This window comes from Poecile atricapillus, chromosome 3 (genome assembly GCF_030490865.1).
Source record: "Poecile atricapillus isolate bPoeAtr1 chromosome 3, bPoeAtr1.hap1, whole genome shotgun sequence".
Classification (NCBI taxonomy): Eukaryota; Metazoa; Chordata; class Aves; order Passeriformes; family Paridae; genus Poecile; species Poecile atricapillus.
Window position 1 is genome coordinate 16,892,035 of NC_081251.1, and position 133,543 is coordinate 17,025,577.

Below are 133,543 nucleotides of genomic sequence, written 5' to 3' on the forward strand. Positions count from 1 at the left end.
TGGATTGTATACTACAGTTCTCAGATACTCAGCATGTTGCTTCTTGCTTCATATGAAGTCAGCTGTAGTGCTAGTGAGCATCAAGAATGCCATAGCCAACATTTCATTTCTTGGCTCAATTAACAATTGCAGAGTAGATGCTGCTGACTATGAGAAGTAGGGAGTGAAGTGTTTGTGCATGGAACTCAGTCCTGAGTAGAGGTTTTACTTTAAAACGTTTCAAGATTTTCTTCTTTTGGCAGATTTAATACTGATATTATTTCAAAACTAACAACCAAGGCAGTTGCTTCCAAGGTCTCGATTTCCTCAGCAGCAGCTGAATTCTACATTAAGCTGGTGTGTGCATATAGTGCCAAGCAGAGCAATGCAAAGGTACCACCTAGAGTTCTACAGCAATATTAACAGTGCTGCAGTCCCTAACAGCAAGGCAGACTGATACATCTCTTTCAGTCCTGGATGTGATGTGGGTTACTCCAGAGCAATAGGTAATTTCTGTAACCCACCAGCCTGAAGGTACAGTGAAAAAGAATTATGTTTTGAAAAAGAGTCTTCTCTTTTTTCTCCATGTAATTCTCTTTCAGATTGGAATAGTTTTCTTTCCCATTCTGCTGCTAGAAACCAAGTGAGCTTTCAGTGAGACTGAACAAAAGTGGTAAAAAAATCAGTGAAGAATCCATGTTCTTTACTGTTTAAGCACCATGTATGAATACAGCTTGGAACAAATGTAGCTCTCCTGACAGGTGGAGGAGATAGACTTACTTGTGTTGATATAGCTGTATGAGAAAGGAGCTAAATTATCACTTTTCTCTACCATTCAGTATCCATGCTGGGAAGAGAGCTTATTATCTCTATGACAATTACTCTCCTGTGCATTGCAATATGGAGAGTAGCTCAGATAAAGCATGTTGTCTCTGCTGAACTAAAAATGACAAATTTCACAAACTCATATTCAATGTCAGCTTCTCCTTTGTTCTTCAATTTTTGTGATCCGCAAGATTAATCTCCTGGTTAAATCACTTAACAGCTACGGTACTTACAGCTTTATTGTTTTCACATTATCCAGCACATCAAAACCCAAGCCAAAACACAACCACCCAGGCCAAATTTTTGAAAGGGTGTGTCTAGAAACAAGTTTTTCTTTGTGAATAAGGAAGCATTTATGTAAGGTTTTGATTAAGAGTGAATAGTGTATAACCGGTGACAAAAGTATTAATTTTGTAGTGATGCTTTGAGCAAAATGTGTCCTGTTCTGTACTGTATTGTTGACTAAAGTGGGGAATATGGTTTGTGCTCGTATTTTGTCTACACCATATTTTGGTGTCCATAGTTTTCTGTGTTGCAATGGGTTCACAAAAATCCAGGGTCAGGAGAAGAAAGCCCCAGAATGATGGATGTTGTAAATATACCCTGAAGATAAAAAATTAATGATACATACACTAAAAACCCCTAAGCCCCTCCAGGAAACAAGCAAGAGCACAAGCAAATTAAAAAAAAAAAAAAAAAGTAAGGAAAGAACTATGTAAAATGACTTTTTAATCAGAACTTTGTAAAATTCTTTTATATCACTAAAAATATTTCTTCAAAATATTTCTTCTTCAAGACCCAGAGATTTAAGGATGTTTTTGAGGATAATACAACTGATTTTCACTATGACTGATTTTTTAATGACATATATAAAACACTTATAATTCCAGTCTTTTTAAAAATAATTGTATCTATATTCTGAAATCAGATTCTTCCATAGAATTAGAGGCTTTGTAGAAGGCCAGGTAGATTTGATTGCCCAGATTTATTTTGTCTCAAAATCAGATGTCTTCTCACAGCAACTGAACAGGCTGGTACATAAAAATTACCTTAAACTGACTTTTTTGTTCAGTTTTTAGTTGAATTTTTCTATGCTTTCTTTTGCAGTTTGTCCTACAATCCCACCTGCCTTTAAGGTGAGATCAGCAGCCCCAGAACTGCCTGCCACTGCCAGCTGGAGAGAAGTCCTGGCCCAAGCCCTCTCTCTGCCTCAGGCTTTTTCAGAGATCTTGCATTATTTTTATGTCTGTGACTCCAGTGTTTATCTCTGAAATGGAACTGCCCTCCCTTTAAACAAAGTTGTGAAGAGATTTACAGTGGTGGTCAGTCTCACCCTCAAGCTCCCTCTGCATGCAGGATTTCATATGCACACACCCAGCTTCCTCATGGGTCTTCTGCAGTTGTACAAGTGCTCTGGAAAGCATGAGAAATCAGCTTTCCTTCTCAGGAAATGTCCTCTGTGAGTGTTCATCAGGTCCCTGCACACACCTAATCAGGTACCAACCAGTCTGATAAAGGCTCTGGATGGCCCCTTGGAAAGGAAACACAACTGGCAAAAGGTTTCTCCCTATTCTGCAGAAAAACACGCTGATGCCTCCTGACTGAACACGCTACTGACTATTGCCTTTGCAAAAGAAGGTAAAATGTGAAATTTAAGGCACTTCTGCATTAGAAGAGGCACAAATGAAGCAGAAGGAATAAATGTACCAAATGTAGCTGTAGGGGATAAAGCTATCCTCTTCCCACTAAACATGTCTGCAGGAAAACACTTGAGATAAGCTTCATTATCTTTCTATAGACACCTTGCTAACACAGGTGGGAGGCACTTAGGTAACTAGCAGATGAAGGGTTTGCTCAAGGTCAAACAGAGTCTGTCAAAGTCACTGTTTAACCCGGTAAAAAAAATATATTGAAAGCCTCCCACAAAAATAAAAGGTCATTTTCTCTTTTCAAAATGCAAATTTCCTCAGAGCATGTTTTATTTTCTTTTTTGTTCAGTTTTTCCATACAAGTCATGAACCAATGTTTGATTTTTTAATTGTGATTTTTTTAAGACCCTGCATTTTTCATGTCTTTCCAGTGTTTTGTGTAGACAAAATTGCATCCCTCTTAGCTGTAGATGGTGCCAGTTATGGAATCTGGAAGTACTGATTTCCAAACCCTTGTACTTAAGTATTTCATTTTATGTTTCAGTATTTCAGAAATACTATGGTTAAGAAAATAGAAGAAAAAAAAAACAAAAGAAAGAAAAAAAAAAAAAAAGAGAAAGGAAAGAAATAAAACTCCCAAAATACAGCTCCAAGTGATCTGTATAAAGAAAACAGAAATGTAGATACTGGATTGTGTCCAGGACTCCTGGTTTCCTGCGACGCTTACAAGACAAAAGTTAGGGCAGCATGCTGCAAAAAGATACCATGCTTTTCCAGCACTGATAGGCTTTCCACATCTGCAATGCCTCAGCTATAGAATTAGTTGTCAGACCCAAATTATCTCTCTTGCAGGCTGTACTGCCTGGGTTTGCAGGGCCATAAATCAAGGCTGTAGTCTGGCAATCCAGAGAGGAAAGAGCTTTTAAATAAATATTTTTTTTTAATCTATAAATTTTTTAAAAAAGTAATTCCAATTAACTTTTTAATCTTTCTGATATTTTGTTTGGTAATTTGGGGGGGGGGGATTTTCCCCTCCCCCTATTACTTTTTTGAAGCAAGCAGTGAGTTCATTCCATGGGAGCTGCTGGAACAGGGACTATAGGGGAAAGGGAAGTGTGCCTTCAGAGATGACACTTTTAATTAATAGCTGAGGATACTCTAGGAGCAAAGATAAGCTAGAATGAAAACCTGGATTTAAATATTGTTGAACTGGGACCAGCTCATGCAAAAATGTCAGGTACAGAACCTTCAGAAGCAGGTCAACCAAAACAGCAGGACTGAATTCAAACCTGGATTGAGCCAGGTCTAAAATAAGCAGCTTGATCTTACATCTCATTCCTTGATACTCATCTTTCTTATCCCTGTATTCATGGCCAGATACTATTTGTGCTCTTTACCCTTGATTTTAAATTTTTCTTGTGTAAGAGAAAATAAAGGGTTTCTTGGGAGAAGGAAAAAATACATTCATTTTAGGGAGGGGGCTCCTGCTTTTCTGAGGGATCACAGTGAAAAAGAAAATTTTTATCCCAGCTGGAAACCTGAACATGAACGTAGTAGGAATGCAGTTGAAGTGCTACAGCACCATCTCCTGGAAGTCAGACACGTCTGAATTTCTAGACACAATTTAATACACAGTCACTCAGAGAGATGAAATTTACCTTGGGTTAATTTAATACCTTTCTCTTCAAAAAATATTTTAACAAAATATGGAGCTAATAAAAACGATTCCCATGACCTATAATAGTTTCAGGTAAATTTTTCTGTATAGGAGTTTACTGCCATCAGGCAGTACTTAATCCTTAAATTCAAGTATTTGAGGCTAAATTGTGAGAAAAGGGAGTGGTAAAATTTGACAGTAAATTTGGTTAGAGATTGTCCTTCAACTAAAAATTGTTTGGTTAGCTTTTAGTAATTTATTGTGGGGTAATAATACTAAAAATATCAAACTAATTGTAAAAACAAAACAAAACAAAAAAAAAAAACCAAAAAAAACCAAAAAAAGCCCCACCAACTATCTGAATAATTCTGGAAAAAAGCATTAAAATTAGTATTAATATTTAAGATTTGAGAGTTTACATTACCAGTTTCTGCTGTCCTAGAATCAGCTTTATAACCCAGTAGCATAAATTACTCTTAAAAAAAAAAAAAAAAAAGATAGTCAACATGTAGATATGTATTAAAAAAAATAAAATACAAGTGTTATAGTCTTTTGCCATGAGGATTCTTGATGGTTTCCTTCCGAATACCTATTGAATTTTTTTAACTGATCATAGTAGGTCCAAGCAAGTTTTTTCTAAAAACCAGAGGTTTTCCTTGATGTTTAGTGAGCAATTTCCTGCTGAGGACATGACTCCCTGAGTAAAGGTCCTTATTCTCACCCATTCTGGCTTGGAAGCTGTCCCCAGTGCGAGTGGCCCATGGCACCTCCCGGCTCCTGCTGCGGTGGCTCCCCGAGCTGCTGCTGCTGCTGCTGCTGCCTCTCAGGGCACACGGGCTGGTGCCGAGCAGGAGCTGCAGCCCGAGGAGCCCTGACCGAGGCACTCTCAAGCAGGGTTTGGCAGCTCAGCTGTTCCCCAGCTCAGGTGTTTCGTGCTGGGACTAAATCTTCTCTTAGCCTGTTTCTGTTCCATACGCACAGGGGTAGACCCCACTTGTAAAAAGCGATGTCCAGCAATAATAACTCAGAGAGCCCTGGAAAGTGGTTTCCTTGGCTACAACTCGGTTCAGAAATATTGATAAGCAAAACAGGCACTCAACAGAGCTCAACAGGCTTTAAGACAATTTGCCCTCATGCACCACTGCTGAGACGTGTTTTGGCTTTTTTTGTACTGAATTCTTCCCTTTTTTTCTGCTTGCTCTCTGCAAGAAGCCGCGTCTTGTTGAGACACATCCAGAAACAGCTTATGTTTTTGCCGTATTCACATTTCTGTTTTAAATTTACAGTGTGAAATGTCTCAGCCAAGTTTGGCAGCCGGGGCAGCTCGGCTCCTGCGGCAGCGCTTCCAGGCTCCCCCCGAGCGGCCGCAGCCCGCACATGGATACAGCGCAGGGATGGATGGGGGTGCCACGGGAGCCACACACACTGCGGGGACACTGCCGCCTGCTCCCCCTGCCAGGGGCAGATCCACACTCAGGGAACACTGCCGCCTGCTCCCCATCCCAGCGGCAGATCCACACTGCGGGGACACTGCCGCCTGCTCCCCATGCCAGGGGCAGATCCACACTGCGGGGACACTGCCGCCTGCTCCCCATGCCAGCGGCAGATCCACACTCAGGGGACACTGCCGCCTGCTCCCCCTGCCAGGGGCAGATCCACACTGCGGGGACACTGCCGCCTGCTCCCCATCCCAGCGGCAGATCCACAGTGAGGGGACACTGCCGCCTGCTCCCCATGCCAGGGGCAGATCCACACTCAGGGGACACTGCCGCCTGCTCCCCATCCCAGCGACAGATCCACACTGAGGGGACACTGCCGCCTGCTCCCCCTGCCAGGGGCAGATCCACACTGAGGGGACACTGCCGCCTGCTCCCCATGCCAGGGGCAGATCCACACTGAGGGGACACTGCCGCCTGCTCCCCATGCCAGGGGCAGATCCACACTCAGGGGACACTGCCGCCTGCTCCCCATGCCAGGGGCAGATCCACACTGCGGGGACACTGCCGCCTGCTCCCCATGCCAGCGGCAGATCCACACTGCGGGGACACTGCCGCCTGCTCCCCATGCCAGGGGCAGATCCACACTGAGGGGACACTGCCGCCTGCTCCCCCTGCCAGCGGCAGATCCTCCCTCCGTGGGGCCGAGGTCCCGCTGCTCCCCCTCGGAGCGCATCCCCTGGGAGCAGGGAACAGCCCCTGAATGCAGACACCCCGCGGGGTGTCTCGGGAGGAAGGGCTTCCAATTCTGCTCCTCTGAGCATTGCTGATCCTGTCTGCCTTCACCGAGACAGGAACTCAAACGGGGCATACAAGAGGTTAATACGACACATGGAAAGTAAACTCCTGTACAGATAAATCATAAAAAAAAAAATAAAAATAAATTAAAATCACATTTAAAGATAGCATTTATTATAGGGCTTTTCCAAAATTATTCCTGTCATGAGTGAATCATGGCAAAACACTGAACTGTGAACACTATTTAAAAAATAGAACCATAAAAAAATAGAATTTGAAGGAACTTCAAAGCCCTACTGGTCTGAGATCAGTTATACTTTCTAATTATACCCTAACTATGCCTTGTAAGTATAGATATATAATATATATCTATACTAATCTCCTAATCATCAATCAACCTCTTCCACTGGTTTGCTAACTTTTACTTTTTTTTTTTTAATTTTAGCAAGCTTCCACAGTGTCTGAACTGAATGTCTTCTGTATTTCTTCAATTCCCTTGTTGTTCAGTATATCCCTACTGGATGTGAAAAACAGATTATCCTTTTGCTCTCTGCATTAGCTCCTTACATTCTTGAAGCTTTTGTTGTTTTTTCTTCTTTCAGGTTTCTGTTCTTCAGGTTGCCCTGCCCTGCCCTCCCCTCCCCTCTAGCTATATATGACAATATTTCCTCATTACTTTAATTCAGCTTCCAGGCTCTCCAAAAGGCCCACTTAATTCTTGCAGAACAGTACCCAGAGCTGTGTAACTCAGGAACAGCTAGAGAGGTCCAGCTAAGCCTTCAGCAGCAAGCAGAAAACTTCTGATAGTAGTATTTTCTTCTGTCTTGTTTTTTGTGGTTTTGGTTAGGTTTTATTTTTGAATATAAAGAGATCTCTTTTCTTTTATGTTCTTGTGGTTCTTCTGTCATCAAGTGTACATTGTATTTTATTATATTATTCAAAATTCCAAAATGGATAAAAGCACACTCTCCACTTGGAAATACAGTCTCTTTTGCATGTGAGCTCTTCAAAGTCAAAACACTCTTGTCCTTGGAACACAGACTGGGGTCATGTCAAATGTATTCAAGATTGACTTTGCAATGATTGTTATGGTCCAACAAGAAGACAGAAACCAAATGGGCTGAGAATTGGGTTCCATTTGGAACAATAGCAAAACACAGTTGGCCTGAGCTTCCATCCATCACACCTGGCTCAGAGGACTTCTAAGCTAAAGAGTCATGCCAGCATCAGCTGTAGATTACATTTTCTTAAATTATTTTTGTGAAATTCCAGGAGAAAGAATGTTGAAACGCTGCATATGTTACACATCAAAACCACCTGGACATATGTTGCTTCAACTATTGACATTACATCATGACAACTGAAATAGCATTGCATAAATCTCTCTAATACCCTTCATGAAGGCCATCAATAATTTTTAAGTGTTCACAACCCTGAAGTCTAAGATAGAAAAGATAGTGTTGCTTCTTTGGATGTAGGCATGCATTGCACTTAACCACAGCCTTTTTTATAAACTCTCAATAATGAGAAAGTGCATAGTGACATGGTGATGGTCTTGATTTGTACATCAGTTACCTCTGAAAATTTTAATATCTTATCTTTAAGCTACTTTACTTGTACTGCTTCTCCTTCTCTACTTTCTCACAGTTGTAAAATGGACTTACTTTGAGATACAATTTGAAAATTGCTTCATATATGAGAAACATATCACTCTTATTTTCACATCTATGTAATCAAGATTGTGAAGATTAAAGTCTTCCCTTAAACAAGCAGTTTTATTAACTTTACAGTCCACTATTTGCCTGATTCAGGAATAGCAGGAAAGGTATTACACTGTAAATGTAAAAATCTCGCAGTCTGAAACAGATTGGTTCAGAGGCAGATTAGATAGGCTTTGGACTACCTAATAGAAGATACCAGGAGGAATATTCTCAGACATGTAGTGAGGAGCAACAATAAAATAAAAATTATATATCATTATAACTTGTGAGATATATATATATATAAAATATATAAGTTTTATTATATGATTGTAACTTATTTCCCCTTTCTTCTTTGCCTTGAAATTTAGTCTGAAGACTTGTTCCCACACCAGAGAGCTTTGCTGACCATGGACAGACCCAAGAACACTGACAGATCCACAGCTCCAGGTGCCACACGTAGGCCACCACTGTGTCATCTGATTCAGGGTGGGAGAGGCTGGCCCTGCTTTATTCTGTGTGCAGCTGCAGGTTGCTGTGCCAAGCAGCAGGGACAGGTACTTATCCTCAACAGCCTAGCCTCTCTTATGGAGCTAAGGGATCAGGAGATGGGAGAAAACCAAAAAGGATGCTGGAAAAAGAGTGCTGCAGCTAATGAGAGGAAAGGTGATGAAAGTCGTTGAGTGTTCAGTCCAGTGAGAGCTGAAAGGAAACATTATATAGGAGGTTGTGCTGGAGTTTGGAAAGATCCTTGTTATCTCAACCTCCACAAGGCAGAGAGAGGGAGCAGAGTTATTGGGAAACCTTGAAAGCACCCTCCAGGGATAAGTGTTCCGTGCTGGCTCATCCCACCTCACTCCCCTCCCAACCAGGTAACCCACAGCTCCACAGCTCTGTGAGTGGGAAGTGTATGAGATCTGTCCCTAGAGAAATGAAGCAGCAGAGTTAGATTGAGGAGGAGGAGGAGGACAGAGCCTGTTAGTCACCTTGTGCTGAAGGTGACAGTAAGGAACAGGAATTTACATTTGTACAGGCACTAAGTCCAGGTTGAATTCACAGGAAGGTCAGCTTTGAGTTACTGGCCCTGCAAATATACAGGGTGGGAACAGACTTGACCACTTAGGGAGAAAAACTTAAACAAGGAAAGGTAGAGGTGAAAACTGCACATAAACAGATGACAGGAAAAGTGGAAGAAAAAACCAACTTGCCTAAGGAAATTACAAATTGAGGGCATAAGTAAATGAAGAAAAACCAGAAGAGGATAAATTGTAAAATTAAAAAAAAATGACAGTGCATCCCTGCTAAAAACAGTGTTTCATTAAGACTGGTGAGAGTTTCAGGGAGCCTGAAGAGTGTCAATGACACAAAGATGACATGTTATGTTAAATTAAAGACATTAAAAATTACATTAAACATAGAAGAAAAACAGCAATTTGAAAAAATATAGCCACTTAAATGAGATGAACGGCAGGTAGGAGCAGTTGCTTTTAAAAGCTGAGATAATGCTGCCAATGTATCAGATTCAGAGAAATCCAGGGAAACTCCTATTCCCTTTCTGCTCCTGAGTGGAAAGCCAGAAATCTGATAGGATGGGTATGAGAAAAGTGAGTTTGTATCAGAAATTGTACTTAGAATGCAAATGTATATGGGAGAGGAGGAACTAGATTGAGGGTGCGGTAACACTCTAAAGTTAAAGAAAACCAAAACAGAAAACCACTTCTGGAGTTAGAATTCCACTTTTTCCCCTGCTCCCTATGAATAACATTCAGCAACAGCTATTCTAGTCCTTTAACCAAATTTATTCTGAGACCACTGATAGCTCTGTGATAACCGAAGATTTTAACAGACTGAAACGGGAGAAAATACATTAATTCTCATCATGAAGAAAAACATGACAACATGAAAAAAAAAGCAGGAGAGTGAACTGCATCTTCTTCTGTAAAATCTATCATACCATGAGCATAACTCTGAGTTGCTATAGAAAAATAATCACACAGCAAGCTGGAAAATAAGCTTTGCCACTCTCCTATCTTTTTTTTGCTATCTCTCCACATCTTTCTCTATCATCACATCTCCAGCGTTTAGATGATGGATGAAAGACCCATGAGGATTTTTTTAGAAACTGAGATTTTAACAACCTCTTAAAGTACTCTACTGAGTTTACTGATTGGAATAATAACAGTCCCAATTTTATGCCACATTTTTTAGTAGTAGTTCTCAGAAGATTTTCTTGAATATATCTGTTCAGTTTTTTTCTATCAACAAATAACACCTGATTCATAGGCAGCTCTTCTTTAAAGGACTTTTCTTTTAAACTATTATATATATTGACATAATGTGAAAATGCAATAGCAGTTGACTAATTATTCTGATCAGTTTGCTCTGAATATAATCGAAATTGGTATGAAATATCTCACTAACTGCAATGGCTTATGTCAACTCAGTTGCAGCTTTCCTTTAGATCTCTTTTCATGTCCTCTGCCAAAAGCTATTGACCTTGATTTTTTAGTTTGTGTCATAAAAGGTGTCAACATAGGGGAGTTTTGGTGCTTCCCTGGAGATACTGGAGGGTGGAATGCTGCTGAGCTCAGTGGGGAAGTCAGTCCCAGAAATAAACAGGGCCCTGGTCAACCCACTGTTCTCAGGCACAGAGGTTTAGTCCAGACTTGGTCTGGTCTTAACTTGTGGCTCAGAGGCAGCAGCTGTGAGGGTTAGCTACATGTGAGGGTTAGCACATTTACTAATGCCGATTTGTAAAATGTGACTAAAAACCTCTTCAGAATATCATCTGATGGGGTACCACATTTCTATTCAAATTTCAGTTTCATCTTTGAAGTATTAAATCAGGGACTTAATTAGAATCCCCCTTTCCCACCAAAAGGTTTGGATCACTTAAACAGCAACAGATGGCAGCAAGAGAGAACTTCATAAAGAAAGTGGAATAAACCAAGAGTTTACAGGTTATGGAAAAGAAGGTAACAAGGCTGTGTGATTTCTCCCTGCTAGAGCTGCATCAGCAGCCAGCTCTTCCTCCACCTGCCCTCAAGGGAGCTATGATCAGACTAGGATCCCAACTGTAGATGGTTTTATCTGGGTCACAGTCTGGATTTTCAGGGAATGTGGTTTATAGCAGAATCCAGAGAGCCAGGAAGTGCAATTTCCTAGAAATCAAATGGAAGAATTACAGGAAGAGAGGGTGGGCTGAGAAGTATGAGGGAAAGCAAAAACTTCATACATGTACTAGACATGGAGACTCCAAGAACAAAGAGCTGAGGTCTGCAGAAGCCCCAGCAAAAGAAAAGAAACACATTTCTCCACAGGGAGAAAGTTGGCTGTGACCTACTATTGCTGGCAGATGGAGCTTCAGCCTCAGCTGGCAATCTATTAGGCTTTAAAAAAAAGTAGTAAACTGTCTTGGCAATGAGAGGGAAACCAACTGCATTGCTGAAGGAAGAAAAACCGCATGCTCTGACAGCTTAGTGGTTCATGACCCCTGCTGACAGAAGGAACTGAGTGGCGGCAGTGGCTGGTGACTCACTTCTCTGCGTAACAGAGGCAGGCGTTTGCTGCTATGACCTAATGCTTATGGAGAGGCTTTGCCCAAACCAGAGCTGCTGCACAACTTTGCCAAGGCTCGTTCAGCCCTCTGACACGTCCTCCACATGGCTCAGTCACTTGAGAGCTAATGCCACTTCTCCAGGAACAAGCAAGGGAAAACCATAAAAGCCAGCAGGGATCCTGAGGCGATGGTGAGAGAACTGGAGCCTCAGCTGGTGTTCTTATCAATCCCATCAGAGAGGGTAAAAGCCCAAGCAAGGACAGACACATCCTGGAGATAAATATATGGCTGTACAGATGGTGAGGCTTAGAGTACTTGGGTTTCCTGAAGGGGGAGGCTGTATTCATAACAGGGTCATAAGAGGGATGAGAAGGAAATGACTGAATCGGTTGTAGATACGTGTAAAGTATTTTGCCTTATATGATGCAGGATGCACATGTTCACTCTGAGATCTGGAATCTGGAGAGAGACAGATCTGTTGAAATTCCCCAGGGTAATAACAGAAGGAGGAAAGGACATCTTTGGAAAAGAAATAAAACAGGATGAAGAGAATGCAAACTGGGGTGTGTTTAAATTTATTCTAGTCTTTTCGTAGTTAGGTATCAAATTTAAACTAGTCATGTAGGCTAATACTGCAATCAGACTCCTTCACCTGTCCTAGACTGCTATTTTATGATGTGAAGAACTGTCTCTGAAGGAGTTTGTTACTCTACAAGGACTCTGAAGGAGTGCCAAAGATAGCTAAAAAATCAGAATAAATATCTCTCACAGATCTGAGTGGAAATCAAATCTCTTCTTGACTTGAATCTGATCGAAAAGGAAAACATGACTGAAAATAAGGAGGGGCAGGTAAATTAAGGGAGAATGAGCAGTGAAGTGGTAGAATTGATGCACCTTGGAAATGGAGGAGGAGAGAACACTGGAAAAACAGGACAGTGGGCTTCAAGAAAAGAGACTTTCATAACTCAGTGAACTGAACAATAAGACCTATAAGGAAACACAACTATAGTAAAGAGTCCAAGGGAGTTGCAGGTGGCAATTTCTTAAATAAGACACAAAAAAGATGAATGGGAAAGTAAGTATAAGGAAGAGTGACCCCTGCAGGGCTTGATTTAACTTTTTTCCAGCAGTATTGGAAACAGAACAGAAGTGAAATCTTTCACTACCTCACAAGTTCCTTTTCCCCTTGTCTCTCAATTTCCACTAAGCTGCAATGAAAAATATTCCTTATTAGTTCCACCTCAGATTCTCCTTGAAAGAAAATGAATGAACATAATAGTGAGATGCTTTAGTTACCTCTTCAGTATTTCACTCTCAAGACAGAAATTAAAATACAAATTGACCAAATTCTTGGCCAATGAAGACCAAGCATGAAAAATGACATAAATGTGAAGAGCCAATGGTGGAAAGAACAAAATCCAAGAAAATTTCAGTACACTTGTCACAAAAAAAAAAAAAAAAAAAAAAAAAAAATTACAACATTAAAGCATTCCTCAATTTTTTAAGTAGTAAGATCTACTTTTCTGCTTAATGGAAAGGGAAGGCTAATGACAGATGTTGCCAGTGGTTTCATGGGTTTTTGGCTTTAGTCTTCACCAACTGTGACTAGATAGATAACACAATTAGCATCAATGTCAAAGGAGTATGAAGTCCACTGCCATAAAAAAAGAGCATCTTGGAGGCTATCTAAATAAGTTAACTGCTTTCAAATAATTTGATACTCTCTTTAAATTCACCTCAGAGAAATTAGAGCACTGTTTAGGGCAATGCCAGAAAATGGAATCATGGAGTAGAGCTGGGCTCCAGAAGACAGAAGAGATAAAACTCAGTGTAATGAGTATAAAAAGGAGAAAATGAGTCCTCAGTAATTTACAGACCAGTGGGGTTTCACTTCCACTGTGTAATGACCCTGGAATAAATAAATACAAAGAAAAAGGCTACAAGTATTTGATACATGGATTAATAAAGAAGAAACACTGTTGAATCCATTGAAAGGCCTTTGATGGCAGAATAAAAGGGTATGTGGATAGGGAAGAGGAAAAAAACAAGTATGACATAGTTGTGTTTCTTTAAGTTCTGACTGTTTTCTATCCCAATTCTATAAGCAGGTTAGGTATATATGGTTAAAAAATAAATGCAACCTCAAGATGGGAAGGTACATAAAGACAGGATCTACAAGATTCTGTGGATGTTCTGGTAGTCTCTAGACTAACATTTAAATTATTTAAACATTAAATAATTTGGACAGGAGAACTGAAATAAATTTTTGAAATCTGAGGCTATACAATCCTTTAACTGTAAATGTAGTAGACAGCAAGATTAGAGCTCAAAATTACTTTGATAAATTGAATATATTCTTGGTGTCAAGAATGACATTGAGATATTGAATAAATGACATGCAATAAATGGGACACAATTCAGTAAGGCTGGGTGTAAAACATGGCACTGTGAGAGATAAACAAAAGTGAAGCACAAACACATCAGCTGTTGCCAGTTGCTGGAAATGGTATCCATTTTGAGAAAAATAAATGAGAAGGCAATATAATAGTCATGGCACTGGGAGTACAAACTGCTCTGGAAAGGTGAAAAATCTGTGATGGACATCACTGCCACTCCTTTGGGAAACTTCATCTCACTTGCAGATGAGACTCACAGTACAGAATAAAGTTATTCCAAAGGAACTGAGCCATCCATGGCCCTAGATTTAGGGAGTTATTTTTAGATACCCTGGGTTTAGACTACAAAGACTCTCAAGGGCTTTGAAGACAAGTTGCATTGCTGACAGATTCATATTCAGGAGTATGGCACAAAATTAGTCCATTTGAGGGGTGAAAATGACACAAACCATTCCTTATCACTCAGGCAGAGCATTATTGTTTATCTTCAGGTTGTGTGCTAGAGACAAAAGGAATTTGTGTTGCTTTCTTAATTAAATAAAGGCTGATATCTTGTTCTATGTGAGAAGTAAATAAACAGAGGTGGTCTTCTTTATGATTTAAAAACCACAATAAAACCTTGAATTTTCATTCTAATTATAGTGGAACTGTCTAATATCTCTCTGGTCTTTAATGCATATCTTAATCCTACAGTTTCAACACTACTAAGGCAAATTTTAATTTTTCTTATTCATGTATGGGAAGAATCAGTATTTTGTGGATATGTATGCCAAGAAAAAGATTTTTTAAAAAATAAACAGAAAAAAAACACCAAGGAGACATTTTATTTTTATAGAGAATCCATCCATTTATAAAATTCTTTGGAACACCTAGCTGGCCTCATCCATTTTTATTTGTTTACTAGCTGAGGAGGAAAACCCAAATAAAAATAAGCCTTCATCACCTCTGTTAGGTAGTGGATAATTTTTTTTCTGGTAAAAATATTTATGTTTCCACATAAAACATGGGAGTTATAAGACCTATAGGCCTACTTCTTGAATGCTTATTAGCAATTCTACCTAAAACAAATTTAACATTCAGGCACCAGTGAAAAAGAAAATATGATCAATTAAAGTCAGAGGAGTTTTTTTTTAACATATATATGTCATTATATATTGGAGGTTTAAAGAAATTGATCTTAGAAAACTTCAGGTGACAACGGTTGATTTTCATATTCATAGAACTTATTTGTCCTATGAAAACACATAAGGCTTTGTCTAGGGTAAGTTGTGAAATTATTGAATTCATTCAGCTTTTAAAATGCTGTAAGAAAAATGGCCATCACCATTGTTCATTTCAGCTGAGAATGTCTTGCTTTTTGAGAGTGGTATGTAAGGAAAACTGGTTCACTTAAATGTTGTTTCTTCCTCTGAAGACATGAAAAAACAGGCCTCAGCTACTCCTCTCCCTGGTAAGGATTTTATGTGGGAATAATCAATGCCAGTAAAACCAAGGTAACGGAACCAGTTAAACTGAAAATTGATTTTGAAGTTTTCCTTCTATCTGCCTCTATCTGGTCATGGGACCAGCATAATGGTAAAGACCACAGATTGCTGTGAGTAAAGTTTACTGAGTAACTTTGTGCAGTTTGCTATACAAAGAGCATGGGAATGGTACAATTTTTATAATATATTTATTGGATAAAGTACTCTGTACCAAAAATTAAAAAAAAAAAAAAAAAAGGATAAGTATTACCTGTGCACTTAAGAGAGAGTGTGTGGAAGGAATATCAGGAAAGTCAATCCATGCGTTGGTGTCTCTCAGGCACTCAATGAGCAATGTCAGTGTTTCCAGAAGTTTGTTGATTGCATTTAAGGGAAGCTTCTTGTGTATCTGACTCAAAATTAAGGTAAAATGCCGAGCAAATAAGAAATTCTGGACATCTCCATCCACAGAATCACATTCCCATAGAATCATAAAATTGTTGAAATTCCCAAGGCACCTCTGGAGTTCACCTAGTACAACTCCCTGCTCAAAGCAGGGTCAGCTAAGAGCAGGTTTCCCAGTGTCCTCTCAGGTGTTAGATATCTCCAAGGCTGGAGATGCCACAACCTCTCAGGGCAATCTCTTATGGTGTTAAATCAACCTTACATTAAAAAAAGCTTTTTTCTGATGTTTAAATACAATAATCAGTATTTCAGCTTGTGACATCACCTCCTGTATTCTCACTAGATAGCACAGAGAAGAGTCTGTCTGTATCTTCTGATCAGGTATTTATATACATTGACAGGACTCCCCCTAAGCTTTCTCTTCTCCAGGATGAATCAACCTTTACCCATATATAGGATGCTCCACTTTCTTCATCACCTTTGTGGTCCTTTTCTGGATCTGTTCCAGTATGTACATCTGTCTTGGTCTGGCTCCAGAGTGTACTGATAGCGTAGAACTGAACCAAGCACTGCAGATATTCAGAGCTGAACAGAGAGGAAGAGTCACTTCCCCTGACCTGTTGGCAATGCAGCCTCTGATTCAGGCCAGGACACTGTTGATTTTTGCTGTGAGGGCACATTGCTGGCTCATGGTCAACTTGGTGTACAAGGGTACCCCCAGGGCTCCCTCTGCTTTCCTGCTGGCTGGGTCCTAATGTGTCCTGATGCACAGGGCCACTCCTCCCCAGCTGCAGGACTTGGCATTTCCTTTTGTTGAACTTTATAAGATTCTTGCTGGACCATTTCTCCAGCTAGCTGAGGTCCCTCATTGCAAGCAAGCACCTGGTGTATTAATGTATTAACCCTAACCCTACTCCTCACAGTTCTGCAATGACATGGCTACAAGCTGACACCATGAATTTACACACAGCATTCTTCTTTACACAGACACAGACACACACACACAAATATATATATGATGCACTGAAATACATAACCAAGTGTGTAGGCATTGCACTAGATGACCATTGTAGCTTCCTTACAACTGAAGTATTCTATTACTCTATTTTATATATATAAATATGTGTATGCAAGGATGCACATATATAGATACACACATGTACACACACTGATACGTACACATCAGGTGTAGTAGAAAAATTCATGGGGTATGAGTAGCTTTTAGGTAGATGCCTGTCATTTAGAGCACATTTTGGAATGTGTCAGTCCCACCCATAAGTCACAGACAGTGGAGAAGTATGATGGTGGACAGGCAGCCACCCCAAATCTGATCACCAGAATATGCCAAGCACATCTGGGATGGCATAGACCAACACTCTCCTGGATCTGTCACCTCTTCAGAAGTGTGAAGATTGTTGTACCTACATAATATCAGGGTTCACTGAAGCAAACTGATACTGTCTGTCATCCAGCTGAACGAAATATGCCTACTTTGGCAGCAAATCTTGGAGAAGTTGGCATTAAAATGCCTCTTTGCTTCCATCAAGAGCAATATGGAGACAAAACTTCTTTTAAAAATTCTCTACACTGAAAGAACTGTGCAAACAGTTATATTCAAATTTCAGAAGTTAGTTGCATTTTGATAAGCATTTTAAACAAGTTAATTAAATGGTGCCTAAAGGAGAGCTGACATTCTTGAATATCCTTTAATAGAACATTCCAACCAATGCCAAATCTAGAAAACAAGCTGTATTTAATGTCTTTAACAAAAGGCTTCAGATGTCATAGCCACAGCAGGAAGTAAAACCTGGATTTAGAGAGAAGCAAGCTGATGTTTAGACTGAAATAGGTTTAGAGAAGAGATTTAGGCAGAGTGGACAGAAAAAGATGTAGATGGGAAGCCACAGTGCAGAGATGGAGAGATGAAGAGATAGATAGAGCAGATAGATTCTCATGAAATAGTCTTTCCGTGTTTGGTGTGCAGCTGCATAGCACCTGCCTGACATTTACAGCAGATAGCTTTTATTCATTTCATGGGATATTCATCAAAATGTGGTTGAGAGATGGAGAAAATTCCAAGTATGTGTCATCACTTTACTGGTTTGTGCAGCTGTTTCCTAAAGCACACAATGATGTTGTGTTGTTAAGGAAATACACTGTCACCCTGCTGAACAAATAAAGCATTTAGTTTATTGAGTAACATTACAATAATGATGGGAGATAATAGACTAAAAATACAGTTTATTCAGTAAGAATGGACAAAAACTTTACTGTCCATGAAAGAATCACTTCATGTACAGAAAATAAAAATTGTGTTATTTATTTAAGCTACCTTTTTAACAGTAGTAGTGCAAAACACTTCCTGACATAAGCTTTGATCAAGGATAAGAACGAGCAAACATCCTTAGTGGCAGAACTCATCAGACTAGAGCTCAAACTACTGGAAGCAGACAGGGGACTGTACCTATCATGTGTAACAGCAAATAATTATGCTGGCAAATACATAAGCCTAAGATAGATGAGGGGTAGGGAGTGGGGTGGGTGCTGTGTTTTTGTTGGGATATTGAATTAATAAATTTCTGATCACAAGAAAGGCTCATGTTACCCTTTCCCAGAAATAAGCCTGTCTTGATTTTACTCTTTTTACAGGATGCTAAATATTTCTCAAAACCTGATGCTTTCAGAAATATTAAAGATATTTCTGATGAGAATTGAATGTCAGCCAAATCATCTCAGACAGTTACACAGGACTAGGCTGTTAATTGTATGAGGTTCTATTACACAGGCAAATCTAGCCCAAAGTCATAGCATTTTCTTCTGTCCTGTTTTGTTTCTTTTGATTTTGCAACTGTTGCAGGAGAAAAAACTAAGCAGAAAAAAAGAAAAGAAAAACAAAAAGAAAACAAACAAAAACAAAAATAAAAAAGAAAAATAAAAAAAGAGAAAAATTGAAAAAGGAAAGAAAAAGAAAAAGAAAAAGAAAAAGAAAAAGAAAAAGAAAAAGAAAAAGAAAAAGAAACAAAGAAAAAAAATTGTCTACCATAATTTTTCCTTTAGAAAAGCAGGTGGGACCCATTCTCTTGTCACAGTTTCATTTATAATAGATTTTTCCTGTGTTTCTTATATTTGAGCTTATGTTTTGGGGCTCATACTGGATTTAAGCAAACTTTCACAAAAAATTTCAGGGACAAGATACAAGTATTTTATATTTTGCTTGCAAGACTGTGTGTTGGTGTAGACTGGATCAAAATCAGACCTAGTGTCAAGCAAGGCCCCATTCATATGCTTCACCTGCTTCATCCTGAAGCTGTCACCAGCTTCCCAGACATCTGCCCCTCTGGGATATTTCCCAGGGAGCACCTTCCCTCACTGCCCCACTGCAGCTCAGCAGTGCTACAGCAGCACACCCCATCCCTGGGCTGGTGACAATCTTGGGGTATGCAAACTCACCCTATGGCTGTGGGACAAAAGCAAAAGCTACATTTTATGGGCCCAGGAAAGCCACCCAGCAAAGCAGTATGAGCTCACCTCAGATGGCCAAAGGAGATGTGCAAAGCCAGGAAGGACACCAACACTGTGCTCTGCTAGACCTGCCTGCTGGAGCAAAGGGCTGGAATGGTGCTGTGAGCTGCAAGAGAAAAAAGAGGAAAGCTTCTACATAAGAGAGAGAGTGCAGGAAATAGTGCTCAATAGATGTATGGGTCTTTTTACTAATTTATTGGAAATCCAAAAAAAAATTCTGTGAACAAGTTGCTGCAGAGGGCTGGATGCTGAGCTACTGCCATAAGCCCTCAGGACAATCCCTGCAATCACAGCTATGGAGACAGGCAGTTACTGAGTGGTCCAGGCCAGCTGTGGTGGCAGCTGAAGCAGGGAGTTGAGATGCACAGCTGTAATTTATGGAGAAAACTTCAGAGCTCCCCGAGACCCCTCCCTGTTCTAGTGGCAACCCCAACCACTGCTACCACAAGCTTTTCTGACTTGAGCACTCAGTAGCACCCTCTCCACTAAAGGAAAGTTGATTCAATTTGTAACACAAACTGTCTACTGAAGCCTCCTGGAGTCAAGTGAGGAACTCACCAGTGTTGGAACATTTTAGGCTTTGTCCTTCAGAACAAAGTTGTTAAACTATGACCTCATGGTGCCTCTACCTTGGCCTAGATCCAGAGGCAATTGAAGTCAACTCCTATTGACTTCAGTGGGCTTTGGTACAAGTGCTCTTCCACTTCAGCACAAGGCTATTTTTAATTAATCAAGACAGCCTCAATGGAATCCGTTTTGGCCCTTAAAAATGGAGTGTACTGTTGCCCTGGAACTGAAGGTCTCATCATGATGCTTGGCTATGATATCAGGATGGAAGGAGAGATAAAAGCCCTTTTCTTGCATCAAGCTGCTCCTGCTGGAGCTGCTCTTTTCTTGTTTCTTGTTGCTAAAATAGCAGTGCTATTCTTTGCTTTATTGGGCTCATCTTTTGGGATTTGGAAATCCCTTCTAGGGCAGGCAACCCGCACACACACACACATGCCCCCGACCCTCCTACCCACACAGGCACACACCAGTCATGTGTGCTCATTGCTGCCTATATTTCTGCAGAGGTATTTTAACTTCATTATCTACAAATCACTGGTTATCTATTCAATTTATTTTTTTTTTCACTTATGTATAATCCAGGACAGATTTCCCAGAAGAATCTGCTGTCATATTGCTAAACACAAGCACTTTTTCCATTTCTTTAACATGTAGCAGTACTACTTACTTACTATTTTTTGTGCTCAAGGGAAATTTTTTTACTTTATTTCCATTAGCTTTCATAGTGTGTTGCCCTGCCTTAAATAATCAAACAATTTTGTAGTAACATAAACAGGAGATACTAATTAAAAAAGGGAAAAAAAGGTACAAATTGAGAGATTTTGTTTATTGCTATGCTACTAGAGAGCAGTCTACTCCACAATCTAGAAAAGTAAACCAAATCAAACTGGGTTTTTCAACCATGCTTTTATTACATTATAATGTGTTACAGACAGTGATAATTTTTATTTCAAACTGTAATTAATGATAGATGTTGACTGTCATATGTATAAAAGAAGAAAATCTAATTTCATAAGTGAAACATAAAACTGAAGAATGATCTCTGACTTGATATTTCAAAATGTGAATAACTTCTTAGGTTATTATATTTTATAGTATTCGTGTCATAAGAAATCAAAGAATTATAAAATATGATGAGTTGGAAGGGACACACCAGGATCATCAAGTCCAACTCCAGTGCCTGCACAGCACCATCCCCAAAAGTCACACCCTGTGCCTGTGAGCACTGTCCAGATGTTTCTTGAGCTCTGTCAGGCTGGTGCTGTGACCACTGTCTTGGAGGAAAAACCTTTCCCTGATATCCAACCTAAACCTCCCCTGATTCAGCTTCATGACATTGTATTTTCTCTAAATCAGAATGAGAACATTCTTCAACATGCTACAATTTCTTGGCAAAATTAATTAAAATTTTGAGCTGCCTCTGAACTGTGAGAAGGTTGGAAGACCTGCATTTCAAGACAAAAGATTTTTATCTTGCTTGATATTAATAGAACTCATAAAAGGAAATATTATGAGCTTTCACTGAGCTTTGTGGATATATGTCACCACAGAAATGGAAAGTTTTATTATTAAAAAGGAAAATAGTGATTTCAGGTGCTGAGCCAAAATGAGCCAGGATATGGAAAGAGACACATCCAAAGCCCTCTGGAGTTAATCAAAGCCTTTCCATTGCTTGCTATGGAACTTTATTCAAATTGTGAATTTCTCATGGTGACATCTGTGTGTCCTTCATTGATGGATGTGGTGAAACAGTGCTGGAGACAATCACAGATAGATGCCATTGCTGTAGAATGACAACTTCCTGGCTTTGTGTAGCATTTCTTCAGTTTTTCATGCCATTCTTTGGATGTCATCATTCATCTGTTTCCCATGGCTCTTTTCTGTTTCCTACTTTGATTTCATTCTCTCCCTATTTTTTTTTTTCTTTTACAAGGTAAAGTAATAACATATACAATCAGATGCAAAACAATGTTTTGGAATATGACAAGTCACACTCTATACTTTCTGTTTTACTCTACACTTTCTGTTTTACTCTACAGCATTTGTTTTCTGCTTTTTTTTTTTCTTCCATGAATACAACACAATACAATACGATACAGGTAAGGGTGGAAATGTAGTACAGTATTGCATTTGTGACTACCTGAGGAATAACACCATCACTCCTTTCCCAGGAGATGAAATTACAACACCTGTTTTCATGCCACTTCTCCATATTTCAGTTCTGATGTCATCTTACATTAGAAATATGCAGTAAAAATGAAAGTGCAGTTATTTCCTTGCTTTCCATTTCACAGGAAAACACATTAATAAGATTTTGTTCCATTGCTTTGGGAATAGGGGAGAATTTTGGTCCAGTTTAGGTCTCCTAAATGTGTGCAAAGTTGTGTGAGTTCAACTTGTGTAAGGCTAATTACACAATTAATTACAAAGCTAATTAATTGTGTAACGAGTACTACTGAGCTGGTCTACTGCTCCTCAGTGCATGCATTGCTCTGCAATAAAATTGTCAGCTCATAGCTAGCCCAAAAATGACTAAAGAAGTCTACAATACACACCTAGAAAACAGTACCTTGTCAATATGTGCAGATGTTATTTCCTCTTTGATCTACACAAATGGGGAGCAGGAGCAACTTGAGTTTGTGCATTGAGGATGTGTAGGTCTAGAAAGGGTCTCTAGAGTCCAGAAACACCAAAAGATATGTCAGGATTTTAAAGATGATTTCACTCCAGTAAAACAATAAGAAAACAAAGGGAGTAGAGATTTAGCCTATTGACTTCCCAACTAAGTCTGACTTGGCAAACATCACTGGCTGCTGTTTCTTTCTCCTCCTAAAAAGCTTTCTTTAAGCACTGCAGCTGATACCTGCAAAAGCAGCAAGTCTTGTTTCCAAACAAAGTATTTAATTCTATTTTAAATCTAGTGAACCTGGCAGAGCTGGTGTGCCAAACTGCCCCACTGTGTGGTTATCAATAGAAAATTAGGTTATTGAATGTGTCTGCATCACACCTCCTGAACAAGCAAACTTGGTTTCACATGGGCCTTTGAAACAAGGCTTTCTTTTACCATTGTTCTTTCTTAAATACCCTTTTCTCTGTCTTTGTTTCCTGAGCCCTCTTCACTCCCAAACTTACGTTGAAACTATTTCAAAGTCAGATATTTTCCCCTCTTACTGTCTCTTCTCAAAGCCTCTTAAGCTCCTTGTGCAGGGTGGTCTGTCGTTTTGTTTTAGGCTGTTGGAAGGGCAAGCAAAAGCCTCTTGCATTTGTTGAGCAAGACTTCTCCTCTGCTGGCAAACAGCCATTAAGTGGTGATGTGGATAGCTACATCCTGGTAATCATGTGAAGCAGCAGCTGGGACAAACTCAGGCTGCCTTTTCCATGTGCTGTCCTGAGTATTTGCTTCCAAGGAGTGAGATTTTAGTAGCATTTCTATGTTACAAAATACTTTAGTGGCCATAGTGACTTGCCCAAGTGTCTGAGCATAGGTCTGAACTTTCCTGACAATTCGGAGTATGTACTCCTTGAAGTTACAGATAACAAAAGGTCTCATCACAGATTTAAAATCATTGAACATCAGAGTTCAGGTGTTTTGTGAGGTCCCAATCCATCACCAGAACAACCTTCTTCCTATGACATATTTGTCCAATCTCTTATTAAAACTTCTATCACAGAGAAATCTGAAAATCTTCAGCCTGTTACTGGGCTTCACTGGTTCTTCAATTAGCAAGCCTTGGTTTCACTTCATTGTCCTTTCTTGCAGGCTAAAGCCACTGTTTACCCATCCACTTCAGACAGAACACGCCTCAACCATTGAACATCTTGCTCTGCAGAAAGGAAAGCAGCTCAGGTATTGCAGGATAGCCTGACATGGTGGGAAAAGGTGATAGGAAATGGTAACAAACCCCTGCCAGAAGAATTTCGAGATAATCTTTGATTTAGCCATGTAAACTACCTATTTTAAAATCACTCCCTAACTATTGGTTCATAACTTGGAAAAGTTATAGTTGAATTCCTGTACATGAAGAGGGCCTACAAGAGAGCTGGAGAGGACTTTTTACCAGGGCATATAGTGCCAGGACAAGGGGTAGTGGCTTCAGACTGAGAGTAGGTTTAGATTAGGTGTTAGGAAGAAATTATTTGCTGTAAGAATGGTGAGACACTGGAACAGTGATATGATAATGGCAACAGTAAGGGAATTTAGTTTGACTTGCATTTTTTGAACGTCATTTTCATTACAAAATATTCTTTTGGAATATCAAACTGCCCAGAAACACATAAATAATTGTGCTAAGGAAGTCTTACAGAGTCTCACCACACAAAGAATTATTATTTAGCATTTTTCAATAAGAAAATATCAAATCATTCATCCTTCAATGGGATTTTTGAATGTAACACACCCATCTATTTTAAACTGATGAATTGCTCTCAAAACAGATCAGTCAGAAGTAATAAACCAAAGGGGACTATAGACTACATATAAATATTCAAAGTGAAGACATATGGCTTCTGTCAACAGTGCACCACTACTAGAGCCATCACTGCTGTTTGATGCAATTATGCTGGAAGAGAAAAGAGAATGGAAAGAAGAAATATTACACAAAATTATATTGATTTAAAATATGAATGTCCTGATATGGATCTTCTTATATATGGGCTACACCTGGATATATAAAATTGTGAACTTCTATCTGGAAAAGGCACAACTACAAACCTGGTGGACACAAACAACTATAAACTGAAGAGTCACCAAGATGGCCCCATGTGTTTTAAGTGAGTTTAGGCAAGTTTTCTGCCCCCCACAGAAAACTCAGATGACTGTTTCTAATCACAGTTCAGAACTGGCACAAAAGCTTAACTATTTGTCATTTTTACTCTTAATCAAATTCACTTTTGAGTTTCCCATGTATGTCTGTATCAAATTCACTGTTTTAATTTCTCCACTATCAGGTACTTCCCTCAGGAATTCAATTGCTGAAATACAGAGCATGTGTAACACGCTGTTTGCATGCTCCCTAAAGATTTCTAGACATTTTTTTCCCCACTGAAATAACACTTGAGAACAGCAAGTTACCTCTGAAACTAAAATGAGAACCAATCTCTGTAGCAGGCAGGCAGTCAGGAACATAACCCTCTAACCAGCTCCACAAAAACAAACATACAGAACTACTCGAAATAAATTTATCTCAGGAAGTTTAAGCAGCTAAAACTTATTCATCTCAGACTGCAATTTTACAGTGATTCTTCCAAGTGATACTTCCAAGGGGCTGCTAAATATACTCATGGAAAAGTATCCCAGTGCTGGTTCTTGGGAAGAGAAAAACCTTCTGTCAGGCTTGCTTGGGCTATGGGAAACCAACCCTACGGTTCTTCATCAGTGGACTGATAGAGGGAGAATTTAAACTCATCTCACTCTTCTTAGAAACCAACCTGGAGACAAGTCTAAAACTTGCATAACTTGTGAGATAAGGCTCCTCTGGAGGGAACTGCCTCTTTCTGTTGGATGTAATAGAAGGCTTTGCTGTGTAGCTCTAATTTGTAGACATACAGTTTGGGTGAGATAAAAAATGTGAGAATCAGTGCGAGAATCTCAGTTTTGGGCTCCTCATTATAGCTCTGTGAAAGGAATGAATGAATAATTTTGCAGAATATAGTAATTAAGCCCACCAAATGTAAATGCTAGAAATTTGCATGTATGCATGTCGAAGGAAGAGAGTAAAAAATTTTGAAGAAATAAGGGTGTCTTGTAAATCTCTATTTCTTTTGGACACATTTTCACTGTTGCTATTTGTATCTTAGTCCCTGGACTTAAGTGGGATGGAAACTTGCTGTGTTACTGCAAGGTTTTGTTGCATGTTTTATCACCACTACTAGAGCCATCACTGCTGTTTGATGCAGATTCCTTTACTGTTTTTAAAAATCAGAAGTTTCTCCAAGGTACTTAATGATTTGGTTGTTTGATAAAAAAAAAGTAAAAGAAAGAGAAGATACAGAATAATAAAAAACAAATTACTTCTGTGTTTATCTTTTGGGTTGATTTCTTGACTGGTCACAGCATTTGCTTGCAACACTGAACACAACAAAATGTTCTTAGAAAGAAAGGGTTGTAAAATCAGGGTCAGAAGCACTGCAAAGGTGGAATACAAGTATTTCTTTGGAAATAAGTCAGGTTCTATCAACAAGGCCAGCAAAGGCTGCCACCTGAATGTCTAGTCTACAAAAGGCAGCAGTTTCCAGCCCTGTCTCCTGAGGGGTTTGAACCTTTCATCAGTAGCACATTGTTTCAGAATGGTGTCTCTGCCACCCATCAACTTCCTACTAGGATGCTTAACCTCTAACTTGGGCAGGAAAAATAGTGACTGGAAAAATGCCCTTGAAAGGGTGCCAGTCCCTGATTTCAGTTCACCTTCTGCCAAGGTCAAATTCCACTCAATTTCCAAACTCTTTTCATTTAGTATTATTCCCTGTGGTTGAGAAGAATTTCCCATGGACACCTTTGGAACTGCTTCATCATTCTTTATACTGGTCTAACTCTCATTAAATGTTAAGCTATAAGACATTAAAATTACAGTACTACAAGGCTTGGCCCTTGAACTTGCTGGAATGAAGATGAAAAATGACTCTCTTCAGTGACCCTGGTTGGAGAGCTGAATGAAGGTAAGGCAGTTTGTGCTCATCCAGGTGGGAATGCTGCTGTTGTCAAGGGAAGTAACCTGCCAGCAGTCCTGGCTTGAGCAGATTTACAAAGCAGAAGTAAACTGACCCTGATATGCACTTTTCTACACAGACAGTCTATTAAACACAGTAGAAATAGATTTTACACAGGTATTTTATGAAATAAAATATGCATGTGTTTTCACATAAATGTTTTACACTTGCTTGATTTGCATACAGTGTTTTTTTCTCCTTTCTCTTGTATTTGCATGATGGGCTTGTGTGGTGGTTTGGTTTTGTTTTTAATTACACTGTGTTTCCTTTTTCTTGTTAAATACAGCATCCTCTTGTACTCTACTGGACAATTCTCCTCTTATTCTCTCTGCTTTTGTCCTTGCCCCCACACGAATCTGCTTTGCCAAGTTCTCAGCTGACAACATTGTTCATATCCAGGAAGTTACTGAGCTCCTACTGCTTTCCCACTTCTCTTTAACTATGGATTAAACAGACAGCCTCTCTTCAGCTGCCTGCAAGGTCTCACTTGTTCTGCTAGCTGGGACCACATTTTTCAGAAGTGACAGATTTGGGAGCATTTTGAGAGAAAGAGTTTACTGGTACACATCAGGACGTGATTGCTGCCTGCTTGCCAGTCTACATGGAACAAAATCTGGTTCTCATTATTGCCATGCATAAAAGAAACAGAGTAATTTAAAACAATATCCAAAATAAATGACAATAGTAATTTGTGGAACTATCTGAAAACATACTAGAGCAATTCAGATGCTAGAAATTGTTCAGTATAATCTATAACCAATGCTGGCTTCAGGCAGGACAGATTCAAAACACCAAAAGAGAGCCACATTAAAAGAGCCACAAGGAAAGCACTACTCCTCAGAGTAACTGTGGACTAGTAAATCTGGTTATTGCCTTGTCTCTTACCCACTCTCCTTTAGCCTCACAAATTTCTTCAGAAAGCTGATACTCAAGTGATATCACATACCAGAATATTCTTCATCCTGCATCTTGGGGAAGTGTCTACACCCCCAGATATTTCTGTTGAACTGTGTAAGTTTCCATTTTCAAAAAATATGGCTAGCAGAGTTCACCTCTTTGATGCTCCATATGTGGACCTGAGGAATCAGGAAAGGTGCCTAGACTTGTCTCTTCCATCTGGTAAGTGGATCAATTCCTCAACACTCTGCATGGAGGACACGCCAAGACACTGCTCAGTGCTTGTTGCTACTTTTCCCACATGTTCTTTCGCAGTTGTTGCAATGAGTTAGCTGTTGTTCTGACAGAAATTAGTCACAATATCCAGAAGTTATTTAAGCAATACCACTGATCCCTGATGCCAAAGTCTGGGAGGGCATTAGCTTCTGGAATTTCCAGTCATCAGCACATATTGTGCAATAGCTGTAGAAATTGTGTTGAGACCCCAGAGGTAAATAAGTGTGGAGAAACTTAGGGCCAAAGTGCTCTCCAAGTAGATCTCACTGCATGCAAAGGCTTGAACAACAGCAATGTTCACAAGCTGCAGGACTGCCTAGTGCCTAACTTATGGAGGATTATCAGCCTAGTTAAAGATCTCTTTCACTCTTCACTAAATCAAGAATTAAATGCACTGTGACATCTGAATATATGTTGTTGAGGGTTTTTTGCCCCCCAGGTAGGTATAGTTTTTCATGCCAATGAAAGAAACATTTCTCTTTCTCATTAAAAAAAAAAAAAAAAAAAATAGAGAACATTCTGTTTAGTCAATGGTAGGTTGTTTCTGGGTACCTTCTACCTGGAACATATAATTCAGACTGATTTGGCATAAAGGAACTAAGCTGTATAGAAAATTTGTTTTATACAAAACAAAGGACAAAATGCAACACCTTGTATCAATTATTTATTCAAAACTCCTTCTTTTGGAGCTTGTACTGTATCTCAGATTTGATTTGTTTTGGCATTTTTTTAAACATATTGCTTCTGGTGGTCATAATGAATGAAAACTTGCAGACATGGATGTTTATCATTCAAAAAACAAAAAGATGGGCATAGAATATCCAGAACTTCATTTTTATTTATGATTAATGCCTTTACACCTCCCATGATTTCCCAGAAGCTGCCTCATAAATGGTTTGCTCACACATCACATGGGGACTATTTCTGCATTATGCAGAACAGAGGCTGAAGGAATTTGCTGCAGGGTCTCTCAGTCTGCACTGAGGTCCAGCACAGGATGCACAGTATGCCTGCAGGTGGAAGTGCAAAATAGACTTGCTGGTACAGATTTGCAGGTCTGCCAGAGCTGGCAAACCAGAGCTGGCTTTTCAGGTGGAAGAATTCTATCTAATGGTTAAAAAATGAAATTTTGTCCACTCTACATAAAAACTGTACAATATATGATTCTTAAGCAACGCAGAGCAGAAGAGAAAAATGAATTTAGTACTTTGACTTTGAATGAGGAAGTGAAACACCTGCTAAGGCTGGAAGGTCTAACTCAATTTTTATTGAGTTCCCTTTGTGTACCATCAAGGTATCTTTCAAGTTAAGGCATCACCATACCAAAGCAGGTACTGAGCATTTCTCAGATGAAACACATTTTCATTTCTGATTAATAAGTCATAAATAGAATCTTAGGGAAATTGTTAACAGTAATAGTTGTTGAGCTGTTCCTGTTAAAAAGAGCATGCTTTGTTTTACCCATGGAGTTTACTAAAGTTTAACAAGATCTGTTTCACTTAATCACTTACTACCTCTTCCTCATTTTCCCTCTGAATATTCTTTTGTCGTGTATCTCTGTATTAATTCAATTTTCTTTGGCAGCTTGCTATATATTCAAATTCTTGACCACAAGATCTTTACCAGACAAAGAAAAATCCTTAGTAGCAAAAAAGACCTCTGATATTGCTTTTTCAAAAATAAATCTGGAGGCTAGGCTAAATCAAACACAATATAAGTAGAGCCCATCTTGCCTGGATTATAATTAATTTTTAATTCCTCCTGTTGCCATGACACCATGCATGAAAAGAAATAAGCCAGGCATTGTGCAGTACTCAGGATCTTTTTGAAATTTTAGGGTTTGCTTCTTATGTTTAAGATAGGAAGAAGAAAATAGTGAAACAAAAGCCATAAGTAACACAAGAGACATCTTCCTCTCTGTGAGGTGGGAGAGGGGCACATGCCAGATATCTTTTGAAATTTTGCTTGTTGAAGGAAATAATAATGAATTAGAGACATATGCTTAAATCTGATTCGACTCCTGACAAATCAAGTGATTATCACATTTTCTAATCTTTGTGGACTACCTTCATTTAATATTCCTCTGTGACCACCCCCTCCCAGCTGCTTCAGGGGCAGCAATTAGCCCGAGCACTGCACACAACCCACACACTCTTCACACAAACCTTACATTGAGCCTTCAGTAGCTCTTCAGAGAAGCCGTGAGAGAACGAGTTCCTCAGGCAGAAAAACCTACTGTACACAAAAGACATACAGAATACTCTAGAGAGGAATGAAATTTTTTTCTGAACCTCATGTTCTAACTACTTTTATGGCTTTTAAAGATATTTTGATACTTTCTTGTTAACAGGAAAAGGTTTTCTTCTCCCTACCGACATGTTGAGTGCTCCTTGTATCCAGGAGCTTTCTTTGTAGTGCTTCACATGTGGTTGTTGAGCACTAAGATACATAAAGCTCTATAAAACCCTTCCATAGGGGTGTTGTTAGTTGTTTCATTGGCAAATCTCACCCGGCACAGCTTCCTGAACAAGACCAGTAAATGCTGCTTGAAGAAACACCACAATCATTTCTGTGAGGCTGCTGCCCATGCCCATTTGGAGATGGCCATCTCTGAGCAGAGGCAATCATGACCATTGCTAGGGAGTGTCCCACGGTGCTGTGAGCTGCATGAAAAGGACAGGCAGGTAGCTCTCAGCTGCTTTGCTGGCACAGGATAGCAGCTAGAGCTCCTCCGCAAGCTTCATATTTGAGCTGGAGTAAGGAAAGCCATAGTCTATCCAGCTGCAAGCAGCGTTATAACCTTACTGAGCTGTGCTGACAGCACATCTGAGGTTGCCATCAAAGACTTTAAAGACTTTAAGTACTGAGTGTCCTGAATGGTCATTAAGGCATCCTGTGGCTTAAAACAAACGTTGCTGTAACCTCAAACATTTGTCAGTTTCTCTCACAGCCGCAGCTTTTCCCTGCAGCTTCTGGCCAGACCCTGTGGCTCAGAAGGTGTTTTCTAAGGCTTAATGTTAAAAGCCATGAGAGAGGGTGGCACTGGACAGAATTCTTTACATTTAAGGAGCCCTGAGATGTCTCTAGAAGGACAAATGATATTGCTTGCAGACGCTGTAGCTTTTCACATTCCGTTTATTTCCACAGCACAATGGCAGAGAAAATATCTAGTTTAATTCTATCAGTCATAGGGCACAGGTGAAGCTGAGTCAGAGGGTCAGCTCTCACATAAGGCACTCACATTTTAACCCAGTCACAGCCTTCCCCTGTCTCCCTTATCAAGTCTTAGTTGTCAGGAAACTAGTAATTGACTGCAGAACCTGCAATGCAGTACATCCTGAGATCACAAGTGAAAGGATAAAAATTACTGGTAAGGATGATGGCACTGAGCACCATTGTACATTTTAGTCACAGCATAGGTAGAGTTAACAGAGAGAAATGCATCTCAGAGCCTCTCCCTTCTGCTGCTCTGGATGTCTCTTCTTTCTGATTCCAGTTGTGGGAAACAATAAGATAGCACACACACCCCTTCCCCCCAATTTGCATCTTCCAAGGGCTATTCTTCAATACTCTGCACCTAGAAACACTACCCTGCTCCTGGGAAGCCAGGAAAAGCTGCAAGGAAAACTGAAAGGCTGGAGGCATCCTGCATTGTGAAGATTCTCAGTCTGTAGCCCCCTGATTGATGTTGAAAGCTGGGAAAATTTGCTGAACAAAATGCATGGATATGATGGGAGGAAAGAGTCATAAGAGACACTGAGCTACCCCAATCCTCTAATTGCTCCATTTCACCTGAGAAAATGTCAAAGTTCTGAAAAGGAAAGACAGATTCAGCTCAAAAACATGCTTGAAACACATTCCAACAGGCTGTAATTGGCATGAACTAGAAAATTCCCAGGAGTCCCTGGAATTTTGTCAGGGAGATGGTGGCAGCCAGGACTGCACACTGTATCTTTTCTTAAAAAAGTTAAAGTTTGTGTTAGCATTGGTAGGATCCTGAAACAAACCTCTAGTCCACAAAAAATATGAGAAACCAACTTTTCATTTTGCTCTACTCAGATGTACTTGGTGGTTGGGCAGGGGTAGGAAGACACACGAACCTTGGAATGTATGTAAATAGGTAAAGGTAGAAGGACTCACATCAACTTCCCTGTTGCATCTTGCCTCCCCTGCCAAACATGTTGACTGCTGAATGGATGGCTGGAATTATTGTTTGGACAGTTGCATTGTTTCTGCTGAACATCTGTATTAAAGAACACAGATACAACAGCAGGCGTGGGTAGGAAGAGAGGAAAGAATAATTTGGCTGAGCTACAATATCCGTCCATTATAAAATATAGAGAAGATGCAGTGTTATTAGCCAAATCTTTGTTTGTAACCAACTGATTTTAGTGTTCTCTCTTCTCCCAGTGAAATCAGTGTTTCTTGAACTTGGCATTTTGAAAGAGACCCCTGGTTTGCACCTCTCATTTTACATTTGTAGACTGCAGCATGTCTTTATCAGCTTTTCAAAGTTCAACACTTGGGCTTTTTCCCTATCAGAAAAGGTTTATACACCCTCAGAGAACAGAAGCAATAATGTATGTTAATATCAGAGACTAGAACAGCCCCAGCAGTGAGAGCAGGCCCATCATAACACGGTTATTTTTAGCCCTATCTTTACAATTAGCTCTGTGGAGGCTTTGAAACACAGACTTTACAGGCTCGAGGTAGAAATCTGATTCCCAGGGATTTCTCCTGCAAGGCAGCCCACGCTGAGCCACGGCGATCAGCGGCTGCTCCCTGCTGGCTCGCGGCAGCACCGCTCACTGCCTGGAACACCCTTCCCGGGGACTTTGCTACGGCAACTGGAGGAGTTTATCCTATTCCAGCTCAGGAATCCCTCACTTGACCTGTACCCCTTGTAGCAGTTACATGGGACTTCAACAAAATTAGCCTACTAATAATTACTAAGGCATGAACACAAAGAAACGCTGCTCATCTGCCAAGGCAATTTTAAATGCAGTTTTACACAAGCTCATGCATTTCTCCTGTGGCTAACCCCTAAAATGACAGCGGAATTCTCAAAATATAATAAGACCTCAGGATTTTGTGGCAGCCCAAGTATTTCTGCCACCCACCAAAACATCATTTTAAGTGAGCAAAGAGGAAAAATAAAATGTGTGCATGTTTGCAATTGTTCTCAAGAATAACAAACAGCAGTGAGATATCAGGAATGGCTGAGCTAACATCTTTAATTTAGACTGGCATGAGAAGGTCAGGCCTACAGAACCTGATAAATTATTACATTTCCTACAAAATTATGCAATAGAATTTCTTCTTCCTGTAGTCCTATATGAAGACACACTTGACATTTAGGGAGATGCTGTGTATAAAAATTACGTACACATCAGCTACACACACACATATATATCCAGATTTTAGAATACTGCATTGAATTAAATTAGGACACATACAATTTACTCCAAGAGGCTCTCTTGATTTGGCTTGTAGTGTTAATTTCATTTCTGGCTTTAAAACCCAAACAAAAATAAAACAAGGAACATGAGAATAAATTCACAGATAGCACACACAACTTGACATTGCTCTCTCTGCCACACACCACAGAAGAACAGGACTCTAGTCTTTTAAGTGCATTTCCATTGCTTGCATGTGTGAGTTGGTTCATACGATTTACATTATCTAAACATTTTGTATATGTGGCACATGTGTTAAGTTATAGTTATCACACACAGAGCCATCTGGAAACACAGAGTAACCCTCTTTGCACCACCAAGTTCTGCTCTGGTATCTGAAAACAGTCCTTGTGATAAGGCACTCTACCAACGCTGTCCTCAGTTTTAGCCATGTAAAAAGCTAATATGCCTGGACAAGTCATCAAAGCATATGGTGAAATAAACCCCACACCCAAGAACCAACTTGAGAGGCTAAAAAAGCTAATTTGTCTAGACAAAACTTTAGTAAAAGCAGGGGAAGGGAGATGTCCCAAAAACTCAGGAGATGTGTCTTTGCATCAACTACCACCAGCTGAAACCAGACGCATATATGTCAAGACACCTGACCTTAAGTGATGTCAGATACTACTAGGCTGAATCTTCCCCGAGCAAAAGCTTCCTTGTACAAAATAGCCTTACCTGTCATTCTCAAAATCAGTGAAAGTTTCAGTGGTTTCAACATATTCTGCATAAAATAACTCTTAGTTATGCAGCACTGACAGGTCAAGTACTCATGGCACAAAATCTCTTATGAGGAACTTCCCAGTTGATCTTCAATTAAGAAAATAAAAAGAAAAAAAGAAGAAAGGTGTTTTGTGGATGCTGTGGATGCACTGTGCTTACAAGTTGGTAGTGGCAATTTCTAGCACCATCCGCCACACGTGTGTGTACACAATACCAATTCCTTTAGTACCACTGTAACTAGCAGAATGCTAGAACTAGCACAAAGGGTTTGTGCTCTTGTCTCAATCTTTCAGTTCTTACAGGACAGTTACGGACATGATTTTAGCAGAACTCTTCCATCCAATGCCCAGGTACACTTCAGGAGTTATTCTGGGGCTGTGGACCCTCCCAACAGAACTTACTACTATGGATGTGGTTCAGCTCTGGCAACTGAATGATCCTGGACACTGTTTACTAGAACATACATGTGCTATAAGTTTGTCACTTAAGAATTCAACTTAAATTTTCTAATTTTAGACAGATGACTGTTACTCCACTTAATTTCTGCAGTGCTTGATTCTCTGATGACAGACTTCTTGTGAAGAAACCCAGTCACATAGCTGAAAGGCACAGGTTAGAAAATCCTTCTATAGCAAGGGAAGCTGAACCTGGTAGAGAAACAGAGAAGCTAAAGGTCATTAAACTAATGTTATTGCACATGACTTAGAAATAATCCTACTCTCTGAGAGAAAACTGCAACACCAAACATCCTTTAATTGGAAGCAACACAGTGTGGGAGTAGCAGAAGCAAGCAGAAAGATCACTTTGTTAAAAATACCTGCTCCTAGAGGAGGTCAAAACCCCTTGTGGCTTTTAGAGACTATTTTCTGCCCAATTAATTGAACAAAATACCTAACTTGCTCTTACCCTTATGGACAAAAATCATTATGCTCCATGAAAATGAAAGAATAAATGAGTTAGTAGCAGCTATTATATGACCTTTTCTAAAGTCGTTGGGTAGAAAGGATGTATGTTCTTTATGTACACCATTTTCTTGAAGAAATTGTGCCTGTGCTTTTTTTGTGGGTATAGACAAATTGTATCTTAACAAGTGAGAAATAAACTGTGGGAACTTAAGAAAAGTCTACAGTCTCAATTGCAGTTTAGGCAAAATGTAAAGTTCTTGTTGATGGAGTTAAGAACATGAGAACTCATTACCGCTGTCAGAGAGTTAAATATGCTCAGTTACTCAGGAGATTGAGCTTTGCTCCTAAGTTTCTCTTCCACACCAAGCTGAGGGGAGTACAAGCTGCTTGCAGCCACCTGCACCAGACCTAAACCCATGGTGCAAGAACATCCACACACCTGAAAGTGATCCTTGGGGCAGCACATTCACCTGCCTAGAGCATCCACCCATGGACTACAACAGGAGCTGGATCAAGGATCCAGCTGTGCATCAAATTAATTCTAGAGTTATCCAGATTCCCTCTTTTAGCTGAGCTGGGAGATGGTGAGTCAGAAACTAAAATTATATCCAGAATTGTGCCAGGAGGTCTCCAGGCTGCAGGTTGTGCTTTCTCCTAAGGACTGAGAGGCAGAAAAGCACAAGAAAAAGTCACTATGAAGAATCACAGGAAACACATTCATTTAAAATATCTATTGAAATTACAAATTAAACTCTCCAATATGATTCAAAGTACAAAACACCACATTAAAAGGCATTCAACAGCTCCTTTATACATCACAGTGTTAGTGGCACAAAATGCACTTACATTTCAAATACATCAACAGAACTATTTTTACACTGGTCAAATACATTATTTATACATATGCATGACTCCTTCATGCTTATGCCTATACAAGTTTAAAATGCATCATAATAAAATGATCAAGAAAGGTTCAGTTATGTACCATGTACCTAATGTTCCTGGAATTCTTATAAGATATACACAAAGCAATAATGAAGACCACAGGGCTCTAAACACAAACAGCATGCCTTACTTAGTACAAGTGCATTAGCAATTAAGGGCTGATGCAGGCTTTTTTGATGTCCTTAGTATCACTGTCATCAACAACAGTAATTTACTTGTTTTCCTCAGGCTTTCAGATTATGTACATGAAATGTACAAACTTTGGTTTTAAAAAAGCAAACCTGCACAAAGGCTTATGCATGCTGCACCTCATTGGAATGATAATGGCCTGCATTAAAAATATTTCTTCCTATACAGTAAAAGGCCTACAGATGAAATGCACAGAACTTCATTCTAATCTTCCTGCCTAGAACATTTTTTTTTAAAAAAAAAAACACTTTGTATTTTTCTAAGCTATGGATATTTTATCCTGTCAGCTCCATAAATGAGAGCTATTCACTAATTTTGATTGTTTTCTGCATGTCGGAAGCTCAGCTGTAAACTGAGTTAAGTTGATCCAGTCTGCTGTTATTTGGGATTTTGCCTAATTTATGCACCAGAGTATCTGAGGAAAGATCATGCTTCTAAGTATCTGGGGGAAAGTATCTTAAATTCTTGACATGCTGAAGTCAGTAGTAGGAAGTTTCAGGATGAATGTCAACATGAATAAAACTGAAATATTAACATAAACTACATTAATCTTTTATATATAATTGTTCATCACAAACTTTTCAAGAGCCTCAAAACCAATGAATTTGCCCTCACAGCCCTCCTGAGGTAAACACTGGTCCATTCACTTAAAAGATGGTTAAATTGAGATAAAAGGCAGTGACTTGGTCAATGTACAGGGCACGGGGGAAAACTTGACATTACCACCACTGAAGATGAAGTGGGCTCTGCTCCTGATCTCTCTCAGGACTGGCTTCAGCCCAGCTAATGGCAAGTCTAGGGAGATGCACAGCCTCTGGAGCTGGGACTCCACACTCGCTAGACATGACACCACATGACAGCCCAGAAGAACAAGCAGATGATGTGCTGTAACTCATGTTACAAACTCCATTAAACAGCATTTATGAACAGATCACTCACTCAAGAGTTGAACTTGATCCTCGTGGGTCCTTTCAAATCAGAATAAACTATGATTACCCCTAAATAATAGTACAACTATAAAAATGCAGCAGAAATACTTATTTTGTGGTGCAAATTCAAAAAGCCATGGCTGTTTTAACAGATTTTCACTTGAAAAGACAAAGAAACAAATATTCCCTTTCCCATGGCAGGGGGTTTAAATGTCAAAGTTTAAAATTATGTATTTACAATTGAGTTTTTGGGTATTAAATGTCACAGTATCAACATAAGCTGTAACATAAAAGCACCCTGAACTTAATATATCACCAACAAAAGTTGCTACTTTGGAACCAAATCAGCATTAAAAATAATAGTAATAATATTAACAACACTAAAAACAAACAAAAAAATCCCCGAGAATACAGATGGAATGACATTTAGGAAACCTGAAAAGACTGGGAAGGTATTTGGTAAATATATGTAGGCATACAGACTATTCCAACAGCTGGGATGTGAAACAAGAGCTGTGTCATATAACTCGTCAGTAGCAATTCAAGTATGTTGAGATCAGAGATTCACTGACACAGTTTTCTGATTAGATATAATGTTACCTGTGAGTATCAATTATAAATTATCATTTTTAAAATTCTGTAGTTGCAAAGAACTTAATTCTCTTTATTTTTTCTTTTAAATCTGGAAATGCATTAATTCTGACTTTGATTATTAACTGGCCACACAGCACGTGGAAAAGTAAAGTTTTGCTGCATTTTGACATAAATTCTCTAAGAAAGGCATGGAGAAGATAAACCTCCTCATACCAGACACTCAATACTGTTCACAGGACAGTGAATCTCTCCTGCTTACTATGACCCCAGTAGGAGAACTGGTCATCAGTCACAGCCACAATAGAGCAAAACCCCTCAGTGCCCCAGCTAGAAAATTAATAACCCATGAAGTCTTTACATCCTACATTGTCCAGGGTTCTTTTCTTCAGTTAAACAGAATTACAGGGCCAAGGAGGAAAGACCATAGTTCAAGCTAACCTTCAGGAAGCTGTCCTTTGCAGAAGGGTTTCCACTAATTCTGGACAATGAAGCTATGACTCAGGACTACTCAGGTGTGTGGCTTGGGATCCCCGTGGGAGATGGACTGAGCTGATGCCAGAGCCAGAGCCAGAGAAGCACTTCCCTTGCTGCTGAACTCAGCAGTGCTTCACACCCCCTGGGAGCTGGTGTACAGGGATCAAATGCACTACCCAAACTTCCCTGTGGATATTTTTGAACAACTAAGCAATTTTTAATAACAAAGATGGATAAAATACTAAAGATACTCAGTTAACAAAAGATCTGAACTGTGCATTGCCATAAACAATCTGAAGATATTACAAGTTCAGATTTGTTGGAAACCAAATATCCTTTTTTTCACATTACAGAGGCTGAACTCATTAATATCAAGCCAAGTAAGTGAATTGCAGGTATCACCAGCTCCTAGAGCTTAAATCTCTGGTTAGATACAGTTTTAATTTGGATAGCACTAAACTTGGAAGAGAAAGGAGGAGAATAGTTTTTTTAAAAAGAAATTTTCCCTTTTCAAAACTGTGCCCTGCAACAATTTTATTTAATAGACAGTGTAAACCAAAAGCCAATAAAGAGTAATTTTCTTATGGTTGAGCTATGAAAACATATTCCCAGCCTGTGATAGTAGACAGAAGCAGATGGATTTAAGGATCTTAAGTCATTTTCAGTGTAAAGTTATCCTGTCTTCAAGATATTCATCCATCTCAGTACATTGCTGATGACAGAAATAAGTGATGAAGAAAAAATGCTGTAAAGCTTCAGTCCACAAGCAAAAGAATGTTTCCCTTCATAATACAGACATACACATTGTTTTAGGTGCTTCATATTTCATGGCAAGAAGCTACTAGTCAAATTCTTGTTGGCTTTAACATCAGACCAAAATGGTTTTCAAAAAAATATTTCTAAAGAGAAACCTCAATGATGTAGTATGTTGAATAGCACACTGTACTACCCTGAAAACACAGCACTGAATTCTGTAAAACTTATCAAGTGATTAGTTTTCAAATAAAAACTTATTTTGTCACAGTATCATTATTAACACAATACATCACATATCATACAATATTATCTCTGAAAATGGGCTAAGTAGTTTAAATGCAAAGCACAACTTCCACAAACATCCCAGGCATTTTCATATTAACTACAGGGTTAACCATGATGTATTTTTGTATTTAAATGGAAAGACTCATTGATAACCCAAGAGTCTGCTAAACAGTAAAGTTAGTCCTGTATTTTTTAATAATTGTCCTAAAGACAAAGAAGCAAGCTATCCTGAATTTCCAAAATATTTCAATAGCACAGCTATTTACACATTTGGTTTAAATAGGATTATATATATATATATATCTATGTATCTATAAAAAGATTAAGATACCTGGATTAGAAGTTACATAGCCCTATAAGTGTAGCAGAACCCTAAACAATAGCAAAAAATAACAATTCAGAAAAACACTAGTGGTCCAGGGGTAATCAATACCATCAAAATAAACTTGATTAAATAACAGGTTTGTGTCACCACTCATTACAGCTTCATCAATTGATTTTAAAATGTAGCTTTTAATCAAAGAGATTTCTTATAAGACTTTATAAAATTAGTGGAAGGCAGCAGGACCAACTTTGTCCCTCTCATCCTCTTCAAATTTCAAGAAAGGCATAGGATGGCCTATATGCACCTTACTAATTTTGTTAGACTTGGAAAAAATAGGTATTAAAAAGGATATTGTGATGGCTTTCACAAAAACAAATGTGTAATAAAGTCACACAAAGTTGACTGTCTGATTTAAATAATAGACAACTTAAACATATGCAGGAATAAGACACCAAATTTGGAAGCAAACAGATATGCAGAAGTTTGTAGGCTTTTTCAGCTTGGTTTGCTGATGTCATTCAGTACAGTTCCCAGTCCACCAGCAGGGCAGCACCAAAATTTTGCATTATTTTTAGCAGTATCAGCTCTTAATTTCAGATAGCTGCCCAAGTCTGTGGTCTCCCTTTAGCACCAAATTTGCCTTCTATTACCCTCCTTGTCTGTTATCAAGTGATCTGTACAACAGTAGTAACAACAGTTCCTGGAATCAAGACCGTGTCAACGAAAAGCAGAATGGGGCAAGTAAGGCTACAGCAATGTAAGTGCAAGAGGGAAACATAACAGCAACAGTAAAATCAAAACATGTTGTGATGAGTCCAATCTTCTCTCAGTCTAGGTAGGTAGAGGGTCATCATCTCCTTTATTACATTTGCACTTGCAGCACAGAACAAATGGTGTAGCAAGTAGAAGGAAAGGGGAGGCCACCAAAAGTAGAAGACCAAATCCTGCAAAAATGCCTACCACCTGTAAGAGAAAGGGATAGCATTGTGTCAGGGATAGCATTGCCTAGATTCTGTGTCTGCTGCACCATTGCATCATCTGTGTCCGTCAAAAAGACTTCAGCAAATGCCACTGATCTTATCCCCCATGTGTATACTACAGTGACCAGTAAACGTGAATGAAAGTAGTGTGAATGTTCATGTTTCATGGCTCCAGTCAGAACTGTGCCACAGAACTCCATTTTATTGCACAAAATAATGCAGATGGATATTTGCCTTTTTGAGTTTTCTTATATCTCAAACAACCAATGAAGCAAATCACTATTTTTTTTCTTGATCAAACCTAAATACTAAATATTGAAATCAAGACTACAAGAAAGACTTCCACTTTCAGGTGCTCTCTTTTTTTCTACAGAAAGCTTCAAGAAGAATTAGTCAGGGTTCTGGTACTGTTCAGAGGATCTGGGAAGAATACCACAGTGTCCCACCAGCATGCATTCAAACTTGGGAATTCCAATCACAGATTACTAACACCATGGACTCGAGGAGAACTTTGTATATGCAATGACTTTTTGCAGTCAGACCTGAACTCATGCTGCTGCTTCAGGGGATGAGATCTAACTGAGATCTAACTCTAAGTGCATCTTTTTCATTGACATTTATTGATCATCTCCTTGCCAGCATGAGCAGAGGACCACAGACTTACCTACCTGGTCAGTGTGACAAAGTAGTAATTTCTACAGAGCTTAAATTTAGAAAATTATTTCAAAAACATTCAAGTTGAGCTTCCTCCCCTGAGAAAGTTTCCCACTTGCCACAGGCAACTGTAAAAGTGATGCTGCAACGATATTCCCACCAATTATTTGAGAGAATAATTTAGATTTATTCACATGAGAGTGTCTGTGAATAATTTTGAATAATGATGGCAGGAGTGGAATGTTAATGCAAGAGCAGAACCTCACAGCAGAAGGCAAAATGAAATTAGAGTGCAGCCCTCATCAAGGATTCTTCTGGTCAGGGCTAGATACGCCACTTCGATTAGCTGGCAAATATGAAATTAGCCAAGGTATAGACGATGCAGCAGCGCTTTGGCTGGGCACGGATAATCAATGGCGTGTCGGTGATGCTGCAGGCGGCTGTGGGGCAGCCGCGGGAGGTGGCGCTGTGGGACAGCGCAGCGGGCGCAGCCGCCCAGCGCCACCGCGCTCCGCCTCCTGCCGCCCGGCCACCGGCGGCCGCACCTGCCTCGCCAGCACCATTTCATTTCTCCCCAGCAGAAATGTCTTTTCCAGCTTCAGAGGTGGGCACGTTTCATAACTCGTTCTCTTTTTTGTGGTGATGCTGACAATCTGATGCAACTTCTACTAATCTTTGCATGTATTTCCCAGAAACCAAAGTTAAATTCTCATCTTTAAAAACATGAGCTGCAACTACTGCCATGCTGCTCTTTGCAGCCCAGGCTGAGTGCACTGGTTCAGACAGAGCCAAGCTAGAAACCGGCAATTCAGTGGGCCAGACTGACTACTGGTAATTAATATAAAACATCTGTTTACACCTTCCTTTCAGCCTCAATATGCCACCAAAGAAATCATCAAGTTTCAGGCTTTTTGTTTTGCTGTTTTAGTTTTTTAGTGTGGTTTTGTGTGAGGGGAGGGGAGGAGGGGATGTTGTTTATTTTTAAGTAAAACTGCCCACTGAGTATTACTTATTTATTTTTTGCTCGGCTCTTTTTCTTCTGAAGGAATTGCTGCCCTACTAGACACCAAGCCATTTTCTCTGGCCAAAACAAATATTTTTTTAAACCCACAAACAACAAACCAAAGACTTACCTCAATTTGCTTTGGATAAGTCTAAGAAGAATCTTAATTTACTCAAAGTTAGCATAAGGAAACAATTGGAGTGTTGATTTGGCTTCAGTGGGTTTAGCAGAATTATATCCTGACTAGTAGTGAATTATCACCTTCTTTCTCATCAATCACCAGATCATCAAATATTCTATATATGCAATATATTTGCACAAACTGCAGTGGCTTAGAACATATTCCAAATATCAGATCAATTACCTCATACTACAGGTTTATCGGTTAACTTAATGTACCCACACACTTCCTGAGATACCATTGGCTAATCCAAGCAAAACCCAGTCCACAGCTCAGACACCTACTGGTATAGGTGAAAGGAGAGGGGTGAGATCTTTCCCCTTTATTTCAGTTTAGCTGTTTATCCAGACTTGATGACTTCTATAGACTTGGAGCTCATGCTCACATGGAAAGAAATCTGTATTTCAAGAAAAGTACCTCATGTCAAGCTAAGGTAGCTTTTTCCAGGCACACAGTTAATTTAGGAAGAGATGACTCAGATACACAGATGTCCTCATATCTCTGAAGTGACTGTAAAGGCAGTAGATTGGATCAAGTCACACATTAACATTTATACTGCATGCATCGAAGTGCTGCAGAGAGCTCTTTTGTTACCAGCATTCTTGCTGAGTCTAGCAACACTGAATCTAGACTACAAGAGGTATTCCCACACCCTCTGCAATTGTCAGTTTGAATCTGTGTTTGAAACTACTGATAACCCTTCAGGGTTACTTTCTATCCAACCAACAGCAAGGACTCAGAGTCCATAGCAAGATGATGTCTGTATTCAGGTTAATTCACTTCCAGTTCTGGATCCAGAGCTAAAAATGCCTTGCAGGAAGAGCTTCCTTGTAAATAATATTGATGGTGGCAACCTAGTTCATCCTCCAAGTTCAGTGAGAACATACCTGGACTGGTACCGAACTGGCTCTGCAAACATACCTTTTCTGGTTCTCAGTGGCATTTTGCCAAGGAGGATCTTCTCTAGGAGAGCTAATCATTCTACTCCAAGCTACTGTCCTCTTTTTATCTGCTCCAAAAATCAGTTACCCTTTGGTACAGAATTTTACTGTAAGGTGTTAAAATGAGGCACTATGACAGTGGCAGACCTGTAGAGAACTTTCAAAGATCTGAGCTTTACCTGTGTCCTGTGCCAGATAACAGACGCCCTGGAGTGCCCCAGCTTGTTTCGACAAGGTCCTTTGTCGTAATGTATAAGGAGAAAATCATCCTACAAATATTAAATGAGAAAGCAGGCAATAAACAGAAGTTTTTCAAGTTACAAAACACTATATCCTGACAACTTAAACCCAGTAATCACACAGGAAGATTAAAGTAGGCAGATATGGTTATGTCCAGCCCTTACAGTGCTTTGTTTACAGTTGTCTCCACAAACAGGTTTGTTTGGCATGTGATATAGATATATAACAAATTCTTCTCCCAAAGGTTCTCAAGCTGTGTATTTAAATGGTAGCATGAAATTTAGCAAGAGAATCCAAGAAGACAAGCTGACCACTGCAAGTACTTAACACACATATAGAAAGAGCAAAGGAAAATTAGTATTTGTGCTGCAGACTTCCCAAAGTTGTTTCCTTTATCTAGCTGAAGAATAGAAAGACAAAACAGATTTTTGAGGTATTATGTCTCTATCAGTCCTGTCAGCCTCTCACAAGCCAGACAAGATAGCATGCCTAGTTCTAAGGCAACACTGCTTTTTTATCTGTGAGTGCATGTGAGAAGCCTGTAACTTCAGGATTGTTAGTAAAGTATTCAAATGGGACAACCACAGGATTTGAATAGTTGGAGTAGCTTTCAGGAACCTAATTTCCTTTGCTATTGTTAACAATGTTACAAAGTAAAACTGATGACATGGAAACAGATGTTGTGTATTGTATATACTCTGATCTGTGGCCATGATAACAGGCTGATTTTAAAAAAATATAAACATATGACAGAAGCAGCTTATAGACCAATAAATTCCTGCTGTTGGGAGAACATTGTATTCTTTCTCCTATGTTAGATCTATTTCTTGTCCCACAGAATACAATGAATGGTAAACAAATTTGACTGCTAGTGACATACCTCATCTAGTTTGTTAAACACCCTCAGACTAAGAGCATTGCTAGTCTCATAATGTCACACTTTTAAGAAAGGCAACATTGAAAAGCCAGCATTGGAAGAAAACCCCTGTTGAGTACCATGTAAAGATTGTAAACGGATTATTGTCATAAAATTTTACTTTCTAATAATTCTTTACTGACTCAGACCAAATGCTAAATTCACACATGTCAGACAAGTAAAACAGAGGATACAAATCCTATAAAATTTCCTATGGTGAGTTGTGGCCAGAAGATAGTGAGCTATTTATTTAATTTATTAAAGAGACAGCTGGACAGCAAAGTAATGAACTTCTAAGTTTCTGAGATTCAGAGTGCATGGCATGTACTTACATCAAGAGATTCCAGACAGTACCAGCAAAAGGCATGTTTGCAATTCTTACACATCATTTGGGCACAGCCTTCATCTCGTTCAATGTAAACTTTACACTTTGGACAGCGTTTGATCGGAGCATCATCATCTTCCATTTTGAAAACTGAACTGTGGGAGAGAGTGAGAAATTAGTAAAATGTGTGACCATGTCAGTTTAGAGAATGTCGAAGAACTGTGCTATGAAGGTAAACCTGTTTCTTTTGCTTAAAAAAAAAGGAATTAGTAGAGATTCAGGTATTCAAGCGATTTTATTATTCAGATATTATACCTGTACATTACTTTTCAAACATATCTCTAGAAAAAGATGTTTAATGACTACAATGTCTACATAAAAGTTAGGATATTTTCTTTACCATGTAAAAACCAGCTGGTTTTGCTATCTAGTGATACTAATAGATATTAAACAGTTTTCTCCTGTAATGTACCAGATGAGCAGCAGGTAGCTCACACCTAAATATTTTGTATGTCTAGATTATTTCCCTTTTCTCTCCTTTCTTTCTCAGAGGAAGAAGCAATCCCTTGATTGCACAATAATGCCAGACCACATTCCTCTGGACTAGGGCACCAGGGATTGTTTGCCTGTGTCTTCCTTGAGGATCCTCCCTAGGAGTTTCCCTCCAAATCAAGTAAGAGGTTTTGGTGCATGTCATTCCTTCAGTTAAACTTTGTCTCTGTTGAGAGTCCTAACAAGTCACTCTTTTATCAGTTAGGGTCAGCACTGGCCTTGCACAAGTGTGCAAAACCACAGGTGTCCCCTCCTATAATGGGCACAACACAGAGGAATGCTGAAATAGTGGAACAACTTCTCTTTCTCTTTTGTAGCTTTCTACTGCATGCAGGTTTTATGCAAACTAACAACTAAAATATCCCTTAAATGACAATTCCTGAAGCTACTACCAGTGATATACAAGTATGACTGATGGGGAATCAACAATTTGCTGGAAAACACGACTCATGATTGATTGATTTTCCCAACAGCACAATAAAAGGACACACTAATTACTAATAGTAGGGGTGACTGTACTAGAAAAAAATGCTTTGTATACATAAAATGTACAGGAAACTCCAAATGCTACTAACAGGTACACTATGCTCCAGGAATTATGAAAAAACAATTTTTACTGAGTGGGGTAAAAAAATTAAATGGGAAATAAAAACTAAAAGCAACCAAAACTAAGCAAAAATAGATAAAGTTTGTTACCTTGCCATGAAATTTAGCAACCTTCAGTTCTTGTCAAGCACACACAAAAGGATGTGCAAAAGTTAGTGTATTTGATCAGGAACTCATCATGACAGCATCCTAGCTAGTCATCTGTTCCAGCAAAGCTTGAAAGAAGACAAGGTATGAGTAACTAAGCCCAAGGCTGGGCAGGGTTTTAATGATGCCTTGGAGTGCAACCAAACCTCAAACCTTTGAAAAAACCCTGACATGAAGTGGAACACGTGCACAATGGCCTTTCTTGTTCAATGGCTGCAGTTTGACACCAGAGACCACTTGAAACAGAACGTAAGATCATAGGCCAAATGTGCAGCAGAGGGGATGATTGACAGGGTATCCTAAAAATCACTGTCTGGCATGATGTTACCAACTCTCACATTGTCCAGTAGAGCAGCAGTAACAAGACCATCTCTCACGGGAAGCTGATGAGCTGCCTGGATGTCATATTTTTCCCACTGGGGCAAAAGGCCAAAGGCTCAAGCAGCTCCTTTGTGCTTTGCTGGGAATGCTGGCAAAGAGTGAGGCTGCCAAGAGCTTTTCAGTTTTATAATGCAAAAGAACAGGAATGACTAAGTGAAGGAAACAGCATTAGAACAAAACATCACGAAAATGCCTCTTTGAGTATTTAGCTTCTAAATACTTCATCTTTTGCAATATCTTACCTGGTTTCTCCTGGAAGAAAAGAGATTGGCATGTTCTCTTGACAGCCTTGACCTGGATGCCAATTAGATTTGCAAGCAGAGCAGAACTCAATGTCGCACACTTTGCACTGGACCAGCTGAGGGTCCTGTGGGCTTGATTCCTGGAGCTGGCAAACTGCCTGGCAAGTAGAGGATGGACACCAAGTCCGGCATGGATCCAAAAGCACTTCTGCAAAAGGACATAAAAGAACCAAATTCAAAGGCGGATACAAGATCAGCCTTCCATAACAATGCACTTCAGCTGAGGTTGACTGGCAGGGCATTTGAAGACACAAATTTTCAAAAGGAGCTTTTCAATTTATGCAACCCATATTGACATAAATCTGGGCTGCTTTGCAAACAGGCACCAAACCAAAGTGAGTTTCACGAGTCTCAATTAATTGCCCGCTTTCATTCACTGAACTAAACTTGTTCTGAGAATGAGATTTATTTTTTTTCAGTTGCACTTGAAGTTAAATACAGCATATATTATGCAGTAAAACTCAGCAGAAAGTGTTTTCACAATGCCTTCCTTGCCCAGTCGGAACTGGGCAAGTTGAAACAGAATTTCAAGTTGACCTCTACCCTAATGTAACCACATGATTAAAAACAGCATAGGATACAGTTTCATCCCTTTCTTGGAGGCTCTTTACAGATACGTCATTTCATGTTTCAAAGCCTAATGAAGGCAATAAAAAACCTACCAATGATTTCAGTGGTTTCTAGGCTAGTCCTACCCTCAGCAAAACTTTAAGTTCTGTATAGTCACACCATTGGCACATCTCCACAGACACACAGTCAGCTTATGTTCTTAATGTGTTTGTATCATTACACACAGAACCATTCATTAATTCTGTACCAAATGCTAACCCAGGAGCTATTCTTGGCTCTGTGAAAGAGGTCAGTATTCCTCTCCAGCCCCTACAATACTAGTAGTCAACTTAAACAGCAAAGCTCAAAATAGAAGTCACTCCTTCCCTTAGCTATTTAGAATGTAATACATAGCAATTTTCTTTCCTTAGTTTATTCCCAGAGTGCTGCAGTTCTGGGAATTATGCAGGCAAGAACAGAAGCAATTATTTTTTAGGTTTTGGGGTTTTCCTTTCTGATGACCAAGCAATTAACGCAAAATGCTACTGCAAGAACATATGCAGAGATTCTGATTTCTAGAGTGCTCTGGAACAAACCCATTCTCACAGCTTTCAATGGGAAGTATTACATGTGTTACCTCTTTCAAACTGTAGCTTCTTATACCTTTGCATGATTTCTGATGCGACCATGCACTCAATCTGTTTAAAGAAGGAAAGGAACAAAAAATTCCTATTAGAAACAGTAATAATCCAAGTAATTTTAAACCAACGGAGTATCTGACCTTTGAAAAATTAATAAAAACACATATGTTGTCAAAAATGGAAGCTGTAACATAAAAAGCAAGAAACATTTAAATATCCTGTAAGGAAAAGAAAACACCCTCTGCAGGAAGAGTGTACCTCATTTTCTTGCAGATGACCTCGCTTTGGGCAGGCAGCATCAGGGCAGCTGATTGCTGTTTCTAGACCTTCTTTGATCAGAAGTTCCACATACTGTTTTAGGCACTGTAAGAGAGCCAAACACTGAGTTAACTATTCTGCCAAGGATAACAGCTTTCATCTGAAAATCTGAAGAACTCAGACTTTGAAAAAACAGGTGCTACTATGTCCCTTTTACAGCCATGAGCCACATTCATAGCTTTTGCCACAGATATACCTTTAAACAGAAAACAGCAAGCTCATTTCCTCATCAAATCACATAATCATTCATGTTGAAAAAAACCTCGAAGATCACTTAAACCAAAATTAACCAAATAGCTCTTTATCAATTTAAAATTTACAGCAAATTAAAAAATAACAAAGGGGGGAAGAACAAATCAAAGAAGAAGAATCAGAAAAAAAAAATTAAGCACCTCCATGGTACAATTAGATTAACCACACTCTAAATATCTTTGTGTGACTGGAAGCCACAATAGAACTTAGCAAGCAGTAATTCGCCATAGACTGACATCTGTAAAGGATACTACAACACAAAGGGAGTTGTCTATCTTGCCACCTATTCTTGAAAAATAACTATCTGAACTTCTTGGTTAAAAAAACAACTTTTCCATAAAAAGGGCAAATATGAGAATTAGGACTCCCTGAAGAACTATAGTTTCTATGGGGACCAAATAATAAATGTTGGTAATACTAACACTTTTCTCCCCTAGCAACCACAGCATTTTCCCCTACTCATAACTGCAAATGTAGCATCTAATGCAGCAGTGCGCAGCATTGCTGTCAACAAAGCAGAGAAGAAAAGCGGATATTTTTGACCACGGGCAAAATAAGATTAAACCTTGTTATTCTTGATGAGCAACAACTCCCCTCCTCCTCCATCCTTCCTACATCAAGCTGAGAGTTAATGCATCTAGGTGTCTGTTGGGAAGACAAGGGAGTAATGAAGAGACCCTGCTCTCTGCTGCTACCATGCAGTGTCTACCAGCCCAACACTACACAGGAAGAGCAGACGAGGGTCTGCTTCCCGGTGAGCTGGGCACCCTGTGATGTTCTCGCCCTGCCTGTGTGCTCGGCTGGCATAAACAAACTGGAGACAATTACAGAACAAGGTCCCTAACTCTCTGTTTACAGATGTGTGAATAAAGAGTGAGGCTAGACCAACTGCAGAGTGAAATGATGATATGAAACCAGTTCAGCATACAGCTGTGTGGGAGGCAAGAAGGATTACACACTCTGCAGCAAACTGGCAAAACAAGGATTTCAGTTAACATTTCCAGACATTTGCAAAAGGTATGCAGCTGCTGACTCACCACCAGCCTGGGAAGGCAAAGGGCTGCATTGACTGTGCCAAGGCTGGTGTGCCTAACTTCAGCTGTGAGCACAAAACTGCTTCTCCTAAGCTGCTTCTTCCTTCACACTGTGCAATCAAATAGCCCAGCAACAAGCACCTTCCAGCCTAACCCTCAGGCATGTGGCTTGTAGCTGTTAAAGTTCAGACTTCAAACCTCTTCTCTTTCTCTTCTGCCTCTCAATTTGCCTATTCAGCTCCTTTCAGATGCCTCTAGTAACAAATTATTCTAGATTTTACCTCTCACAGCTTGATTGCAGCAAAGACTGTACTTCCTGCCCACACAATCTCTGCTGCTCTGGTCCACAGCATTTCCAGTGGCAAGTTGCCACCACCTTGATAGCACAACAAATCATTTCTGTTAGAGCTTCCTTTCTCTGTGTCTCCCAAGCTTTAGAGAAAGCAGGTCAGTTTTTTTGAAAATAAAAACAGAGATCCGATAATTGATATTTATAAAATTTTTAATTGTGCAAAGAAATCCATGTGTGACAGACTACACATAGTCTTTGTCTTCCTCTGTAGGGATTTAATGAGGACAACTCTTCATTTAGTAGATGTTTGACTTGCAGAGGGTTTCCAAGCCTCCACTTGGAGTTCTGCAGGGCAAGTGGTAGAACACTTGAAGAGAACCTGTATCACTAACCACGACAGGCTGAGCTCTGCAAGACCCAGATCCTAGTCTGTGTGCCTTGGCAAGCTGTGACTTCAGCTGCAGTGAGGTATTAGTGCTACTATAATGACACTGCTGGCTCTTCCCTTTCCTCTCCATTTGCAGACACCAAGTGTGGATTAAAATGAAAATGCATACATTTTTAATGCCAGCACTTAGCACTTATAGAAAGTACTTTTCAAGCTGAATAAGCTTTGCAATCATTAATCATTAATGTGGCTAATTCTCCTCCTCAAACTGTTTAGGACTATTGCCAAAGCCTATTCCATTTGCTTCCCTTTCCTCTCATTTTCCAAGAAACAACTCAGTGCATCCCTGTCATGAGCAGTGTCCATGGCCTTTCCCTTCCCCTGATGGGACAGTGGCTGCTGCATTCTCAAAATCAGCACAGCCAAGTGCACTTGTCATACTTCACCTTCTGAGAAATGCCTCAAGTCTATGAAATATTGTTGGAAAATAGGCAGAGGATAAAACACACTATCCACTCAAGACTCCCCTGAGACTTCTTGGGTGGAGAAAGAGGAACCCAAAGCACTTGCAAGAGAATTTGATGCACAAGGTACCTGTAGTTTCTCTTGAGAGAAGACAAAAGATGTGCAACTTGCATAAAACTGGATACAGTACCAGAAATGCAGCAACATGCAAGCAACACAAAGCAGCATTAGGTATTCAATCATATACTATGAAAAACTCATCGTAAAACAATTACAAAAATATGCCAAATTTTTGCAAATTTTCTATGCAACTTGTTCCAATGCTGGAAGAAAGTATCTTCATTAAGGCAATGAAGTACTCTGTAGCATGAACAAAAAAATGTGGCAGTGTAGGTCACCCCAAACAACATTCAAACTTAACTGTATTATACAACTTTTCCCAGAGAAAACAGGAGATGGAATTAGATACCTAAAGCCTGACATTGGAGTAAAGTCACGAGAGTAGACTCATGCATATAAAACTAATATGCTGAGGAACGTCTTTATTATTCCTCTAATGGATGTGTGTCAGAAGAGACCAGTTAGCTCCCCTGACCACTACTCCTGTATTGCTCCCTGTGCATGCATAATCCTTGTGCATCCCTGCTCTGTCCTCTTTCCATCGCTGTTGTCCTTTCTGATGCCTGCATCAACTTTTTCTGTCACCTGGTAATCCGTGAAGCCTATGGGCATTTGCTGTCCCTACGACAAAGGGCAGGAGCACATCCATTTTCAGGAGATTTGCCCAAGATCCATTCCCTCACAAAGATCAACTGAGAGCCCAATTCAGCAGCAGTTTTACTATATAAGATGCCTACATAAATTGGGAACACTTTTTTCTGTTGCCTCAGAGACAGATGACTAATAAAGGAATGACTTCCTTTCTGTAGCTGCCAAGCACAGTGTAGTATTTAAAGCTCAGCAAGATGTGCTGTACTTCTAACCTCTATACATCAAGGATTGTGCCACACAAGAAGATATGTATGTACAGAGACCACTGATGTGCCATGGCTTTAGAGCTGCATATCTTTTTGTTTAATATTATAAAGATCAACATACCCTATATAAGGAATCAAAATTATAATTTTTGCCTAATTTCAAAACCACAACACAATCTTGATCTGCTGCATTTAGCTCTAACAAACCTGCACAATTTTTTGACAGCAAATTTTTTCGACTTTTCCTCTTCTTTTAGAAGAATCCCAGTAATAATTATGCTTACTCCTGATGTTGGTGCTTTGATTTATTTCTCCTGACATCAAACCCCAAATAAACCACATCGTAATTCCAAAAAAGGAATCTCAACTCTCACTGTTTACATGGGGGGCAACACTTACCTACCATCTACTTTGACAGAAAAAATGTGTTCACTTGGTTATTTTCCAATACAAAATGCATGTATTTAAAACCACTTTGAGATGGTTTGGGAAAGTTATAACTAATTTAAGAACATGTTATTGCTACTATTGCAGCAAACAAGGAATGGTTTTTCAAGATGTCACCTTTGATTTGAGTTTGGCAGACAAAAAGATTATCCTGCATTATTGTCTTAACAGCTGATAGGTGGAATTTGTTAAAATGTAGACTTCTGACTAAATTAATGCTGCAGATGCAAGTGCCAAACCATATGGGAAATTTTTTCATCAGTCCATGGATTTGTAAAGGCCAAAAACACATGAAAAGAGCCAAGTATATCATCACTACATCACTTGATTTATTTCTTAAAACTTCATATGTATTTTAGTGCTGGCACTAGGCCACAGCCATCACCAAATGAAGTGTGCACTACATGCAGAATCATCAGATGCTGGTATTGGAAAACAATTTTTAAAAAACCAAAACACATGCACTGATAAAACTGAAAGGGGAAAAAATAAAAAGAAATCTAGCTTTTACCAAGTTCTAAAGAAGAAAGGGAATTATGTTTTTTACAATGTATTTAGTAGCAACAAGTATTGAAGATAGTCAAGGGCAGTTGCTATTGTGCACAAATACTAACGTTGGAGATAACCTTGCACTTTGGGCAATCACTAGGAGTTTACACTGCACTTCAGAAACACAAGAAAGGGCTGATATGCTTTTTCAATAAGGGAGATTTTTTAAAGATCAAGCTGAAAATGTTTTCAAATAGTATAATTATTAACATGTAGATTAAATTGCCAGTCTCAAATTCTACATCACCTGCAAACTAGGACTAGATGAATATATAAAAATATACATACATAAATACACATACATATATAATTACATACACTTGCACTCAACCACATGAAGACTAAGTAAAAGTTGGTTGGTATTTTGTGATTCATGTTAAAAATGACACCAGGGTAGGTACATGCAAAGATCCCTTTGGGCATTACATTCTGGGAAAAAAAGATTCTTCTGGATGAAGAATATGAAAGTATATTGAATAAGAACCACTTTTTTCATGTCTTGTAGCTAAAAATCTACTGTTTGGTTTATGGGTCACTTTTATACTAACAGGATACTACGCCAAAGCTCAAAATTCATGTGATGGGGCTACACCGATGACCAAAACTACTACAGCACCAACTACATTTGGTAGCATTTTGTAGTATTTTTATGCTCCACATACCATGAATTTTTCTTTACATTGCTTTAAAATTAATTCTAAGAAGGTGATACATTTTCCTTACAGAAGACAGTGCAATACCAAGGTTAATCTACTGCTTTGTGCTAATTCCCCAAAGCAAATTCTGCAGTAAGTCTGGTGAATAGGTAGAATTTATACTCATAGACAAACTGCCTGAAAACCTTTCAGATAATGTGATGCAATGTCCTATTTTTAGCTTTAGATTAGAACAGTAGAGTGTGCAATACTCACTGGGGCAGGGGGAGACAGCATGTATGCGAGTGAGTGAATTTCTTTCACTACAAAAAAATCTGAGTGTCTATGTCTCAGGTGAAGACTCATACTCTTGGAATAAAAGTTCCCCTTCCTTTTGTCCAATAGCAAATTCACTCTTGTAGAGAGCTTTTACCTGAATATAATTTTCTAGAAATAATTTTCATTTAGAAAAACAATAACAATTCCAAGAAGAAAAACTCCCCTGAAACAAGCAGCCTGCATTTAGGGTGTTCTCTGAAGAAGAAGGAAGAATGACACAACAGGGCTAGAGCCTTCCCTATTCCTGAAAGAGAGATTCTTGTAACCACATATAATTATCATATGCTACCTTTTTAAATATTTTGGTGTGTATTTGTTAAAGCAATAGAAATGTTCATCTGGTAATAGAACAAATCACAGAATCATAGCATGGAACAGACCTTAAAGATCGTCTAGTTCCAACACTTTTGCTATGGGTAGGGTCACTTTCTACTAGACCAGGCTGCTCAGAGCTCTATCCAAACTGGCATTGAACACTTCCAGGGATGGGGCATTCACAACTTCTCTGGGTAACCTGTCCAGCACCTCACCACCATCATAGTAAAGAATTCCATCTTAGTATCTAAACCAACTCTTTTTCAGTTTGAAGCCATTCCCACATGTCCAATCACTATATGCCTTTATTTATAAAGTCCCTCCAATTTTCTTGTACAGCCTCCTGGTTGGACTCCTTGTAGCAACAAACCCATCATAAAGTTACCTGTCCCTGCCCTCCCTTTAATCCTGACTCATAAGCTTTTGGTGGTCTCCTTATCCATTCCCAGGTGCAGCTCCACACCCTCCAGCTGGTTACTGACATACAGGGTGACACCTTCATTTCTTCTGCCTGTCCTTCCTAAAGAGCCTGTATCCTTCCATTCCAACACCCCAGTCCTAAGAGCAATATTATTTTAAACTTTGTATATTATAGAAAAAGAAAACTACTTTCTGAGAAATTTCCATTGTATACTTACAGCACACAAGAAAACATGTAAAAAAGGAATGGTAGGTTCCTCAGAGAGGTTTTAAGCTTCTTTCAAATTTACTACATGGTCTTTTTGTGTAAAGTAGTTATAATCCTGCCTCAAATCTATTGTTGTTTAATAGCAGGCTCAACTTGGAACCACTCTTGTACTGCTGCTCCAGTGTGCCCAGCTCTCTACAGTAGATCTATAATCTAGCTTTTTAATACCACCCTAATCCTACTTAGTTGACAAGCAACTTACTGGAAAATATCTATGCACACTTAATCACAGAGATCTGTTTGAGGCATATGCATGCATTTTCTTTATTAGATAAACTGTCAGCTATACTGACCAAATCTGCAAGCAGAAGTTGCATTCAACTTCACAAACCACCTAGATCTGAGACAGATGTACATTAGAAGTGTAATGTTTGTGGTAATATGCTGAACTTAAATAATTTCCACTTCTACAGACATCTTTTCAGAAACAATTATCTAATTGCAAATAAATCTTCACTATTAGAACTCAAATTTTTATTAGTACGAACTTATCATAAGAATAAATCACAGGAAGAAAAAAATCAAGTATCTTAACATGCAGTACTTCAAATCTGAAAGCAGTAACAGAGAACTGTCTTGCATGTTTATCCTTAATATCCTTTGTTTCGTTAGAGACAAAAATTCTGCTACACCAGCATACCAACCCTGGACTTCAACACAAGCACCTGCAAGGCACTCCAGAGCTCCTCAACAGGGGAATATCTAGAGCCTTATGCTGTGAACAAGATACACACAGAGAGAGACTTTGGCCAGGACCAGATATAGATAACATCACAGATGACGCATGTTTTACCCAAAGAGGGAAGCAATTTGGAAGACCTCTGACAGGTTTCCTGCCTCTATCTTCCCAATACTTGGCCTATTTTAAAGATTTTTTTGTTTGAAATTGCCAAGGGTAAATGCCTCTTTTTCCCCACCATGCTGTCAACATTTAAAGACTCACATCAGCTGTTCTGTAGCCCTGTTATAGACTACATTGTCAGTCTAAACGCAATCACATCATCTTGTGTGTGGATGATGGCCAAACAGGATGAGGGCTGGGAAAGATAAACACAATTCATGTGCTTCCATGTTTGAGGACAAATCATCTGAGCATTCTTTCCTGAGCTGTAAAAATTATTGTTGCCAAGAGTTCTTTTACTCCCAGCAGCTGGGTGATCTTAGCATGAGGACTGGCCGGATCCTGGCAGGAGCAGGCATCACCTATTGCAAATGCTGCTGTAGCTAATTAGTGCAGTGATGGCTGTTGGTTCATCCTGTGGACAGAAGAGCAGACTTCCCTGCATTGGTTCTACCTCTGTCCAAATGCCTTCTGACAGTACACCCAAATATCACAGCAGCCCCTGGTACCTGCTTCTTAACGAATGCGACCAATAACTTGCAGACAAGATGTTCATATCAGCGATGAGGTGCATCTCCCCTCTAAGTCCAGCCTCCAAATCCTCCTCATGAGACTGTATCAGTTTGAGTGCAGGGAACAGCACCATCAGGCCATCAGTCAACAAATGATGAAGTAAGGCAAGATGAAATGTATTATCAAGAATGCAGAAAGAGGAGCCCTGACGACTACTTCAGCTTGAGGAAGGTCAGGACACAGCATTTGAGACACAGCAGTCAATGGCTGGAGAAAGCACAAGCAAGACCAAGCATCCAGAACTAAAAGTACTGGAAAAACAAGTGCCTTTTTCCAGCTGAGTATCTTGAAAGAGGAAGAGAAGGCAACACAGACTTACAGGTGCCTAGCCTTTGAAGTGGTGGGCTCATTTTTTTATATACACACTTATTTATGGCTGTGTACTGTAAAATTTATAGAAGAACAATTTTTCTTCAGCAGAATCAATCACAGCAGTAGACAGCAGAAAATGGCCAAATGAGACAAGGACAATACCTTGTGATACCTCTTCATCTTTGAATAGATGTTTCAAGTGGATGCACACATCAACTTTTTTCATTATGCATTTTTACCCCTTCATTACCTTGCATAAACTTTCTGTTCTCACCTATTTAGGCCTGCTGTTGGTAAAAAACATACAGTAAACTTTACAAAAATAAATTTATTTTAAAATGTCAACATATGTGGGATGAAAATCAAATATTCAGAAGGCAAAAACACAACAAAAAAAATCAGTCTTATATGTTTGAGAAAAGTTTATTCTATTTCAGAACAGAAATAGCAATTGGGAGTGGGAGGAAAATACACCTGCAGCAAACAAAGGGCCTTTCTTTTTCACATGCAAAACTCTGTGCAACCAAAATGAGCTAGGCTTCCCAACACCCTGATGAAGACAGACAACATTAATCTCATTTAGTGACATTACACAGGAGAGGAGAGCTGAAGGCTCTGGATCATGTTTAGTTTTTGCCCAGGGTTACATGGCTCCTGCTTACTAAAGCAAGGAGTTCTGTCATCCCACCACCTACAAGACAAGTGAGAACGCAGCCAGCCATGCAAACTGCTGCGCAAACACACAGTGACCTCTAACCCTGAAGCCTCTACTGACGCATCACATGTCAAGATTAGTAGCAGTTCTCTGCTAAGGCTGGGGTATGTGAGCTCAGGCAGCAAGCTCTAAGCTTTGGTGGTAGGAAACAAGGAAACACTGCAGCTGCTAAGGACCTTGAACTCCATAAAACCTCACAAGCCATTAGGTTTCCCCCTCCCTCCTGTCTCCGAGCAAGCAGGGCAGCTTTGGTAGAGGTGAGGAACAGCTTGGTGTCAGCACAGTGCTGCCCTGCTAAGGTAGGCTGCTTTTGGCAAGCAGAGACCATCTACGCAGGATCAGGAAGGCAGCCAAGCCCACCTGTTTCCAGCCACACCTCTCCTGGTGCCTGACTTGCCCTAGGGGAAGGAGAGGCTGATGCTGCCTCTGCCTCATTTGGAGTGAGGGATAACACTAAACAAATCACTTTTTTTTTCCTGTCCCTCAACTCAGAAGCTCCATGTGTTTCCAGCCATGTATGATAACAAAATAAAATAAAAAAAATAAAGGAGTGCCTGACACCAGTTATAGGCAGGATAATATTTGCCTTGCTGATTATCAGCTTAAAAGAAAGCTCAAATAGCAGAATGATTAGAATTATGCAGATCTGTATAACCAGTCATTATTAAGCTAATTCAGAAATCCTGTTTAAAAAGGGCTACTGATAACAGAAGTCTGTCACTGTCCTATTATCAAGCAACTTGGGATAGAACACAACAAACTAGAGGGACACCTAAAGGTCCAGGTAAGATTAACCAGCTGGCTCAAGCACATAAGGACAAGAATCAGCATATGAGTATCTACAAAGCAGTCTTAGTTTCAAACACCAAAGTTGATCCACATGTCCATATCTGACCAAAAAGAAAGCACAAACATGAAGCAGAAGGCAGGTCTTAACCTTAGTTTTGTTATTTTCTAACTGTTGGTGGCCCTCTCTTTCATGTACCTGACTAGAGTTTCTCCTATCAGTAACAAGGTAGGCTATAGGGCAGAAATCAAATTTTTTCAAAGACAAATTTTCTGTCATGTTTCATATTTCTTCTAGACATTTGCTTGCTTGGACTGCCTATGTGACAGACTTTTGGTTTAAACTTGAGACAGTAAGTAATGAATCTGCTGGTACCAGAATGATCAGTAGTGCATAACATCTTGAAGGGGACTCAGTCTAATGCGAGGTCAAAAGGAGCTTAGCCTGTCTTGAGTAATAGTGGCATCACTGCACTTGGAACACACTGACACATTGATGTATGTATATATATATATACAGTATTTATGTTCACAGATGTACATGCAAACCCTGAATCAGAAAACATTCAAGCAACTAACTGCCTGACTTCCAAGCAAAAAAAAATTCTGTTGTAACTTCAGCACATATACACTTGGTAACACATCTAAGAAACATCCTGTCCATTAAGACACATGTGAATTTCATCACAGATTACAAAATAATCAGAATTTCAGACACGACTTGGATAAAATTGCTCCCTGCTTATCTCCTGTAATCCCCTTAAAAAAGCAAAGGCTAGGCAATAAAAATTCAGTGCAGCAAATGATACAAAAGAAAAATTAAAGAAAAAAAAGGTGCTCTCTGCTTTACTCTGTTTTTCCTTCTCTAAGCATAAAGTTTTCTGAAGAAAACATGAAAAATCAATTACTTTTTCTGAGGCTAACAACTGCTAAGTGACTACCTTAAAATTTAAGATTATTAGCTATGTACTGTGTGCTATTTAAACAGGGAAAAAATTTTATTAAAAGGTGTTTTGGTCCAAAATTGTGTGCTTGGTCCACCAGCACACTTAAGATTGGTCCTATTGCCAACATCATTCTAAGAGAGAGACTGGTTTTCCCCTTGATAATACTCAGAAAAACAAACAAAAAGCTAACAGCAGGTATATTGTTTTTCTATTCTTTAGACTTTTGTTCCTCTGGTACCTCAAGCAATCCAACAATGGATTTGCTTGAGGTACCAGAGAAAATACATTCTTATAACATTCCTAATGGATGAGATATACAAAGCTTGAGAGCTCACAGCATTGTCTGGGCATTAACGATCATACTGATAAAAACGATAATGGAGTATTGTACTAACTGGCAAAATAACACTATGGGAAATTGTAGTGCCTGCCTTATCAGCAGAGGAGTGGCAGTCTGCTGTATTTAATCCATGCACAGCTCTGCCAGAATGCAAATGGAAACAGTGTCCCCATTCTATCTTTCTGAATAGAAATGCTGTGCTACTGTACAAGTGTCAGGAAGAGACAATCCTTCATGGTATCGTTACTACGGCACTTCTGTGACTATGAAGAGTCAAGAGCTGCAGACAGAAATATAGGATTGAGAGACCTGTACATTGATCCAAATGTTGCCAACATACCAGTAGTACTACACTTGAAAGATCTAGTAACACATATTGATGTTGTTTCAGCTAGCTGTGATTTAGACAGAAGGGCCAGAGCTAGTGGTAAAAGCTGTAGCAAAAGTAGTCCTCACACTTACATGGATATCCCTTTGTCTTTTTTGCTCTTATTCCTGGAAACACCATCAGTTATCTCTGTTCATTTACAAAAAAAGAAGCCTGAACAAAACTACATATTGGTCAAACAAGAATATCCAGAGATGAACTGGATCTACTATACATAGACCCCATGCAAAATCTTGAGTCAAAAGGCTATACTTTTTGATTGTTTGGCCATTTACAAAGCACAACTCATATGCAGTGTCCCTGGTGTTTCTGGAAATCATTGCTGAAGGAACACCAGTGGAGGATTCTGCATACATCTGTCACACTCTTCCTTAATGACTGTCAATAGTTAGTCAAACAATCTTGCCAGACTTCTGGGAGTATTTTCTTTAGCAATTTATCAACTCAAAGGCAGAAATTAAGGCATTGGGTTTCAGATGAAGACCTGGGCTGTAACAGATTTATAGCTATTGCCTCTTGCATTTATTGGGATTGATTCTTAACACTTCCCTCACCATCATCAAGGAAAGCAAGGATAGTACTACCTGTTAATTCATAGGAAAGCTTTAGGATAAATAATGTTTTCAGGGCACTTAAATGCCACAGTCTGAAGATCGTAAGTGGCAAAAAAAAGGCAAACTACAAAAATTTCTGTAAACAGGACAAAGCTGAATGAACTACTCAAGACCATCAAATACAAGTAGTAAAAACTGTCTGATGATTCCAGCTGAACAGAGTTCAAAACACAAATTCCATGTCACCAGTCAGATTACTATATCAGCTGTAAGAACAGGTTATCGGTAAAGGTTACATATCTGATCTCTGTAATTGGTTATACCTTTCAAAACAGCAGTAAGAGTCAGCAATCACATTCTAACCAAAAACCAGAAGATCAAGGACGGCAGTAAACATCAGAAGGCACAAGGTAAAGATGAAAAAATATATTTGGTAACCCAGTCTTTCTGCAGCCATGGAAATGTTACTGAAAACTGACATTTAAATATGCTCTGCATTCAAGCACCAGGGAGAAACATGACACTCAGCTGTAAGTACTAGAACAGAACAGTTTTCATGGACCTGTTAGACCAACAGCCTATTACTCTCTTTTTCATGAAGTCATGAAGTTATTTTATATGTTTTTGCATGCTTGAGCAAACATTTCTTTCACAGTAGATCTACCTGCTCCATTGGCTGCCTCCTATATCTAGGAAATCTACTACAAAATCTACTATAAAAAAAATATTTCCATGAAATAAAAATAACTAAAAGTCTTGATCTTAAATATTAAAAACACACACCAAAAAAGCTTTGCTGGAAAGGATTTTCATATTTAATAAGTCACCCAATTCCATGTCTGAGTCTATAACACCGTATCATAAACTGTTGGGAAATTAAAGTCTGAGCATCATGTATCTCACAAGTTATATTCTTACTGATAATACTCCAATTTTCCCTCTGCTGAACCATCATTACCAGGTTCTTGGTGTAATTGCACCCATTGCAAAATTTAATGAACTAAAATTTTAATTTAAATTCAGTATTAGGGATGAAAACTGACTAGTAGTTTCCTCTGTTCCTAAACTAGCAATATCCATTAACTGTGATGATGATGTTCTTTGTCAAATACTACACACATTCTCCAGTGTTTTGTATTTAACTGACAAGATTCTTGTTATTCTGGGTACGCATTTGTACAATATGGTAATGAAAACCTGTTATGTGACTGCAATTATGATACAGTGAAATTAGAATCTGTAATACATTAAATAATTTCCTAGTTACAAGTGTGTGCATGGCTATGCTGGGTACTACTGAAAGGCATTTAAAGAACAATGCAGTCATTAGGCACAGTAAACATGGGATCAAAAAGAAAAGACTGTTTAACTAATTTGATAACCTTCTATGGCAAGGTCACCTGCCTGGAATTAAGAATCAGGCAGTGGATGTAGTTTCCTTGGATTTTAGTAAGACTTTTGATGTTCTTTCTCTCTCAGCACCCTTCTGTACAAGCTGTCCAGCTGTGAAATGAGTTCTGAGTGCAAAACTGGGCTCCAAGGGCTGTAGTGAATGGGACTACATTGTTTGGCTACCAGTCACCACTCTGTTCCTCAGAGCTCAGCTCTAGTGTCAGCTGTGTTCAATATGTTTACCAACTGTTTGGACCCAAGAATCAAATGTACCGTCAGCACATTTGATGAGGATACAAAGCTGGGAACTGCTGCTGATTCTGTTGAGAGTCAAGATGCCTTGCAGAGATCTAGATAAATTGGAGCAGGGAAATAAATAATGGCATGAAATTTAACAAGCTGAATTACCGGATTCTGCACCTGGTATGGAGTAACACCAGGAACAAACATAATTTGAGTGAGGAGTGGCTGGGGAGCAGCCCAGCAGAAAGGGATCTGGGGGTGCTGGGTGACAGCAGGCTCTGTGTGAGCCAGCAGTGCCCAGCAGCCAGCAGGGCAAAGCCCATCCTGGGATCACCAAAAACGGCATCTCCACTTGTTCAAACAAAGTGATTGTCTCACAGTGTTCAGAGTTGGTGCAGCCAACTGGGTGCAGTTCTGGGCCCCACCATTTAAGAAGGATGTCAAGGTCCTTGGGTGCATCTCCAGAGGACAAGCAAGCTGGTGAAATGGCTGGAAGGAGTGTCCTGTGAGGAGCAGCTGAGAACCTTAGGTTTGTCTAGTTTGGAGAGAATGAGACTGAGAATGAAACTGAGGAGCAACCTCATTGCTCTCTAAAGCTTCTTGAGTGAGGAAAGTAGAAAGGGAGGTGCTGAGCTCTTCTCCCTAGTATCCATTGAAAAGACACATGAGAAAGGTTCAAAGCTGCACCAAGAAAGGTTCAGACTGGACATAAGAAAGCATTTATTTACAGAGAGGGTGACAAAACACTGGAACAGGCTTCCTAGAGCAGTGTTTATGAGGTATTTGGACAATGCCTTTTAACACCATGCCTTAGCTTTTGATGAGCCATGAAGTGGCCAGGCAACTGGACCACAGATCACGGTTGAAGTGATCCCTTTCAACTGAGAGACTATTCTCTTCTAAAGTTAAAAAAATAAATAAATAAATCAACAGGGGGAAAAAAAAAAACCAAACCAAACCACAAACACCTCAGCACCCAACAAAAACCCAATCAATCATAAAACCACCCCCAACAGTCTGTGATACTCAATTAATTGTTGGCATGACTCCACCAAGGTCTCTAACATTTCTGAAAGAAAGTGAAGATTTTGTCAGCCCTCCCATTCAAGTCCAACTCATTAGATGTTTTTATAAGATATGTAAGGGGCACCAAAACCACCCCCAGATGCAAGCCACTGATAGATAAAAAGGAAAGTGTGAATAACCTTGGTAAGGTGATAACTATACAGTATATTGAAGTGCTGAATAATTTATTTTCTTTTTATTACAGGAAAACAAAGGTTTACTTCCTAGCTTTTGTGTCAAGTACACAGCAACAGTATTTATTTCCACCGCAAGATCAATACTTCAGGGTGAGTCCCACCCAGCAGAAACACACTGTTAGTGTAGTTAAACCTATGTCTTGTTTTTTTATGTCTAATAAAGAACACAAACTCACCAGGGTACAGAAGATGCATTGGCATTGTGCTATTGTTGTCATCTGTTCCACAGGGTATTCACCAAGGCAGAGCTTACAGGACACTAATGGGTCAAGTACCAAGTCCCAGGTAGGCCTGTATCTTGCTGTAGTCATTGCAGAGCAGTCTGAAGAACAGCAAAAAAATTAAAGACACTCAATTATTTCCTTATATTGATACACAGTACATTTCTGCCATTGGGAATCACATTGTCAGCTATTGCCTGTTGGGTTTGTTTTTTCCCATGACCTAACTAACCAGCAATAGTTAACTGAACAGTGCACTTGCATTCCCTTTTATATCCCCTGCCTGACAGAACTTGCATACAGAATGAAGAAGGAAAAATAACCCCACACATAATACACTAAACATATGAAAGCAAGCAGGAATACTCTTAGGTCATAGGCTTTTGTCACACATTATAAATGCAAAAATCTCACTTCCAATTCCTGTGATTTTCATCACTAGTTACAAGATTTCTCTCACCAACATTGAAATTTACTCATGACATTCCTTAACTTCAGCCACCCAGGAAAGACTCAAAAGGTCTTTCATAAGCCAGGCATTTATTATGCCCTTTTCCAGTATCATGATATTTCAACTTACAGAGCCAGATATTTTTGTTCCCAGGGGCACAACAGATCAATCAGTTGGCTGTTAATTTTAGCAAGAACAATAAATATTTTGAGTACACTGCAAGTTTTAGCCTGGATTTTCCTCCAACCCTTTCAATATGCTGAGAGCACAACTTTGTTGTAGCAACAACCGACTGGGGTAAATAAGAGCACAAAGTAAGCTATAAGAAAAAGCCATAATAACCTATATATCACCCTCAAGACAGTGATAGGATAGGATCATGTGCAGGATCTTTATCCTAGGCTTCAGGGCCCAGATGGTGTGTTGTCAACTGACTAAGCAGAAGGAAAATCTTGCACATAAGAAATGTATTCCCACAAAGAGGAAAGCTAATTTATGAATTTTACATGAAGAAAAACAAAACAAAAACCCACACACTCCCCCAAAACATCTAGGGCAACTTATGGAGTATATCAAATCTTAACAACATATTTACTAGTAATGTTTTACCACTGTGACATTGACCTTCCAAGCATAGAAAATTCACATCACAAGCTGCTGAGAGGTTCACGTTATCATGCCTTCCTCATTCCCAAAATTAGGTGGTTCTTTACCATCGTCACACCTGCAGTTATGCTACTCAAATAATGGTTACAGTTTATTTCAATTTTGTTTTCTTTTTTTTTCTCATTTTTTCCCCCCTGCCTCCACTACCCCTCGCAGAAACTATTAATTTTTAAGTCATACATGTGAACTTTGCAGGACTTCCAGAACTGCAACAAACTAATGCTTGCTAGACCAGATTTAGGCAGATGCTCAAGAGAAACGTGTTTTTTGCCCCCCAAGAAATCACATGCCGGCTTCACAAACATTTATTTGAAATCCAAGTCTTTGACATTCAATTAATTTCGGGCATAACTCCACCAAGGTCCCTAACATCTCTGAAACAAAGTGAAGATTTTGTCAGCCCTCCCATTCAAGTCAAACTCATCAGAAGATGCTTTTTATGATGTACATAAGTACCACCAAAAGATTTTTTTCTAGTGCAGTCAACCAGGAGAAGCAGGGGGAGAATAAAGGTTAAGCAACCCCATTTCCAGGGCTGCTCTAGAGCACTTCCTCTAAAAGCCCACACACAAAACTCCCACATGGTTTCAAAGGAAACAGATGGAACAGCCCCACAGAACACTACATGAATAATGGCTCCACCTCACAAAATACAATTTGTGTTATGTAATCTTTTCGTAGACCTCAATGTGAAAGTCTGACAGTGATATAAATGAAGCCCTGTGATTCCTAAGACTACTAGACTGCTTTTTTACTTCACCACTACCTTTTAATTTCACACAAATTACTAGCAAAACCAATTTTTTTTTTCTTCCAAACTTTGGTTTATCTGACATTTACAAATTCATGAGGTATTTGAGAAGTAGTGACCAAACACATCTAAATTGCCTATTTTTATTTTTTTTTTTTGCTTGTTTTTCCTAATTTGTTTGGCCTGCCTAGTTTATTGCACATCTGATAGTTGCAGTTGCAAGTAGATGAAACTAGGGAATGAACAACACAGGACAGATTCATGTTAAGGATGCACTTGCATACATCAGGCAGACCAAAATCACAGCAAATTTTATGGCTAAGATGTAGAATCTGACAATTCAGACAAAAGATCACCAAGCATATGACATGGCTCAATTCAGAAAAAAATAAAATTTAGATATACATATTCTGTGTTGGTCAATAAGTGACAACAAAGGGAAAATATCAAGCTTTCAGCCCCAAGGCTTAGCCTAGTTTCTAGGTTATTCAACAGAGGCTTACTGGTATCACTGAGGTAATTTCACTTTTGCAGAACAACTATACTGCAAAAACACCTCACTGGAAAATATTTCTTCTGTTTGTCTTCTGCAAAGCAAGAATGAATCAAAGTAAAATGCCTTTCAAGCTGGCTTTCAACAGACCAGCAGAAACTAGCTGCCCCATACAGCTGGCATGTAATCCATGCTGAATTCAGCCATGGTGGTAACTGAGCAAAATCTGAATTCGGCCTCAAATGGTAGCAGAGCCATTTGCTCTCCTCTCCTTGCCAAACACCTTTTAATAAAGAAATTTTACATTCATTATGGGGCAAGGGGAGGACACAATGTCACTGGTTCCATTAAAATAAGGGCCAAGAAATTTGCCACCTAGCCTAAAAAAGCTTGTACAAAAAGCCTCCACACTCCAGCAGATCATTTCTCCTGGATACCCCTGCAAAGGAACAGAGAATGAAGCTTTTCAAACATGGACTAGGCCTTGTTTCATGATCATCTAGCACACTGCTGCAACTAAATAATAAACTTCTATGTTTACATTACAATGCTTAAAAAAGCTTAAAAAATAAAGCATAAAACCAAACAACAAACTTGTAAGAGAAAAGCAAAAAAAAAACCAAAACACCTTCTGTCAAAACCAGATTTAAACTCCTACTGTTCCACAGCTGTGGCCTCTTATGGCTTCAGATTGCATTTTCATGCTTTCTAGTGATGTGCAATACTTCAGCAAGAATGCTAAGTAATTACAAGAAAAACAAGGTAACTAAAAGGATTTCTAGAGGAACAAGATATTGAAAAGCATCTTGGTGTGTTATTATGTTGAATGACAGCACTAGTTACACAAACAGCCAGTAGAAAATGTTGCCCCATGGTACTAGGAGGTCCCAAGAAATACAGCAAGTGAAGGTACAGAACTACAGTTCAATTGACCTTAGCACACTAAATATATAGTTCACTGGAGACTGTATTGCTTGCCAAACAGTCCAAACATCAATATTGACAGCAGATACACCAATCAGACTTAGAGACACAGAAAACCAAAAGAGAAGTTGGTCATCAGTTCAGATTCCCAATTCTATTGCAGTCAAGGTCAGTCTCCTTTATGCATTTTTGCTGACTGTGGTCCATATCTGGTAATACTGAATTTGTAAGATATTTGGTAAGACAGCACAGGATTTTCTGAGACAACATCCCAAAGCAAACTGGAAGTCAGAAGCATAGGAAATAGCATATATAAGAGTTTGCTTGGCGCAGTCTTATAATAAATAATTAACAACTTGACTAATGACTTTAATTCTTCAGTCATGTGCATGTCCACACTGAAAGGGAGCCTCTGCATAAAGAGAAAGAAGTGACTGAAGTTTTCTTACTTTACTTACTTACTGTCTTTAACATATGTGAATGTGACTCTTAGGCATTCCCAGAGATGTACATGGAATGAAAAGGAAACTTTCATTATTTCTGAAGAACAATTAATGAATTAAGTGAACATCAACTGTATTTCTGAACAGCAATCCCTCAGTTTTTGGTCCACCTACACAGACTACATTTTCCAGTGAGAACAAGTGGCTGATTACCTCTGGTAAGTCAAGAATAGAACAATTCTTTTTAGGCCTCAAAGAGTTGCAGAAAACAGTGAAGCATAAATACTGCAAAAACTTCTATGAAAGCAGGAAATAATGCAACTTTCTTATATACCAGCCATTCAAGAAATCCTAAAACAATATGATTTTTCTTATTGCATGCCAGTCAACTATTTCACAGTGTACATTTAAACTGCAATTGCATCATCAACACTTAGGATACATGACTGCCTATGTGAGAAGAGTGACTAGAAAATAGGGCTGAATAGAAGTCACATGCAGCACACTAGCTAGTGGGTCTTTTCCACCAAGCAAGACTCCAAATAGAGATTTCAGCAGAATCCCATTTTCAGCTTTAGGTTGGGGATGAATTTAATTTCTAAATTAAGGGCTTCAGTCCCCTCTCCTACCAGACAGATAGTTTGTCAGGTACACATAAGTCATCTGCCTTAAGGAGTTAATCTGAATTTATTGACATGATGAAAAGCAGCTCTTTTAGAAATCAAAGGAAGGGACTTATATGGGATTTAAAATTTGGTCTCAATCTTCATGTCCCTCTTTATCAAAATAACTCTAATTAAAGTAACACAGCCTACTAGATGAAATCAGACATCTGCTACAGTACAGTTTTAGTACTGTGTATATGTACTTATAGATTAAAAAAGTATATAATATAGACTACATTTCCTCCTATATAAAGTCAAACACATCTGTCAGTACAACTGTATTTATTTAATATATCAAGTATGTTTCTATACTATATATTTTTACAACTAATATTTATAACAATATAAATCTATACAAAAACCTACAGATTTTTACTTACAAGAAGTAAGAAGCTCACAAATGTCTCAAGTGCAGTCATCTGCAGAAAGGCTACTCCACTGCACCCTGGAACTGGCACTGCCTGCCACATCTTTTCAGTCAATATTTTTGACTTTGAGCCTTCCTCTGCAGCCACAGCTGTGGCTCATCACACATGATCCCACACCTATGGGCTGTAGGCAGCAGGGACTATATCCTCCATGATCCAGGTTAGTGGCTAAGGACATTAGAGCTTGCATTATTTGCCATCCCCTCTGTCAGAGCTGGAACTTGATGCCATTTTTCATTGTTCCTAGGCTTTTGCAAAGATCCTCAGAAGGATCATATGAAAGAAGCCTGCATGACATAATTGACCTTTGCAGGCAAACCATACTTTGCAACTGCTTTGTATTGGTGGCACCAGTTTTTATTATGCAACTATATTACAGATAAGGTCATTTTAAAGTCACTTTATTAAACAAATTAATTATTACACCCACCCACCAGGTAGATCTTACAATAACACAAACTGGCAGACAGACTTAGTATGTCTCACTTATCAATCTCAGTTAGTTACTGGCATCTATCATTGCAGTAACTGTGTCTCCAAGTCTTCATCTTCACAGAAGTAACTGCCTAGTAAAGCAGAATTAGCTCTCTGATATGTGTCAGTCACACTAACACAAGACTGATTTACATGGATGTTTAGAGATGACTAACTTCAGAGTTTTGATGCCTGCCTTCCTTAGGTTCTTAAATTCTGTCAACCTGTCAAATGCCTACCTAAGTCTCCAGGCTCACTTATAAATCTGATCCACAATCAACTGAACAAGTCTAGCAGATAGGTATCAGCCCTTGAATTCCAGACAATCCCAGTCACTAAAGCCACATTTTTTATTCCAGCAGTATAACAGGCTGCTGTTTATAGGCATAACTTATTTCAACATGTAGAAAACATAAAAAAAAAAAGCTTCAACTTAGTCTAAGTACAAGTGTCATGTCAACACATTGTCTACTGTGAACTCTTCAGACCTAGCCTTTAAGTCCCTACACAGACTAACCACCAACTTCAACCTCTCCAGGTTCTCATCTTCAAGCTATTCCAGGGCCCAAGCCCAGAAGAAACAAAAGACCATGCATAAGCTTTAGAACACTGTTAGCAACTTCAGTCTCCTAGACAATAAAGCAAATGGGAAACAAGCTCTTACTTTGAGTTGAAACAAAAATTCCAGGGACTTCAGTCCACTCATGAATAGCCACTATGTTTCTCTGCTTTACCACCCTGACTGAAAAAATCCTAATATATATATAAAACATATATATATAATATATATGTACATATATATGTATATACGTATATATACATGTGTGTACAGACACACATGTATAAAGATTATACTGAAACATTCAAATACCAAGAAAAAGAAGAAACAATGTGTCTTTTTACTGATAAAAGGTATTATTTTACTGATAAAAGTAACGCCGAGTATAAAAGAAATGCAGTGGATTACTTCAGGGACAAATCACTGTTAGGGTTTGTTAAAAGAAAAAAAAAAAAAAAAAAACCCACACCAATTTCTTTGCTAAATACCTGACTACATTTTTCTTGTTTCTTTTCTAGAGAAATTAGAGTATGATATACAGCAGCCACCCCTGTCAAAACCTTAGACAATGTGGTTTGATTACTGCACAGACCATGAAGATTTTAAAGATTAGAAAAGCAATGGACAGTTTCTAGATCTATGGATATGAGAATACTGCCTATCAAATACATGGGCGGGTAGAGAGGAAAAGATATTACGGCGACACAGAAAACAAGATATTGTTAAAACTCCTCCTTCAAAAGAATACTACAAATAAACACGCCATAAGTTGTCCATGCAAAAGTGCCCCAGAAAGCTAGATCCTTGCACATAGTCCAAAAAATACAGCCACTGAATGTGACAGAGCCAAAGACTTTCCTGACCTTGCATTTTCTTCTGTTTGTCAACCAGCACTGGTGCCACTGTGGCTTCTTGTAGCACTGCCAAACAGCAGCAACCTGAAATAAACTGGGTGAGGCTGCTATTCAGATCCTGTAGGCCAGGGCAAAAACATTTAAAACAAAAAAAGAAAATCACTTATCTTCATCTGAAAGAAACTGCAGATGGGAAAGGCAAACTGGCAGAAGGGAAAGAACTGGAAGAGTCAAAGGTAACAAAAAAGAAATTTAATAGAAAGAAAAATGGTGTGATAAGACACTAGGTAACATAGGAAAGACAAGAAAAATCTGGAGAAAATAGCTGAAACAGATCAACTTCCCAGCTCTTCCCAGAAGTAATGTACTTTGTTATACAGAATAAAATAACGATTGAAGTGGAATCCCATTGCAGTATGACCCAAACATTCAATATTCCCAAAAGATTACATGAACAAAAGGACAGGTGTGTAACTACTAAAGAACACTGCTCAGAATTCACGTGTGTAATCAATGTTTGCTAGCCAAGAGATTATAAAAGCATTGGACCAGCAGCAGATGACCTCAGACAAAAGCTGGGAAGTCCTTGCACCATGCCATTTCCTAGTAGTGGAGTCCCAGATCCTCTGCTACCTCAGAGCACTCTCAGCAGCCAGAGGCACAAGGCTTAAGATAATTTGAAACAGTGAGGTCAAGATGAAATGCATTTTAAAAGCATCGTCATCTCTGCCTGATGGCAAAACTACTTCCCACATAATATGGGAGAAAAGCATGGACACTGTAGAACCGGTTTATCAGCTGGATCTAAAACTGGCACGAGTACAACACATTTTGGTCTGGAGAGAACAAGCCTGCCTGTCTCATTTTCTTGTATTAAGAGTCATGAACCTACTAGATACTTATTAGAAGCTTCCATAAAATTTACTGCAGTGAACCACTGCCTTTGAATAGTGGGGCAAACACCAAGGCGTGATCTGTGAATTACTGTGGCAGTAATTCCTATATGCAAGTGTGTGAGGCCACAGGTTAAATCTTTAACAGTCAAAATGTTTAGGCTCTGAGTATTTTAGAGAAGGGAGTATCAGCTGCACACAAAGAGGTCTTAAAGTGAGGCAAGATGAAGCCAACCTAAAAGAGACAGATCTTAAAGTCAGTTGTAACCTAAGCACAACTGCAAAAACACCCAAACACTATCTAGCGGTCAGAAGTGACTCAAGACCAAATAATGTCCTAGCTGGTAAAGACCACAGTAATAAGAATGGCACAGACAATTCCACTGCTCTCTAGAGAAGCACCTTATTATTTGCCAGAAATTCCTAGACCACCCACTCAAAAACAACTGCTTTGATATGTCTTTCCTCCCATCCCTTACATTGCTCCATGTTTTTATTTTCTCTTCCCCAACTCTTTTCCCCTCCACCCACTTTCTTGTTTCCTCCTATTCTTTCCATCCTCTCTGCTTACATGAATTGATGAATTAGTGCACTCTGGGCTGTCTTCACATGAGCAATAAATCAGTAACGAACAGCTTGAAGCTTTGACATACCACAAAGTTTTCCTTCTCCACAGGTGACTCAGAAAAGTAAGAGCTATGTTTACACAAAGTCCAAATAACAGCAAGTTTGAGCTCTGTAAGACCTTTCTTTCTGAGAGGAAAGAGAAAAGCCTCAGAAGCTTAAAGCTAGAAACCACATTTAAAGTTATGCAAAGTTATTGTGAAACTGAAAATAAGAGAAAGGGAAATGGAGCCCTAGTTCTGAGACATTTGGACACCTCTCAAAAGGAAATCAAAACTGTTCTTTTACTTGCAACTATGACAAAATGCATGCTTAGGGCAAGCTGTACTTCCATTGTGCTTTGCAAGTGTCAGATGAGGAAGAGAGTACATGGGATTGAAAAACCCACCACAAACCATCTCAAGGTATCACTTGCCTACTTAACAGTGGAGCTCAGGTTTGAACAGCTCAAACACTGAAAAAACTGATACAGCCTGCTCAGTACATCCTGCAGACAGGATCTAGTCTGATCAACACTAGCTGCTACTCACTGTTTTTCTTACTAGTGGTCCTAAATTTAAAAATAGATAAGAGAACAAAATATTTTTATCATTATTCATATCATCTGATGCTTTACATGATAAAAAATACAATTATCAACTAGGATATTTTACAACAAATCTCTGGCCTAACAAACTTGATGACTCTGGATTCAAATCTCTTTCTGCACAGTTCAAATCCAATTGATTATTCCCCAGCATCCCCCTAGAAGTTTTGTCTTTTTATCTCCTGTTGTTCTAATTTCCTCCTGCTTGAAGCAGTCTGCCCTCTTCCCATCATATCTGTAGCAAAATCCAGTTCTTCACTCTCACTGTCCTACTAGGCAACTGGCTGCTCCTTTCCTCTCTAGGAAAGGGGCATTTTGCCTTTAAGCACGTGTTACAAAATTTAATTATATTTTTGTCTGTGTTAATATCTCAACCATGCTACCTATATTCATCAAGTGATGTTTGCTTCCAAGTTTCATCTCACACATCCAAAATTCCATGTTCCAACTATGTATCTCCATGCCTTTTTTGTCCATGATTAGGGACAGACGCTTAGTTTCTCTCTAAGTGGTCAAGTGATTTAGCACAGGCCTTGCAAGACCTTCAACAAGGTCTTGCACAATCAATCAAAGGAAACAAGGTCTTGCAAACACAATCAAAGGAAAGTTCTTATGCCAGTGTGAACCACTAAGATTGCATGCACCAAAAAAATTAAAAATAAAAAAATCTGATGGTTAGATCACCTGAGTTATATAGAACAACTCTTTGAGTTATTCTCAGAGAAATAACCTCTTTGCTCCCAAACTTACTGCTTAATTGAGCAGCTCATGCAGCTTAGTCAGAGAGACACATCAGCTGGTACCTACCACACCACATGGGCTGAGCAGAGGATGGGGAGATGAGCAGTGCATCAGCTGCCTGAATACATTTTCCTGTACTTCTCCCTCTGCAGAGAATCAGCCTGTAACAGCATTCTCAGAGGTGTCATGTAGTAGTCTCAACATTAGCCCCAGCTCTAATCCTTCACAGTAGTATTATTGTTGCACAGTAATGCTTGCAGCTTTGTTGCTGTTTTTCTCTCTCCCCATCTAAAAACAACATTTGCAGTACAACACACATATATAACCCTTGTTTACTGTAGAAAGCAGCAGCACATGGCAGAGACCGTGCCTAACCTCTATGCAACCACACAGGCAGAGATACCAAAACCAAAGGCTGAAGTACAGAGGACATGTAGAGATAACTGAAAGCGTAACAGGGAAGAAACAAAGAGCACAGAATCACCGCAGTGATGGAAATACTCCCTTCAGGGCTCCCCTTGTCTAGATAAATACAGTAAGTTACAGACCTCTTGATTTTGGGAACTCATGCAGAGAAATGCTGTTGGGATTTCCTCTGCACCACCTTGTGCACTTGAGGACAGCTCAAAAATCAATAGGTGTTGGTCTCTGTTCTATTAGTTCTAGTTTACATTTAGCTTTCTCCTTGTACTCATGAATAATTGTAGTAAATGAAGATTAAAAATTAAATTTTGGCACCTGAACTACAGTTTCCTTCCTCATTTACAACAAAATGTTAAGAACAAGCTACTGGAAGTTCTACATTGGCAAATCACTTTCCCTACCATTTAATTAATTTAGTAAGGACAAGAGGCAGTGGGCAGAAACTGATGCAAAGAAGGTTCCACCTGAATATTAGGAAGAACTTCTTTACCGTGGAGGTAAATGCACAGGAACAGGTTTCCCAGAGAGCTTGTGTAATTGTGTTATATTATTCCTCACTGGAGAAATTCAATAACTGAACACAAACCATGTGCTGCAGGATAACCCTGCTGGAGCAGGGAGGTTGGACTGGATGATCCCCTGTAGTCCCTTCCAACCTGACCCACTCTGTGATTCTGACCTTTGGGATTTTTAATCTTTATTATTATGGAATATATTTGTCTTTTGAGTTACACAAACAGAACAGATGTCAAAAATTATTCAAGGAATATACCAATAGAATAAGCTACCAAAATTAATTTAAATAAAGCTTTTTCTAACATGGTGTCAGCAAAATCAATTTGAATTGTAATAGAAATATAAATAAAAAAGGATGCTGCCTACATGTCACTGTATTGCTATGAAGAGAAAGCTGAAGGTACTTAAGTCAACCCCCTCACACCTTCTACATACTCCCATAATTCATCCAGTTAGAGGGAACACCTCAGGTACCATTGATATGCAAGCATTAACACCTAGTGCACCAGAGTACTTAACTCTGCTGTAGGTTGCAGTGAATGTGACCGCCTACTCAAGAGAGAAACCACCTACTACCATTCTGTGTTATCTCCTAGCACTCCTAGACCATATTAATCCCTTCCCTAAATACAGATGTTGCAACAGCTAGTCAGTCCTAGCATTCAGATACACCCCATGCTGAATGTCCATTGGAGCACTTTTGGGTTTTGTATCTGTACAAACCACCTGCATCCTGCTCAACCTGTAACTTTTACATGCTCATGCACATGGGCAGGAAGGAAGGATGCTGAAACACAGCCTGCACTGCACGTCTTGTGGGTCACAGTGCTGACCTGCTTACTAGCAGAAAGAAAGCATGTTGGGCACAGGGATAGAAAACACCTACTTACTCTTCTGTTTCCCAGCAGAGATCTGGTTTGCTGCGTAAAGTGACTGAAATTTGCATAGACTTATTCTGACATGAAGAAAAGCATTTTTAGGGCAGCTTAAGCTTGTGGCTATTATTCTAGGGGATTACAAAGAAAAGCTTTGAAAACAAAAAAATCAAATGAAGGGCTTTTTCAGTGAGTCCTCATGGTCTTTAGAAGGAGAGAAAAATATCAGAATTAAGTAATTTTATTTCCTAAAGAAGAAAGTAAAGTAAAGCAGTGATACTTAATATTTAAAGCATTTACATACACAATCTATTCCTTAAGCTACTTTATAAATTGAGCTCATTCCACAGGTACAAATGATCAGTCTACGTTCACTACCTAAAAAGTAACTAAAAAGCTAACTAAACCTTGTCCCACAAAAACAAGATCCAGGAAAAGGCTAATAGCTCTTCAGAAACATGCTTCTCCCTATGTAAAATATCTGTGTCAAGCCCTTTACCTTGGACATCTCTTATGTCTGAAAAAAAACTTTTCAGGAGCTTGACATGTACTCATATGGGTACTCTCAACAGTCCCAAACAGTTTATTAGCAGAAATCAACTGCAAATTGCTCTGTGGGATATTCTCTAATGTTTGCATGGTGTACGCTTCAGTGGACTAGAGGTTCCAGAAATTTGCATCAATACAAACAAGCTGTAATACAATTCAACTAATATTAATAGCCTTGGTACTAAATTCTGTGCCTCAGAAAACATGAGTAGCTGAATTTAGTGAGCAATCATTTTCTGCAGAGCTGTTTGGGCATCAGGAAGTATCTCGATACAGTATTTGTCTGAGCAGTTCTGATTCCTGTAGCTTCCATCACCTTTGTATGCAGCGCAAAAAAAGCAGACCAATCAAGTCAACATCAAAATAAGGAATAAAGAAAAAAAAACAAACTTTTTTCTTGAAAAAGTTTGACTAAAAGGCAGAATTAAAAAATGGTGGGCAAAGATATTATACACTTCCCAGAGGTCTAGTTACATTTCAGATAGTAGGAAACTTTCCAAGTTCAAGTCATGCTTTCTCAAACTAAACAAGACACAAACCACAGAAGCCTGCCCTCTTTCCAGCTGCTGGGAAGATCACAGATGAGGTTGTTCATTATGGTCCCAACCAAGCAACATGGTACACACACCACCACCCACCTCTTCAAACATACCTCTCTATTTAAAGGGAATCCACTCTACTAAAAAATTTTTTTTTTTAAGTTCTGTAGTTGTTACATTTTCCTATTTACTCTAACGGTCATCATAGTGTCTTATGCTCAGGACATTGTGAAAAAAAAGCCAGAGGTCTGACATACCAGTTTTAAATAGACATTTGGAAAGGAATTGCTGCAGGGGCTCTAAACCAAACAGCACAGATTACAACCCACTGCTTAAAATTAGGTTTTGTGGCTGGTTTGTAGATATTCCTAGTAACAAACTCAATCTGATTGCTCTTTCTTGGCTGAAGTTATTGCACCTAGCAATCTAGGAGGACAATAATAGAAATTTCATTTTAAATATGGCTATTAATGTTCTTAAGTATAGTCTACTTATATGACTGAACCATGTCAAAGGCCTTAAGTCATTCTCTAGGTTTTGTTGGGGTTTTGGGGTTGCTTTTTTTTAATCAAAGGACAGTAAATGCTTGACTAGGACTTAAAATTTTGATGTGTTACTTGGATTAAATAGTTTGTCAGTATTAAAACTACACAGAAAAAAAAGCTTTCAGGGAGGAAATAAACCTGGAACATCTCTGAATTCCTATTGCATGTTTAATGACAAGAACCCACCACCAAAGAACAACTGTTTAACCATCAAAGGTATCCCACATTTCTTTTCTGAAATCCTTGGGTAACCTACATTTTCTACTAACAGAGTATTTTGTCCTAGTTAATTGGCAAAGGCAGCCCTTGAGTTTCCTTCCATCAAGAAACAAATTAAATAGATTCAAGAGCAAGCAGTGCTACTTTAGAAAACAAGCAAGAAGGAGGAGCACAGGAGCTGGCTGCTGCTTCTCCAAAAGAGCTGGAATAAACCATTCCTTTAAAAACTGGAGACACAAAGCAGCATATCTCCTTCATACTGGTGAGCACAAATGGGAGCAAGAGCATCACAACTTGAACCAAGGTGCTTGGTGGGCTTCAGAACTCACTTAGCTGGGAAAGGCTAGTGCAGAGCAGTGTAGGAAGACCCTATAATACAACAGAATAAATTCAGAGGTTTTTTCAGCCACCCCAAACTCTGTTCTAGATGGAGAATAGGGAAGATTTAGCATCAGATATAGACCAGCTGTAAGACAAGCTAGTGCTACTCTAAACCTGCAAAGTCTGATAGCTGAAGTCATGCAATTGAGTTAACAGGGAGTTTGGGAATATGACTGACAAAACAACTAGGTCAGTAGCTAGCAGCACATTCATAATCTATCTGTACTTGAAAAGAACAAAAAACCACATACCCCACTAAAGAAGGCCCATGGGAGATGGTGAAAATGAGAAGGATATGTAGACCAGGAATCATCCAAATATTAGATTTAAAAACATAAAGCAAAAGCTGACCACATGTGGCTTCTAACCATGTGGTTGTTAGAAATTAATAAAAGTAACCAACCATTTGTAAAAATATCTGATAAAGACTTAGCAAGTATAAAAAATAATTGAAGCACTAAAAAAGGAAACAATTATGGACACAAATGTCACTAGAATAAGAATTCTAAGTGTTGAACAGTAATACAGGCTCTCACACTTGGGTACAACACTTTCATATTGAGCAACAAACTGAACTTAACTTCTAACCATAGGTCTGAATCACCTGAGCTGGCTTGAAGAGGATGCTACAATACCTGCAAGTGACCTGAAATAACCAGGAGGTCTGGGTTCTTGCAAAGAGAGCAGTGGTCAGAGAGTTAGCAGATGGAAAAAGCAGGCAAAGTGGTATGTAGTGCATAAGACAGTATAATTATGCTGTGACACAGACAGCTTTTTTCTCTCTCCTGCCTTCCCTACTAATACTCAAAATGAAATGTTTTCCTCTGTGGAGACTGGTTTTGCTGTTTGGTTAAAGAAAGCAGTGTTAAAAAGTAACTGTTGGGCTTGGAACAGCAAGCACTGAGGTTTGAGAGGGTTTCCAAGTGCTTGGAGAAGTTCTTTACATAGCTCTTGAGAAAACCAGCTTGCTTGTGCAGCTCAGCCTATGCCTGATAGACCAGCTACTAACCTGTTTCCTCCCAAGTCCTGAGCTCAAGGCTTGAAGGCTTGACAGAAATGGGAACCAGCACCTCAATTTATAACAGAGACATTAAAAGGACTGCTGAATTATATAGCAAGCTGTAAATCACCCCTTTACCATTACAGAAAAGGAAAGGGATGAAGTAGGCAGTTTCCCTCTCTGAGATCCAGATCTCTCTAGCAGCTTCATTCCCAGTGGCAGTTATTATTCTGCAGTGTTACTTCCAGCCAACCTGCAAATTTTATAGAAAAGCAAAACTGGATTGAGACATGCAAAATTAAAGCCAGAAGAATGCAGGAAGAGCTGGATTTGTAACTACTGGGGATGGGAGGAAGATTTAATAATAATGACATGACAGCAAACACAGAAAGAGCTATCAATCCTTGTTAGGATCAATATATTACCAGGAAAATGGAAAACTGATCAGAGAAAATTAGAGGCTGTAATGTCTGAATCTAGGGACAAGAAAATTTCTCAAGTACTGCTGTAATGGAGTTGTGTACATTGCATTTAAAAAAAAAAAATTGGAAGAAAGCTTGTGAAAGCTTAGGAATTGACTGTTATGCAGCGATGAGACTTTTCCACAAGACAAAAAATTGCTGCAAGGTGTGCAGCAGTTACTTAACTTTATAAAGGTCAAAATACACAACAGCAGATAAGTGTCTTGACTTGTGCCTCCTTCCCTGCTTCATACACTACCAGTACATTCCAGCACATTTAATATTTTGTACACTTGCAGTAGTCAGTGTCCTCTATTTCCTTTCTCAAACATTGAGCTGGTGACAATGAACCATCTCCAACTTCACTAACTCTTGCAATCCCCTCTTAACAGAAAGGCGATCAATTTTACAGAGTCTGAACAAACTACAAAAAGTCAATGTCACATATACATAGCAACCATATAAAAAGTAAACATTCACAGCCAGTCTTAGTTCTACAAACTTTAAAAGAGGTGAGAAATAACTCCTAATCAGGTTTTGGTGTATGGTATAACCCCAAAATATTCCTAGGTTAGAAGCTGATACCGATTTTAAAAAAACCAAAACCAGCTTGCAACAAAAAAATAACAAAAAAATAGGAAAAAACCCAGAACCCTCCAACATTTGAAACAAAGCCTCAGAAATGCAACCTGCAGCTATTTATTTCAATAAGATGCTAAGCTCTTCTGCAGCACCAGACGGGCATTCAAAACTAAGAACTGAAAACCATGAAGACTGAGAAGGCCATGTCTCGTCAGAACCACTTCCACGCTGATCTGAGCTAGCCACAGACCCAAACATACAAAGAACCAGACAAATGAAGAAATGCAGATGGCTTTAGAATGCACAGAGATAGTTTATTTTTAAAAATTTTGCACACTGATAAATATATCCCATCTTCAAACCCTTCTTTATTAGTGGGGAATATTTTTTGTGACAAAGCTAATAAATGTAGTTTTTCATCTTGTTCCATGGACTATAATTAAAAACAAATTTTAATTTGTGGCTGACATCACAGAATGAGTTTGTCACCTCCACAATGCAATTCTTTCTCCATGTCACAGGGTGAAAAAACACTCTGACTTCTGTGGACAGATATTTACAGCTTTATTAAATTTTATTTTAGTTACAAGTTTCCTATGTTGGACTAAGCCAAGTTGTGCCTTTGGCTACTGCTATAAGACATAGCACAGTAATGATGATTATGATAATAATAATAATAATAGCAATGTAAATTATTACTGTATCACTAGATCTTGATCACCCACTTAGCACTAAATTATGGTACAATGATTCAGTTTATGTAGGTCTAATTGCCATTAAGGTTACAGACAGCTACTTAGAAAACATCTTTATCTGAAGCAAAGCCAAAGTATTGGCTTTTGTTTCCTTCCACAATGAAATGAAACATTAGAACTATTTTAAGGTTATAAACAATGAGACAGAAGTTATAAACTCCAATAGAAAATCTGACAATTTCAAACCAACACTAGATTATTGGAGAAGAATTCTGCATTTTACTGGCAAATTCTGACTTTCCCCATCTGCTCCCTTTTCTCCCTACTAATGAGCAGGAGCAAACTATGAAAGCATGTCTAAAGATGACAAGAGCACAAGCCTCTCTAGATGCTTAGGAAAGATCAATGAGCTGTCGCCCTATGTTCACTATCACACAGACAGGAGTGGCAGGATCTTGCCTGCCAGACGAGGAAAATCAGGCAATGCTTTTCTGCTTTGTATTAATCATCTGAGCTATGTATGGTATGTTCTTGTTCTTTACACAAATACCTCATGATCATCTGTATGCCACAAATATTTTCCAATACAGTTCTCTGCCAGAACATGCCCCACTTCAGTAATCCCTTAGAGCCATTTCAGTGAAATAGGGTTGGAAGGCAGCAGAAAGATTCAAGAACCCAAAGCACATTTTAACTGTGTTATGTTCACAAGATGTCAGAGCTGCCTTCACACTGATCGGAGGCCAGGAAGGATCACAGAAGTTCACAATTGTGTGACTTTTCCCAGAACATATCACTCTCAACTTAGGCTTCCACTTGTCTGAGAAAATGAAAAAAAGACTGACCACTTATGCGTGCTTTTCCAAGACAATGGACATAGTTCCTGAGTACGTTACATTTGTTTTTTCCCTCGTGTTTCAGAAAATGGGATATGATGCCTGGAGAAGTTTGAGGATCTTTAGAGGCACCTCAGCAGAACACTAAACCAACAGCAAGGTGAGAACATAACAAGCTGCACTGCTGAAAGAATACAGTGATGAATAGGTGCAGAGGCAGACCATCATGCCTGAAGGCATGGGACTCTTCAGAAGAGGATGGAGAGCTGAAGGAAGGGAGAGAGAAAGGCTGAGAGACCGTGGCTCATTTAACTTCCCACATGGAAAACAAGAAGAGATATGGTTGCTCACCTAATACCCATGATGCAGGGTAAAGTACGACACTAAATGGGAGGGGAACTAGTTCAAGAAATTATTGAACCCAAGGACAGACATGCATAAACCTGCCATTTCTCACTTCTTATAAGGATTTTCTTCAAGTTTCTAAGTATCAGGAATGAAGAATATGTTTCAAGCATAGCTTATGAAAAGTAGGAAAAATGCTGGTTACTTGTAAGCTGAAAGCTTATAAAAGCAATTAACTAGAGCACTGCGAGGGACAAAAAAATAATTCGATTCTTTGTGTTTAAATTTTAAATCAACTAGTTAAATTAAAGAAGAAAACAATAAAACTGTAGATTAATTTTTTTTAACCTCAGTTTTTTTTTTTAAGCAAGGGATATGAAAGACACCAGCAGACATTTTGGTCTTAAAATAAATGTTATCTCTTCTTCCCCCCTCCCATTTAGATTTTCTGCCTGTATAAAAGATGTGAAAATACAGATTTTTTCACTTAGTACTAAAAAATGGAACAGAAAAAAAAAGATGAAAAATATTTCAACTAGCTATATAATTAAGAAGTACTTCTTTATATTATGATATGTTACCCAAGCAGAGCATACATATTGTTATATTAAATCTTCAATACATAACGAGGGTATGATTATGTTTTCACAAGAGGTTTTTCCTGTAATCAGAAAGAGTCAAGTAAGAACACCACTATACTTCAATAACTAGGCCAAGAACATGAGTTTTAAAGAAAAGGAGGGAAAAAAATTGTACAATCTGCTAGACAGTAAGTATATGACCTTTTAGTACTATTTCCAGAAAATGAATGGGTGCAAAAGAGGCATTGCTTGGAAAAATGGAAAACTACCAACAGCAAGTCACAAGCTAAGGCAAATAAAAATCCTAAAAATGCCATCATTTCTGCATATAGCCATATATCAGAGCAAGCATAATGCAGAACTTGCAGCTCTAGTGATATTCACAGGATGACCTTTTCCAAACTAAAGAGAAATAGACAGGTTTTCATTTTTTAAACGTAAGACCTGCTGCCTTCTAAAATATCTGAAGATAAATATGTACTATGTTTTTGTTTGACTGGAGATACATTTACCAATTACATCAATTATTTTCTATGGAGTACATATAGAACTGTAGCTATCTTAAAAAGGAAATCACTTTATTTTATCATCCCCTTATTTGGAGTGTGAAGTATATAAGACACATGGAGTACACAAAAAATGGAACTATTAAATCAAAAACCATATATGAAAACAAAACAGGCCCTGTTACAGAGATGAAGATATATTTTTAGATGTGTTTTATATGTGTGTATATATATATGCACATATACATGCTATGCAGAGATTTAAAAATGAAAGTTTAGTGAGGCCATTTTAGGTGGTACCATTAAACTGTGCTTTGAGGATTGCTATCAGACAAGTCTCTGTGAGTTGGATTTTGCTAGGGAGCTAATTAGAGTGCAGATTCAGTTGTTTTCCTACATTTCTTTGGTAAATGAACCAACCCTTTTCATGTTAGAGCTCCATAATTAAAAGCAAACTTTGATAAATTCCCTCATCTTACATGACCCCAGGCTATGTGGCTTCCACTTTTATGGGAAACCACAAGAGCAATTCCAAAGACTGTAAAACCCATCTCTTAGGCATATTTTTCTCCTCCCACAGCTTCTGTTGGCATCAGAGTCCTATAAAAGCATGGCTGCATTGAAAATTGCATCTGTCTATGCCCTGGACAAGTGTTATCAAGACAGTCAAGGTAAACACCTACCACAACAATCTCTCCTTTGTCAGTCACACGGATCCCATGAGAAAGCACCAACCAGTCTACAATTTTGGTGGTGTTAGACAAATCTGAAAGACAAAAGATAAGATAATTAGATAAGATAATAACACTTTATTTCAAGTGACTGTATAAAACCAGAACTAAGAGTTCCACTTTGCCAAGCAGCTTTTAAAATTATGTGATAGAACAGTCTTAGCAGACCAAATTTCATGGTGGACTTGGCAGTACTGGGTTAACAGTTGGACTTGACAGTCTTAGAGGTCTTTTCCAACTAAACAATTTTATGATTCTATGAATTCAGAAAGCAGAAACTGGCAGGAGTCCTACTTTCACTGCAAGCTATTTCCCATTTTTCTAATTTATGCAATAGTGTTTTTTCTCAGAAATAAACTATCAGCTGAGTTCCTTTCCAACAAATACCCATAAACCTTATTTACTCAAACCGAGCATGTAGAGTTTAAACATAAAACATGTCTTCTGTTGCCAAATATTAAAAAAAAAAGCAGCTTGGAATAAGTTTATAGCCAAACATACAAGATTTCCACCTTCCTTATTCATTTAAGTTTGAAACATGTTATTTAAAAATATTTGTAATTATTGAAGGATGCTTTAGCGTTTAAAACTCCTAAAAGTAAGTAATTTAATTCCTGCAACATTCTCATCCTCCACGAATTTCCATTTAGAGGGAGATGTGATATGGGAAAAATATCTACCAAACTTCTAGAAAAAACAAACAGTAACTACTGAGTACCTACTGTTACTCAGGCAACCAATGCTCAAAAAAAAAGCTCAGATATATGTACTCCAATATTCTAGGCTACTGAACAGTTTATTCAGCCAACATCTGTGTCACCAAAACAAGGTTCCCCCCCCACTTCTTTAAAACAAATCTTGCTTGAAAATTAGGAAAACTGACAAAAATTGTTATTATCCTCTTCCTAAATTATCTTGACCTTTCAGGAAGAAAATCATAATCTGTTTTCATTATGGTGTATTTACTCATAAAATAAGAAAACTGTTTCCTGTACCTTGGGGTCAGAAGGTCCATGGGATGTATCAGATTGTAAACCTGAACACCACAAATTATTACACATTTTCCAAGTACCCCGATAGCAAGATAAGTAGCTTTTACATTGATAACAAATACTGCCTGGGCATGCAACCTGCCTTGGGCTGGAAACCTCGAGAGATTCACCATTTTCTCTAATGGCAGGAAAGGTGATTTACTGGTTTGAAAAGCTTCAACTGTTCACCTTTCCATTTAGCTCTTCAGACAGTGTTTCTGGTTATGCTTATCACTCTCTAAATGGAAGGATGAAAATAAATTTAAAAAGGAAAGTAAAATAATTGAATACAGCACACTTTCTTGTCAACGCAGGTAAGATGTTCAGTCTTTTGTACAGTCAGTTTAAGCTGCTTTCAAACTCGATTTCTAAAGCTGTACCACAGATGTTTCTCATCTCTTCTGCCAGCTCTCCTTTTTAGTACACACCTTGTCCTGGGCCAGCACTCTCAGTCATTGCATCAGCTTCATCTGATTTACGCATCTCCTAATCTCCTTCTTCCTCTTAAAACATTGCCCTTGCCAGCACCTGCTCAGCACTTCGCTAACGCTCTACCAGCGCCGCCTTCCTGGGGCCCTCTCTCCTAATTCTATCTAGGAAAGGCCGGGGGGGGGGGGGGTGGATCCTGAGGAAACAAATAGCTCTTTATCAGCAGTGCTTGTCACTCCTCCTGTTTGCTCCTGGGCAATTCTTTCAACCACAAAAATTCAGTTTATCCTCTCTACAGAAGTACCTCACAGATTTATCTCCTACTCTCTCTCCTTATCCAAACTGGAAATTTCAGTCCTTCTCTCTGACATTTCCTTGGAGTTATCCAGCTATTAGGTTAAGCTCCTCACACATGGACATGCCACTTATCTCCCCTCCCATACAAACTTTCCCAAGAGGCCCTTCTTAAATAGCCAGCATCTTGCCAGTCCCCTAGCCTGCACACGGATTATTATATTCAACAATAAGTTGTATGTCTAAATCCTGTAGAAAGAACATGCATGTAATATATATAAAATACAGTCTTTTTTCTGATCTTTGACAATTAAAATGGTTATCCTAGTTTATAAAATGCTATCCTTTTATCCTGAAAGATCTTCCTCCTTTTCTCAGGCTTCAATCGAGTGAATCCAGCTTCAAGAGTTTCTGAAAGGACATAAGCAATGGTCATCTCCTGTACGTGCCTCTGGGCTATTTTAACTCTTATTGTTATTTAATTCATGTAATTGCTTTTCCCAAATTTTATTTTTATAAAAGCATCCCAAATGCTTTTCCCATAATTTTAATAACCTTCTCAGTCTTCTCAGCCTTTTCTCTTGATCATTTTTACTAATGTTTTATCCTCCATCAGCAACAAGGCAATTTATCTCACAAAGATGACCTGACTCATAAATCCATTCAACATTTTTTAGATATTTGTCTTTGGATGACATGAAGTCTGTATTAAAATTATTAGGACAGGAATCCAGTAACTACTAATAAAAATGCAGGTGGAAAAAAAAGCAGCTGCTCACATTCCATCCCTTTCCATATTACATCACTCCCAGGATTTTTTTTCTCCTCTAATAATTATTGTGGCTCTTTCTAGACCACCCAAAGGTTTTCAAAAGACCTTTTAAAGATGTAAAAACTAGGATCAGATACAGAATTTAATTGTTATTGTCATTAATAACACCTCTATCATGCCAGGAGAAAAATGCTTATTTTAAAAATCCCATCAACCAAGGATTAAATTAGCCCTCTCTTCCTGTAATGGTGTACTGATACCTCAATTGTTCTGTATCCAGCTTGTTCCCTACACTTTTGCAGAGTTGCTGTTTTCCAGGATGCAGTCCCTCATGCTTCATGTCTGGCAATCTTTCCACCAAGAAACCTGAACAGCTACATCCTGTATATATACCTTTGATTTCACTCATCAAAAAGAAATAAATCATTCTTTGTGGCTTCTAACTTATTATTATAATCTGGTAAACAGTGTAATTGGATGCTTTTTTTTAAGCTTCTGTCTTAGAACTGAAAACTTGAAATGGTGTCTTGCCTAGGCTCAGTACTGGAACATCTTGATTCTCAGTTTATTTCGCACAGATACCTATCTACTTGTTTATATTTTACAGTCGGCTGCTGTTCCATTCACCTGGCAGGCTTTTACTGATGTGCTCTAATAGTTTTCCCAGGAAAAAGCTGTATTGTACAGAGCCACAAGCTGACAGGCAGAAGAATTAGGAAACCTGTGTCAGTCTCAGCACAGGACCAGTGGCAGATGTGGAAAGAAAGGCTGTGGGATCTACTCTATATTCCTGTGACAGCCCATCATCTGTTTTTTGTGTCAGCCAAGAATAGCCAGGAGGCACAAATGGCCGTGAACTCATCTCTCTCCACTTCATCCTGTCAGAGCTTATGATGCAGCTCACAGCCTGGCAGCCACAGGGTCCAAGGACAAACACTAAAGGGCACATAGGAAAGAGGATGAGGTTTGACAGGTTATATGCACAAGAAGGAATTTAAGCTTCTGATTCTCACTTTACTTACAGTGGTGACAATTTGTGATTATGCAAAACATGTCCTTACCAGTCTCCTTTGCATTGTCAGGAGACAGCATTTCATACAGTCCTACTCTGCCAGCCCTACTCACAGGGGGAAGGGACACAGGGTGAAAGATGAGATCCCTCAGCAGTGCCAGCTCCTGCAGCAGTCAGGGGAGCAACACACTGGTCAGAGGGAAATTCTGCTGTGCCAGGTACTTACAGGCCACAAACAAATTGAAGCCCTGTGCCAAGGAGACACAGAGTTACATCCTGGAACCATAAGCAAAATTTAAGTGTACAGCTTAGAGTAGAGAGAAGCACTTAGGAACTCTGGGTAAAGCTCCTTGCTGCACAGTGCCAGCTTCAGTATATTGTTGCTCAAGCCAGGGGATGAAATTCTGATGGGTTCCCTTAAGCAGAGTAGGAAGCTACCCACCTGCCACAGTCCTTCCCCTTCTTCCCTCTGGTTTACATATCCCACACCATTTTCTCCTGGCAAGTGCTATTCAGGTTACCATGGCTGAACAGATATTTCACTGGCTGGTTCCCAACAGTGAGGTGCTTTTCATCAGATCAGATGGGGGAAGCTCTTTAAAGGCTTTTTAGAGAAAGCAGCTACATGATTTCATGAAGACAGAAAAGCTCAAAGCACAGTGATAAAAGGCATTTTAATAGATCCATTCATACTAATACAGGAGATACTGTGTGCTGAAAACAGGGAAATATAATACTTTTCTAGCATGATAGGCCAGATTTAATTGCTAGCTTTGCTTTGAACCTGACAGCTATTACTATTCTACCAACTCCTGGATGCACTTCTAAAGAAGCTTTCTCATTTCAGATTTTTAAGAAGAGATGGTTGGATTTAACTATCAGGTTTATTATGTGTAATAGAAAAGTACACAGAATTAAGTCTTCATAAGAAGACAATTCCCCACCACATACACACCTGCTTATTAAAAAAGCTGGAGTGGAAAATGTCTTCCCTGTATTTATTTTTCCCTCCAGTGAAGAAAAAAACAATCAAAACGTTCAGTTAAAATAACGAAATCACTATTTCATATTCATTTTACCAGATGAGCTTTTCTAAGCCTTCCAAAAGATCCCCAAACATAGTAAAGTTGACTAAATATTGTATGTTTTCCTATAAAAAGGTAGAGGTAGGCAGATCACAGCCTTTCAAAAAATAATACAATTGTGTAGGGGAAAAAAAATAGCTTTTTCCACATTACTAGTCTAATTTCCTAGGGAAAAATATTAAAATAATTTGACCACAATTGGGATCTGATTGTGGTGTAAATACAATCTGATTTTTGCAACACTCTCACAATTGTATGAGAACATAAACCCATTTTTAATTCCTTCATTTGCAAATATTTTTAAAGTTATTGTTCACTTACAGATACTAGAGAGAAATTAAACTAAAAAAGGGTCTAAGGTTTAGTCTGACCTAGAAATCAACAGACTCAACGTGACCTGATTTTGTCAGTCAATCACAAATGGACCAAATAAATTGCCCATAATCTCAGATACACTGAAACACACAAGGCATTTGACTGATAGAAAAAAAGGAAACATTCTCTTTCACTTTGAAGACTTGAGATTCACATTCCTTCCCTCTTGAAACCTGACCACACAGGAGACGACTGGGTGAAGAGAAACACACCGGGCAGCTCCTTTTAGTCTACAAAGTGGCCACAAAACACATGAAGAGGCACAGATGTGAACTGAGGTATAACTGCATTTTGCATAGGCTAAGCCAGATGGACTGACTTGGCAATGGCTCCAAGTGAGCTGCACAGCCAAAATAAAGGCAAAACAGGAGGCAAGAAGAAATTGATATAATGGTATTATTCCAAAGCATATGCTCCCTGTAACCCTGGAACTTTTGGGGATAGTCTCCCTGTGCCTGTTGGATGAGAGCTGTCTCAAGGTGACTGTCAGTACTCTTCTATATCTTGTGCTGTATCAGACAACTCCCAAAGGCACTATCAGTTAAGAGAGGACTATGGTTCTTGGATGGAAAAGGGAACTACATATGCAAATTTTCTTCAGTTTTCTGCCTCAGGCTTCCTATGGAGTCATAAAACTAAGTCAACTAACCAACAATCCCCTCCTAACACACACATGAGACCACAGGGACAGCATGTGAAAAGACGAAAAAGATCCAAACAGGAATTGTCATGAAGGAAAATACAGCTCCACATACAGAGCACACAGCCCCTTCCTTCCCTTTGTGCTCGTTTAGGACAAGGCGTGCAATGCTGCAATTCACAACACCACAGTAGCCAAAGGCCCATTCAACCTGGCTCCCTTCATGGATAACACCAGACAATATCCTCTGAGAGGGTTCTTGAATAATTCACATCTATACCATCACACAGCACTGCTCATTCATTGGTGGGCACATCAAGCCTTCACACATTAAGAGTTCATGCAATTTAAGACGTTCCATTAGATGCACAACACTTTTGGGACAGACTGCCCCAAAGCCACTCTGCATCTGCGGTACTTCCCTGAACAGATGACATCGACAGAAGCATACTGCATTGAGAGGAAAACCACTGTATTTACATTATTGTTTTCTGAGGAGTTCATATCTTTTTTCTTTGGCAGTTCCACTATACTCCTTAACTGTTAACATCCACAGAAAATGTCAACATTCAAATCCAGCAAATATTTTTGGAAATAATTTATGCAAAGTATCCCTATTTCAAAATATCTTAATTTCCTTATTTCCATGTACTGAATGGCTGCTGAGTAGGAAGAAGAATATGGAGGAGAAGAAATTGGAGGAGGCTTTTTGTGTTATTATTATTGTGAAAAGTAAATTGTTTTAAAGAAATATGAAAACAGTATACTCAGGAAAAATAGTTCTCTGTTAAATGAGGGAATCTTTTCTCTGCAGACTTTGCATTACTGTAGGTATATAATAGTTTTAAATGTCAGGAGCCACCTCAATTAAAGAGCAAGTAAATTTGGCACTTAGACTCCCTAAGAAGTGTAATCACAGAAGGTTCTGTTACAAAGCCCTTTCAAGCATTCAATAAACGCATTAAAAACATGATGTGCTTTATCTGATGCACATATTCAAAAATGAAGTGCCCACATAAAATAGGAATACAAGTCTTTAAAATTATTATTGTCTTGTTAAAACATTTATCATTTTCAGATAGTGGAGTTCTACATACTTTCACTGAATGAAAAAAATCAAAGCCTGATGAATGTCTGGGAACAAATTTGTTGCGTAACCTCCAATTTTCTCCCACTCAAGCACTGAAATAGTTGGACAGCAATACAAAGACTTTAACTAATACGAAATACCTAAACTCAGGTCTACAGCTCCCACAAAGAGCATTTCCTACACATTTCTAGGAAGGCCTGTTTGCAAATGGTAAGGTACCAACTTTCTGCAGCCTTTCAGCAATTCCCAAGAGCTCAGACATATACTGCTTTTCATTTAAGCCTGCTTGTTTTTAAGTTTCTTTGACTGTAAAGATTTTTTATTTTTTTTTAAGAGAATCATTTCCTCTCTTTCCTGTAAAGCTCTAGATACTTGGATCACTTACTATGATTTCTTCATAACCAATGCAGCTGGATAAGTCCCATGTTAAGGCAATTACATGGAAACTCCCTTGGTATTGGGAAAACAAGTGGACTTTCACATTAGTTGAGGTGATTTTGATAATACATCCTTATATGGACTTATTGTTTCATCCTGGAACTCTCCAGGTTATAGTTTTAGTAACATCCTGTCCAGCACAGCATAAAAATTGTTCTGTTCTGCAGGGTTTTTTGTGGGTTGTTTTTCCCTTCCAAAAATAGCACTATCTTTTCCCTTCCACAATTCAAGATCAGAATTGGTTGATAGCACAGTGAAAATACACTTATTTCAATGAAAAGGATAGGTTCAGTCTCATGGGGTGAGAAATGAAGATGCATGAGAAAATATACTAAGGTGAAAGGGATAACGCAGACATGCTCCCTGCCCTTGCAGCAATCCCTCCTGAAGCTGCCACTAACAGCAATGTTGCCAGCCAGCAAAATGGTACATCACTATTATTAGCACAATGAAGGGGCACGATGGTTTGACTCTTCCTTATATTGGCAGCTGTGGTGAATCATCCCATCCAAAAGCAACTACTCCTGTTAATAAAAGTTACAAGGACATGCCTGTGTTGGTCTGAAGTCCAGTGCAGTAGAATCTCAGAGCACAGGAAAAGAAATCCAAAAAAAACCCCTTGCAAACCTCTCAGAGAAGACAGATCAAAACAGTAAACTTTCCAAGGAAGAGCAGCCCGTGAAAACACACTTATCTGTAACTATAAGAAAGCTTCACAGCAGTAGTTTAAATTGAAAAGTAGGGAACACAGTCAAACATTATATTTCATTCAGATCTGTGAACTTCAGCTTTCTAAGGAGCTAATGGAAATGTGAAGTGACTGATGCAAATATTTAGCACTAACTGACAGTTTGCTAAAAAGACTATCACATTTTTTGGATTTATGAGCTGTCTATGAATTTGTCATACCTTGATTTTTGACTAAATATGTAACATGAACTGAAGTTAGAACTACCCTGTTGCTCCCTCTGAAGTGAGATTTTATTTTTAAGAAAATTACAAGCTAGAACAAAAGAGAACAGAAGACAGAGAAGTGGCTTATCACACTCCTAGTGACTACAGATGCAAAGGGGTTAAGACAGTAAAACCACTAAGAACTATTATGTTTCACCCTCAATAAAAGCCAGTGGTAAAACCTTTCAGAATGGATTTTCAGACATAAATCCATGCAAAGTAAATGGCCAATGCTGCTGCTCCAGTGGGACATCACATCATGCAAGTAAGGAGCCGGATGACACGAGGTTACATATTCTGAATGCCACCACAGCTGATGCCCAGTGACAGCAGAAGTTTGATGGAGCCAAGCTGTTTGTTTCAACAAGCAGCAGAGATGAAAAACTACAGTGGAGAGAAGGATGAACTCACACAGAGGGAATGGCTCCCTCAGAGCCACGAGGATCCAAAGTACAGAGCACAACCAAACACACAGAGCAGAGCCAACAACAGCATGGAGAGGCGCCAGGGTCAGCAGCACTGCTTTGAGCAAGCTTCACACAGCAATAATTCTTCCAGCACAACCCTCCCCAAGGCCAGGGACTGTCATATCACATGGTAAAGTTTGCAGCCTTGATATAAACTTACACCCTGCAGGTGAATATGAATGGATGAGCATCCACAAACTTAGAAGGTTTTTAAGTGCTTACCATCAGAACTACAGATACCACACCCTGCACCCTCTGGAAGCGGCTGGCTTCAGCTCCTGCAGAAACTACGAGGTTGACCACCAGGTTGTGCTTAACCTATTTCACTTCTCACTGATTAACAGGAAGAGAACACTGCTCTGTTTTACCTGAGGCACAAAGCTTATGATCTCAGCTCAGTCTTTGGAGCAAGCCAGAGCCCAGCAGGCTCCAAGTGTGGTCCTGAGGATCAATGAGACTAAACAACAAGATGGAATAACCAACAGCCCATTTGTGCTGGCAAACACATCCTATGGCTGTGACTATGGTTATCCTACCTCTCACAGTGAGACCTAATGAATACTGTCACATCTTTGCTAGAAAGCTAAATACACACACCTAAGAAACAGTAATTGACAGGAAAACCTGGTGATTTAATGAGAAATCATCAGAAAGCCTTTCAAAATACAAGATGTCAATAATTATCAGAAGTACAAAGAAAAAGAACAGAAAGCTCTAACAGAAGTTGGGGCTTGGTTTGGTTGTTTGTTTCTTTTTCTTATTTTTAATATGGTCCGCCTTTCCACAAATCCAACATACCTTATATGCTTTTTGGTCAGCACCTTTTTCACAAAAGTAAGAACAGACAGTACACATCAAAGGTAGAAGTAATGCATAATTAATCTAAGAAAGTAGGTGTGTTTTCTCCTCTAGGCTCCAACTGCATGACAGGAAATACATTATTCATGAATGAAGATGATGGTACAACATTAATCAAGCCAGCGTGACAAGACAAACAAAGACCACAAGATGTATTCAACAGATACCAGTGTGCAAAAGTGATCAGCTAACTGAAAGGTTCACACAGAGTCTGTTTACAGAAAACAAATACTGAGGAGAAATACAGAAATAAGACTGAACTGCTTCAGTTTGCATCCTATTAAGTCTTGTTCCATTTGGGGAACAATCTTTATACAATACAACTACCAAAAAAAAAGTTCCTGGCTGTCTAAATAATTGCTATTACAAAGCAAAATTAATAAAATACAAGAGTTACAATAATTCTTTTAACAAACAAGAACTAACATAAGCAGGACATATATGAAGAATAATAATAAAATATTTTTAAAAAACAATGAATTTTTCTTTTCTCATAATGCACTTTTTGCCAAATTATAAACTTGGGGCTAAAGACTAAACACTTGCTCCTCTTCATATTCAAAACTGTTGTAAAAATACTCAGAAATGAAGGAACAGTATAATTTGAAACAGTGTCAAAAAATAGGAACACAATGTAAGTTGATTTGTAAGCAACTGAGCCAGTAAAATCTAGTTTGCTAGAAATGTGTGTGTCTAAGTTGTAGGAAGAGTTCAAACCTCAATCTGTCCTTCAGCAGGCATCTTTCTATCTGCCAAGGTGACCTAATGCCAGAAAAGGTGTAGGTTTATTGGAGATACCACCCTCTCACAAATGCAACCAGAATCACTCAAAAGGTTTAGAAATTAACAGCAAGAATGAAAGACATTCACAGAGAGTTGCATGCAATCTCTATTTTCTCAGAAAACCAGGCTAAAAATATATATGCACTGACTGCACATATCTTGGTCTTGAACTTGCAGTTTCTGTTACAAGACTGTACTGGAGACATGAGCCTGACCACACAAGTCACAGAGCATTGCTCTCATTCTGTCTGCATGGATGTATTTCTTAATACGGGAATAGAGATGAAGGGAAAGCTGTTTCCCTTAAGCAGTAATAGAAGGACACCCAGACTTAAAAAGCATTCATTTTCTTCCTAAGAGGACAAACACTGTCTGAAGCATCAGGACCAGAAAAATACAGTTGCTTTACAGAATGCAACATGACCTCTGCTGTCACCCCAGGGAGGGGGCATTTGGGCAAAGCACAGACTCTGCTCACTCATATCACCACAACCATCCTGTGTTGCCACTGCAGGGAGGCAGCCCAGGCTGAAAACAGTGTGAGAGGACAGAATGCAACCACTTCTGATGCTTCTGTCAGACCTACCCCCATCAGATGCCATTTAGAGAAATTAAAAGTAAAAAATATATATTTATTATACATTGCATAAAATTTTGTATATAGCATATATTTTATATATATATAAAAAGTATATGTAGAAAAATTCATATCTGTGACATTATAAAATCCACACACAGATCCTCATCAGCAATCAAACATGAAGCCAATCAACTGCTGAACAGCAATGACAGATAATAAGCATAGGAAGAAGCTGATTGTGTACCAGATTATCAAGGGCTAATAATGGATTTTTGCCTCAATATATTTTCCTAATTCATTTTCATATTCCTCATATTTCATATTCCTGGCTAAATATGAGACTTCTGCAAGGACTATACGTGTAGAACAGTATACAATTCTTATCCTACATATGAGTTGAGACAAAGGCTGGTCAGCTGAAACTGCCTCCAAGAGCCATAGTGATAGCTTTCAAGCTTGAAGTTCATGCTGGAGTTTTATGGTTACAGAAAATAATCTGAATATTCCAGAAATAGAACCGTCAGTAAAATTTCCAAGTGAAATTCAAGAATAAAAACTCCAAAACTATGGAGTCTGGGTGCTCACAAGCAAAGCAGTGATGAATGCAAGCAAAACTGAACATTTCTTTGTAATGAAAAAAATTATGCCTGAACCTGGTAAGTTAGAAATTTAGTTTCCAGACAACCTGCAAGACCCATTCACATTCTGAAGTATTTCAGATAATCCATTGGACATCATGAAGAAGAAAAAGTTGGTATTTAATAAGCTTCAGTGCATTTTTTTGATCACAAGTCATTCCATTCAATATAAACAGGATGAAGTTGTATTAAACTGTCATACTGATACCAGGAGGATAACAGTAAGGTGTTTCAATGCAACAAGCTACCATTCACTTGATATTCTTTGAATAAAAAGGTGAAAATGCTGCTGTAATAAGGAAATAACAGTCATGCCAAGACTAGAACCATCTGACAAGATATTCTGTCTTCACAGTAAATAAAAAGTTACCGGACATATTGATTTGCTTTCTCTGTTCCTCATTTTCTTCAGCCTTTTTGAGAAAAGACACTTAATGGTGTTACCACTATAAATGGCACCATCAGCAAATAACCAAGCTATTTGAAAGTCCATTTCATACTATCACTGCAAGCTCCAGAATTTGCTGACTGCATATGCAGAAAAACTGTAAGCATTTCTGATCTCAGTTGATTAGGAAATAAAAAAACATTCCTATCACTTTGCAGCAAGCAGCCAGAAGAGCAAGTATATTTTCAACAGTTTGTCCTAGCCATCAGAAGTGGAAAACAGACATTATCATTATGATCTCTTTTGTCTGATCTCCTTCAAAAGGTCAGGGAAAGACAAATTTTATGAGCTTGTTTCTGCAAAGCAATAAAGAATAGGCTATTGGCTTATAGAAAGAACAGCTGACCACAGCCTAAGTTAGACATAGCAGAATCACTACACCATTCAAAATGAATGGTGGGTTAGTTTGTAATTGTTATTAATTTCCTTTTTGTAACTCAAGATGTAAAAAGGAACACAATGAAAAGCAAGTCTTCTAATCAAACCACAGACAACTAATTCAACCACATAACTATTGATGCTAATCCACAGGAAATAGGGTAGTAAGTATAACAGGATCCAGTTCCCCTGCCGCACCAGGTCTCTAGGAGAGAAAAGGTCTGTATATCGCTGACCAGGCTGCAGGATGATCAGAGCCATTGTTCTTCCCTGAATCAGCACTGGGAGGGCAAATAAGAGTTTTCTGCCAGCCTATGAGAGCGTTCTTGAAAATACAGCAGATTCACTGAAGCCATTCATACCCATTGTGTGACAGGGCAGTCAAAACTCATGTTTAAGACAGCAGCTTTGTCCCTTGCCTTAACTGAAAGAAAAGTTATCAGAAGTTATGAAAATCCTCACATTAAATCCAACAAGAACTTGGAATGTAGCACTGGGGGAGAAAAGCAAAACCCACGCTTAAAACCAAAAAAGTTAAACAACTATATAGCTTTTTTTCCCCTACAAATTATTTCCTTAAAATACTGAATTAGGCAAAAAAAGTCTGTGATATTTCTAATAGTGTAAAAGTGTAACTTTAATACTGTGCTTCAAGAGCAAAAATCTACAATATCCTGCAGACAACAAACACATGATTTGATCCAGCAGCTCCTAGGATATGAATCATGGTGGTTTAGATATGAGGGGAAATCTTATTCAAAGTAGTTATATCAAACTGAAACACCCATCATTGTACTATTGTTTCAATCCCAGATGGTTTCTCCTCCTCATAATACACACATAGCACAAGAAGATAATGATAATGAGGCATGATGGCCAGGGAAAGGGAGGGTGAGGGGGTAAAGAAATAAAACTTCATCCTAGGGGGCAGGGATGGTGTTGGGGAAAATCCTGTCGTTTTTCAAGACAGTCCCGAACAAAAGGAACTATTTTTCCCTCTTACCACAACTCTTCTCACTTGATCCTGTTCTTTCTTGGGTATTTAGCAAACTTCATGTCAGGACACCTTGATACCTGACTGCCAGGAAAGAAATAATCTAAGTTTTCCCACATTACTGTAAAGTCCCAATAAAGTATAAATTAATCATTTTCATTAAAGGCACAAATCTTCCCTTCACCATACTACAACCCTGCACACCCTTTTACCCCCCCCATCACCCCTTCACTAGCCTCTGATGCCTGTGAGATAAGCACACCCGAGCAGACAGGCCAGCCACCAGAAGTTAAACTACTGATGTAATCTCTCTAGTAGCACTCTGCCCAAGAACATGTAACTTCAGTTTAGCCACTCCTGGGCCAGCACTGATAAGCTAATTTGTAAAATGAAGCAATCCATTTCTCAATGTAAACAGTTGTTTGGCTACACGGGTAACAATATAAACAAATGGATCTATTTATAAATCACCATTTATGCGTGTTGTAGAACAGGAATATTATGTTCCAGGGCAGAAGTGACAGCAAAAAGTCAAACAGCTGGTATCTTCTTCCATCAGCCTGCCCCGCTGACACTCTCTGTTCCAGTTCTATAGAAGCAATAAACACATGATGCAGGGCCTCATCTGTTTAGGAACAAGATACACTTGGTCTGGGGTGGGGGGGTGGTCAACCTCATTTTCGTATCTATGGGTTCTTACAACAGCTCAAAAAAAGTCAACGGCAACAACCCTTCAGCTCAGGGCAGGAAAAGGCGAGCCTTTACCCCTACTTCTTCCACCCCTGCAACCCAAACGATCCGGTTTCTCCCCAGGCTGCACACTCCGCTTGCACTAAGAGCACTGGCTGGGGGTGGCACTCCACAGACCCCTCTACTCATTATTCCCCTCTCCCCAAAGAACGGCTACTGCATTCCAGAGCACTGGGCTCTTTCGAGACGTTTTCGCTCGTTTATGGAAAGCCCAAGAGAGAGCACACGCGGGGCTGGGGAGCCGCAGTCATTACGCCCCCGACGCGGCGCTCCGCCGGCGGCAGCGCTTCCCGCGGGCAGCCCGCGCCTCGCCGTGCCCTCCCCGGAGCCACAGCGCCCTGCCGGCCGGGGGCTCCCGGCGGCGGGCAGCGACAGGGACACCGCCGCCGCGGGGAACGCCGGGCACAGCCCTTCGCGTAAAGGGGTCGTGGGTACCCCGCGCGCTACGGCGCCGCCTCACGCGGCCCCACCGGGGGTAGCGACGCCTCCCCACCGCCCCCGGAGGCGGCCCCGCTCCCGCCGCGGCGGGCGCCTTACCGTGCCGCTGAGCCCCTGCCGGCGCGGGGCGACCCGCGGGCGGTGCGCGGCGCTGTCCCGCGCTATCCCGCGGAGCGGCGGCAGGACGCCGCCGCCCCAGCCATGGTCTCCACCCCCCGCGGAGCCGGAGTGTGCGCGGCGGGCGCCGCTCCCGGTCTTTTCTCCAGCGGGGGAGGAGGAGGGTGGGGTGAGGGCGGGCGAGGGCGGGCGGGGGCGGGTGCGCCCGCAGCGGGCGGGCGCCATTAACGGCCGCGCTCGCGCCGCCGCCCACTTTGAAGCGGCCGCGCCGCGCCAGGCACAGCGGCGCCCCCTGGCGGCGGCGGGAGGCGCCTCCCGGCCCGCGGGCGCGGGGATCCCGGGATTTCCCGCTTGGCAGCGCCGCCGGCCCGGGCGTGCCGAGCCCAGCCGAGCCGGCGGCTTTACCGTGGAGCTTTTCATCTGATTGAAGCAATAGCACCTCGGGTTGCCTGAGCGTGATGGGCCGGGCCCGTAGGTCCGCCAGCGGCAGAGAGAACAACGGGGCTGGTTGTGCAGAGGAGGCGGGGGGTTTGTCTCGCCTGCCAGGGAAGGAAGGAGGGGAAGGCACGGGAACCATGACGGGCACGGCTGCTCTGCGGGAGCTGTTGGTGTCTGTGCGGAGCAAGGGCCGGCGCTCCTGCGGCGGGCAGGAGGCTCGGCACGGACCGCACCGAGCGGGAGCTGTCTGGCGGATCGACCCGGCGGGGCTCAGCCCCCGGGCGTGACACAGCCCCGCAGCCGCCCCGGGGAGTGACACAGCCCCGCAGCCGCCCCGGGGAGTGACACAGCCCCGCAGCCGCCCCGGGGTGTGACACAGCCCCTCAGCCGCCCCGGGGCCACACACAACCCTGCAGCCGCCCCGGGGAGTGACACAGCCCCGCAGCCGCCCCGGGGCCACACACAACCCTGCAGCCGCCCCGGGGAGTGACACAGCCCCGCAGCCGCCCCGGGGCCACACACACAGCGCGGCAGCCCCGGGACACACGGCGTCTCACTGCGGCACTGGGCACCCTCGCACCACCGCAGTGTGCGGGGGGAATGGCAAAGGGGGGTAAAAAGCGAAGCATCCTCTCACACGCAGCCAAATACTGTAAAAAGCTCAATGGGAGGTTGTCTAGTACGAGAGTTTACACCGAGCCTGAAGATGGAAGATGAGCTTGAGAAGCTGCTTGTGTTCAGTCTTCTAAATAGACTGCCTTTTCTCTCTTATTTACCATAACAGAAGATAATCTTATTTTTGTCCTCGGATATTTATGGATAGCTGTGCCTTTCGTGTCGGCTGTCATCTGAACAGCACAAGGTATTTGAACTGTCTTCTCCCAGCACAGGCCAGTCCACTCAGGCTTGAAACAAGTGCCTTTCATCACGAGGAGAATCACCATCATTGTTCTCCATTTCGGCCTAGATGCTGCGCTTGGCACCGTGCAAGCAGCCCCCCCACTAAATACAGACTAAATGTATCCAGAATTACACATCTCTTGTGAATGCAGCCACACATTCTGCTAGTATAGCTTATATTACAGAAAAAAACCAAAAAACTACAGACGAATTTAGGAAAATAGAAACATTTATTGAAAGGTGCAACATACTCATGAAATACTTAGCATTAATTATATTACACTATTACTCCAAAATTCATTATTTGTAACATTCAAATATATCAGCATCCTTCATGCTGAAAAAGAGGACATCCTAAAGTGCATCTTAAGTGACAATTTTATTCATTACCCAAGGTATAGTCACAATTTTTTCAGAAGTCATCTTCCCAAACACTCATTCTCTAAATTTTTTTTACAAATAGAAACAATTGTAAAATGTTAGTAGAATGCAGTGTCAGTTCCTTCCCAGTCCAGCATCTTTACCAAGCGCTGAGCTGCAATACTATGATATTATTCACAAAGATACAATTAAGCATATCTATGCTTATAAAACTTAAATTTAATCCTAACTTTTCAGGATCACAGCATACCCTGTAATCACTAAACCTGGGAGTAATCCTATTGAATTCAGTTTATTTTTCTAGTGCCATACTGAAGGGTAGCCCCTACCATATAATGAAAACCTAAAGTCCGCTTTTGGTCCAATATGAACTGTGCTTATAATTATTTATATTTTTTTAAACTAGATTAAGCAACCATACCCAAATTTTTGCTGTTTTACACAATAATAAATTTTGCATATAAAAATGCCAATAGATCTTCATTAACCTAAATGACTCTCAAATTGTGAATGTGAGATTCTTCATTTCCAATGTATACAACTCATATTTCCTTTGAAAAAGAGTATCACACAGAGCAGAAACTTTTTACAAATTATGTATGTTAACATTATGTTAACTATTTATGTATAATGAGGCGATGTGAAATCCATAACATTTTGAGGAAGTAAGAACATAGAACCTTCTTACAAAAGCCATCCTAAATGTCTGTGCATTATTTACTGGATTTTGACGTTTTCAGCTCCTTGTTTCTCTTGCAACTTCCTCTGTAGGCACAGAGGAAGCAAAAGAATAGCCCTTTACAGGGTAAAATGCAAAGCAAAGAATGGCAGGATTTCTGGATCTGAACGGGAGTTTGTGTACCTCATATCTGTGTGCTGTGCTACAGCTGGCATTTTCTGCAGAAGCTGCAGGGTGGTAGATTTTTTGGTACATTGATGCACTATATCTTTCCCCATGCTGGGACTGAGCCAGCAGCAAAGAAAAATGCTTCTTTTCTATCAGTGTGGTGTAGGTACTGAGGAAGAGACTAGATTTAATATTTGAGCAGGGGAAGTCAAACCCCAGTTACATAAATTTGCATTGCCCATAGAGCCGGGGAGAACTCCAGCCAAGGTCAGTGAAATAGCTGCCAAAAGACAGTGGGGTTACTGTGTGTGGGCCACATTTTAAATGTCACTTAGTGTTAATACAAGAAAAAAAAATACTGAGATGTCAGTGTCTAGGAAATGTTGTGACTGCAAAATGCAAAATACAGAGGGACAAAAGAGCACAACTGAGTATATTTACAGTTAGGATAGCAAAGACAGAAACTGAGGGAATTATAAATGGAAATATGCTCACATTGTACTCAGAGGAGCACTTTCCTTTACACTGAAGTAACAGCTCCTACTTAAGCATTTTTCCCCTTCAACTTGGAACATGTATTAGGTGAATGCAAAACATTTATTTCAAAAACTTCTTAAAAAAATCAACTAGCATTTTCAAAAAAATGAAAGAAGGTGTCATTTTCTCTGTGTGGTACATTTAATGCATGCTGGCTCCCAACAGCTGCAAATATTTAAATGTGTGAGACAGTCCAGACATTGAGTTCAGTGGACAGGATGAATGAGTAGTGCCATCTCACTTCTGCTCTGTGCAATGCCTATTCCCATGCCCTTCAGACAGAGGGAGGATGGGATTAGCCAAATTTGAAATAAATTTGAAAACCTGCAATTATAAGCCATAACAATTGCCAGAAAACTAAAAATGAGGGCAGCACATTAGATTATTTTTCAGGTTTTGGGGATTATTTTATTTTATTTTATTTTATTTTATTTTATTTTATTTTATTTTATTTTATTTTATTTTATTTTATTTTATTTTATTTTATTTTATTTTATTTTATTTTATATTGATGCTACCTGCTCTTAAAATTAAAGGTAGCTCTCACAAAACCAAATTTGTTTCATTTAATGTCTGCAGGTTTGTAACCAGCAAGCTAATTAGTTACTGACACAAGCAACATTTAAAACAAGGTTGCTTGATATATGAACTTTGTTGTTTGTAGTGCCATGGCTTAGCAAAATAAAAAGTTACTATGCAACAGAAGATACATGTTAGGTTGTTCTACATAGTATTAATTAGTTTGAGAAGGAATCTTCATCAAACTGTATGCCCACAATTCAAAAATAGTTTAAAATAGTAAATCAGTATTTGCAGCTGAAAGGAAAATAGATATAGTAATAAAGTGAAAACAATGTTTTACTGTAAATATTTGTTAGAACTAAGGACATTGCCAGTGTGCAAAATGATGTCGTTTATCATTAGATAAAATGTATCTCTAGGTTTTAGGATGAACGAATGCAATATTTTTTCATGCCTAAAAACATGTTTTTACAGAAAATTACATCCCCCAACACTTTTGCAAATACTTGTGTACACAGGGGAGAGGGAGAAGATGCTGTTAAAATTATGTCTTAAAGAATAAAAATTGCCGATTTTTTCACCTTGATTTCCTTTTAAATACATTATTATTTAATTTAATGATTCCTAGATTCTGACCTTCTATTACTCCTGAAAAAAGCAGAGTGGTTCCAGAGGCCTGCCAGCTGGCCCTCCAGTGATCTACCCAGGAACTGCAATCCATCTTTTCCTGAGAATCAGCAGAATGCATTCCCTGCTAAGCATTTTGACTTCTCCATCATTAGAGCTGTTTAGAATGAATTAGAGATTAGGGTGTTTTTTGGTTTGTTATGTGGCATGCACACTCATGTAGTATTTTATAAAAACAGTTTTCCTTTAAGTTCTTGGTCCCTTAGACTAGAAAGTTTATTTCAGAGATCTGTTCATGTGAAAGCTCTGAAAGTATTTGGTCATGCTGAAGAAAATAATAGACAATGTAACCTACACTTAAAAAAACACGTAACATATTCATATGTTCACATGTCAAAAACACATATTCATATTCATATGTTCATAACACATAGAGTTATACTGAACATCAGTCTGTGTAAAATACCAAGTGTAGTTAAAAGCATTGGATACAAGTATACACTCACCTATAAATACACACCTATTTTTGCAGAATGCACTGCCCTAACTCAGTATATTGAGTTACCAGTCCAGTTTCATATCAGCTTTACTCCACACATACTTTCCTCCTCTTTTTAGGAACATCTGCTCATCAAATCCACTGAATTTTATAGCTGCTTCTACACCAACATCCAGGATCGATTTGGAAGGTTCTTTCCGTCCATTTCTACAGTTTAGAAAACGCATCTGGAATGTAAAATGGATAAGATTATAAAATGTTAGAAAGCCAATTTGCAAAAGCTTCATTTTTCTACAGACTTAAGCAAGTTGCACTGCAATTCCACAAAAGCCTATATAAGTGCATGATGAGGTTCACTCTAGTCCTTAGAAGGCTCAGAAATTCATGGTTAGACATGTGACATATCTTAGCAGGAACAAGGCAATATCATAATTGAAGATTCAACATTGGCTCTTCAGCCATGTACACTAAGTGGGCACTCTGAAGCTTAACTTTCAGGGCAAGTTCTGTATTTTTATATTAAAGAAAAAAATGAAGAAAAGATGTCCTGCAAAACTAGACATCTACACTTTAAGATTTGTGATGCAATAAGGGTTATGCATGCAAGCTGATGGCAACTTCTCCTTAGGTCATCCTATATTATAGTTCACAATATGTCTGATGGGAATCACATCTGTTCCTTGTACTACATGGTAAAATTATTTTATGGACTGCAGAGTAAATTTAACTGGCTATCACTGTTGTATACATACATATATTAGCATACAAATACCATGTATCAAAAAATACTTACATATTCATCCAGAATGAGGTATGAATCCCTCATCTGTAATAGATCAAAAGAAAAAACTAAATTAATATACAGATCAAAATTCCATTCTACTAAAAAATAAGGGACAAAAACTACTATTCATTCAAAGTCTAATACAAATCTTTGAAACAGTTGCTGTATCACCACTATTTCAGTGAGCTTGGATGAAATTTATAGAAATAAATGATAGAACTACTAAAATAACTTTATGTATTAATAAACCAGTCATTCCTGGAATATGACCATTCCAACGTTTAATTGAAATGTGAGTCCCCATCTGAAAAAAACTGTTTTAAATAATATCAAAGCTTTCTATTAACTTCTACACCAGAAGAACTTAGAGTTTTGCATGCTGGAATGATTATGCCATTTTCCAAACCAATGACATGGATATTTAAACTGGGCTGTTTAATTATTACCCCACCAAACAAAGGTGTTCTCTCAGCTCAAAGGTAAAAAAAACCTCAGGTCTGCACAGAGAAATATGCCAACAGCTGAAATAAGACAGGTTTGCTTAGCCAAGTGGGCATGCCCTAAACCCCCCTTAAAATTCTCTGGGTAATTCTCTGGTAAGCTGGAGTTTGCTACTTTGTAGAACAGGTGTCTGCCTTTCACACAGGTTTACCAGAAATCAGAAACAGTCTTCTGGAACCAAACCTACCATGGGAAGCCTAAAAAAATAAATGTAGAAACAGCTCTAGGCTCTCCTCTTAACCTTTGTCTGAAGAGTGCTCACTCCCACCAAATGCCTTAAATGCTAACTGCACAGCCCCACTTTTATGTCTTACATAGGAAAGGCAACCCAGTCTGCTCACTTGGCCTCTACATACATTAACAAGTGAACTGTAAATAGAATCTTTATGTGTGGAGAGGAAAAGGAGCACAAGATAGGAGATTTAAGGCATTCCTGGACTTGGTTCAATCTGCTGTTTCTTCACTTAGTTCAGAAACTTCCCTATTGGTGAGCCTTCTAACTCTCCCCATTCCATGCTTAGGGTCTGTAGGCATTTACAAAACGGCCTGAGCTCTACCCTTAGGCAGCAAAGTCCTTTAGTGTGGTTAATGTAAGCTGGATGGCAGCTGATTAAGTTAATTGGTATGCTCTGCAGGAGCACAAGGAATCTTTTCCCAGATAAAGAGCCTGAGCCTGCAATCCAAAGGAGTTCAGACAGAAAATGTTAAAAATGCTACTTTATTGTGAGAGGAATTACCCAGAAATAGTATTAGTTGGCCAATATAAGGCTGCTTGGGATGCTGTTTTATTCATGTGGGTTGATAATACTGGCATAATGTGACATCACAGTCAATCTCTATTAGAAAACTATACTTAGACTATAAAGTGTGTTTACATTAACTTTGAACCTTTTCAGGATCTTGTGTCCAAGTCAGGGAGAGTACTCCCACTGGAGTCCACAGGACTGGGAACAATGAGTTTTAACTCTTCTGCTAATATGAAGAATTTATTGCTTTGTTGTCAATGAAAAGCCTTAAAGAAAAATAAAATCTTGGTTTCCACCATAACAAAACCATGACAAAGTTGCTGATAAAGTTGTGCTGCACCTCTTCTAAGCCACTATTAATAGGGAAAATATTAATCACCAGGAAAGTTTCTTGTTTCTTTCAAATATTCTAGCATTATTTAAAAATAAAGTTACAAAGAGACGGTTTAATTTTTACCTTCTGATTAGATTCAGGTACCAAACAGGAGACATCTTTGTGGCGATCCAGGAATCGATCAAAGTCTTCATCACTGATAACAAATTTTTCTGCTTCCCTTAGAGCATCCTCACCACTGTTCTCTCCTTCGATAAGCAGGCACTGGAATACCTGAACAAAGGAAGCACCTGGTTAAGACTTTATGTTCTCACTTGCCTTGAAGAATAAGAGACTTCAGTCTCAGTAGCAATGTCTTTAATTTTTCTGCCAATGGAGCCAAAATTACACATCTTGTGATAACTGGATAACTGAATACTCCACAAAGGACAGGGTGCAGATTTATTTTTTGTAAATTAATATTAGAGTTCTAAATGTCATAAACTATGATTTTCCTTACTATCTGAGATAGTAATTAATTACAATCAATTACAGCTTTTTTGGCAGTTTGTTTTGGGTTTTTTCTGAATAATTCTGTGTGTATAACAATATCCATGAGGCAAATTATGAGAAATAATTCCTATATTTCTGTCACATTATCTCTACCCATTTTCAAATTTATTTCTAGTAAAAAGATCATGATATGTATACACTAACCTCTAATACTCTATAAGAGAAAATTAATATACACTTATATCTTGCTAACAATGATTTCAATATATCAGTGTTCAGTAATTTTTCCTAATTTTCTCTACACCATAACATATTTTCACATGTTAAAGTGTTTTAAAAATTAACTTTCTGTGTTAATTTTAATATACTAAAACAACCTAGATCTATACACACTGAAATAATAATTTTCTGTACATAACACAATGAAAAAAAGATTCTTGACCTACTGGACTCCATTTAAGTGCAGAATGATATAGAACCTATCTCAGCAGCATGCAACATTGACAAGAAGGCTCCTAACACTGGAGCTGGAGATAAGACTCAGGTCAATAGAGGTTCAGACAACTCCAGGACTTTATTTTTACTTTTCTTTGATCAAGAAACATGTGGTATATACTACTTTCTTACCTTCCAGCGCACAGGGTTGAGTGCCTTGATCTGCTCATTCATATCTTCCTCAACATTGAACCTGTTGATGACTGAATTTATTTTAAAAGCAACAGCATACTCTCGGCACCACTGTCTCAGTTTATGCAGATTTTCCACATGGTTCTTCTTTCCTTGACGACGGCCAATTAAAATGTTGACATCCTCATCAAAACTATCACATGAAATTGCCAGAATATCTAAATATTCACCTAAAAACAAGTTTTAAAAATTAATATCCAGTCCATCAACTAAAAGCTGCTCACTCTCATTTCCTTGTCATCTGTCACAAAATGTCATGTAAATGCAGTTCTGTGGAGTCATCTGATCAGCCACAAAAGCCACATCAACAGCAGCACCAAAACACGTAGCTTGTGTGTGTGTTTGTCCCCAGCATTATGGAGACACGTGGAACTATTGCTTTATTGCACCATTATACCAAAGAGCTTTTTTTGTATAATGCCTATGTTCACAACAGATAATCAACACTGTTTCACTGATATTTATATTTGGTTTGCATTTTATAAGAGAACCACTATGAAACCATCTCCCACTCACCCCCAACCCCATCCATGGGTCAGGCTGCCCCATGGGGGCTCCCCAGCCCTGCCAGTGCAGTTGTGCCCAGTGGTCCCTCCTTACCGTACTTCTCGAACCACAGCTTTCTGATCAGACTGCCATTGCTAACGATGCTGACACTTGGGAGCTCCAACTCCTGCTTGCAAAACTGGACCAGTTTGCCCACAAATTCGCCTCTGTCCTGAAGAAATGGTTCTCCTCCTGAGAAATTTATTTTCTCCATTCCTAGTGAAGGACCAAAGAAGGATGCTATGAACCTGTGCTGCCCATTGCCTGCTCCTCCAGCTCAATACTACCAATGTCCCACGGCAGTGGGACAAGGGACATCCCCAGGTGTCACAGTGAAGGTGGCTGTGACAAACCTTTAAATCTCCTGATTTCAGGGCAGAGGGTGGCAGAAAAATAAATAGGAGTGGGAACAATGGTTGGAACTAGGAAAATAACACCTTAATAAGGAATAAAAGAAAATAGGGACAATGCCCCAAAGCCAAACAACAGTAACCAGGGAGAGCTCCGTGGGGGTGACCAACCACAGACAAGACAAAGGAAGGCACAATGATATATAACCTTAGGGAACGAACATTCTAGTAGCCTGACCATATAGGGAGCAACGTTACCCAGTCTGTAACTGACACATAACTTATTTAACGTAATAACAGAGGGGTATCTTAGGAAAAACTTTCAACTCAAACAAAACATTCCCACAGCTTCATATAGATAAGTGGTTTTTCAGAGGCAATAGTCGGCTGGCTGGTGGTCCCCAGCCAGGATGAACTCTATACTTCCATACCCAGGATAGCTTTTTCGACGGCACTTAGTCCTGCGGGGTCCCCCTTCCCCGGTTCCCTCCGGCCCTGCCTCCCCTGGACTCACCTGCTTCCTTGAGCATCGCCAGCCCCCGCTTGGCCTCCTCCAGGGGCAGCACGAAGGAGGTCTTGGCCGTGTGGAAGCAGAAGCCGCACTTGTAGTTGCACTGCCGGGTGAAGTGGTAATTGACGCTGGTGGGCGTCGGGGGCGCGTCGTCCCATTCCTGCTCCCTCTGCGGCCGGGGGGCCGAGTCCCGCCAGCCGGGCAGGGGCAGGGACAGGGGCAGGGACAGGGACAGGGGAGCCAGGCTCCAGCACAGCGCTCCCAGGCGCCCTCGCAGCGCCGCCAGCACCGCCCGCCCGACGGACAGCAACCGGGCCAGCAGGGCCAGTTGCATGGCTCGGCTCGGCTCGGCTCGGCTCGGCTCGGCTCGGCTCGGACCCTGTGGGATGCGCTGCGGTTTTGGACCCGCCTGAGCACGGTTCGACTGGACTTGGTTCGGCTGGGGTCGGTCCTGCCGGTCTCGGTTCAGTTCAATCCGGCTCGGCTCGGCTCGGCTCGCAGGCTGCAGAGAGGTGTCCGGTGCTCCGCACTTAAATGCGCCGTGACCGCCTCCCGTCCCCTCCCCGCCCGTCCCTCCCCGCCGTGCCGGACCGCGAGGAACCGCTCGGTTTCGTTTTCCCTTCTCCCAGAAGCGAAACTTGGCACCGAGTGGCGGGCGCGGGGTTTTCCTGCTCCCTCCCCGCCCCACTCGTGACCCCAGGGTCCCCATGCCCCGGAGCCGCCTCTCGGCCACGGCCACCGCAGAACCCGCCGGCTGCCCGGGGCCGGGAGAGGCTTTGAGCACCTCTGCGTTTGAGCAGGTCTAGCACCCAGGACCGCTTCTAGTGTGTGAGGTCTCAGTGACTTTGGGTCTTGTGAAACTCTTGAAGCAGGGGGAAAACTGAGTTTTTATAACTGTGCTGCACCTTTGTCATGCATTCAAGAGCTCCTCTAAGTTTAAACAGTTTTGCATGGAGGAGCAACCGAAGTTAGGGAGCCTGATGACTTCAGATACGTGAAAAGAAAATAACTGCAGGCTCTTTAATTCTTGGTCTCCAATAATGCACCTCAAGCAATGCTACTGCACCAAGTTGAGCACATGGTTAGCCGTAACAGCAGGAACAGTTGGCAGCCTGAGTTGTGACATTGGCGGCTGCCCACTCATGGTAACACCAGGAGAGATCAGGACCAACCTACCAGTTTCCATATTCCTCAATTCCTTGGTGGTACAACAGGTAATGCTGGAGAAGGAGCCCCTCCATCATAACATCAGTTGTCATCTTCAGTATTCCACTGTTTCCAGACACACCAACAAGTTTGTCAAGAATTTTCAGCCTCACTGTGTCTTCAGTCAGCCTGTCCTCACTCTTGTGAGGGCCATTTAATGTCCCCACTACTTCCAAGGTACGGAATCATACTCAAATATTAACACCTTCCAACTGCATGCTGTCAGTGGCCTAAAATGGAGCTTCCCTCACTTCCATTGACCGTTGAGTATTGGCTACTGCTGATGTAGCCAAGCACTCTTGCCCTTATGTTCTCTTCTTTTTATTTATCTTTTTTTTCCCTTCCAAAAAAGGGGTAGAACTATCTTCACCCTGTGCAATTTTCATGGGAAACAGAACTTGCTTGCAAATAAGAAGTGTTAATTAGTCACTGGCTACCATCAAATTCCTGTCATCCTTCCTTCAGTTTCACCTTAGAGGTGATCTACTGGCTGAATAATGTCTGGATCAGCAAAAAACAGAAGAGTTTTTATTGTGTGAACAGTTTTTATTGTTGTTTTTATCAGCTGTTCCTTGCTGGAGCAGGTTCATACCAGTAGGGCAGGATGGGAGACTTCCTGCTGTGTCCAGCTCCAGTAATGCCACCTCACAAAGGTATTGCTACAGCATGGTACGAAACATCTCACTTCTGAGGCTTTCCAAATTGTCTCAGAGGCTGTCAGCAGAGATTATTCCAGCCGGAGTTAACCATGGGCCCTTCCAGTTCCTTAAGGTTTATGTAAGACACAAGCTTAAGGACAAAAGCAAAGTATTCTAATAAATAAACAGTCTGTCGATCACAAACTTGAAAATATAATTTGAAAGGGAGTGGACAAGACAATGCAGATTTAAACTGAAATCTGACATTGGAGTTGCTAATTGGTAGCTTCAATATTTCAATTAATTTGGAGGATTCTGACATGCCCTGTTATCTCCTCACTCCATATATCCCTTCTGTTGCACGGTAGGAGCCCTATTCCATTTCTTATCTTCTCTCTTATCTTTTTCCCTAAATGTTAATCAATGTAAAACCAGCACAAGCCCCAATTCAAATTCCTTTCTTTTCTCATTCATCTCCCTTGTTCATGTCAAGTTAAGCCAATGCAGGTGTAGGGACTACAGCCTTTCTCTCTTCTTTGAGATGGAAGGCTTGTTACTAGCCCTGAGCTCGTTGCCTAGTACCTCAGCTGGCTAGAAAAATTAGGTTCAAAATACTTAATTTCCAAAGTCAGTAAAGAACCCTTGTTGATTATCAATTTCTCTCAACACAAGATTTACATCTGATACCTAAACATTCCAAAAACATGTCAGAAAAACACTTCTCAGAAGTGTTCATGAATCAGAAAACTAAAACATTAGCATTTTTTGACTGTTTTACTTTCAAAACACAGACGTCTCTTTCAAGGAACAAAACATGAAGAAACTTTGCACCCAAAGCTTCCTGTTCTTTGTAATTCTATCAGTGCTTTCTTAGAAAATGGCAATTATAGTTCTTTTTACTTTTTGCCTCAATGAAGTATGATGTCACTCTCTGTATTAGTGTAAAGCCTCACAAAGTAAGCCCAGACCAGGATGTGCTCCCCCCACATGTACAAGTCTCAGTTGCATCAAGAAAAACACTCATGTTTTACATCCCAGACTGTCTTAGCACACAGGCTCTGTGGTGAGGCCTTCAAGAAAACACAAATGTGCATTTTTATACACAAGCTTTGAATCTACAAGAAATATTGCAAGAAAGAACTGTAATACAATTTTCCGTCCTGATTCTTTCTGGAAGAATCTCAGAAAAGCAAGCATAAATGTTCTTTGAAAATTGTAAGAAATATGACTTCTTCCTCTAATTTTCTACAGAAGCCATCTTACAGTGGCATGATGGAGTCCCAGTAATAATGTTTCTGTTCTCCAAATTTGTATCTAACAACCTTTCAAAGATTAATATAATATTTCAAAAAATATCGAATAATGTTATTAATGGTGCACTAGATAATAAATAAGTACACAACTAACAAGGAAGAATCCAAATGGATAAACATAGATAATGCTCTCATGCCTAGTTGCTAGTTAAAACAACTATATAACATTTATCTAATTTATGTAATTTTGTATTTTAAATAAGTATATTGCTTTCTCCAGAGTAGATATTTGGCAGTTCCAGTCAAACAGTATCTTGCTAGGCAAACCAAACTTCTGATACAAACCAGGAACATAAAAATGTTTAAAGCAGAAGTCATATCACACCACCTGGAAGGGCCAGAAATGGTCCACGGACAATCATGCAAATCATGCAAATAATGCAAATAATGCAAATCATGCAAATCATGCAAATCATGCAAATCATGCAATAGCAGAGGCAATTTTAGCATTTGATAAATGTATTACTGCTTGCTCTAGTCTCAGCTGAAAATTCTCTCTCATTGCATCTGCAGCACTATAAATGCAAATCTGTCAAGGACACTGTACTTAGAGCGACTCAGCTCTCCTTGGGATGCAGAAATCCAAGGGGAAATTACCAAGCCCACATGCAGTTAAGTTATGAAAGACCTATGAAACACACAATACAAATATAGATATAGATACAGATTAAGCACATTTGAAAGAAGTCCACCATGGGCCCTTAATCGTGTATATGTGATTTCCCATTTAGGAAGTATTTAAAAAGATGGATTCTATGATCTAGGAAAAGATAATAGAATTGTAGAATGATGGACTACCAGGTTGAGAGGGACCTCAAGGATCATCAGATCCTTTCTTGACAAACCTATGTTGAGAGAAGAATCTGTGTCCTTTCTGTAGCCTTCCCCAAACATCCAGCAGTGGCCACTGTCATGGGCAGAAGAGGAATCTCTCTTGGCCTGACACTATACTGATGTCTGTGTTCTCATGATCTTATCCATGAATCTTTTTCTTTACTGGAGGGCCCTGTACTGATATTCTTTAAAGTGTATTCTGCATCAAAAGAGACGTTTTATTTGCATGTATTCTATATATCTATACATTTTATGGGCCTTTGACTTAAGTTTTTTCTGCCTGTGCATCAGCTGTTTACTGGACTGTACACTTAGATATATTTTTAAGTTACAGGCTAATCAGTTTCCGTGTTGATGGTTTTTTTTTGTTTTTACACTTTGTGTGGATCAAAATTTTTAATATTTATATGGCCTCTTGTTGTGTCTGTATCTCATCCCTGTAGCTCTATGTAACACAGTGGACACTCAAAGATGTGAAAATGCTCCTGAACAGTGTTTTGTACATAATTAGCACATTTGTTCTTCAACATTGCTTCATATTATTCAGAGGACAAAATTATAAAGGTCCTTGTAAAGAGGCTGAAAAATGCTTAACATAGGTTAATTTCAAAACTGAGTCATACTGTCTCCACTGATTAAAAATACAACCAAAGGGCAAAAAAGACAATTGTCTTTTCCTATATTTTCCTATATTTTTACTTGCAATCTGCAAGAGGGTACTTTTAAGTAATTAGGCAGGAGAACAGGCATAATTGGCCTGTTATGAATGATCTCATAAGCACATTATAAATGAAGGAATCACCACCAGCTTGGCTCAGGAATGGTTGCAACGAAGTTATATCAAGGCAGTGAGACAGGAAAAGGGAAAAGGAAAATGAAAGTAAGTGCTTTCTATTTGTTCAGCAGAGAAGAGAAAGGCAACAGTAGCACTGGAGAAAAAAACAAAACAAAACAAAACAAAACAAAAAAACCAACAACAAAAGACAATAAAAACCAATAACAACAAAAAAAAAAAAAACACAAAAAACAAGAGAAACAAGCTGAGAGCTCAGTGAGGGAAATGGCCAGCTTTACAAGTGCTTTTGAAACGAAACTTGGCTGCAAGTCAATTGGACCTCAAGCAAACAAATGAACAGAAAAGTGCAGATAGGTTTCAGTATAGATAAAGGTGAGGCAGTGCAGATACAAAAGAGTCATTGAAATCTTGTGTACCTGATGCTGAGCTCAGCAGTGGCACTTGTGCTCGGGAAGATCTTAGTCACTGTTGCATCTCCTCTGAAATCAACGGCTCTGTGGGAGGCAGCAGAGAAAAAAAATCAACTTAAAGCTTAGTATCACCCAGAAACAAGGTAGATTTCATTACTCTGCTGGTCTCTGAAACTTTGGTAAGTGTGAGCAAACCCTGACTAGCGGTCCAGTTCAGGTATCCACATCTTGGCAGGACCTTACAGTTAAAGAAGTTATCCTTGTTTCTAAATGATCAAGGGTATGAAGCAGTTGCCTTACCAAGGAATGAAGGCTGTCATTTCTGACATGAAAAAGCTGGAAGGGGAAATCTGAGTAGGTAATAAATAAATAAACTGAATGTTGAATTATTATTCACCAAAATCAGCAATATTATTAGAAGGAACACTTTTTATAGGTAGGGTGTGAGTTAAAACTCATAAAATTTTTATGCAGCAATAGCATTTCTGGAATTGGAGACCACAGGGGTTTGTGGAGGTAGATTGTATCACAGAGTCAAAAAGAGATTTAGGCAACATCATGAGCAAGGGTCCACAACAGGTGCTGAAAGGGGCAGATGAAGATGTACTGTATAACATTCCTAATTTGGTGACTGTGAAGGCTGGAGGACCACAAGGACTAGGAGAAGGGACCATGGATAAGCCAGGCATATGTACAGCATGTCATTTTTCCAGGGAAAATATTGGCTGAGAAGACCTCCTACTCAATGCATATTATTATGGTCTTAAAACTATCTATTGGCTTCCTGTATAAAAAAACATGTTTTACCACTTGTCTTCTGGTATCCATACCAGATGCCATAGCCATGTGTTTGAGTGATGTGGAATGGTGCTGGAGTTCTCAGGTATGAAACAGCCTAAGAAAAAACAAATTAATTTTAGTACATGATGCTGGGATTGTACTGAAGAGCTTCCAAGGCTATGTTCCCAGTTTTGGCTCTGGCCCAGCCTTCCATCAGCTCCTTTGGAATGGGAGGTTTCCAACTAGTACAGATGATTTGCAACTGGTACTTCCTACCAGCTGCTCCCCTCTCCCTGCAGTTACACTAAGTAGAGGGTATTTGTGCAGTGTTTGAGATGCCCAGAGGAAGACAAATTTCCAGGGAATTTCGTATAGGGTATATTAGTTCAGAAAACATGTTTAGAAGTTTAACTTTAGATATCTCTAAGTCACAGTTCTCCAGCTATTGGAAAAGAGAAGTTTTCTACAGAGATGCAGATTCTCCAATATTTTAAGTTAGAATTTTTGAGAACTCAAAAACTGCATTTTGAGCAATGTTACTCACAGGACCTGTCACAAGACTAAGTCAGTTCTATTGTTATTTGAAGTGCTTCTGGTTCCTGCCTCTGTGCTGATGAAAGCTGAAATTGACCATTGCAAAATTATGAGAACAGGCTTATAAAAGTCCAGTTTACTCCCAAAATTATTTGTGTCTGTTGGTCTTGTTATCAAGGCACTTAATAACCAAATAATGGGGTCAAGTTACTGATATGCCTGACAGCCCAGTGCTGTTTGGGCGCTGCAACTTAACAAAGTAGCTCACTTTGGGCTAGGACTTGTCTGTCATTTTGGGCCAGTCCTAAGCAGTGGAGCATATTTGCACTTCTATTTTATTTTATTATTATTTTTTTTTTAATTTTACATTTGTTTTTAGACGATCACAGGATTCAGCCACGAGAGCCCGTGGGAATGTGACCCTTTGTTGCTGGCGGGCGGGCAGACCGGATCCCGAGGCCGGGACCTTTCAGCCCGTGATTGCTGGCGCCCATCCGCGCACAGGGCCGTTCCCCGCGGGACCGAGCCCCTTCAGCCCGGTGCCACCGGCGCGGGGCGGGCAAGGCAGAAGGGCGTTCCGAGGAGCTGTTCCTTGCTCGGGGCCGGTCCCTGCAGACCGGCGCTTTCCCGGCCGGCCGGGCCAGTTTCGTTTCCCGCTGGCTCCTCCTCCGCTGGCGCCACTTCGCTCTGCAGCTAGCCCGGCTTTCGGCTCCCGGCTCCGGCTCCCGGCTCTCTGATCCCGGATCGGGCTCCCGGCTCTCTGCTCCGGCTCCAGCTCTCTGCTCCCGGCTCCGGCTCTCCGCCCCCGGCTCCCAGCTCCGGCCGCGGGCCCGGCGATGCTGCGGCACTGCGCCCCGGGGTCACCGCGCTCCCGGCCCGTGGTGCGAGCCCTGCCGCCCTCCGGCAGCGCCCTCCGGCAGCGGCTGCGCCAGGTGAGCGCCGCGGGAGCAGAGCACACGGCTGGCTCCTCAGCACCGTGCGGCGGGGACGAGGGGCAAACGAAGGGAGGGCAGATTCTGACCAGATGTAAGGAGGAAGGTTTTTACGATGAGGGTGGTAAAATACCGGCGTAGGCTGCCCAGAGAGGCGATGGATGTCCCATCTCTTGAAACATTCCAGGTCAGGCTGGACAGGGCTCTAAGAGATCTGATCTAGTTTAGGATGGTCCAGGGCACTGAATTGGAGTCGGACTAGATGGCCTTTAAAGGTCCCTTCCGACCCAACACATTCTGTGATACCATGACCTCTCCTTGCAGTGTGCAGAACGGATCCCAGAGGCTGAAGCAGTACTCGACCTGCTGGAGAAATGTCCAGAGCACCAAAAAAAAGGAGGTTTTCCCGTCATAGTTTTTGAGGGGCTGGATGCCACGGGTAAGAGCAACGTGTGGTTGAAGAATCACAGATGAGAAATTGTTGAAAGGAGCATCTGCTATGTTTTATATTAGGCATAAGACTTTAAAATAATATAAAAAAAATCTCAGAAACCTGTGACAGATAAGAAATTAATAATTACAAATGCCAATCTGTCTTCTCTTGTAAAAGATTAGTGTATGCTAATTTGCATTCAGTGGTTTAATTCCTTACCTATGCAAATGAAAGAATACTGGACAGTTTTCAAATAAATAAACTAAAATAGTGTTGGTCTGGAAAATTGCCAGCAGTTTGTCTAAGAGAGAAATATTACTTGCCTCTGACTAGCTTTGTTTTTTAACTTGTCATTTAAAGAGAACTGAAAATCCTCATAAAAAGAAGGAATTGGATGACCAGCATGGCAACATTCACATAAATTGCAACCTAGAAAAATATTATGAATGAATATATAGGGAAATTAGAAATTAATATATAGGGAAGTTGCCATGAATATGTAGACAAATTGCCATGCACCTAATGCATTTAAAGGAGTGAAGACTTGAAAGCAGGCTAAATGAAGGGCTGGAAGGCCCAGAGAGCAGGAAGGGGAGTAATAATTCCTGCAACCAGACTCAGAATCATTTTCCACTGGAAACCTTATGACAAGATGCTCAGGTTACTTATTCAGATGTCAGAGCCTGTGCTCCTTATGAACAGACAGGAGAGTTTTTCAGTTTTTAAAACTCAGGTGTGTCTGGTAAACAATATAATGAATGTTTCCTTCTGTAAATGAAATGTAGGCAAAACCACAGTGACCCAGGCTGTTAAGGACACCCTGAATGGAGTTCTGCTGCGGTCCCCACCAGCCTGCATCAGCCAGTGGAGGACTGTATTTGATGATGAGCCAACACCCATTAAAAGAGCATTTTATGCTGCGGGTAACTACATTCTGGCTTCAGAGATAGCGAAAGCATCTACTCAGGCACCTGTGATCATAGACAGGTTTGTGTATTTAAGAAGCCTTCTTATAGCAGTGATATCATACAATTGTTCTATGTTACAAGCAGTCAGTGATTGTGTTTCTTCAGAGGTTTTGTTTTGGGTTTTTTTGTAGTTTGTTTAGGGTTTCTTTGGAAGCACTCTGCAGAAAGATAAATATTATATCTTCTAAAGATAACACTTATGATAACAATAAGATGGGGACCTTCAATCAGTGTAATACTCATAACTAGATTTAGGACACATGAAAATTGTTACATCTTCAGCTAGGAATAGTGGAGGCACAGATTGTGCATCCTGAGCTAAACCAGTGTTTTGTGACAAATCAGAAGAGACTGTGGGCTGCTGGTCATGGCTGTCTCTGAGATGTGTCTGAGATATGGGTGGATTGGAATGACTGAGTTTTAGGTACACTTACTCTTTGTGAATTTGAAGCCAGAAATATGCTTCCCAGTTTTTTGGGTTGGTTTGTGTTATTTCTGGTTTTCCCTAACTGTAGGCAGTCTACAATATTACTGTTAATAAAAAAGTCTAGATGTACTTTGAACCCTCTGGCTTATTTCAGTAGGTGTAGTGTAACCTCTTGCTACCACACACACACACACTCATATGTTGTTTGCATGTGAGTGCTATTTTCAACCACCCTCAAATCCACTGAGATCTATCAAACACAGTGCCTTGTAGTGGGGAGAATGTTAAATACAAGTGAAATTAGTAACATTAGTAATGCCTGGGTTCATTCACAATTTTGTGAAGATTGCATGTTCTCTACCAAATTTATTGCATTAAGTAGGATGGGAACCACAAAAAAGGGACTCAGAGTAAAGGATTTTGAGATATATTATAACTTTTTTGACCTGTCTCAATAGATAAGGATACTTTCTTTTGATAGCAGTATCTGAAACAGTGGTTACATAGTTTTAATTAATAGTTCACATTAACTCTGAACAGTGCACTGAGTATTATCATTGATAAGAAATTACAGATAGCACAGAACAGTTATTTGGATTTCCCTTCAAAGCCATGGTGTCACCTATCTCATCATTATTGGCTTGTAATAGTGCCAACTGTCTGCTATATTACTGAAGAATTAATGTTCTCTTTAAAATTTCTCTTTGTATTTTCCTGGCAGATACTGGCACAGCACAGCTGCCTACACAATTGCCACTGAAACAAGTGGGAAAGTCCAGGACCTTCCACCAGCTCAAGATGAGGTGTATCAGTGGCCTGAAGATCTGCTTAAACCTGACCTTGTTCTTCTCCTGACTGTTGACCCTGAAGAACGAGTCCGGAGACTTCAGCATCGGGGGCTGGAGAAAACAAAGGAGGAAGCTGAGTTGGAAGCTAACAGCTTGTTTCGCCAAAGGTACCCTTTAATGGGGAATAAGAGGCTGGAGGCAATCTTGGCTCCTGTGGGATCAATAACAAATGTGCCTCTCACATTATTGGGAAAAGAATTTCCTTTGTCTAAGCTTTTGTTTAGTTTTTGGTTTTTTTGGAAAGAATGCATGGCTTCCAGGGAGGGTAAATTCTGCCACTTCTAAATGAAAGTGTTTGAAAGATACAGATGTATAATTTAACTGTCCTGTAAAGGACCTTTGAGTTAAAATACTTCTATTTTGCTTTGCTGCTTTTATTTTAGCATCTTTCTTAGTGAGGTCATGAAGGAGATGAATTTAAAAGTTCCAGGACTGGGTGGCAAGAAGTGAAAACACACAGCTTCCCCAGGAAATTCTGGAATTGAGCTCAAGATTAATAGAATAAAATTTAAACATCCTCTTGTAGATGTATTTTGTTGTGCAAAGTGTGTCAGGTAGCCAATACATTCAATGGAGCCTTTAAAGTGATTAATCATACCACTCGTTTGGACCTCTGTGGTATAAACTTAAGTATCTAAAGCCTTTTGACATGAGATTGCTTCAGAACCCATGGACACTTTTTCTGGGCTATGAACTGGAAGCTAAATGAGATAGTTCAGAGCATCTCAAGCAGTACTGGGTACATTTACTTAAGTAACTGAATGGCACCCTAGGTATCCTGCTTCAGGATGGGCTGAATTGCTGTCTAGGCTCTGCCAAATGTATTGATTAGATCATCTTTGTCTAAGGTGAAAACTCAAATACCCAATGTTCATGTAGATACCTCAGCTGAGACACCTGAATATTGGTTTCCATATCTACAAGCAAGGCTGAAATCTACCTTTAGGCTTTTACATTTCTGGTGATGATAGACCTTAAAAATAGTTATTGGCAACAGCCAAAGTGGCTCTACAAAGGGGAGATTTTGCCTGAAAAATTCAACACTGGTGGTTGGGAAAGAACAACTGATGACATCTGGCTGGACTTCTGCAAAGTGTTTGACAGTGTCCCATCTGACATCCTCATCTTCAGGTTGGAGAGACATGGATTTGATCGATGGACCATTAAGTGAACAAAGACTTGTCTGGATGGCAGCACACAAGAGTTATCAGCTTATTGCCCACATGGGAACCAGTGACAAGTGGCGTCCCCTGGGGTGGCTACTGGGGCTGGTATTATCCAGCATCTTTTTGGCGACATGGACAGTGGAAGTGAGTGCACCCTCAGCAGATTTGCTGTGTGGTGCAGTGGACGTACTGGAGGGAAGGGATGCCATTCAGAGGGACCTGGACAGGCATGAGAGGTGGGCCTGTGCCAACCTCATGAAATTCAACGAAGGGAAGTACAGTGTCCTACACCTGGGTCATGACAACCCCAAGCACATCTACAGGTTGGATGGAGAAGTGACTGAGAGTGCTCTGCAGAGAAAGACTTGAGGGTGATGGCTGATAAAAAAACTCATCATGAGCTGGCAATGTGCACTCACAGCCCAGAATGCCAACTGTGTCCTGGGCTGCATCAAAAGCACGATGGCCAGCAGGTTGAAGGAAGGGATTCTCCTCCTATAGACTGCTCTTGTGAGATGCCACCTGGAGTACCGAATTCGGTGTTGGTGTCCCCAACATAAGGACATGGAACTGTTGGAGAAAGCTCAGAGGAGGGTCACAAAGTTGATAAGAGAACTGGAGCACCTCCTCTATGAAGACAAATTGAGAAAGGGGGGCTGTTCAGCCTGGAAAAGAGAAAGTTGAGTGGACACCCCTCTAGGTTCCTCATAGGAACCTTCCAGTATCTGAAGGGGCCTACAGGGAAAGCCAGAGAGGGACCCTTCATCAGGAACTATAGAGGTAGAACAAGGAGTAATGGATACCGATAGAAAGAGGGGAAATTTAGGCTAGGTATTAGGAAGAAATTTTTAACTATGAGAGTGGTGAGATACTGAAACAGGTTGCCCAGAGACACTGTGGTTGCCCCAACTCTGGCAGTGCTCAAAGTCAGGTTGGGTAAGGCCGTAAGCAACCTGATCTGGTGGGAGGTGTCCCTGCCCATGGTAGGAGGATTGGGACTAGATGATCTTTAAGATCCATTCAAGCCCCTTAACATTCTGTGATTCTGTGGTTTCTTAATTTTGACAGAAACTGTGTGGACACAGCTCATACAGTGGGACCTGCGGAGGGATGAGTTAGCTAGGGAACATACTGCCATTTAAGAGTCTTTTACATTTTAATTCTGTTACTTCATATTCATGTCAGAAAGCCTTTGGTTGTTTCTGCCTCTTAATTATGTCAATCTGAATATGAGAACATCCAGAATCTTCTTTGATTTGTCTTGTGAATTCTGTCCTGAATGGCATTATGGGAACATAGAAAATAATATTCACATCCTCATTCACACCCTTAACGACAAAATGTGGGAGAGTTCTGCTTTATGCTTATAGCTTAAATGAGGAAATTTTCATCCTGAATTTTATCCTGATATCAATCTGGTTAGTTGATCAGAAGAAGAGGTTGAATGATATGTCAACTCTGTAATCCAGTGAGTCAAAGCTGAGATCATTCAATGAATATAACTACACAATGCAATGCCATATAGTTCAGAGATGCCTTAGCAGAAACTGAAAAAAAATAATTCAGGCGCTAGAAGCAGACTGTCCACTCTACTTCTATACCTGACTGTATCCAGTGATTAGCTGTAAAGAAAGAAATACTTCATGCCATGCCATGTTAATTAGGCTGGAGCTCTGGGAATCAATGTCAATGAAACTATGTGCTTTGAGATTTACATTGTAATAGTTACTAATGGTTTGTTGCTCTTTGCAGTAGATTTCATTCTTAGCCTCAGATCCTCTATCCTCTGTCTCTGCAGTGTGAGCACTGTATTTGGAGACTGATGTCTAATTTCATTTCATATCCCTGCATTATGAAGTTTAATTTCTCTTGGTTTGTTTTAGAGTTGAAGAGTCATACAGAAGGATGGTGAATCCTGCATGCCAAGAGGTTGATGCCAGCCCCTCCAAAGAAGAGGTTCTCAAGACTGTTCTACAACTAATTAAGAAACACTGTGCTTTTTGAAAGCAACTTTTGTGTAGTAGCACTTAAAAGATACTTTTTATTGCCCCACTGGCTTTGGTACCTGAAAATGCACAGTGATTTTTGTCTCACAGAAATACTGAATATGGTTTTATTCTGACCACAGTAATCAGTGCAGGTTATCTGTTTTGTGGTTGCTATTGTACTTTTCTGTATAAGGCAAAATGCTACTCATGTCATTCAGCATTCTTAGTAAAAAAACAAACATACTGCAGTCCTGCATGAAGTACCTCAGAGTGCTCTCTGACACCAGGACATTTTGACATGCTATCATGTTGCATCTTCATCATCAGGAGAACCTGTTCCCCAATCCATTGTGTACCAAAATTTGCTACACTGCATCAGGAGCATTAGATGCCCAAGGAGAGGCTTATATATCATCAGCACTAAAACAATAAAATTATCATAACATTTAAGAACAGAAAATCCAGTGCCCAGTGTGGTGTTTCTTTGAAATAGAGGATGAGCAGCTGTTGCTATGATGGGCATCCTGGAAAAAAACCTGTTGTAAATGACTGCCAGTAAACACCAAGGGCTGTAAATAATAAAGTCCAAGTCTGTTTATATATGCAACTGAAATATCAATTATTTTCAGAGGGAAACCAGACAATGCCAGCAAAGGAGAAACAGAAACCTGAGGTGAACCCAAAATTAACAACTTATAAATGATCACCGAAATATTTTTTACAAAACCTTTTCTCTATCCAATTAATATTTGCTAATGAGAACTAGTATTCTTTTGAGAGAATGTAAAATGAAAAACCACAGAGATTCTGAGCAGTGGGTATGATTGCACCTTTTCAGTTAATCTTTTCTTTCTTGTGTGGGTGTTTGAACAGGCTGAATGGGAAAGGCTACATCAAGACTTCAGGTCTGCAAAGGCTTATTTTCACGTACATTAGTTTAACTATTGTTACTCTTAAGTGTAAAACTAAATATATGGATAAGCCTTTGTGAGGTCAGAAATAAAGCTGCATTTCCAGAAAAAAAGATCTGAAAATGTGAATTTGTTTTAAAACACTTTTACTTACTTTTCTGTTTTTAGCAAGTGCAATTATCAATGAATCCATCCTCTAAATAAAAATATACTTAGTACTGTATTTCCTATAACCGGTCTGTATTTACAATGTGATAGAAAGAAAAACTTCTAAAAATATATTTTATTCACACTGTTTAATGGTTTTAATGTTTTAATGGTTATTAATATTATTAATATATTGTATCATTTATGCATTCTATAAATTTATAAATTTTAGAAATAGATGCTGTTTTGTTTGGTATATTATTTGTATTTCAGCAGCCTTTGGATTTGCCATACATGCAGACTGAAAATGCATACTTGTAGGTGCTCCAATTATTTTAGAAATTATAAAGCGTTCAGTTTTTCAGTCCTGAATAGAGGAAATTCTTATATGGAAGACACTACTGCATATTAATGATCAGGGTGCAAATACGTGCCTGTCCTAAATATTGTGTAGCCTTAGCTTGTCCAGGTGAAGGATTACGCTGCCTGAGAAACGCCACCTGCCCTTTCTCCTTACACAGACTTCCACATGAAGCCAGACTTTCTGGGTTTTGATGCTGGGTTCTTAGAAGTGTAGGGTTGTCTTTGAAATGGTGCTGATAACGTATGCAAAAACTGACATCAGGCATTATTAATCACACAGATGTAGAATATATTCATAGTTTAAGTTTTTCTATAACCCAAAGCTAGTGATGCAGACTCGGAGAACAACAAAGCAAGGTAGACAAAACAAACATTTCCTTTCTCACATCTTTATTAGAATTAAAGGTCTGCAAGAAGCTGTGTGCCACATGCAGGATGTTAATGTGCAGAACCATACTTCCCATTTCTGTGGCATTTCTGCCAGATTTTTGTCCACAGTGTCTAAAAAGACTGCACTTCATTTACATTTAGGACAAATCACAGAATCAAAAAAAATGGCTTAGGTTAGAAGGGACCTTAAGGATCATGACTGCTGTGGGCTGGGATGCTACCCACTGGGTCAGGTTTCTCAGGGACCCATTAAATCTGGACTTGAACACATCCAGGGATGAGGCATCCTCAACTTCTCTGTTTCAGTGCCTCAACAGCCTCTCAGTAAGGAATTTCTTCCAATTATCTAATCTAAATCTTGCCTCTTTTAGTTTAAAACTATTTCTTCTTGGACTGTCACTATCTGCCCATGCTAAAAGTCACTCTCCCTCTTGTTTATAAGACCCTTTCAGGTACTGGAAGGCTGTTTTAAGGTCTCCTCAAAGCAATCACTTCTCTGGGCTGAACAGCCCCGGCTCTCTCAGCCTGCCTTTGTAGGAGAGGTGCTCCAGCCCTCTGATTACATTTGTGGCCTCCTCTGGACCCACAGAGATGTTCAAATGATGTCAGTGACTCCTGGTACACAGGCAGGTCTGGGAGAGGAGCAGCAGGAATACACAAATGGCCGTCCCACACCCAACAAGAGCATCACCTGGGTTAGAAACTGACAGAAACATTTTCTAGACAGTTTGATGTCCACGAGAGGTCAGGATTTTTTGTTTAAGTGCTTGAAAGGCCTGTAATCTTCAAGTATTTCCATGCAGATTCAGAAATTTAGGCTGTTCCTTGGCAGATTTTTTTTTTTTTCTGCAGCTTTGGAGGGTGCTCGCAGTGTCAGACCTCGTGTGTAAGGGAGGTTAAGCCATGACACAGCGCTGGCCCTTGGCCACCGGCCTCTGCCAGGCAGTCCTGAGTGTGGTCAGCCCACAGAGCATCCCTGCTCACCTGCAGCCACTCCACACTGGACACCAGGAGCTTGCTAGTAACAGAGAAGGGCTGCTTTCTGTCAGTCACCCTCAGGAGAGGAAACATGCCAAAGCCTGTTTCATTTATTACTATCCCAGCAAAATCAGTAATTTGATATTTATTGATTTGCTAGCTTTAGGATATGGTCCTGCAAAGACTCTGATGTTACAGTCCTCAGAGCGTCTGGGGCATTAGGCCAGTAAATTACAGAAACTGAATCTCAAGCTTTGCAATTATTCTGTTAAAGCCAGTGAATTCAGCCCTTAGCGAAAAATAAATGCAATTTGTAAAATTCAGCTGTTTCTTGAAGGACCAAACGGTACTTCTCTCCTTGTCAGATTAAGCTTTGTGTACTTTTTAGTTTATTAAAAAGAATTTAAAATAAATTTTTCAAGAAATTCTATTTTTATTATTTTATTTTTTCTATACTGTGTATTTTATTTCACAGAACACACCATGGTTTTTCAAGCGTCTCTTTTCTCATTTTTAATCTCATTTACTTCAATTTTTTTGGTCTAGAGGGGGATAGATGCTAAAAAGAAATGGTATTCAGTTGCCTAAACATAGACATCCACAGCAGTTAGTCTCCCTAAGGTATCTGAGATGTCTGCGTGGGGCTGCCAGATATGACACGAGACATTTGGTTGAGCTGTTGATCTGCAGAGTGGCAGCTGGAGGCCTGCAGGGGTACCATATGGTGCCTAAAATGGCACTATTCACCCATTTAAACAGTGAGAGGGTTACAAAGCAGCAGTGCAGCCTCTTTGGGTTGTGTCTACGTTAGCAGGTGGCCTGGAACAAGTAGGGATGATCTGTAGCACAGAGGAGCTGGCACAGGGGACCCAGAGTGTGCCCTCCGTGTATTTCAGAGATTTATTTCAGACCAGCTCTAATCTGGTCACATTGACTGGCTTCATGTTAGCAGCTGTAGTGCAATAAGTGCACTCCCACACCAGATCTTTTTTGTTTAGCTTTGTCTGGATGGAATCCAGTTGGTAGATGCCAGGACTGTTTCAGCACATGAAACAAAGCATGGCAAGGATGGGTGCTCAGGAGGAAAGCTGCCACAGCGCTCTCCTGATCCAAGGTGAAGTGCTAATGTGGATGCATTGTGTAGAAGAGATGTAGACACAACACAGATCTCTTGGAAGGATTTCCTTGGAGTCAAAACAGACTTTGGGGCTAGTTTCATCAGCGTCCTATTGTGGATGAAGATGGAACATGCTACAGCTCCTTTTGGTCCATGTCCTTGGCTTCCTGCCAGATATAACCTCTGGACAGGTGCAAAGAGTGAATTTTGTTGCTTGTTTGACCCCATTCTCCCATAGTGTGAGGTTCACCCAGTGTAGCAGTAGTGAGTGCTGCTGTCAATATGGGAGGTGAGGAAGCTACTTGAAAGCAAATACCAAACTTCAGTGAAATGTAAGGCAGGTGTTTAGCCATTCCCCTCCTAAAAACAAGTTTGCAAGACAATTTCCCCAAAGTCAGATGCAAGGAGGCGACATGCAGGCTTTCTCAGAAGACATGAAATGTCTGTCTCCACTATAGCTACAGTTTCCAACTCATGATTTTAACATTATTTTCTGTAGAGTTACCAAGCAATTTTATATACAAACTGATATTTTATCAAGTAGGAGTTCACTAGTGCCTGGAGCTAGCACATGGAAGCTAGAGAGGCCAGGTCTTCACTAGGTTTTCTTCACTGTACTGTGTCTTTTCCACACAGCATTACCAACTTATAGAAATTTGTCTAAAACTGTGCATGCTGCCTCTTCCATCAAATTCTGCCTTTCCAGAGGCAGGGCAGTCAGGACACTCAATGGGACTTTGATGAAAGGAAAATTGTCTCTCTCAAAGTTCAGGATAAACAAAGCCCCCGAGGAGTTTTTATTTTTATTTTCTTTTTTTCTTTTTCCTGCTTGTTCAGTCCCAGTTACCATATTTTATTAATTCGAATAGTTGAAGAAACTTTTAAGTTGTTGCTGCAGGGGGCTGCACTGACTTTGATCTTTTAAATAGAAAGCTTTGTTCAATAAAATTAAATCAGCTCTTTTGTAAAGGCAAAGATCATCACCCTCTGGCTTAACTTAACTAAACAGATGTAAGGTTTATGTAAATATGCAGTCAGTGCAATATGAAATAAAAACTACAATACCTTGCCATTAGTGTAAAAATGCTTTTTGTATTACCAGCTGGCCAGTCATGACCTTTTGTTCAGCCATAAAGCCAGTGCATGTCATGTACTCCAAAGCAGGGGAAATAGGATGAAAAATGCTATGTCTACAACTTCATTGCTTATGAAAACACTCAGACAGAAAAGATGCACTTTAAGCATGTGGCAAGTACAGAATGAGTTCCAGTAGGGTAATTTACTTTTTCTGCTGCTCTCCCCCTCTCTGGAGCCAGCGACACTGGTGAAAGTGCTATAATTCTATGTGATCCCTGCCTCTATAGCCACCGTCCACCCTGCAGTAGCCAGAGGGGCAGGGAAGAAATTATAGCGTGGAACAGAAGAACTAAACCAAGGCTCTTTTCCTTGCTGAGATGGAAGGTCAGCTTTATTCCTGGGACCTCGTGGAGAAAGAGAGCAAGAGGGAAAGAGGACGAAGTATTGATAACGCATGTCTTTTTGAAGGCAGGGGAAAGAGGGTGCATTACATTCACACAGCTAATAAGGAGAACTGGGGACAAAGAGATAAGGGAAAGAAACTTACATTCTATATTTCAGTGGTACATTCTCTCAGGTAATACCATTTTTCTAAATACATTACAACATGAAAGCTTAATGAAGGCTGCAGACTTCCTTGGGCTTTCATGAAAGATGTTGTAACCAAGTAGGCACAGCTTTCCTTGAGAAGACAGAAAACACTAATTTTGAAGATGTTTCAGACCACATTTCACATCTGTAAGTCACCTGAGCCAGTGCTGAGGCTTTTGTTGGTGTTACAGGTGCCACACCTTGAGAACTGTGCTTAAGACCCTCACTACAAGAAAGGCATTGAGGTGCCAGAGTGTGTTGAAAGAAGAGCAACAAAGCTGGTGAAAGGTCTGGACCACAAATCCTATGAGGAGTGGCTGAGGGAGCTGGGGTCATTTAGCCTGGAGCCTTGGCGGAGATCCCATCACTATCTACAACTGCCTGAGAAGGGGTTGTAGTGAGGTGGGTGTTACTATTTTTTCAAATAATAAAGTAATGGGACAAGAGAAAATGGTTTTAAGTTGTGCCAGGAAAGGTTTAGATTTGATATTAGAAAAAATATCTCAATGGAAAGGTTTATCCAACTTTGTAACAGACTGCTCAGGGAAGTGGTAGCCATCCCTGGAGGTATTTTAAAAATGTGTAGATGTGGCATTTGGTGCTGAGCTTGGCAGCACTGGGTTAACAGTTGGACTCAGTGATCTTAGAGGTCTTTTCCAACCTCAACAATCCTATGATTCAATGACTCTGACCATTTCCAAGTAAGTCTTCCTTGACTCTGGTGTGGGTCAGACTTGGAGGATTCTGGAGTGGTAATGATGCACCAGGCTAAGGAGTCTCATCAGCTGATGGAAGCAGATTTCACAGTATTGACACACAGATGATACTGCTGCTGTCTCTGAAGTCTGGTCTGTAACCAGATGCACATATTCCTTGTTCCCAAGCAGCAAACTTTGGGGTCAATACTCCAGTTCATGACTGCAGCTACTAGAAACTTGCCTTTATCTCCTGTACTCCAAAGTGGCGCCAGACCAAGTTTCAGACATGCCTGATACCAGTCTTGTCCCTCCAAAACAGAAATCCTTAAACACCTTAAGACCTTTATTGTTTTCTTCCAAAATTAGATGCAATGCTTCTGCATCAGGCTGGCAAAAGTATATCTGCAATAATATTTTAATTTGAAAAATTGATTCACTCTACAACAAAATTTTGCTAGAGTTGATTACCTAAGTGTCAAATGCGCCATATAGACATTCCTTGGTGATGTAGTTTGTGTATCATGTATGTGTACTATGTGTGTGTGAATTACCCAAACAATATGGGTTTTGCTCTGTTTTTCCAATTTCCACGTGAGATTTATTTGTTAAATGGAACATAGGTTATTTTAGTAAAGGGAGAGTACTTGCAGTTAGCTGTTATTTAGCAGTTCACAGCTTCTGAACTGCTGCTAGGTTTAACTGCTGCTAGGTGATATCTGAGATCAGAAGCCTTGAAGTGGATGTGACTCTGCTTCCCCACGGCACTGCAGCTCAGCTCCAAGCACCATTCCCATATGACTCTGGTAACACAGCAAAGAGTTCAGCTCTAGAGTTCATCTACTTTACAATTGCAGCTGCCTCCTCGGGGGATGCATCATCTGTGCAACAACTGCTCTCATGGCACTGTGAAAATCCTCTCCTTTTTCTGTGTGGGAGTTTCACTGAGCAGACAGCTCAGAAATGATCAAAATTTGGCCTCTGCCTAGGAAATTAGGACTTAGTTGTAATTCAAAGGAAGCACCTATATCTAGCTTTGCCAGCAAGCCCCCAAAATAGATTCACTTTCTCAAAGTTTAACCTTAGGTAGAGATTTCTTGTTTTTTTGCAAAGGCTTTCCTACAAGTCTAATTCTGTTGGGAGAAAATATGTTGTTCATGTAAGTCTCCAGAAGCACTGGATCTACAGGGTGGATTCTCAGGACAATTTCACAATTACTAGAAGGGACACATGTGTTACCCTCATTTTTTAAGGGCAAAACAAAAGAGCAGCTGTAGAACTGTCCCAGAGAATGGAGCAGAATGGTCTGCAGCCAGTTGCATACACAAATTCAGCCAGCCTACAGAGCCCTGGGGCACTGCCTTAGAAACCAAATCAAACAAGATTGCAGGAGGCTGGAGAAAGCCCCTTGAGGAGGACAAAGGCAAACAGGAAAAGTCTCCCAACAGAAACAAAACAACCTGGGACCTGCTCCAAGTTTGCAGCCCACCAGACAGAGTGGAGATCTGAGTTACAGGAGAACCAGCAAGTGCTGTGCTCAGCCCATGCCATTATAAAGAATGGGAGAGGAAATAGAATGAGACAGGAAAAATGAGTACTATTCTAACAAAAGGCAGGCTCAAAGGAACATGCATTTTCCTCCTGAAATGCCATGCCACACAAAGTGCAGCAAATATCCCATACAAAATCAGCAATGGGAAAAAAATTAAGAAATTGCAAAAAGTAGAGGCATTTTTGTTTCAAAAACTCATCATTTAGGATAGAATGACACTGATGCAAAACTGAAAGGATGCACACCATTCTGAACTGTGCACATGTGTACCTGTGCATGGGTATGTGTGCACACATGGGAAGGCATAGGGAATTACATCTGTCTCTAAAACATGGCTTTGTTATATGATGGGTATTTTGTTTCAAGCCTGGAAGTTTAATTTACATCCCTAAGAAATGGCAGCTGTAGGTCAGTGGATCCCAGAAATTTCCCTGGGCTGCCTCCCCTTGGGTAGGTCACTAGTCGGGAGAGGTGATCCATGCATCACCTGATCCGTGCAAGGGATGTTCCAGTGGGTGCAATGATCTGCATGAATAGTTTTGGCTCTCTAGCCCTCAATGTCATCCAGCACACTTCTAAAACCACTGTGTATCTTCCTCAGAAAGCACTGTGATCTGTTAGTAAAGCATGACTTTCACATATAGGAGACAAGGCTTGTGATTTCCTAATCTTTTCTCCACAGAGTTACAAGAGCAAAATCTCTTATTCCCAAAGCAATTTCAGCCTGACTCTTACCAGAGAAAAGAGACAAGAGATTGAACCTTTGAAGGCAGAGTAAGGACCTGACCTGTGGTTTATGTTTTCTTGGAGTGCATTGTGACAATCTGTTGTATACAGAAAAAGCATTTCTGTCCCTGTTCCTTCAAGATAGGTGAGTGAGTCCTGGACAGGCTTTTCACTGGAAGGGTAACACCAAAGTAAGGTTGTGCTTCTGGGCAGATGTGAGTGGTCCATCTGATAGCAAGGAGGACCTAATATGGGCCTTCTTCTCAGTCTTTCCACTTTGATATTTTTGGAGACCTTTAAGCTGTGCATGATTTCTGTAATGAGTTCCTTGATCAAAGTCTACACTCTGCATGTAAAATGCAGATACATATTCAGATTTCTGACTTCATCTTTGGAAGACAGAAAAAAAAAAAAAGATGTGTTGATTAGTTTTTAGAGAACACCAGCAACAGGCATGGGAGATGTATTCTGGACAAAATTAAAACTCTTAAACCAAAATTGTAGCCCAAGGAAATGATCAAGAAGCTTTTGAAGCTAAACTTCTCTCATATCTCTCCTCGCCTTCACCTGAGACTACAAATGCTGAAGCAGTAAAATATCTTGCTCACAGAGGGGTATGTATCAATAAAAACACAGCAGGCTTGAAAGCTTTGCAGGAGGCTTGTTCTCACCATTGTTTCACCTCTCTGTTTGGGGGTTTGTTTTTGTTTTGTTCTCTTCCTTACAGCTGTACTTACTGAGAGAAACATGAATATATTGCAGGTAGTGTTGAATCATATCCTGCAGGAAAAATTGAAGAGGTGAGTGATTTTAGCGTTTCCCATTGCCAGGTTAAGGAACAGAATTGGAGGTATTGACATAAGAAGGGGTGAGGAGATGACCAGTGGGAAGGAGGAGTTGAAAGATTTCTGTAATCAAGCTCTTTGTTCTCATTCCCATTCTGCAGAGAAACATCTTTTGGTAAATATCAACCTTTGCTTCACTTTTGTTTACAGTATTGAAAATAAGCAGGAACGTACTAGCACACTGCAGGAGAAAACAATCATGTCCTTTGCTTCCAGCCATGCCAGTGTATGGCCAGTTGTGAGAGGGAAAGCCTGTAATCCAGTTTCAGTAAATCAAGCACAGCTGGGGCATCAGCAAGTCTGTGGTTTGCTTTTGTCCCCTGGGACTGGAGTTGTGTTAATGCTGCATGCACAGCCTGTGGAGCTGGGGTAAGTCACAGAAGTCTGGATCAGGGTCTGAGCTCCTTCAGAGGTCACAGCTGCTTTGGCTGGGGATTTTGGGTTAGGCTCATTACAGATTATCACTCTGAGCTCTGGTATTCTTTCTCAGTGTGGAGTTAACAGGATCCACATGGTGGATTTGGAATCTAATATTCAGATGTGGAGAGCCCTGGGCACTAAGCCCTGATCTTTAACAGGAGCTGTGCACATGCTGAGACTTGGGCTAGCAGGTCCTGTGTATTGGTCAGCAATGAGAAAGTGTCTCACTCTGTTTCAGACAGTGGAAGGGGTTTATAGCCTCAAGGTATACTCATTTTAAAACACTTCAATAAGAAGAATCAAATACATGAAGCAACAGAGACGTATGGGAAATACTTAAAGGAATTTCAAAGGACTTCCCCTTCTCATAATCTGTTCTATAGTATAAAAGGGCATGGAAGGAGCAGCATTTCATTTAGACAAATAACTTATTTATTTTGTCAAACCTTGTCCTTTGTAAAGGCTGTCTGCCCACCACAAACATGGATCTCAGATTGCATGCTTTGTCCATCACTGGCTCCCTGCCTGACCTCTTGATGTCCACGGTGATCTGTGCAGACACTCGAACAGGAAGGAGCACTGCCTCTCGACATTAGGATCTTTTGTTTTGACCTATGGGAAATGGTATTTTAGAGCGAATTTTGCCCGAGGCAGGCTCGATAGTATGAAATCCTCTCCTTGCAGGACCATGGGGGCCCAAAGGGAGATGCAGGGAACTGGATACTGCTCCACAAAGTCTGTGAGGAGGTGGGGAGGGAGAGCAGAGCCCCGGTGACACACAGGAGGTGCCCGGATTTTGGCAGGCACCCGAGAGATCTACAGAGCCTGAGGCTTCATCTGCAGGGTGGCCAATATCTGACAAAACAATCTGCTGGAAGGCTCGTGGAGGGAACCTTGCAGACTTTCCTGATGCTTGCCCAGATTTCCCCAGACAGGGAGCAGATCTGGCACGGGCTATGTGAGCAGTTTGATTTCCAAATGCACCGTGCCATAAATTCCAGCCAACGGGGAAACACCGCGGATCGGATGGTGGGCTGCAACCCACCCATCTCACTCCATTTGTGGGCCTAAACCAGTTGGGATGCCGGTTCCTTTTCTTTAAGTTTATTTTCTTTAACTCCTTCAGTAATGCAGTGTACCAAGCCCGCTTGTGCATAAAGGGGAATGTGCAGCACATCAGATTAATGCTGTCTGAAGTGCCTGTGGGGAGACATCTTTTAGAGTCGGTGTGTGGAGAACACGGAGCCACCAGAGGGAGCGAGAGCTCTAAATACGGCAGATTGGGATTTAGCCTTCAGCGTCAGAAAGAAATCATAAAGAGCCAGAAGGGGAGGAGGGGTGGCTCAGAAGGTATGTGGTTGCATTTAGATGTAGTAACCCCAAAGAAATTTTAAAGCCCATTTTGATGCATGTGGTAGGTTTTGTTTTTGTTTGTTTGTTTGTTTGTTTGTTTGTTTTTTGTTTTGTTTTGGTTTTATTTGTTGGGTTTGTTTTTGGTTTTTTTTTCTAATTCTTAATTTCTTTTGATAATCAGCACTGTTTTGGGTTTTTTGTTTGCTTGTTTGCTTTTTAGTTATTGATTTCTTTGTATGATCAACACTGGCTAAACTCTATAAGCTGCCAAATGGCATAAAGATGTTGCTATTACTTTATACCATTCCTCCAAGAGAAAGGAAAAAGTAGAATATTAAAGTGATTAAAATGACCCTCAGTTTCACAGAATTTAAACACCATGCTTTATCTTTACAAAGCAAGATTTGCTTTTCTGTCGCTTCTGCCTTGTGTGGCTGTGTGCAAAGCACCCAAACCCAGAACCTCTTTAGTAATAAAGAAATTTAACTCTCTGAAAAACAGCACAACTCAAATACCTAAATAATACTGTAGTCCTATTTCTCCTATGCCCCATTTTCTCTATGTGTCTGAACTGCAGCTTCTTTCCTTCACAGGGAAACAGACCATGCTCTAAAGAGTGCACTAAAGAGTGTAAGATTATATGTTTCTGGTACCTGGGACTTGGGGGCTTTGATTGTTATAACCAGCATAAGATAACTGGGAATTCTAGCAAAATTATTTTTTGTTCAAGGACATCCTGGGCTGGTTTTCCATGCAGCCATGCAGAAGGCATGCTGCTGAGACTACATGCCAGGCATTCTGATTAAACAAATTGAGATCTCCAGAACTCTGCTGCATAGCATACACAACATCGGTCTGTCTTGCTTTTACAGACATGACTTTGTGTCTCCAGAGTTTTATCAGTTTCCTTTATTGTACTGGGTTCATTCAGGATGCAATAATTAAGGGTGTGTCAGATTTTTCCATCACAGATCTTTTTTTTCAACAAGTTATAAAATGTCATTATTGGCTGCAACCTGACATATGTAGTTGAGAACCTGCTGCTTTTAAAGCATGCCTTGAAGCATTCTTTGAACCAAATTGGGCTATTAAGAAAAAGGGGACTGCACTCCATAGAAAATTGGTTCTAAAATATGAATTCATCCCCATCCTTCTCCTAATATCTCTCAGGCCATACATAATGGAAGGAGTAAAATGCATTATGGGTGTTAAATATCATAGTATCACTTAGGTTGGAAAAGACCTCTAAGACCATTGAGTCCAACCTTTAATCTAAAACATACTAGTCCACCACTAGACCATGTCCCCAAGTGTCAAATCTACACATCTTTTAAATACCTTCAGGTGTGGTGACTCAGCCACTTCCATGGCATGTTCCAATGCTGGAAAAAATCTGTGAAGAAATTTTTCCTAATATCCAATCCCTGTCCTGGCACAACTTGAATCCATTTCCTCTTGTCTATCTTGTTAACTGTCAGAAAAGGCTGACTCCCACTTGGCTACAACCTCTTCTCAGGTAGTTGTACAGACCAATAAGGACACCCCTGAACCTTCTTTTGGTCCAAGCTAAACATTCCCTGCTTCCTCAGCTGTGCTTCATATGACTTACTTTCCAGGCCCTTCACCAGCTCCATTGCCCTTCCCTGGACCTTCTCCAGCCCCTCAATGTTGTCTCCATTCTGAGGGCTCCAGAGCTGAACACAGAACGAGGTGCAGTCTCATCAGTGCTGAGTACAGCAGGACAATCACTGCCCTGGTCCTGCTGGCCACACTGCTTCTGATACAATCCAAGATGTCATTTGCCTTCTTAGCCATCTGGGCATGCACTGGCTCATATTCAAGTCAGTTCTCAGCCCCCTCAGATCCTTTTTCACCAGCCAGCTTTCTAGCCACTCTGCCCCAAGCCTGCAGTTGTTGTTGTTGTGATCAACAAGTGATGGGCAGGACCCAGCACTTGGCCTTGTTGAATTTCTTACCATTGGCCTTGGCCCATCACCACTGTGCAGCTTTCCTTCACTCCAGAAAATCAACACTCCTACACAACTTGGTGTCATCTGCAAACTGACTGAGCATGACCTTGTTCCCCTTGTCAGGTCATTGACAAAGATATTAAACAGGATTCTCCCCAAAACCGAGCCCTGGGGAACATCACTAGTGACTAGCTACCAGTTGGATATAACTGTGCACCACCACTCTCTGAGCCTGGACATCCAGCCAGTTCTTTTTCATTGTAGACACAACATGTATGCTCCATAGGGAATTTTGATTTTAAAGCAAGGGAGGGATTTACTGTTGAAAAATTAGTTGTAGTGCCTCAAAAATTAAGGAACTGTGTAAGTCCATGACTTTTCTAAACCATATAAATAGTGGTATTTTTGGTGAATCTTGTT

At 40.0% G+C, this 133,543-nt stretch overlaps 3 protein-coding genes across 9 annotated transcripts; 1 reads left to right on the plus strand and 2 right to left on the minus strand.

Moving 5' to 3' along the window:
* Nucleotides 1–33,292: 33,292 nt before the first annotated feature.
* RNF144A (ring finger protein 144A) lies at nt 33,293–97,152 on the minus strand. Of its 7 annotated transcripts, XM_058834383.1 has the most exons (12): nt 96,180–96,323; nt 95,718–95,788; nt 82,395–82,477; nt 77,844–77,958; nt 63,062–63,207; nt 48,092–48,196; nt 47,830–47,890; nt 46,584–46,791; nt 44,663–44,810; nt 43,354–43,443; nt 35,358–35,572; nt 33,293–34,660 (listed from the first exon to the last, which is right to left on the minus strand). In XM_058834383.1, exons 5-11 carry the CDS (start codon nt 63,194–63,196, stop codon nt 35,393–35,395), a joined length of 927 nt encoding a protein of 308 aa, XP_058690366.1. In that variant the 5' UTR covers nt 63,197–63,207; nt 77,844–77,958; nt 82,395–82,477; nt 95,718–95,788; nt 96,180–96,323; the 3' UTR covers nt 33,293–34,660; nt 35,358–35,392. The 7 variants fall into 7 exon arrangements, with proteins under 7 accessions (XP_058690366.1, XP_058690362.1, XP_058690363.1 ...); XM_058834379.1 differs by lacking the exon at nt 77,844–77,958 and having other exon boundaries at nt 96,180–96,321; XM_058834380.1 differs by lacking the exon at nt 77,844–77,958 and having other exon boundaries at nt 95,718–95,792; nt 96,180–96,321.
* A 3,457-nt stretch (nt 97,153–100,609) lies between these two features.
* RSAD2 (radical S-adenosyl methionine domain containing 2) lies at nt 100,610–107,189 on the minus strand. The gene is made up of 6 exons (XM_058835424.1): nt 106,719–107,189; nt 105,909–106,070; nt 105,249–105,478; nt 104,253–104,402; nt 102,558–102,590; nt 100,610–101,991 (listed from the first exon to the last, which is right to left on the minus strand). The coding sequence occupies exons 1-6, from the start codon at nt 107,047–107,049 to the stop codon at nt 101,827–101,829; spliced, it is 1,071 nt and encodes a 356-aa protein (XP_058691407.1). The 5' UTR covers nt 107,050–107,189; the 3' UTR covers nt 100,610–101,826.
* A 6,795-nt stretch (nt 107,190–113,984) lies between these two features.
* CMPK2 (cytidine/uridine monophosphate kinase 2) lies at nt 113,985–121,193 on the plus strand. Its single transcript, XM_058835182.1, has 5 exons — nt 113,985–114,158; nt 114,483–114,597; nt 115,377–115,578; nt 116,708–116,941; nt 119,884–121,193. Exons 1-5 carry the CDS (start codon nt 114,063–114,065, stop codon nt 120,002–120,004), a joined length of 768 nt encoding a protein of 255 aa, XP_058691165.1. The 5' UTR covers nt 113,985–114,062; the 3' UTR covers nt 120,005–121,193.
* Nucleotides 121,194–133,543: the final 12,350 nt, after the last annotated feature.

Bases quoted from the DNA above. Each gene is read 5' to 3' on its own strand.
- CMPK2 (XM_058835182.1), top strand. From the start codon at position 114,063: ATGCTGCGGCACTGCGCCCCGGGGTCACCGCGCTCCCGGCCCGTGGTG. The intron at 114,159-114,482 runs GTGAGCGCCGCG...CTCTCCTTGCAG, and splicing joins TCCGGCAGCGGCTGCGCCAG to TGTGCAGAACGGATCCCAGA. The intron at 116,942-119,883 runs GTACCCTTTAAT...GGTTTGTTTTAG, and splicing joins AACAGCTTGTTTCGCCAAAG to AGTTGAAGAGTCATACAGAA.
- RSAD2 (XM_058835424.1), bottom strand. From the start codon at position 107,049: ATGCAACTGGCCCTGCTGGCCCGGTTGCTGTCCGTCGGGCGGGCGGTG. The intron at 104,403-105,248 runs GTAAGAAAGTAG...TCCTTTGTTCAG, and splicing joins TCAACCCTGTGCGCTGGAAG to GTATTCCAGTGCCTGCTTAT. The intron at 101,992-102,557 runs GTAAGTATTTTT...TTTACATTCCAG, and splicing joins ACCTCATTCTGGATGAATAT to ATGCGTTTTCTAAACTGTAG.
- RNF144A (XM_058834382.1), bottom strand. From the start codon at position 63,196: ATGACTACAGCAAGATACAGGCCTACCTGGGACTTGGTACTTGACCCA. The intron at 48,197-63,061 runs GTGAGTTTGTGT...GCTCTCTTACAG, and splicing joins AATGCATCTTCTGTACCCTG to TGCCTAAAACAGTATGTGGA. The intron at 44,811-46,583 runs GTAAGATATTGC...TCTCTCCCACAG, and splicing joins TTTCTTCCAGGAGAAACCAG to TTCAGTTTTCAAAATGGAAG.